Consider the following 144,179-nt stretch of genomic DNA (forward strand, 5'->3'; position numbering starts at 1 on the left):
GTGTGAGGACCTACTCAATGGTGGTCACACTGCGGCCTCCATTATGTAGGTCCTTGGGGAGGGTGGAGAGCTCTGAGGTGGGGTCATTGAGGGTGCTGAAAAAACAACAGAAAGAAGCGAGGGGCTAATCTTTTACAGGAATGGAAGGGCTGAGTGGCGCAAACATTCAACAAGACATTACATATGCAGATAAAAAGACGGACTAGCAAATACAGGAAATAAAAACTGACCTGAGTGACACACAACACAAAATGCTACTTTACAATGCCAAACAATAAAGATTAACGGGGCGGGCAGATCCGCAAAAGGCATCCCTGAGGTGGTCAGAAGCTGAATCCTGGTGGCGAGGATAGCTGGAGAGTGGCCTGCAACGGGAGTGGAGCAGAGCAGGGGGCGGGGTCTGCAGGCTTAGGCAGTGGAGTCGGAAAGGCCTGACCAAGACTGTGGAGAGCTGGTGCGAGGACCCACTCAATGGGGTCCCACTGTGGCCTCCATTAAGTAGGTCCTTGGGGAGGTAGGGGAGCTCTGAGGTGGGGTCATCGAGGGTGCTGAACAAACAGCAGAAATAAGCAAGGGGCTAACTATTACAAGAATGGAAGGGCTGAGTGGCTCAAACATGCAACAACACATTTCACAAGCATTGAAAATAATGGACTGACTAATACAGGAAATAAAAGTTGACTGGAGTGACACACAGCACAAAACGCTACTCTACAATGCCAAACAATAAAGGTTAAAGGGGAAGGCAGAGCTGCAAAAGGCAGACCTTAGATGGTCAGAGGCTGAATCATGGCAGCAAGAATGAGCTGGGGAGCAGCCCACAGTGGGAGTGGAGTGGAGCAGGGGAGAGCAGAGGGCAGGCTCAGAAAGTGGAGTCGCAAGGCCTGACCAAGTCTGTGGAGAGCTGGTGCGAGGACCTACTGATCACAAGTCTCTTGTGGAAATGCTTTCTTCGAAAATCTTAGACAATGTTTTTGCAAGGATCTGAAAGTGGGTCATCTCATTTCAGAAATTTCTTTGGATATATATTACTAACTGGATCTGACAATAAGACGGCTACCTGCCTCTCATGGTTGGTGTCAGTAGGAAATTGGGTTACTGGTTCTGGGGGTGTGACACCCTTCTCAAGCAGCCACCACAGTTCTTCTCAAGGTGAAGTCACAAGCAAATTAACCTGTGCTCAACCCTCGGGTAGCATGGCACAGAGAAGTCATGCTTCACTCAGAGGCAATGAGTAAAGTATTTGTGCAACACTTCAAACAGTAACACAGTGAAAACACACCACAAAAGAAGCAGACAACAGGTTTAGAAAAATATAGTAATTTTTTAAAATAAAGAAAACAAGACCAACTCAACAAAAATCCAATCAACAGAACCAGAGATATTCCATTTAAAAGAATTTAGTAAAAATAGTGGCAAAAGGCATAAAGTTCCAAATGTGGATATCTGGTTGTGCCGTAATTGACGTGGGCTGGCTACAAGGACCCTGTTAGGCCAGCTGAAAAGAGAACCTTAATTTCTGGTTTGAGGACCACTGCCGAGATCTCTGTCAAAGATGCGTCATGCAGCCAAAGCCATGTGCCGGTTCCGAGATGCAGCGAGGCTGTGGTGTGAGGTCCTGTGGCATCGTCGAACATCCTGTCGACCGGGGCTTGTGATGCAAAGTCCGGAGCCAAGGATACACCGCACTGTTGGGCAATGATTCAGTTATGAGGAGCTGCCAGGGTGCGATGCGGAGTCCAGCTTCTTTGGTGAGGCTGCTGTCAATGAGGGATGTGAGGGCCAGCATAGAGGATGCATCAGGTAGTGGCATTTCCGATCTAGCAATGGGCTGCGATGCAGGTCTTTCCAGTGGTTCTGGTCCACGCAGCAGTGGCGATGCTTTTGTTCTGCTCTTGGTTGCGCCGCTGAGCAGAGGAGACGATATTATGTAGTAAACGGAAATGCACTGCACTGATTAAGGAGCACACTGCGAAATTCTTAGAATATACAGGGCCACTCTATGCTCTGCATTGTGCTTTGCCTCCCCTAATATGTATGCAAAGAGCTATACTAATAATTTACACTACTCTAGTAAATGCAAGTACAGCATTAGGAACACCATCGCCGTCCATGCACCAGTCCTTTCTTTGTTTTTATTCCTACGTCACTCGGAGCAACAGAATGCTCACAGCTTCGGCGCTCCATTAATTATCCTGCAGAGCGTGAGGCTGTACGGTCTGCGTATTTACGCAACAGCGCAGTTGTTCGTTGTCACCGTACCAGTAACGAACCCAGATCCAGGGGGTCAGTAGCGTTATCCGTGGAAATTCGTCCGCCCGCATTATATTGAAGTAAGTGGTAACGCGATCCAGGCAGTGTACTTAATTTTCCCGCCCTTAAGCTTTAACTGTTTGCTTGACACAAGCATTCTCTCACGCTTCATCATTCCTCCGTTTCTATAGCTATTCCACTATGATTCCACCTACTGTGAACATGTGGCTACACTGAAGGGAGTTGTTAACGAAAGACTGTGCATCACAGCGATAGCAAGAACCCTATACATCAACGTAAAGCCAACGCTCCATCTCGTGAGGTATCATTATTATTCATACGGAGTAATATGACTTCTGTGCTCTATATTGTAATAAGTGCCAGTATTTATTCACGCAATAATATTATCCTTTTCCTTCCTTGAATATACTAATCAAGAACCCGGCTGGGTCCTCTCGTGAGTTCATTTCCTCTTTTTCACTTTTCACTAGGCACCACTACGTCACTAAGATCAATTTCATAATTCAGGTAATTAGTGCATATCCAAGTCCTTTTAATAGTTTCTCGCATCAGTGCCGGTATATGGGCCTATTGCTAATTTCTATTAATTCATTTTAGATGTCCCTGTATTGACAGTCCTGAAGAGACCCTACATTTGCAGAAGGGTCGAAACACCGTCGACCAGTGCATAGGACGGACCATTACCCAGTCTGCATCATTGTATATGTGGACTGTTGTTAAATTGTACCCAATTGGCCGTTCTACATAATTTTATGGAAACCTTGTATCAAGAAATTTGTTTCACAATGTACAGTCACTTTTTGGTTCCATGTTTCACTTGGGGACACTACGCACAAGTTTTGCGCTTTTGATTTAAAGAAGTGTATATACTGATTGCTGTCTTTCATAAAAAATTATTTGAATGTACTGTGTAGAGAATTCATTTTGCCCCCTGACATTATAGTCCTTACAGTGTGATTGCGATTGTGAAGTTTTATCATTTATACTATTTCCTTATTATCCACTGAACCTTTGTCTTTTTATATTACGTAATACCCTGGTTCCTTGTGAGTAGGGTTTCCCTGTTATTAGTAGTGGCTGAGCAGAGGAGATGCATTGGTTCTGCTGGATCCACAGAGACTTGCAGAGCACCATAGGCCCTCTTCCAAGGCTCTAGGTCTGGGGTGGCACCACTTGGCAGAGTAGACGTAGAGATGGCAGAGTCCAGATGTAGGAGCAAAGTTGTTAAAAGCCTGTTGCGTCCCTGAGGCATCAGATCAGGAGGCCAGCTAACTAGCCCTTGGAGTCACTCTGGGGTTCTAGCTACAACAGATGCAGGTCCAGTCCTTCTCACCCAGGCAAGAGAGCAGCAGGCAGCAGGTCAGCACAGCAACACAGTAGTCCAGCAATACAGTAGTCCATGAGGACAGCAGTCCAGCAGAGTAGCAGTCCTTCAGCAGCACAGCAGTCCTACTTGCCTGGCCTACAGGTCTACAGGTCTAGAAGTGAACTGAAGAATTGGTATCTGAGGTTCAGAATTTATACCCAGTTGTGCCTTTAAAGTGAGGGAGAAGATTCTAGAAGTTTCCTTTTGAAGTCTACAGGTACCCTGTCTTCTCTGTCCTGGCTCCAGACTAACTACAGGGGGTATGCAGCCCTTTGTGTGGAGGCAGGACACAGCCTATTCAAGTGTAAGTAAGGCTATGCTCTGCTCCGCCCTCCTATCCTGCCAGTGATGGCCCATCCAGGCACACCTAAGCTCTCTATTGTGTGTGGCTGTCTAGGAGTGATACACAAAGCACAACTGCCAGCTACACCCAGTCATGTGACCCAGAGACAGACTACATGCACTAAATGACTAAGGCAGGATAATGCCAATTTTCTAAAAGTGGAACTTTCAAAATTGTAATTTAAAACTCGAATTACAATTCCAAAGACCGCATTCATGAACCGCTTATCTGTTCCCATTTGGAAATTACAGCTTATTAAATGTAATAAGGTGACTCCAATGTTATCCTAAGGGAAAGGTAGGCCTTGAAGTAGTGAAGGTGTTTTCATACCAGGACATGTAAAACATAAAAATGCATGTACTACTGTTTAAACATTAGGCCTACACTTTGGGTGACATATATGTATTAATGAAGGAAATAACTTTTGTATAGCGCAACGTTCACTCCAAGGAGTATCTTGGCGCTGTATGCGGGAGGAGAAGGCACCTTCCAGAAAGAGCAAAAAAACTGGCATAGTCTCAGCGATAGAAGTTAGAGAAAAGACCAGGCCGTATTATCTGGGATACCAAAAATCCAAGTTTTTAAGGACTTCCTGAATTTGAGTTTGGTTTGTGTGTGTCTGAGTTGAGTTTGCAAGGAGTTCCATGCTTTGGTCCCTATGGCCGCCAGGGTCTTTCCGCCCCTGGTTTTTAGTTTAAATTTGGGTGTTGTTAATGGGTTCTCTGAAGATGAGCGTAAAGTGTGTTGATTGACGTTTGGCTTTGTTCTGACATTGAGGTATTCTGGTCTATTATTGTTAGTTGTTTTATAAATGATGGTAAGAACCTTAAAAAGAATCCTCTTATGGACGGGCAGACAATGGAGGGTTTTTAGTGCTGTTGCAGAGGAGGAATCTCTAGGCAAATTGAGTACCAGCCTCGCTGCAGTGTTCTGGACCACCTGTAGTCTCTGTAGGACTTTTTTGTTTGTTCCTGAATAGAGACTATTACAGTAGTCCAGACGAGATAGAACTAAGGCTGCTACTACCGTCTTTTTTGCTGACATTGGGAGTAGATCAAAACATTTTCTGAGAATTTTTATTACTTGAAAACAGGTACCTGCCACAGCAAGAGCTTGCTTGTGGAAGGATAATGTATGATCACATTTTATTCCCAGATTCTTTACAGTCTCCACTGTAGTCGGGGGTGGGGCTGAATTTGACAGCCACCATTGGTCCTGTCTGAAAACGTTTGTCTTGCCGAACAGCATAATCTCTGTTTTGGAACTAGTACATTTCAAATGGTTTAACTTCATCCAATCCATCACTGCAGTTAGACAGTGATGAAATTTTTCTTCAGCCACTGTTGAATTTTTATCCAGGGTAAGGATCAGTTAAGTGTCATCAGCATAGGTTATGCACTCAACATCGTACGTATCCATCAAAAAAAGCAGTGGTGCCTTATAAAGATTAAAAAGTGTTGGGCTCAGGGCCGAGCACTGAGGGACCCCAGATGCCAGCCCTCTTTCTTGTGATCTATAGCCTTCCAGTGTTACAATCTGTTTTCTAAAAAGGAAGTAAACCAGGCCAATGCATTGTTCGTGATTCCACTGCATGCACATCTGTCTCTCAGGATGTCATGAGAGACCGTGTCAAACACCGCTGAGAATTCTAACAGAACCAGTACTGCATCCTTTCCCTGATCCATAGTAAGTTTTAGGGATTCAGTGGTGTGCAATAGTACTGATTCTGTTGAATGACCCGGTCGAAAGCCAGATTGCTTAGGATGTAATATGTTGGTTTCCTGCATGAAGTCATTAAGTTGGTTGTTGACAAGTTTCTCTGCCATTTTACTCAGACATGGCATCAGTGATATAGGCCTGAGATTAGAAAAGATTGTGGGATCTGAAAGTTTCTTTTTTTGAAGCGGTTTTACGGCGGCGGTTTTCCAGCTGTCGGGAATTTTAGCTAGTCTAAAGGTAGCATTTATAATCTGGTTAATGATAGGGTTGATAGTATCCACCATTGCATGTAAACTTTTTGGAGGGCAGGTATCAAAAGGCGAACCCGATTTACATGAGAGAATAGCTTGACTAGAATGCTCTAAATTAATCTCCTTAAAGCCTATCAATTCCTTATTTCTTTCCCCTGTGGTCTGGGCATTTTGCATCTGGGGGAGTGTTATAGTAAAATCTTTCTTTAAGTCAAGAATTTTATTTTCAAAGAAGTCGGCGATCCGATCACATAGATCTTTTGAGGGTGGAATTTCCTGTTCTAGATTTTTAGGATTAGTAAAGGTTTTTACTATATTAAAAATTGTTTTTTGATTATCTGATTTATTTATAAGATTAGAGTAATATGTCTTTTTTTCACGCTTAATATGCTGGTGGTAAGATCTGAGAGCAGATTTAAAAGACACCAAATCTTCTGTTTTGTAATTTTTTCAACATGTTTTCTCTGGTATTCTACCTTGTCCCTGTGAAACCTTTAAGCTAGGGGTAAACCAGGGAGCTGACCTTTTTTCCCTACTATTTTTCTTTAGTGGAGCCAATGTGTCAGCCACGGATATCATCCATTCATTAAAAAGATTATTGTCTATTTCAGGGTCCCCCGTGAGAGTGTTTCTTTTTGCTTCAGCTATGTCCTGCAAATTAGGATTAGAGAGCAAATTTTCCCACTTTCGTGTAAGACCTGGTTTTCCCAGATTTTTTTCAGGTTGTACGTTTTTAAGGTCAAGCATAAAATTGACTAATTTGTAATCTGACCAAGTGTTCGCCATTGGAGGGAGATGATTAAGTTAACTGCGTTGGTACATATTCCATCCAGGGTGTGCCCTGCTTGATGAGTGGCCTCTTCTGTCATCTGTTTTAGCCCTAGTGTATTCATGGTTTCTAAGAAGGAATCGGTATTAGGTACATCTGTGGCTTCAAGATGTATATTAAAATCACCTAACAAGGTGAAGTTTGAATACCTTACCACTAAAGAGCTTATGCTTTCGCCCAACGTGTCTAGAAACTTGCAGGCAGGACCTGGAGGCCTGTAAATCAGGGTCCCTGCGAACGTAGTACAACTATCTAATTGGAAACTAGAGCAGAAACTTTCTGCTTCCTTTAGTCCACAGATCTCATAAATAGAGCACTTTAGACTGTCTTTATATATTATGGCTATGCCACCTCCTTTCTGCCCATTTCTATCTAATCTGGAGATGGTATAACCAATGGGAAGCGCTTGTGCTATATCAGGATTGGAACATGTCGTTAGCCATGTTTCTGTTACAAACAGGCAATCTAGCTTCCAAGCATTCAGCATGTCGTAGACATGCAAGGCGTTTTTTGCTAGAGATCTAGTGTTTATCAAACCACAGCATAGCTGCTTGGGTTGTATTTCCCTCTTGTTTTGTACAGTCTCTTCAGTTAATTTATTGCACGTGTATTACATGCAAGGCAGGAGAAAGGACCTTTAATGTTTTCTGTCGGTGTAGGGGGTTGACAGCTAATAGCTATAGTGTTTAGTGTACAAAGCTCTTTTTTGTGTATATACGTTGGTCTGGATCTAAACCTTATATATGAAATAATTGCAGATATTCGGTATTAATGTTCAACATGGTTTATGTCACTAGTTACATATATCAGTTCTTCAGCTCCACAGTGGACTGAACACAGATGTACTCGATGTACTCACATGAATGCTGCGATTAACTTTCATCTCCATTTAAATCCATAGCTGACCCAGCAACTGCTGCCGAGCAGATGGAGGAAAGTCAGCAGAGACCCTCCAAAGACCAAGACAAATAAGACGACGAAGCCCACAGTGACCAAGAAGCTCCTGAAGCATTGGACATCGACGACTGGCCTAACACATCTGGGCAGACATCCACAGTTGGCCACTTTGGTACCACACCTCCTACCACGGCGGGAACAACTCTGACAACATCTGTCCCCATGATCACTGTGCCTACCGCAGGGAGTACCATCTCCTGCCCCCCAGTTCTTGATTCTCAGACAGCCACCACCACCCCAGTCAGTCAGGAGCCAGGACTCAGTGGGAGTGTGCAGTCTGTGTCTAGGACTGAGGGCAGTGGGGCTAGACATCGGAGGAGGGTCTATGTGGGTCCCCAGTGTGGACACCAAGGCTGCCATTACACAGGTCCTAGCTCTCTACCAGGATTCTCAAGGTATGTTTGGCCAGGTTGTCACCGAAGACACGGACATGAATGAGTTGCACCTGTCCACAAACCAGGAGGTTGTGACCATCCGAGGTGATATGGCAGGCCTCAACAACAAGGTAGCAGGCCTATGTACTGAGGTGTCAGGGGTCTGCACCGAGGTGGCCAGCCTACGTTCCGAGGTGGCCTCCATGGTAGGGATGCTGAGGGATATCAACAGCACCCTCTGCAAGGCTTTCCCCCAACAGCTACCCCTCCCTATGTGCCAAGCTCATCACCACCGTCAACCTCTGTAGCTGCCACAGGACGGAAGGCCCTGACAGAAGAGTTTACACTCTCAGGCACCCCAGCCTCAGCAGCTCCTGATCCCTCCTCACCCAAAAAGAGAGGACATCCTTGTAAGACTTCAGGAGGGAAGAATAGCAAGACCAGAGCCACAGGCAGAGAACCACCTCTCCACTTATGTCTATGCAGTGTGTGCCACACATTCATGATGTTGACTAGACCTCCCCATATTTCCCACTTTGATATGAGGAGTCATTTGGACTTTGGTACCCGGAAACTAGGGACTCTACTTCAACATTTTCATCCACCATGATTGTATCCTCCACTTCAAATGTTTGTTTTCATCCACACTCCTATCACTGTTATTCTCACAATTTCTTATTATTGTTGGTACTTGTCTCATAATTTAAATAAATTCAGATATACCCCACTAATCATATTGCCCATTGTATTCTTTCTAACATTGTTTCATGTGATGAATCGTCCACGGTCCATGGTTAAATAACATTGTATGTTTATAAAGAACAAAAATGTCTTACTCTAGTGGAAATGTAGTTGTGTCTGAATAACAACAGTGCTATCCCCTCTGTACAGTAGTCACACGAGGAAACACATACATTGGTTCATCATCTAATTATTGAATGTGTATATTCAGAGACTGTTCAAATGTGTGTCAGGTCAGCTATACATCTTCAGCAGGACTTGCTGTAAAATCTAAAATCTGTACTAGCACTAGTTTTACAACTTGGTATCAGAATACAAAGTAGTCACAAACTCATTTCATGCCACAAATAATTAATAATCAAAACATGTATGATATGCACATGTGTTTTGCTTTACAGATAGAAATAAAGGACACAGACACATGTCTGCACCACACTCCTTGACCCCAGGAACTAAACAATCATGTATTGCCTAAATCTGGTGGTATAACACATGTACATGTCAGTCATGTGTAACAAGCACACTTAAAACATTATGAGAAGACAACGAAACAGTCACCTGCAGGCCATAAGCAATAAAGAATAAGCCCATGTGAAGTTAGATTTACATTAGCTGGCCTTAACCCAAACATTTGTTGTGACATGATGGTGCACATATTGCTTTGGGAATAATGCACCATGAGACAAAAGTCAAAGAAAAACACTGTACTTGCCAAACCATTGCAGTACAAGCTGGCCTTACGAAGATGTGTCACTCCCATCATTTATGACACACAGTCCCAGGAACAATCCATGTTTACTCCATTACTCCGAAACAGCAACACATATCAGATGAAGTCACAACTCGATTATGAACACATGAAGACGACATGGTGCTCACTGAAGGATTGATCCTGGGCTGAAGTGGAGGTCTCTTCACGGGCAGATTCGTGGTCATATACTCTGGCAGTTGGACCTATTGAGAAATTGGGAACATTTGTATTAGGAAAAGTGTGTATTATACACCCAGTATATTTGAGACAAACAATATAGATATCTAGAAGAAAAAAAGTTAGAGATTATTATGGATATCATTTTCAGTGGTATTGAACATATTAACCTAACTTTTTTTAAATTTCAAACAGTGCAACTTCAAATAAGCAGGTAATGAGATGTCCTGAATGTTGGTCTCCAGGTGATGCTTGGAGGTCAAGGAACGCCCTCTCCCTGCAGGTTATTCCACCTCTTCCTAATTTCCTTCCGTGTGCGCTGGTTGTTTGCTACAGCTTTTACTTTGTCCACTGTTCGGGCCCACATTTTGTCTTCTTGAGATAGGGGTATATTTTGGACTTCGGCTCCAAACAATTATGGCTCTACATTTAAGATTTCATCCACCATTCTCTCTCAGTAAAACAGGGATTTTTGGGGCCTGTCATTGTGCAAAGAAATATGAAGTACTTACAACATTAACCACAAGGACTGAAATGAAAGAACATTAAGGGACAAGAAACAGGGAAAGGTAACTAAATTACCTCACTTAACTGGCAAAAGTTCTGCTAGAAAATGTCTTCGTGCAGTGGAATGGCATAAGATCATATTCTGAAATGTGGTGTGTTTTATAGTGTGGTATGCAGCTATTTCCATTTGGCCAGTGGACATTAGGTGTGTTCTAAGAGCATCCATCCAATGGCCACAGTGATGGTGCATTGCTGAGCACGGTCCGTGATGGACTCCCTCCGTCAGGTAACCACCGCTAGGAGACCACCAGCACTACTGTGAAATCTAAATCTGCTTTGTGGGAACCAGCCGCTCTGACGGTGACAAAGTACTATTTGGCAGCATTGGAGCCAGCCGCAGCAGCTCACTGCGATTGTGGCAGGAAACACTCTGTCTACGTGGAGGGCGAGTCAGTCTGCATGCTTCTAAATACTGCTTGGAACCACTGCCATGGGGGGACAGCGGTAAGACCATCAAGATCTAAACCAGGCCCTTAGTCTGTCCACTCCCCATGCAAAAACCAGCAGTGGCAATGGCAATACATCGCAGCCATGAAAACCTTTTCAAATGCTTTTTCATAACCTAGGTAGCTGTTGCTAAGGTGCAAGCATCCCCCGCAGTCGTCTTGAGATGTGATTCTTATTATATGACAAAAGGCATTTGAAAATTGCCGTCGCAGTTGCGCATGCATCCACAGTGACCATATTTCAATGCATTTTTCTTTGTTTTAACAAATTCTGTTAAGAGATGTCCCCCATGGATGCTGGCATCCACAACAACCATTTTTAGTGGGGTGGTTAAAATATAAAATGCGATATAAGGTTGCCACTTCAGTTGCATGTGCATTAACAGTGGCCATCTTTGAATGTATTGTTTATCATTTTAACAAATCCCATTCAAGGATTACTGCCATGGATGCACATTGAATGGAGGATGTTCAAACAAACTAAGCAAAACACATTCAAACATATAAAGGGGTGAAAAACATTTTAAGATGACTGCCCACTGACAGCATGGTGGGGCCTGAAAATAAAAGCATGGGAGTCTGGGATCAAGACAGAACTGGTGAGTTGTAGGAAGGTGCACTACAAAATAGGAAGATGTGAGAGAAGGGAAACAGGCAGACAGAGAAAAAAAATAGTACTTCTGATTCACTCCAACGAAAGGTCTGATATTGGCGATTAAGGATACATCGACTAATCAAAACACAGTGAAACTGATTTACTCCCGGGTGGGACAAACACTAGTACACAGAATTAAGTAATCAAATGTGGAGCTGGAGAGTGAGAGAGACAACAAAGCAATCCAATCATAAGAACTGGGTTGACCCAAAGTCCACTCTAAGTTCATGCAATGTATTGGAAACTATAGGCCTCCACCAGACACCTAAAGGTGTGTGTAGGTGAGAGCTAAAAGTATTTATGTGCAAATGACAGTGCTACTGGTTTCTGATACAAAAGATGTACCAACTCCTTGCAAATGTAAGCTTTTTCTCCATAGTGATGGAAGAATAAAAGCCTCCATCAGCCATGATGGTCCAAACCAGGGAATGTCCCACAGCTTAAATTACAGAGCTGCTGCGGGTAAGAAAGACTCACACAAGCAATAATGACAACTGAAACTAGGGCTAAAAAGTACACACAACAACACTGATCAGGCAATAGAAGGCATGCTGACACTCTCCTTACAAATGCCTGCGTAAGCCACAGTGTAAGTAGCAGTGTGTGAAAAATGCACAGCACAGCCTGAGCCAGCAATATTAAAGATTCAAATTCAGCACAATGTAAATGCACTCTTTGACCAGTACCTCAAGCTCCTAAGTATCTATACAATATAAGCATTGGCAAAGCCAATAGGTCTGGCATATGAATGAAAGCGGCTTTTTTGTCACTGATGTATATAGACACACAATAAGTCATCATCCACACGTTCTGTCCCTCATCTTTACACTCGTGCATTCATTCAGCAATCCACTGACTCCTTTCCATTCATCCTCCAACACAACCACAATTAAACACACACAAAACTTAAAGGAAATGCATATAGTCTATGCTTGTTTTAAAGTTCAAGCATGGCCTCCTGGAATGGTAAAACAACAACACACTTTGTACAGGAGCATTACATAATGATTTCCTGGGTTAGAGGAAGTGGCCACGAGGAATGCAGCACACTGCTGATAAAATGAGCAGCAAGCAAACAACCCATTAGCTCTGTCTGGAGAGCTGCAGTAGGAGAAAATTAAAAACTAAAGGACTGGCCAACCAGCCTTGATACTGAAGCACACCCATTTTCTGGTGGATGGACACACCTGATCAGAAATTGCCATCATTCAGAGGGCAAAAGAGTCAATGACTGATATAGACTGAACCATTACCCCATAAAGTTCACTGTCATGGATGGTAGCAGAGTCAAATGGCACTCAGACAGACCAATGACAGAACAGAGTGGACCCAAAGGCCCTCTATGTATACATATGGACATATAGTTTTATACAGCGCTTACTTTGAGCAGGTGGTTTCTGGTGCTCGGCACCGGCACTTCGTTGACAACAAAGGGACCTATGACAGCTGCCAGATGGTGGCGCTGTTTGTGTAATATAGAGAGGACCACAACAACAATTGTTTATTAAGCAAATAACCTTTAAAACAACTAATATCTGCCTCCCAAGCCATTCTTACAGCTTTTGGAGGGCCTCAAAAACTGAATTGTCGCACCTGTAGCAGTATGATGGCTAGAAGTTTTGTAAGTACTATCATTGGCAGCGACGGCATTGGCAATGGGTGGTGCAAGCTTGGGTGGCCTCCTGACGAGGGCCCTGGTACTTATGTTTGTTACAAATTAAGCACTGGTTTTACATAAATATATATGGATATATGCATTATTTAATTTAATTGTATTACAAAATCTGGCAGAAATCTAAGAATAGATTCTATCAAGCATAATTACAATTATTACAGTGCAAATCTCCTCACCCTATGGTTTGTTAAAGGCAGTAACCAACACCAAAATAATTAGCTACAGAGGTAATCTGACACTTGGTGCAACAAAATATCTATCTATAGGCTTTGATACATAGAAATAACGAGCCATGGGAAGCGTAATGTGTTAGTCAAAGCTTTTCATAATTGACAGAAGGTAAAAGAAATATTATTCCTAGTGAACCTGTCAGGCCTGTAGCTGTTATCAATTGCTTAACATCTTAACCAACTGAGGCCTCCTGTACAGAGCATAAGCTATCCTACAAAGCAACCATCTGGCATACAGTCGTAAAATTAAAGAGTATACAATAGTACTGTTGGTAGAGCAAAATACCATCTCTACTAAGGGCTTGATTACAAGTGGGTCTGTTAATGCCAACCCATGTGTAAACCCATGTTTTTGCCAATTGGTCGGAATTGCAAGTTTGAAGGTATTTAAGCATCCAGTAATTATCAGATGCGTTAAATAACTCAACCTTCGTTACATTTTAGCAGGTCAGACCTGCCGAAAATTAGCAGAGGAAAAGCATACAGTATTGACCGTATCATGCAGATTTTGGTGCATTAAACTCCAAAATCTGCATGTTATCTCCCACAAAGTCGTAATAGGTTTTATGTATTGCACCCGATAAATAACATACTCTGTGGTACTGTTATTTATCAGGTACGGTAAATAATACCTACATTGATATTCTGGCCCTTGTAGGGTGTAACAAGGATTCTGACAGCACAAATCTTCTACATCTAAGGTTTTCCAGAGGGGGTCCAGCACCAAAATGCTTGCCGGCTATGGTAACCTGTCAGTTTCCACAGTACAAACTTTCATACAGAGTAATAGCAATCTACCCTTAAGTGCCTATTGACATATGTGTTTCACAAACTATATGTCAGGCCTACTGCCCTTATGGTAACTTTTCATTATAAAGAATCAAGCCTATAACCTTTATCATTGGCTTATCACCATAAATAATTCAGACCTAACTTGTTCTCACATTGTGTTCATTCACACAAGGCAACCATCAGGGATACCGTAGTAAAATTACGTATGCATAAAACACAGTTGTCAAAACCATACAATACAATAATCCCTACTAATAGTGCCTAATAAGGATTACCTTAGTGCAGTGCTTAATTTGTAAAATACTAAGTGCCAGGGCTCTGACCAGGAGGCCACTGCAGCTTGCACCACCCATCGCCCTTGTCATCGCTGTCAAAACAACTACTAACCATCTCTCACGCATGTAAATGCAACAGTTCAGATTATTCCAGGTCCCCAAAGCTAAAGGAATGGCTGGGGAGGCAGGTATAAGCAATTTTAATGTATATTGTATTCCTAAACTACAGTTGTTCTGCTCATTTCTAAATTAGATGAGTAGCATCACCATGTGGTAGACTGTTCCAAGTATGGTGTTGACAATTAGGTGACGGTGCCGAACACCGGAAACCAATTAAGTGCTGGTGCTTAGCAACGGAAAGCCTACGCTCAAATTAAGCAAATCCTGTGTACCCATGGTATATTCTGGTGGGTCACCAGCACCAAAACCCTTGCCTACTACAGTAATCTGCGAGATTCCATGTACCAAAATGCCTGCCTACAGGCTTCAGGACAGTGAAATAACATTCTACCCTTGAAAGTTGTTTCCCTTTAACATATACTTTACATAATAAGTAAGGCCTACCTATTTTGTCATAACTTTTCATTATAAACAGATCACACCTAAGGAATCTGACATAACGTTTTGCAGTGAACTGATAAGTCCTCTATCCTTTACCTGTGGCTTGACACTATATACAACTTAGGCCTACAGATGTGCAGAGAAGCTGGTATCCATCATGGGATGTATGATGGAACAATGCATGCCTTTACCATGCATGCCTTTGCCATGCAGTCATTACAACGCATATTCAATAACCACGCATACCTTTACCATGAACATACATAGGGTTACATTGTAGTAACCATTGCATGCATACCTTTACAACCAGCTGCGAATGGCACAGGTAAGCGCGGTGGGGCGATTAGGTAGGGCGCGGCATGGGGGAAGTCGACAGACGATGGAATAGGTATTATTTATTTATTTAATTATACCTATACTGTTGACTATCGACTTTCCCTTCCTCCCACCCCGCTCTGCCCCCACACAGCTCCACCACGCTTGCCTGTGCTGGCTGCGGCTGTTTGCAACGCCTTTATTCATGACGCAAAGCTTTACCAGGCTTTCTTTAAATGGAAAAAATTGCAATTAAGTATAGTAAAAAAAGAATATATATTTAGCCACATACAGTTAAATATAAAAAATAATATTTTTACAAACATAACAAGTACTGCTGTGTAGCACATATCTGTGCAACAGAAAACAGAACAACACAAAACAAAGCAGCACATCTCAACAGTAAGCAAATAGCAAAATGAATATTAACAATTCTATAATTATTTCAAAATCAATCTGTATTCAAAGAAGATACCATAAGTAAGCGTGTTAACAATTTTATTATTACAACTCCTCCAAGTGTTCCCTCAGGGCCTATGAAACAGGCACCGCAATTGGAACAGCAAAGGCAGTAACTGCACGGCATAGACTGGTGCAGTCCATGCCGTGCAGGTATTGGGGTGCTGGCACACAGGGTGGCATAACATGTGTCCCAGAGACAAGAGGTGGGCATTTTGTTTATTCCCCACCACCAAACTGTGGTGGAGAGGAAATTTGTAATATGCTTGGCAGGACCGCAGCAGAGCATCACGGACGCTGTAGGCATTGTTAGTGCCTTTTTGATTTATTTGTAGGAAGCAGTGCTTTAGGCTCATGCTTCCAGTTCAGAGTTGCCTGGCTTTTGACATTGGGCACCATATTGGAGAAGGTTAGTTCCTCCTGTGATTTTATATTCCTTTTATGCTTTTAAATATTCTCACCTTTAATCTTTGTTATTCTATTCTCCCAATATCTACCTCTCGCAGGGGAGCCTGTGCAGGGTTAGCAGGGTAGCTGGGCCGCAGGTTTGACACATTTCTTTTGCCCACCTGGTTTTTAGGTTCATCACGCACCGGCGCTGGTGGGGGTAGTCACCCCCCCTCAGCTGACGGCTATTTCTAATGCAGCATGACGCATCGGCGCATCTCAGCAGAGCATTACGGACACTGTAGGCATTGTTAGTACCTTTTTGATTTCCTTGTCGAAAGTGGTTGCGTTAGGCTCCCACTTCCAGTTCAGAATTGCCTTGCTCTCGACATTGGGTGCCATATTGGAGAGCGTTAGTTCCTCCTGTGATTCTATATTCCTTTTATGCATTTTAATAGTCTCACCTTGAATTTTCGTTATTCTACTTTCCCAGTACCTACCCCTCGCAGGGGAGACTGCGCAGGCTTAGTGGGGTAGCTGGGCCCCAGGTTTGCTACATTTCGTTTGCCCACCTGGCTTTTAGGCTCATTGAGCTCCACCACTGGTGGCGGTAGCCATGCCCCCCTCAGTTGAGGTCTATTTTTAACACAGCATGGTGCATCTTCGCAGTGGACGCATGCAGCGGGTGCGCCACACTGAGGGCACGCCTAAGACAAGCCTGTGTGCGCCTGCCCGCTCCCAGATCGCGACAAGTGCCGGAAACTCTGCTCATTTCAGCCCAGGGAAGGTAAGCAAAATCACTATCTCAGCAAAATCACTATCTCAGGTAACAAATTACGCTAAATTAGGCATTTAGAGTAGTAAAGTTTGGAATCCGAGCTTTACCACTCCTAAATGCCTTATGTGAATACCGAAAGTCGTAAAGTTAGGATTTTGTCTCAGTTTAGGAGTAGTAAAGTTAGGAATCCTAACTGTACTACTCCTCAGCCGCGGTCAGTGCAGGTAACAGCGGTGAGGCCGGGTAAGGGAGTATTTCAAGGGACGATACAGAGGGAAAATTAAATGAATAATTAATTTTCTCTCTGCGTCGTCCCTTGAAATACCCCTTACCCAGCCCCACCGCCCCACCGTTGTTACCTGCATGGACCGCAGCTGCTACTCCTAAATGCCTTTTGTGAATACCTAAAGTCGTAAAGTTAGGATTTCGTCTCAGATTACATTTGTGAATCGGGCCCCAAGTTCTTCAACAACTATTATCCTTCCTTTTTCCACACATGTTATGCTGAGTCAGCACCAAGACACCCTGGGTATACGAGCACTTTACAAATGTATTAACATAACATAACATTGCCGCCTCAAGACTGCTGCGCCACTGTGGGGGATCTTTGATCCTGATGGTTGCAGCGCGGATGGCAGTCTGACAGCCTCAGTTGTAATAGGGAGATCAGAAGACCACAATCGTGGTGCCCTAGCGAGTCTGGCGGTCAGTGGACCACCAGACTCATAATCAGGCCTTAAGTGTTCCCAATAGGAAGGTGCTGGGCACTGTATGGGGTGCAAATGTACTATTCCCACTCCACCAAGTGTTCCCTCAGGGAAGGTGCTGGAGAGTGGCTGTTGGACAAATTTACTATTCCTACTTCTCCAAGTGCTACCTCAGGGAAGTTGCTGGTTTACTAATCCTGCTCTGCCAAGGGTTACCTTATGGAAGGTACTGGAGAGCGGCTGGGGGCAAATTTACTAACACTATGCTGCCAAGTGTTATCTCAGGGAAGGTGCTGAACAGTGACTGAGGGGCAGATTTACATTATGTACAACAAGCATTTACCATAAAAAAATACTTTGAAAAACAAAACTGAAATATATGTTTTTTTATCTCACTTTAGCATACCGTACATATATTGTTTCCCCACATTTAGTTCAAAATGTCCTTCATGCTAAAGAAAAACCAGGGAAAAAACAGTTTATAATAACTTTAAGGAAAGACTCTCACAGGTAAAAACAAATCCATAATAAACCAGCTGTTACTTTACCTTACATTTTCAATCCATCAGGAATAGATTAATTTCTTGCAGCACAATAAGAGAAGAATATTTTTACCTAATACAACTTAATCTCAGGGAACCATCTGGTCAAGAAGAACAAAAACCACAAACCAAAGTGAAAAAAATATCTCCAACAGAGCAGATAAAACCGCCATAATAGTAAAGTTAGTTACTATTCTTAAAAAACACACTTAAAAACAACTCTCTTTAAATTTCAGAAAAATATTTTTTTTCCAGAAAATAACCAATTACATTTTTATCCAAACATGTTACTGTAACTAATAAATATTTTTTTTGAAAACCACAGGTTGAAGCAAAAGTTCCAGAAAACCATTGAAAAACTTTAACAAAACATTTTACTAAAACAATTTTCTTTCTTCATAAAATGGAAAATCAACACGCTGCATATGTACCATCATGAAAAAGAAACTGACTACTGAAATACAGTGGATACTTTGAACATAAGAAGAGACTACCTGAACACAGTAGTCATTGAAGGTGTGTTGAATACTTTTCATCCCGTTACAAAGGCAGAGCGGCTACCCTTAGTGATATGGTTGAAAGAACATCTGAACATAACCACTCTCCAACGGTGATTGAGGTTAAAGAAAATGTCCATCACCAATAAAAAAGAAGCTGTCTCTTCCAATGAAGCATGTGGCTCAGCTTTGAGGGCGGTATGCCAGAACATCCTATTGCATGGTGCTAGTAGTATGCTTATAATCCCTAATTTGAGATAAATTATACAAAAAAAAAAACAGGAGAATAGTGAAACTTGGATGATGAATGGAACACTTCATCCTCTCGGACAAATTTATACTATTCATGTAAATATAAATATTATCACCATCCCTTTTGTATTATAGCTTGCTGCCTGACAAACATTCTTCAACATATACTGATTTGTTAACAGAAATATAAACCAAAACAATTAACAAAAGTCCTCGGAAAATAATAATTGACTTTGAATTACAAATTATATAATTTCCAAAAGGACAGCAGTAGTGCTTCTTAGAAGGCACATGCCAGAAATCCCAATCATTACATTTTCATGTGACCACTCCTGGAGTTCTGACTGCTAGCAGCACTCAATCCTTAATAAACATTTTCTCAATTGTAGGTGGGCAACCAATTTTCCTCGTTCACATTGACATTTTCAATGTAGGTTACTTGTAACTGTAGACAACATTTAGAATTCACTTTGTTAATACCACTTCATTCCACGTTTTTTCTTTCTCCAATTTATCCCCAGATTTTGCTATCTCTTTTCAAACAAAATTCTTTTTATTAGAAATCCAATTTCCAATGATACTTAGATAGGGTTGGGTCCGTCTAAGTATCATTGATAGTCTGGGTCTGTCTAAGCATCATTGAAAGGCTGGGTCTGTTAATAAAAATGTACCCAGATACTCAAATTCCAATACGTTTTTTTTTTACTTTTCCCAGGCGTATTGGAGAAAAACAAAAAAAACATTCCTGGTTAAGCAATACACAACAAGCAGTAAACTACACTATGTACTTAAGAAACAAACAGCATTGTCTTTGTACCTCCTGAATGTGTGGAAGAATTTTACATCTCAATTATAAAATCAGAATGCTTTACCCAAAATAAACACAAATTGGCACCACTTCTAAATTACTTTGAAGATACATGGATAGGCCATCTAAGCAGGCTGTTCACAGAAGGAAACAACATTTTCTAATTGAGTAGTGTAACTGTTACTAAACGTGTTACGAGGGAGGTTCAAAACCAACAATTCAATATAAGGTTGACATAATTCTTTTAACAGCTATATTGGTAAGACCCACCTTAACCTACACCATACGTGGTAAGTTTGAAAAAAGAACAACGTTTCCTAGAAATCAGAATGGCACAATCATTGGCAGGTACTCTGAGTTTCTAAAAAAAAGTCAATAAATATCAGAGAGACTAGTAGCCAAAAATGTAACAATTTTTGTTGATTGGTGCTTCAGGTCACCTAGACAATCTTGTGTACATTCCGCACTATTAAAATTAAAAACAACCTATAGTGATTACTCTTCTGTTTTAATATTCTAAGGGCCAGACTTTCAAACAATACATGCAACACAGCACATCACCCAAAGAGGCTGCGCTGTGTGACAGGGAGGGAGCAGGAGATCAACATATCTTCAGAGATATGGCTCACTTCTCCCCTTTCCCTAGTGCTGGCACTGATTTCAGCTGCCGAGTGCCACACGCACACCTTAGCACCATAACACTAGGGTGTATGCGTGAGTCTAGCATAAGTTTTGTACAGGAAGGGTACGCAAAACCTTTCGGCAGCCTGTAACTTAATGTGACAACAATCCAACCATCATACATCAGTTATACAATGACAAATATGTAGAAAATACTACTTGCAAAAGAATCCACAATCCCTCTCAACAGGGCTGACCAAAGAATCATCACAGTGAAACTCCCCAGGGTTTGTCATAGCGGGTGGCCACATTCAAAACCCTTTCCTACTACTGCAATCTGTGAGATTCGAGGCAGCCAAATATTTATCTCTTGGCTTTTATATAGATGCTACACGACAGAAAAAGTTCTACCTATAGAACCATTCTATCCTATATAACTTCTAAGTATCAATCTCACACATAGTATATAGGGTAGCTGGAAAAAATATTTTAACAAAAGAAAAGTGGTTGAAAATTCCGGCTTTTTACATCTTGCCGAAGATACACTGGTTTCTTCCACCCTTGGTGGCTAAGATTCCATCCTATTTGCAAGACACTAAACATATTCTGTCCTATTTGACCTCAATTCACTTTGACCCAGAGATACATCTTATGGCCTCATTTGATGTGGAAGCACTGTACACTGATATTCCCCAAAACGAAACACTCCGGACTATACAACTATTGTTGGAAGAAAACCCTCGGGGTGACCAGACACCAACGTCTTTTGTGATGAAGTGCGCCAACCTAGTTATGAAAGAGAATTTCTTTTGTTTTGAAGATCAACTTTACTGGCAAGTGATGGGCACTTCCATGGGCAGTACTAGTGCTCCCAGTATGGCCAATCTCTTCATGCATTGGTTTGAAGATACTCACATCTACCCAGTTGACAATCCCTTCCATAGCAAATTGGTGCTATGGAAGCGTTACATCGATGACATCTTAGTCATCTGGGAAGGTGATCTCAATTCATTAACGGATTTCTCGAGATGGCTCAATACTCTCAACGTACATCTTAACTTCACTTATGAGGCTAGCAATGAGACCTTATCCTTTTTGGATTTTAGATTATATCCGAAGGACGGGCTGATATTTACTGAATTATATCAGAAACCCATGACATGCAATGCATTACTTAACTACACTAGCTTCCATCCTCGAGCCCTTCGGGACAATCTCCCCGTAGGACAATTCCTACGGTTGAGGAGAAATTGCACGGAACTCAGCATGTATCACAAACATGCTAAGACTTTCAGTACCTATCTCCACGTCCGTCAATATCCATCACGATTAATACAGAATGCGAAGAAGAGAGCTAAGAACAATAATCAGGAGTCACTTTTGGAGACATATGTGAAACCATCTACTAATCGGTTGGTGTGTGTTAGCACTTTCAGCCATCTCAGCACTATAGTTAAGAAGGCCATTAATCTTAATTGGCACATCTTGAATAAAGGCAATAAAATTAATGAGAGGCTCCTATTTGCCTTTAAACGCAGTAGGAACCTTGGAAACATATTGGTCCACTCTCGGCCAAGAGGTACACAAATTATCAATCCAATACGGACCATCAACACTAATTCACCGGTGCAGGGTCATTACCCTTGTGGCCAGGGTGTGGTCTGCCCTCTGACTTCACGCACTGTACAGCTTGACAAGGGTTTAAAAACTCCATGGATATTAACTATTCATACCAATTGTAACTCAGAAGCAGTGATTGATCTAATACAATGTCCCTGCGAGCTTTATTACATTGGTATGACAACGCGTAAAGTCAAAATCAGGATTATTGAACACAAGAGTTCAATTAAACGGAAAAAATGTAACACTAAATTCACGAGGCATTTTCTTGATGATGGCCACACAGAGAGAGATCTTAGTTGGATAGTATTAGACAAACCCCATTACCATAGAGATATGGGACCCATAGAAACTGTGTTGTTCCGTAGAGAACAGAGATGTTTTTTTAGATTGGGGAGTCATTTACATGGCCTGAATGATGATATACCATGGTGTACTGTGGGCTCTCATTAATACACATGATCATTGTTTCACCGTGCGGCTGCATGGTGATCTCATACACTATTTCGTAGCTACATCTATTATCCTTATGAGTTACGAGAGAGAATGGCCCCATTACAATACTGTGATACCCTGGTTGTATTTTGAAACTTGAGTACACACCTGCTAAGAACAGAGGTATGAGAATACATAACCTTGTCATATGAATACTCTTAGTATAGAACTCCTTATTGTTGTTTTGTTTGTTCATCATACAAGAAATACGGCTGATACGTTTGTACCCATTTGTTGGGTTTGCCCCGCTTGCTTAGTGATCCGTCTATATACTACGTAATGTTTTTATTTTTATTTTATTTTTTGTGTAGACGGATTTGATGATAATAATTATTTGGGATCTCGCCTCGCACATGAGGTCGAGAAATACAGAATGATTGCCTTTCCTGGTGCAACCATTGTACAATGGTTTTACTAAGTGGACGGCCACTCCGGCTAGATAAGGTGCCGCTTTTGGTGTAACCATCCGATACATTGTTAATGACAGCTAGTTGTTTTTGGAGATGGGTTACGTGGTTGCTTTGGTTACGTGACGTATACGGACGTGACTTCATCACGAGACGTCCCATACGAAAGGCTTCTTTTCCGTGTATTTATTAGTCCTTAAAAATGCCGGCGTGCTCCCCCCCGAGGATTCCATAGACGACCGTGCGTTTAGTTAAGGTGAGCTCATAGCACCTGTTCGGTTACTTTGCTTCACGGACTGCTCCAGTTGAGATTAGGTCGAACGTAATGCTTGATGGGGGCGGTAACCATTTACGAACGATTGGAGATGTACGTTCAGTTTGGGTTTTATTGTAACTAACCCCGCTAGTCAAGTGTCGGGGCAGCCTGATTACTAGACAATAAGCGCACTTTCATCATAGATTGCAAGGCAACTGGTGGTGCTAACAGTCAGGGGAGATTTTATTTTGCATATCCCCCACCATAATTCACTCGATACATTATGAAACATTTTCCACCTGTTGCATGACACACTGGGGTCCAATATAGTTTTATTACTCTGTTATCATGATGTGGTGGTGTCTGCATTAGGCCGTCTAAATTGTCATAAGTTCATAATGCTTACCTTTTTATGCTTCCACTAGGGAAACAGACATGGTCAGATACCTGGTAGAAGGTTGAGCTGGTACATACAAAACTACACTTAGGTAAGCATATTTTGATGGCATGAATTTATAATAGATGAGTGGTATACCTTAAGTAGCATTCAAGGTTTTTAAGTTGGGTTATATTTTTATTGTTTTACAGAGCCCCCAGACTGATCATAGTGATCTAAGAAATGGCATGATGGTCATGGAATAGAGGCTTGAGTATCACTTTCATTTATTTTCCACTTGACACTGCAGAGTGACTGTTGTTTTTGCTCCTGATGAATGCCGCGAACATCTAAGTCACCATGGCAGAAACATGGTGATCATATATTAGGGTATATACATTAACCCTTCATTCACTAGCATTTTAATCACTACCACTTAGGAAGGAGGAATAAAGTTATTACCCCTAAGTAGATAGCTTTTAAACACACTAGTTTCACTATTTTCTTTTGCACTCTGCCCCTTCTCACCTATATGAGTTGGTAGAACAACTACGTGCTCAGCACTCCCGCTCCTTCCCCCTTGGGTTAAGTTGTAGCCCACACGGGGTACCTTGCGGTCCCTGTGTGTTGGAGGAACACAATGATGAAGCATGTCACCCTCGGGTGAGTGAGGGTTTTCGTCCACAACCTTGTTGTGCACCTCTACCACTTTTCTTTTGTTAAAATATTTTTTCCAGCTACCCTATATACTATGTGTGAGGTTGGCTTTTATATAGAGCAATAACAATTCACATGTAAATGTGTATCAACTTTAACATATGCTTCTCACAATAGATATGTCAGCTCTAGTGCCTTTATCATAACACTTTGTAGTGAACAGATCAGGCATATATCCACAATCATTGGCCTGCCATCACAACCAACTCTGTCCTGCTGCATTGGGTATAAACTTTGTCACAAGCCAAAAAGTGCAATACATGTTGTCTTTTTAGTGGAAGCACACAAATTCAGCCCAATCAAATCCTGTGCTGAGGGAACCAGCATGTGAGTGGAGCCTAAGCCCCTTTCTAAGTATGACGAAGAAAGCTATTTTTGTTATAAGTTAAGGTCGGTGGCAGTCGCACTGTCAAGCCAGACTTAAAAATCCATTTAGGTTACTGATTGCCCTCCTTCCACCTGTTTCTGTCAGAGAAAAACACTTTAAATTATCCAGTTATCTCAGACAATTTAAAAGCATTGCAATGTCATGTGTGTGCCCCTGAAATTTCAAGCTCGGGTAGCTGGTCAAATAAACAAAACGATCCCAGGTGCATGGAGGGCAAGACATTTTTTGTGGAAGGACACAACTTCTGCCCAATTAAAACTTGTAATCCTGGTTCCCACCATGTGGGCGGAGCTAAAGCCCCTCTCCTGTTGATTCTCACATAATTGTTAGGCGACAACTGTGCTGTCAAGCATGACCATAAAATTGAGTTTTGTGCTCATAGTCATCTCCAATTAAGTACTGAATTTACGAAGTCAATAAAACATTGGGGCCAATTATGATGGCGGTCAGACAAGTGTCCGACCACCATTGTTGCGGGAACGGGATCGACTGACAGGTAGTCGGTGGTCCCACCCGTCAAATTAGGATCCGATGGCCATGGGGGCAGTCGGAAACATGCCTCTTTGGATTGAGGCTTGTGGTGCGGCCTGGAAAAAGACCGTAGCACATGCCCCAATGCAGAGAAGCATATTTACAAACATCCCTGTACCCCGTGGCAGGCATCATGTGGTGCCTGCCACACGTTGCAGGGATGTTTAGGGGGGCACCATATGTGCCCCCAGGGCCCATAGCAGAGGACCAAGGGGGGCAGGGGGCCAGCAAGGGGGCCCCAAAAAACCCTTTCTGCCAGCCTTTTCACATCGGAAGAACCAACGTGAAATGGCTGGCAGAAAGGTGGATCGTAATCCCCATGGAAGTGCCTGAATAGGGACCGCCGCCATTGTGGGGAATGCGGTCTGACCGACTGCCCATAGGGCTCCTTGAGCCAGTCGGAAGCTGTCGGTTGGTCCCTGGGGCAATGCGGTCAGATCAACCGCATCGTAATGCGGCAGTCTGACTGCAGTTAAAGATGCCAGTGGGACCGACACCGACGTGCCATCAGACTTTACATCAGTATTTAAAATTTTAAATAAAACAAGGTACTGTATGCTGACTTTCCAAATCTAGTAACTAAATATTAGCTTGTTCCAGGATTACTGAAATATAACAAAACATTTCTTCAGCCAGTTGTGTGTACTTGTTCTCTTTGGTGCATCTAAGAAACAGCCTCCTGTTTCTGGATGAGGATTACAGTGACAGTGTGTTAAAGGGTACACAAACAGTTACCCCCACTCACAGTGCCTCAATTTGTAAAATATGAAGTGCCAGGGCTCTGGTCAGGAGGCCACTGCAGCTTGCACCCCCCATCGCCCCAGTCATCGCTGCCAAAAAACTACTAACCATCTCTCCCGCATGTAAATGCGACAGTTCAGATTATTCCAGGTTCCCAAAGCTAAAGAAATGGCTAGGGAGGCAGGTCCGAGCAATTTTTAAATGTACATTGTTTTGACGGTCCTACAGCAGATGGCCCATTGCACCGTCTGCTGTAAGACCGCCAAACTCGCAATCAGACCCTAAGTTTGAACCTAAAGTCTAAGGGGCCGATTAAGAGTTTGGTGGTCCATAGGACAGCCAAATTTGCTGTGGAGGTTTGGTGGTGGTCGTTGACCGCCGCACCAGTGGTCTGAATGCCATATTGTGAGTACGGCAGTCGAACCGCAATAGGATTGACGCAACTACAAGGGATCCACGATCTCTGGCAGCGGTGAGGCGGTCTGAGAGTCACAATATGCTGGTGGTGCCGCTGCGGCACTGCAAAGCATATTACAGTTTCCTAACATCCACTCTTTTCGTTGTGGTTAGCCCACCATGAAAAGGGTGGCGACGATGAGGAAACCTAGGGTGCCCTACAGGGCCCCCTGTTCCCTCAGGGATTTTAAACCTAAACTCAAAGTTTAGACCTAAAATACCTGAAGTCTAAGTTTATACCTGTAGTCTAAGTTTAGACTTCAAGTCTAACATTAGACTTTAGGTTTAAACCTATGGCCCAATTCACAAAGGTAAAGTTAAAACAAAAGTCTAACTTAGACCAAAAGTCTAACTTTACTTCTTTTCGTTATTACCAAAGGTAAGTTACTATTAGTAAAAATACTAGTAGTATTTTGGTCTAACTTTACCTTTGTGAATCGGGCCCTAAGTTTAGACCTAAACTCTAACTTTAGACCTGATGTCTAAACTTAGGGCCCGATTCAGAAAGGTAAAATTAGACTTTTTGTTTAAGTTTAGACTAAAAGTCTAACTTTTCTACTTTTTGGTATTCACAAAGGTAAGTTTATGACTGTGGAGTTTCCGCACTCGGGAAGAGTTTCCACACTTGGGGTAGAATCTGCGCACTCGGGCAGATCTCCACCCTGAGTGCTGAGATTCTGCTTCAAGTGTGGAGTTTCAGCTCTGAGTACGGAGATTCTGCCCCGAGTGTGTAAAGATACTATTCAGAACTTTCCTTTGTGAATGCCAAAAACTAGTAAAGTTAGACTTTTGGTCTAAACTTAGACCAAAAGTCTAACTTTACCTTTGTGAATCAGGGCCTTAGACTTCAGCTCTAAAGTTAGACTTTAGGTCTAAACTTAACCTTCAGGTCTAAACTTAGACTTCAGGCCTAGGTTTACCCTTGTGAATCAGGCCCTTAAACCAATAGTCTAAATTTACTACTTTTTGGTATTCACAAAGGTTAAGCAACTTTACTACTAGTAATTTTAAAAGTTGTAACTTACTTTTGTGGATACCAAATAGTAGTAAAATTAGCCTTTTGGTCTAAGTTAGATTTTTGGTCTAACTTAACCTTTGTGAATCAACCCCTTAGACTTCAGGTCTAAATTTAAACTTTAGGTCTAAACTTATACTTCTCGGGCCCAATTTACAAAAGAAAGCTTAGACCTGAAGTCTAAGTTTAGACCTGATATCTAACTTTACATCTGAAGTCTAAGTTTAGACTTCAGGTCTAAAGATAAACTTCAGGGCTAAGTTTAACTTTGTGAATCTAGTACTTCAAATTCAGGTCTAAAGTTAGACTTCAGGTCTAAACCTAGGTTTCAGATCTTACCTTTGTGAATCAGGTCCCAGGTCTAAACTTTGACTTCAGGTCTAAACTTAGACTTCAGGTCTAAATATGCGGCCTGATTCACAAACGGCCTCCGCACTTGTGGAAGAGGCCTTGCAGTCATGGGGGAGTCTTCTCACATGGGGCGGAAGCTCCCTCATGACTGTGGAGCCTCCGCCACGAGTGCGGAGGCCCTTTGTGAATCTGGCCCTTACACTTTAGGTATGAACTTTAACTTCAGGTCTAAGTTTTACATTTGTGAATCGGGCACTCGGTTTCCTGACTGTAAGTCACACAGAAAGGGAATGGAAAACTGCTTGCGGTTTACACGTTGCAGAATCATCAAGAAAGGAAAACAGTGGGCAGACCATTAGTATTTTCAATGCTAAAGTGCTAGTGTGTACCCTACATTTTTTCAGGGCCTTTTAAGAGACTCACTTCACCCTGCCTGCCTCTTTATTTTGTAAGAGGGTACTGTGCTTTATTTGAGCCAGTCGTTGCTGGTGGGGCCCATCAGCACTCATTTTTCCTCAGCAGACTATAATTCACCAGCACTTGATACAACTCAGCAGACTTTAATACAGAGCATGAGAGAGAAAAACATAAAAGGGGGAAAAAGAGGAAAAGAAAGATGGGAAAACAGTGTCAAAGGGAGAAAGCAAGGATGAATAAAATATTTCAAGAGTGAGATAAAGAGGCAGAGGGTGTCTGGTGGTGGATTAAGGACATATGAGGAGGTATCAAGGCAACCTACCATTGATGTTTAGCATTCTGATATCCTATAGCACTGGCTGCATACTTCTGAGCAAAAAGGTGGGCCCCAGCATTTATTCTTTTACAAATTAGGCACTGAATGGGTATGTCTTCACTGCGAGGTTAGGGACCACAGGGCTCACACATTACTTCAATGCACAGTATGGTGTAAGAGATCTCGTAATTACTGTTTGTTTATTTATTTACTTATTTACTTACTTATCTATTTATTTATTTATAGTATTTGACCCATCTTTGTAGCTTTTATAAGTCCTCCTTGTGCTTAAAGACATTGGGCGCTGATTTATAGAAGATGACCCTGACAGTGAAAGTGACCATACTGACATGGAAGCAGTCCATAAACTAAAAAGAGTACCAGTGTTGGCATCAAAGCCATCCTCCAGGTCTGTGTGTGGAGCCTCTTTTGTTTTAGATAAATGAAAGCATTGACTACCATAACTCTGCCATACGTTGGACCTTGTGAGACGGATTAAATTAAACCGCTGACTTTTAGCCTTGTGCTTTTGATGTCAAATTGACAGCCGGCTAAGTGCTGGTTTAAATTCAAAGGTGGGAAAAAGCAGGTGGTTTCCTAACCCTGTACTACCAATTAGGATGAAGTCTCCTAACAGAACAATGCTGTGAACCAATAGGGAGGGACTCACGCTAAGTAGCTCCATGCACCCACTAGGATCCGTTTTCGAACCTCCATTCCTCCTCTTCTCGCCCAAGCAGCATACCATTCAATGTCAGTAATCAAGACCAGAGAAGGCTGAGTGAAGTTGGGGTGTATAGAAAGAAGGGGGCAGGTCACATGGGTGAACAGAGAGCGATAATGGTTCATACCATGAACTGCAAAGCAAGGTCTGAGATCAACAGTGAAGGATGCATCCTCCACTCAAAACACCATGATACAGAAATGTCTTGGGAGGTACAAACCCAAGAGTAGTGAGGACAACTTTAAAATTAGGAACAGGGAAGTTATATAGATAACAAACACATTCAGTCATGAGCAAAGCACCAACCTACAGACCACTCTTGTATGTGTATTGGAAACGCCAGGTCTTCAACATACAGCTAAAGTTGCCTGTTTCCTGTCTGTTTCCAACACTTAAAAACAAGTAAAACACTCACATCTATTCAAAATAGCAGCTAAAAGAACTGGGTACTTTGATGCTTACATCATTGGAATATTACATTAAAGCATTTCCCTAGTCAAACTGACCATTTCTTTATCATTTGGGGAAATGGGTATATGTTTTTCTGAACTTTAAGATGCTTACCAGACAGAAGAAAGCCTCTGCACCATATTCTCTAGTTCAGATGGCTCAAACAAATGGGAGGTGTGAAAGTACTAATTTAACAAATACAAACAATTTGCTCCAAGAGAAAATAGATTGACATTTGACAGCAGGGTTGACTAATTCAAGGTACTTAAATAAACATCAAATAGCTCACAGCACATTGGCAGCTCTCTCAAGAAATGATTCTGCTGTAATGAGCTTCCAAGAAATCACTGTTTTTGTTAAATCTCTAGTGAACGGAAGGCCCATCTGTGTTTAAGACTGGCAAGTGCCCCAGTTCTCATCTTATACACATTTTTATGATGACATTAGTCAAGCTAACACTCTTGATTTCTAGGTTAGTGCAATCAACTAATTCTAATTTTGACTATAGAATAATGATCAGTTTCTAAAAAATACAGGATTCAATTCTTCATTAAGCATATTATATGTTTTAAGCAATGTAATAGTGTGCCAAAGTACGTTATGTGTCAGTGAGAGACTGGCAACTAAAAATACATTTATGGTTGTTAATTCAATAGATAAGTTCCTGAGCTTCTCATTGGCTTAGCAAATCTTTATGTTTACACAATAATATATGATTGTGTGATCATTCTATAACACTAGAATGTACATGGAAAGATTACCCAGAAAAATAATGTGATACGTGATTCATAAATATCACTTTTTCTGTGGTTATTAACCATTTAAGGATATAATACAAGGTGTTGCAAAGAGAAGTGTTAACTATTATTTGGAGCCTAATTTAGATTTTGGAAGAAAGGATATTGTTCACTAATGTGGTGGATTTCATGTCGGAAATAATATAAGTGTTATAGGATATAATACCCTTGCAATAAGGAGGACGGAATATCTGTCACATATTTGACAGGGTATTCAATGCTGCAAACTCTAAATAAGGCCCTGTATTCCCCAGCACCCTATTTTCCTACTCATGGTGTTGCATTCTCATGGTGTTGCATTCTCTAGGCTAGCTGTCAGGATCTTGCTATACTGCCATCGGTTGGAGCTACTTGAAGATCTTCCATGACCCTGCCTCTCTCATGAACACTACTTTATTGTAATGCAAAGGGTTCAGATTGTGACTCTCCACAAGGAGCGCCCTGAGGTGCTAATGCATGCTTTTTTTTCTTTCCTTTTTTTGTTGTCCTCCTTCGCTTTTTTTTAACTTCCAGCCTAAAATCTTCGGCCCCCCTCAATGCAGCCCTATTTTCCGTCTGCTGCCCTAGGCTTATAAGCCTAGGAAGGCATTATTCACCTTATCCAAACTATGATCTGACACACCTTTTGGGGAGACTATAGTAGTGCACCACCGCTCTTGTCCAGACACCGAAATCTAGCCTTCAGAAGTCCAAAAGCACGCTCCACTACATGACGTGTCCTCCCATGGGCATCATTGAAGCGGACTTCCCCTAGGGTCCTTGGATTTCTCAGTGTGCTCAGCAACCAAGGCCGGTTGAGATACGCAGCGTCACCTAGTTTTGAGAAACACAGACCAAGTTTGTAAGTTTGTAATACAAATAGTTGAGGAGAACAGCATGTCACACATACAGCACACTACTTGACACAGCTTACTTACCAACAAGCCACGCATGTTCCGGATGCAGATTTTCCATCAAATGTGGGATGATGCTGTTATGGAGTTTGTAGAAGTCATGTGCAGAGCCTGAATATTTGACACATACATGGGAGACAATCATATCCGCTTGGCATACCACTTGCACATTAATTGAATGGTAATGCTACCTGTTATGGTAGATGTGCTCATCTGCTTGTGGTGTAACTAGGCCAACGTGTGTACAGTCAATGGCTCCAACATCATTAGGCATGTGACCAAGGTCATACAATTCCCCCTTCACACCAGCCAATTCATGTCTCCTTGGAAAGTGGATGTAGCGGTCCTTGTAGGTCAACAATGCGGATAGGACATCACGCAGCACCATGCTGAACATAGGTTGAGACATCCCACCTGTGATGGCCACCATGTACTGAAACGAATCAGTAGCAAAGAAATGCAGGGCGGCCATCACCTTTACTGTTGGTGTCAAAGCTGTTGGATATGTTCTGTGAGGCCTCAAATGGGGCTCGAACTGAGCACATAGCTCTTGAAGGGTAAGGCGATTCAGACGGAATTTCTTTATGATGTCCTCATCCTCCATGTTCCCCAGCACTGGGAAAGGCCGATACACAGTTGGTCGTCTCCTACGAATTCTGGCAGAGGACACATGCAAATATGAGTCAGAGATGAGATGTGGCAAACATCTTACATAATGACTAACACAACCCCAACATTGACAGGACTGTGAAAACAGCTTAATGCACAGACACCTTGATCTCCTGTAGTCATTCTTGTAGCCAGGAGGTACATACTAACTCCTGTCAAATCAGAACCAGACTATGTGAATGGTATATGGTACACTCCTACATCTTGTGTCACCAGCCCTGTGTGTAGCTGACACAGCACACGTGGCAAACAGCAACAATGCTGAGTTGTACATAGCTGCTGTCACTGCACAACCATCTTGCTTTAGTTTCACTAAGCACAACATCATTTCAAAATGAGCACAGTGAGTGTAAGCTGGACAACTATCAATATAAATACAGCACTGTATAAAGTGATATATGCAAATTATGTGGTCAGTCCATCATTTCACACATTGGCATGTTTACAAAAATGACAAGCAATTCTAACTGAAATCTCTATACATGCCCACATGGATGACATTTGACATGTGAGTAAGTATATACACATGCATTTAATCATGTGTACTGACATGACATATGTGGGCATACTTGAGTTAAATGTCACTTTCACTTTACAACCAGTTTGTGTAAATGTATAGTGATCAGTGATGCAATTTGCAAAGCGATAATGCTATAGCACAATGTGTTCATAGGTGCGGTAGGCCTGCTCTGCCACTGCGGTCACAGGCATTGGCAACAATTGAAAGATGCCGGATTGCGGTAGATACCACCTGGCCTCCACGGTGTGACACCGCCTATGCGAATGTCATTGCAGCCAATTGGAACTGCCATCGTGGTAGTGCCTTTCCGAATTGAACATCGCGGTAGGCATGCTCTGCCACTGCAGTCACATGCATTGGCCCCAATTGAAAGATGCCGGATTGCGGTAGACACCACCTGGCCACAGCGGTGTGACACCGCCTATGCAAATGTCATTGCAGCCAATGGGAACCGCCATCGCAGTAGTGCCTTCCCGATTTGAACATCGCAGTAGGTATGCTCCGCCACTGCGGTCAGAGGCATTGCCCACAATTGTAAGATGCCTAATTGTGGTAGACATCACCTTGCCCCCCTTGGTGTGACACCGCCTATGCGAATGTCATTGCAGCCACTGGGAACTGCCATCGCGATGGTGCCTTCCCGATTTGAACATCGCAGTAGGCGTGCTCTGCCAATGCGGTCACAGGCATTGGCCACAATTGAAAGATGCAAACGAGGCAGACCAATTGCATCAGCAGAGTACCACTGAAACAATCCTAGCGGCCTATACATGTCTGTGAGATAGCCTCACCTGTCACTTGCATTCAGACACTGTTGCCTGCAATTCATCAACACCAACTGCTGCTGTACCTCTACTCTGGACCCAGTCATGGCACATACAGAGAACATCAGGGCCCGTCCCTTCACCACAGAGGAGATGGAGGTCCTGGTGGACGAGGTCCTTGGCCAGCACGGATGGCTATATGGTGCTCCAAAGGTGCTGGTAAGTGTATAAGTAAAAGTTTTAGAGTGATCAGAATGCTCACATGATGTTGCTGTACACTAGTATGTGCCTGTGAGTGTAAGCCAATGTTCATGTGCTATAATTTTGCCAACAGCATGGTCCATGCTTGACCTAGAACGTTTTGTACTTGAGTTTGTGGGGAGGATGGCAACATAGACACTGGTGCAGCTCTATTGAAGCCAAAGATCACATATGTTGTTCTGTGACTGGGTAATGTAAATGTGTGAGACACTGCCTAGCATGATGACTTCATGTCAATGGGGTGTATAGCCTTATTTCCACAGATCCCTGACTGCATGCAATGATGTAAAGGACATACTGTTGTTTACCAGTTATACAGTTACACTGCTGATTTGAGACACTCGAACACTGAACACACATTCCCTGTGCCATGTAATATCATAGTTCATTAAGTGTTCATATGCTCATTTGTGACATGTCAAATGTATATTGGCCAGAGGGTAGTGAATAATGTGTGTACTGCTTTCAAATTGACCCTACGGAGATGTGGACATCCTGCACAGTAGTACAAGGCCTGGATCTATCACTATTTGTGGTAGATCACCTCGGACACATCTGCTAAATGTATGGTGGACATGTCGTCATTATTTTGATTCCATAATGTGTAGAGTCTCGCATGTGTATGCACTGTTCCACCATTCTCATTGTACATACATGCAAGTGAAAAGCCCTCAGGCCTGCCCAGTAAATGCACGATTTTTCAAAGCCCCATCACTAAAATGACTTAGAAAAACATATGTGTTGTCCAACATCCTATTTTTTATATCATAGGCTTGAGGAGTACACAAGACAGGCCTAAACCTTGTGACAAGAGTGTGTGAATGTAAGATAAGTTACTTAATTGTGACCTCCATGACACGTGTAGCTATGCAATGGTCAAGGACATTAAGGGATGTGTAGTGTAAGACACAGTGAGTCTGACCACTACACATAATTTACTGTGTATCATATGTCATGCTCACTCACATAGTGCATCACAGATGAGGCCCATTTTCAGATTGCTTTCTGTGCTGGCACTCTGCATGTGTATGAGATGGGCATGTAGTGTGTCCATCATCATATATGTATACATTGCAATGATATGGCTTACTCCAAGTGTACTATGTGACATGGTGTATGGGCTCTGCTCTCCATTGATGTATCTGTGTGTTATGTGTTTACATGCTCCTGTAATGTCACACAGTGGTACACAACACAGTGCTTCAGAAAATTCCTCTTCTTGCCTCCCATGCCAACAGCTCAAGGTCCATCAGCTTAAAGCCATATGGAAGGCCATTGCTCGCACGGTGCGGTCCGTGGGGTCTCAAACCGACGCCATACACACTGCCACAAGAGGTGGGATGACATCTGCTGGCTCAGCAAAGGCGTCACAGAAATGACTCTGGGGCTAGTCCTTCGAAGCGGCAGGTTGGCGCGCAGAAGCATCACACCACTAATGGCCCGCATCCTGGCAGTGACACAGCCAGAGCTGGATGGACGTTTGAGGGTCCAACAGAAGTAAGTTGGGGGTGAGTATTGTGCTAAGTGTGACTTTGCGCATGAGTGACTGCCTGAATCCCAGCCCAGAAGAAGTTCTGTGATGTCTCTGGTGTGATGCAGAGGTTCTGCATGTGTACAACATTTTGTTGCTCAAGTGAGAAATCCATGAATGTTGTCATTGCAAGTCAGCTTGACATGTTTTCATCTCACATTTTGTGAATGTTTTCTGAAATGAGACCTTCCTGCACAGGGAAATTTGTTGTGTGAAGTGTGTAGCTCAGTACACTTGCCCGGCTTGTGTGTGCTGTGTGGCTATGACAATAGTGTGCTCATGTGATGATGTGTTAGTGGCTAGATAAATGCACAAATTTGGACTCAGGGAGCAGTGAGTTGGTAGAGGTCACACCTGTCCCATGGGTTGTGTTTTTCACAATGATAGAGGTGAAAGCATCATTGCAAAACATATTAGCCAAATATCAGCAGCATGGCATCACATGATGTAATTTCCTGCCACAGTGACAGCAAGTGCACACAGGTGCTGATGGGGTAGATGGTGATGATTGCAGTAATGCATTGGCTGATTTGCATTTGCCACTTGTGCACATGACAACATGACTGGGTTGGTTAGACTCTGGAATTTAAATGCAATGTTGCTGAACCAGGCTATTGTGAGATTGTTTTGGCACTAGGGCTTAACATGGTTGTATGTGATCAGTGGGTAGGGCAAATTGTGATGTGACTGAGGTGTTGTACTGTAATTTGATAGATGAACAGAAACAAATGTTACTCAGAGTGTTAGTCCTCGGTATGTGTGCATTGTGGAGGGGTTTCCATGTGCATCAGTGCATGGTGGCTACTGCTTTTAATCAGTGAGTGATGGCACACTGATGTGTCATCGATGTCAACGGTCATCACAACGTAGGGATGTCATATGCCAGACCCTAGGTATTGGCACACATTAGCTGTCCTAATGGAGGCCACTCACAACTTCATCTACAGAAGGCACTATCATGCCTTGAATCAATGAATCCCTGTCACGCAGTTGCTAAGATGTTGGTATGTGACATGTCACAACACATGATGGCCTTGCATTACATTGCCCATATCTTGCCATTGTGCATTGTCTTTGTGACTACATTGTTACATGGGGCTTATTTACACTTCATTACCAAAACATATGTGTCCATGTGACATATGCAGCAGTGTGAGTCTCAGAGACATCAACTGGCAGTGAACAGCAGTGAGCATTATGCTAGTGTGCATTTAGAGATGTGTCCTGTGCACCTCAAATACATTGATACATTTACAGAGTTTACACCAATGTACAACTGCAGTTGTGCTTCAGTGCCAAACATAGTGGATTTCATGAGGTTATATTACTTGCAAATGGATACGTTTTACTTTGTATAGGTGGTGTTCAGTGAAATATACTTCTAATGTGACTGAGACAACATATTTGGATGTGGAGCTATCTTACCTACAGGCACGTAGGTGTGCCTACAGACAATGTTATGTGATGTTGAAATGTAGGTACATGCACAGCTATTTGGCTGTGTCGACGCAACTTGGAGCATGAATATTGACTAAGCATGTTTCCATGCATCAGCTGATGATTGGACAAATTTGCAATATGCTGACAGTACACGGAGTAGTTAAATGTGGGAGTTTCAGTCAACGTATTTGTGGTTGTATTGCATATAATGTTTGTGAGTATGCCACTATACTGAACCTATGTCTCTGTCTTTTGCAGCATCTACCGAGGGCAGGGAAGGAGAGGGGCCTGGCACTGTTGGGGAAGCTACTGGCACATCTCGCACACAGGAGTTCTGTAACACTGAGGGGACAGGGCCTCGCAGGGGGACAGGAGTGCCCTGGAGGTTTCCTGCCCAGAAACACCAACCTCCACATCTTCCCACTCCAGCGGTGACTCCTCGGTTTTGGCCAGCACAGGAAGTTCAAGATCTTCATCTTCTTCCGCGACACCTCGTCCTGCGTCCACCCTCCCGGATGCTCCCAAAAGTGCTATCCATGCCCGCAGTCCTAAGAAGAGTAGAGACTCCTCCCCCCCAGTCACGCTGCCCTGGGCCTCTGTTTCCCCTGCTGCCCTCAGTGTGGAGGCCATAGACATTTTGCAGCAGCTGTGTGTGGGTCAGACTGCTCTCCTGAATGCCCTCCAGGATCATGGCAACAAGTTGTCACAGGTTGTTGCGTTCATGGAGGGCATTCATTTGGACGTGGGTGGCCTACACAGAACGGTGCAGTCTTTGTCCTCCACAGTGATGGCTGCCATTCAGCATTCCCAAGCTCCCAGTCCAGCTCCTGTCTCTTCCGCAACCACCCTCCCAGTGCCCCCACCTGACCGGAGAATACACACACCAACAGCACTCAGCCACCCAGTCATCCACAAGCAGCACACAACAACAGCACTCTAAGCGAACCAGACACCATATGCCGTCACCACAGCACACAAATTGCACACATGACCGCACCACAAAACTCCCATCACAGGACACTCAGAGACATAAGACCAAAAAACATGCATCCACATTGCATTCCTCAGATTCATCCCCCCCCAAGGGCACTCACATCCCCTCACCTGATCCCAAAGACACACAAACACTTGCCCAGTCTGCAGTGCATCTGGTGCCTGCCACAACTACCCCCAAACACATTCAGAAGTCTGTATCACCCAAAACTTTGACTCCCACCCACACCCCTGTGAAGCGTGGACAACAGAGCAAAGTTGGGAGTGTACCTACACAACAGGGGAGTCAGGGGAAAAGCAACCCCCACCCCAGCGTACAACAAGGTCCAGCAAATCCCCACGGGAAGATACTCCACCACCTGCTACACTTTCAAGGAAGAAGGGGGATGTTGGGGCCACCTTACTCCTCACTTGTGGCAAGACACTTGGGGGATATCGGTTCCCAAAACAATTGAGACCCAGCCCACACATTCACCATCAGCTACTGAGCCTCCACACAGCATGTCTCCACCTTCCCGTGCCACCACTCCGCGTAGTCCAATCAGCCCTCAGGCTCCCACATCCATGGATCTCTCTACCTCAGCCAGTTCTCTCCCTCCCAGGTCCACTCCTCCACTATTCCAGACAATCAGCCCCCTCCCAGTTTAACTTCCACCCAATTTTGAAGCCAAGTCCCACTTCCCACCCCATTCCTTCCTGAGTGGTGCCTAGACTGCCCATTTGAGGCCCCTATCCTGTGGTTATTCCATTGGCAGTGGACTGTGTTGCATGTTTGTTGCGCAGGTTTTCATGCACACATGTGCGGACTTGAAATTTGGACAGGCCGATGGCCTTAATGTTTTGCACTTTTTAAGCCGATACAGAGTTTTTGTAATAAAAACTGTTATTTATGTTCTGAGCTTTGTCGCTGTCCTTGCTAATGATGCAGTGCAATGTATGTGTATATGTTCATCTGTTACATGCTCCATATGCCACATTCACATTGGCATCTACTTGATTTTCTTTTGCAGAGGTTGCCAGAGGTTACAGCCACTTTTGTGCTTCTTGACTCAGAGGCTTGAGGGTGCAAGGATGCTTGTCTGTGAGGGTCTACACTTGTCCTAATCATTCTAATGTTGGGTCTCAATTTTTGTACACATGTCATATTTGGATGCTGTACCACAACAGTAGAGAATTCTATTCACATGGTAACTTGAGGGGTGGACAGTGTCCGTCATATCTGTGGAATCTATCTTGATGTGTACACAGCAATGTAGATGTGTAGTCATCTTGTGTAAGTCTGGCTTCATAGTCACATGGGTACATTTGAATGTGTGCACTTGAGTACTCATACAGTGTGATTGTCCTGTCATTAGCTGAAGTGTTGATGCGTATGTGCCCTTGAGCATGACCCTTACACACATGTATGATCAAGTTGATGAGACACCTGCTGTAGAGTGTGGGCACATGTAGGAGTTGTTTCTTGAGCAATGTGCAGTGTCGGTATGACCTTGCAGTCCTATGGTACACCTACTTGTTGTCCACATCATTTGTGAGTATGCAGAGGGTGTCACTGCAATGTCTTTGTTGTGGTTTTGTGATCAGCCATGGCTCTTGCTTACCTTTGTGCTCACTGTGCTGACTGGCTCAGGCAAACAAACATTATAAGTGACTTTACAAATACATTGATGTCAATGTATACTTTATTTTGTCCACTGTGTGGTATTCAGAGTCATACCAGCCCATAGAAGAGCGTTTATGCCTACACATTGTGAGTTACTCCTGTGTTTTTTATCTGTACACTCCTCACCTGTACAATATTAATGAACACACCACTTCTGTGTAATATCTTCCACTCCATGCCATGCCAGTGGTTGACCCTCCACACCACTCCATAGTGTGACACTATACTGTGGGAGGATGTCCAATGTGCCCCTCAGCACTGTTTCACAATTTGTTATGTGCTATTTTCTTCTACTTGATTACAGTCATGGTTGCTCATGTACAGTGCAGATGAGTTTCCAGCACAGTCCTCTAGTCTTATTCTTATTCCCAGTTAGTACCGGTTCATGATCCCGGGGGATCCTGAACTGGGGCTAAGTAGGTGCAGTTGACGGGTGCTTCACCTTGACGAATGTTTGACAATAGGCAACCCCCCCCGGCAGGGTCCATGGGGTATCACAACCTTGCGATTCACAACAAATCGTTGATAGGTTTTGCGGTAAATTAACACTCTATAGGTGCATCTTAGCGTGTGCACTCATTTTTATGTTTCACCGGTCCTGAAGAAAGCCTTGCTACCACGCATCAAGAGGCTGAAACATGTAGACCTTCCCAACATTTTTAAACGGATGTCTGTGACCAAGAAAGCCACGGAGGACATGAACCAACTTTGCTTTGAATCTTGTCCTATAATCCCACCATTAAATACTTTTGAGGAGTTATAGAGGCAATCTTAAAATCACTTTCACTTTTCACTCACCCTACAAGAAAAACCCGCTCTGCTGTAATTCACGTGTCGCAGCACACCGGAGAGGCACTCGGCCCCTCGGGTGGAAACCCTACGATGAAGTATGCCACCAACTAGGTTGGTGGGTGAGAGTTCTTCTTAAAAAAGGAATTGCTTTCCTTTTTTTTTTACCACAGTTTACAGTAATGCTTTCCAGGAATTTCTCCTTCTTTGTTGTTAAGTATGTAGAACAACATGGTTTACTCCACCTTGCCCAATCATCCATGAAACCTTAAATGCAGGGGACAGGGCTCCACTCTTCCTATTAAACCCAGTGGCCACATTCGACACCATGCCGCACACCTTGCTCCTGGCTTGTCTTCAGGCAATTGTAGTATTTGGGTCTGCGTGGCGCTGGCTGCAATCTTACCCGGATGGCAGGACGCAGCAAATCCGGATTCCCCCATGCTCTGTCTCCCCCCAAATCCTGACCACAGGGGTTCTCCAAGGGCCTATATTGAGCCCTCTGCTCTTCAACATTTATATGGCACCCCTTATTCAGATGGCTTAAGACCTCGGTGCCAAAGTCATCGCGTACGCTGATGACACGCAGCTCCTTTTTACTTGGAACAAAAATGACTCTTCCACCTCTCCGGTCAAGTCCTGTCTGTCAGCTGTCTTTTGCTCACTCTTCTTGGCCCAGTTAAAATGTAACGAGAAAAAAACTGAGATCCTTTTCTTTCAGAACTTTCCGCTGCAATTTCTGAACTCATTTTGGCCAGGTGAGTCCCCTCTCCCTACCCTCGAAGGTAAACCCATGAAGAATTTAGGGATCAGGTTCGATGAGAAGATGAGTTTCAGCCCTCAGAATAAGAAGCTTATGGGGCTGTGCTTCTGCACCTTGAAATCATTAAAAACAATTCCTTCCTCTCCCTATCTCGGCAAGGGAATCTGTCACCCGTGCACTTATCACTTTGCGCCTTGATTACGTCAATGCCTTATACGCTGGCCTACCCGGCTACTTATTGAACAAGCTCCAGGTCGTGCAGAATGCCGCAGCCAAAACTCTTCTCAACATTCCTAAAAGGACTAGCGTTAGGCAATATCTGCATAATTTGCATTGGTTGCCAGTAAAAGAGAGGGTGCTATTCAAGTCTTTAGTCTTGGCACATGCAGCTCTCTATGAGCTTGGCCCTGCTTACTTGAGAAAGCATTTCAGGTTCTATTTCCCCTCTAGGTAGCTTTGCTCCACCACAATGCTTTTGGCCCAGGTCCCTAGGTTCCGCCTAAAAAGTGTGGGCGGCAGCTCCCTTGCCTATAGAGAAGCTGTGGCATGGAACCAACTTCCGCTGGAATTACGCAGCATTCAGGATCCTAGGCTATTTAAGAAGAAGCTTAAGACCTTCCTTTTTATCTAATTCCCTTTTCATCTCTCTGCTCCGCTTCGTTCTCCAAGGGCTCGTGCCTGGACACTCTTTCTGAGTAACTGTGCGCGTTACAAATCTCATAAACATAAACTTCTCGAATATCCAATCAGATTCATGTCAGACCACTGTGGTTGAAGGTGTCTTGTTTTATGATGTTCATGTGCAGCAGGTAAGCCCATGGCAAAAGTGAAGCAAGTGAAAGAAAAGTAACAATTATGAGAAAAACACAATTGTTAAAGGGGAAAGCTCTATAACATAACAACCATACACTCAATTTGTAGAAAATAAAATACCAAGTGGAATTAAAGTCCATTAGAATCATTTTCAATACTTTAATGGAGAGATATACAAGTGTACACAAGGTAGTTAGGAAAGTGTATGGCGTCTTGAATGAAAGGAGGATGATAGCAAGGGGAAATGAAGAAAGCAACAAAGAATGAACGTAATAAGAAGGAAGAGGGATCAAAATAAAAAATACAAATCTATTGCAAAATTAAAAAGTGATGCTGACTTAAATAGCTTTAAAAAGTGCGAAAGAAGGTACATAAAAGTCCAAAACTAAACTTAAACTGAATAATTTGAGGAATGAAAGAAGGGCAGAAGATTTGCAGTGAATATTTTGTTTATACGTTTAATATCATGGGTATCAGCATGTGATCATTATACACATTAAAGTTCAGATAATGATACGGTCTTTTGGTAAATGTATATGAGTTTTTAAAGAACTGTTTGGAATACAGCACAAACGTGGTGCACCATAACCATCAGTGGGGCGTGATTTGGTGTCCTTAACAAGGATGGACACTTTATCCTTAGCATTCTTGTAAACAGAAAGCAATCACAAACTTGAAGTATGTGTGTATGTATATATGTATCTAGAAAAAATGGTGTGCAACTATGTAAGCCTTTCTCAATATATAGTTTAAGAAAGCCTTGTTACAAAGTTCACATTTAAAGCAGTAAACCTTAAATAAGATTACCAGAAATCAATTCACGAAGAATGTTACAATGTTTTAGTCAAGCACTAACTCCAAAGCTTTCTTACATTTAATAAATACTAACAATTACATTTTTTCTTCATAATGAAATATCCAGAGGAATGGTAATGCAATCTAGGCTGTACCATTGTAAATTCAATTGATAAATCAATTTAATTAAACACACAATAAGACATGGTTAAACAAATGTAGAAGATAATTCGTACATTTAATTGAAACGTATGGGTCCTCTTCACAAAATAATTTGTAAATCTACTTCTGTTATACTTGAGGCATTTTACAAACGTGAGGGAGTGAGTACCCTGCCAGCCAAACCTTCAGTCCACCTGCCTCATTTAGAGATGTGCCGACCTTAAGCATTCTGTTGACATAGCCCCGGATGGCTCCGTTGTTGGAATACTTCCTCCAACAGCTGTGGGCTGTGGAGGGCGAACATTACACCGCCCAACCTATTTAGAGTGGAAGGTATAATGCCTTTGTTTTTCTGTCTGTCACCACCAGGAAACATATGGCTGTGAGGGGCAGAAAAAAACAATGTCCCCTGCACCGTGGGAGAACGTTTGAGTTTGTTTGTCAGAAACAACTATCTGGAATAGTCTCATCAGAAAATTCTAATTTATTTTTTATGTTTTAGGAAACATCACACCTTTCCTTTCATTAAATCTTTGAAGACAAACATTAAATGGATCATCCTGTTATGAATACTAATCAAGTCAAATGTTTTATATTTACTGGTTGGATATTCTTACGGGTTGGATGGTAAGTGTCAAGCGGTATTATGCCCTATTACAAAACCACTAAACACTGTAAATTATTATACATCAATATTCTGAGTAACACAAAACCATTTCCCACATCTTACCTCTAACTAGACTTATTTGCTTCAATTATATTTAATTTTATATCTGATAGTAATCAGGATCTGATTAGTGCAAGGCTACTTTTTGCACTTTGCAAATATTTCTTCTTAGAAGAATGGTTTAATAGAAGTCTTTCTTTCTTGCAAATGCCTAATGCAGATTTGGGGCCTAATTTACAAAGAACTGCCGTAGTACAGCGCCGCAAGTCATTTTGCTGTGCTACCCTATGTCAATTCGAAAGGGCAGGAATGCACCGTATTTACAAGATACGGTGCATTCCTGTCCTTTCAGCTGGTGCCGGTGCACAATTTGCAGCTGAATGCCAATGCAGGCACCCTTGCACCATAGTGAAAGGGTGTCTTGTTGATGGTATGATTGTTGGGGCACCTTACTGCACAAAAACAATCGCAAGGGCCTTTTCCTTATTCTATGTGTGTTGCACAATGCAACACACGTGGAAAGAGGAAACAACGAGGAGAAATGTACACATTTCTCCTCGTTGTGCATGCTCAGGGGAGGCGTACATTTTGGGCGCTGTCCCAGGTTTACGTGATGTTGTAAATCAGGGGCAGTGTCCAAATCCAGGGGTTTTGAGTGGGAACACCCACAGCAACGCCCATGAAATGTCTCCTTTACCCAGAATAAGGCAAGGCAGTGCAAAGTCTTACTCCATATCAATGAGGCCATGCAAAGCCATGAAGGGTGGCTTTGCATCGCCTCATAGATATGATTGAGATGCCTGTGACACCAGATCGTCATGAAAAGTGACGCTCCGACTGTGCAGGCTTCTTGTAAATGAGGGCCCCAATGTTTAATGGTATATTTCACCGTTTTGCTGAACCACACCAATGTTCTTAGACTTTCATTTACAATGTCCTTCCTGTCCTATTTGTGACTGAGCAACTATTCCAGTTATGTACCTAGTTTAAAACAGATTTCTGATGTCATTAAGAGATCTGGGGCTGTATTACAGAAGGTGCCCAGGGGGGCAGCGGGAATTTGTGCCCACTTTGTGTGCCCCCGGGATACTTTGGTATTACAGAAGGGGCCGCAGAAACGTGTAGGGCCCCTTCTGTAATACCAATAGCACTGGTGCACTTAAAGCACCAGCGTTACCTTCAGAGTGCGTTCCCTCATTTGCATGGGGGCATGGCCCATGCCAAATGAGGGAATGCCTGTGCCTCTGAGCCCGTGCCGTATTACAGACACGGGTGCAAAGGAAAGACACTCTCAGCTAAAAGGTGGCACACTGTCAATGCGCCCCTGAGAGCAGTCCTCTGAAAGGGGAGAATGAGGTCCCATTGATCCCCCAGAGATTCCCTTGCAGGCGGGTGCAGTCACTGACTGCACCTGCCTGCAAGGGGATCTTTAACCCCCCTTAAAAACTGAAGGTGGGTTGCCGCCTGCACGGCTTCAAAGCTGCTCCGTATTTCACTTGAATGTGCCTCCCCCAGTGCAGCACGAGTTAGTGGCTACCCTGGGTGTAGCTCATTCTATGTAATACGGTGCACCTTCTCTGTTTGTGCCCGGCGCACCTGTTTTAAGGTGAGCCAGGCGCAAACAGGGAAAGTGCGCCTTAATGCATATAATGGCCCCAAGTACATTCTTAAAATGTTGCTTTCAGAGGTTGTCAGAAGCTTTTTGCCATGAATAGGATTCCTCAACATGGGGCCATACTTCAATTTAGTATGTCATATACTTTCATGTAGTTAGTATTAGGCCTACTTTTATACAGATCAATTGTTTGGTTAAATTAATGATATGACTTACAGTGTTCATGTCTTCCCAACGATTCTTCAAGGACTGTGTGTGCTAAATACATGCAAGAATGACTTTTGCTCTTAATTCCTCAGGCCAGGTCCTCTTAAATTGAGTGCAACAGAGTGTCCACCAACTGACAGTGTTTTTGAGGAGCTTATGACGTAGTAATTGGCCTGCCACTCTTCATTCAGGGTTATCATAACTCATCTCGAATCCACAGCTTTGCATTAATTTTACAGATCTGCAATAAAATCCGCAAGTAAATAGACCCACAATGTCCAGTTGCTTGTTCATCTGACTGATATTAACCCCTTCAGCGCAGCGCGGATTTCCACGCCGCGCTGAAGGTTCTGTGCGCGGGCGGGGCCATGACGGAGCGGTTCCGTCATGCGCACAGCGTAACCGACGTGCATGACGGAACCGCTCCGTCATGCGCGTCGAAGGGGTTAAGGCAGGACAAGCCATTTTGGCATTCTTGCAAGCACTGATGGGCTTCAAGCAATGGTCTGTCTATTGGGCTAGACAGACTTCCATGTTTGCATAGAAAGCATTAAAAATATACATTTGAAAAATCGTATTGTAATTTGCTTCATTTGGGTATTTTTTTCTAACAATTTCCTTTGGGGTAGAAGAAATCTTCTCAACCCAAAGGACAGACCCTGTGTTTAGCATTTTTGCCTGTATCGGTTTTGCTTCCTTATCAGCACTGTCTCGCATAAGAGGCAGCTTTTGACAGAGCAATACTCATCTTTTTCCTTCTATTTCACTTACATTTTGATGCTGCTTCCAGTTCGTGGTTTGTTAAATATTAGAAAAAGGTGGGTTATATATAGAATTATACACAAGTTTTGTTATCAACTGTCGCTATGTCATAGCAGCGAGTTATCAGCTTCAGAAGGTGATGTCAATGATAAAGGCTTTCTATGAGAGCCATACATAAAGCATTTCAAGGCAGCAGGCTGATGTGTGCTTCTGCTGAAGGGCTGATGCAGTCTGCAGGGAGGAGTCCTGTTTTATTCCTGCTGCTCGAGGATCACTGCTGTGATCTCTCAGGCCCCCCTTTGGCAATTGGTCAGACCAAACCGATAACACGAATGCAACGCACTTAGATTCCATGCGGCTCTAGATTAACACCAATCAATTACTGCTTCATGAAGAAGGTCTAGTCAGTTCCCACAGCAAGAGATGCATTATCGCGCTCTGCCACTGTGATGGCAGGCCAGCTGTGAAAGTGCTCTCTGCTGAAGGAAAAGCCATTAACTTGATGCATCTGCCACTCCCCAATGCATTCCTCCAGTTTCAAACATGGTCTGTGGCATTCTGTGTTCTAGGAAAGGGCACTCCAGTCATTATGGGTGAAAATCCCTCTGCAGAGGCAAAGGGCAAAAATAATGATTTATGAACTGGTGGTGAATGTACAAGGCGAAAGTGACCCTTTGTTCTATCGCGTCTTTAACTACAGCAGTTTAAGACTGTATTAGCGCGTATACTACTAAAATATTCATCTTGTCGACGATCTGTGGACTGGATCATTTAACAAATGACGGGGCATAATAACAAGGCGGCGCTAAAAAATGATCGCCGCATTTGCGGCCGCTTTCGGGTGAAAAGCGGCGATCATTTTATCGCCTTATCAGCAAAGACACTCTATCGCGTGTCTTGCAGACTTAGCGCCCGTTTCCAGCACACCTAACTTTGCATCGCTAATGAGATGCAAAGTAGGCGTGGCTGTGAAACCAACCAGGAAAAATATCGTGAAGGCAGCTTCGCAATATTAAAAAGGAAGGGTAGCGATTTTTTAAATCGTGCTAAGTATGCCTTAACGCAGGAATTTAACGTCTGTTAAATTCCTGACTAAGGCATACTTAACATGGGGGGTGGATTCTGTGGCTAAGACCACAAGCCCTATCATCTAGGATATCGCCGTTTTCCAACATGGAAAACGGTGATATCCACACTATCTCTGGAATTTTTATCACCTCGGCAATGTGCGTTGTTGATAACGCACTAACCGGGCGATAAATTCCAGAGATAGCCGGCGATAAATATGCAAGCACTAAGCGCGCTTTGCGATATTTGTCACCAGCCCTTGTTAATATGCCCCGACGTGCTTTGTTTGAAACGGGGCAGTACTGAGCCCCTCAGGAGTGGCCCTTTCTTTTCCATGCCCTGTGCAAACTACTGTTTGCACAGGACTCGGAATCACAAGTATTCGGATATTTACCATATGCCTCATAATTTCCCCCAAGTAAATTGCAACATGTGAAAGCATCAAAGTCTGCATGCCATGCCAAATTGTAATAAGTGATAATCGCACTTTTTAAAGTCCGATCCCTGTGGTATCAGATTTTATAAAACTACAATTATATTTCTAATAAGGGCCTAAGTAAATAACCCTCTGTGCAAATAGTTTGTAACTCTTAAACCATGAAAAACTGATGGGCCTGTTTATGAGAATGTCACGCAGCGCAGCAAAGCAAGTCACCTTACTGCGCCACAGTGCAAGGCAGGGACAGGGCAAAAATGTGCTGTATTTAAGTCAATATAGAGCATTCCTGCCTTTTCCTCTGAGCTGGCACTGTTTGGGCAGCCTAGCACCAATGCAGGACCCCTTGCACCATGGTGCTAGGGTGCCTGTGTTGTAGGCCAGATTGTTTTTGTGCAGGAAGGGGCACCTTCCTGCATATAAAAAATTCTAAGAAGCATATTACTCTTTCTATGTGTGCTGGTCTTAGGGGAGCTGTTCTTGTTTCATTTGTGTGGGAACACAAATGCAATTCCCATGAAAAGCCTTCCCAGGGAAGAGTAAGGCAATGGAGTGATTTGTGCTGCGTTTTCCTACCTCAAAGTGGCTTTGGGTGGTTTCTTAAATCTGACTTAAGGTTGCGTCGCTCTTGCACCACGTTGCCTAGTGCAAGCGCAACACAAAACAGCTCATAAAAAGTCCCCAGAATGTGCACAATTAACTGTCGGTCACATCCTCCTCTATGAGAAATATGTTAGCAAAAACAGTGGATGAGGTAACTGCAGTTAAAATAATATATATAGGCCGCAGAAGGAACCAACGATTCTCCTCTTGTTGGATATAGTATTTGACCAACTGTGGTAATGCTAATTTCTGGGGACTTAAAGTCTTTGAACAGCAGGCTTAACCTCTGCTCTAACATTGTGCATCTGGACAATTTCCAGTCTTAGAAGGGCAGGGGATCATCGGTGTGAATACAAAGATCAGACCCCTCTGATATTACCTTATTTGCACTGTCGGCATTCTGAGGTCCCATCAGCAATTTTACTAAAATAGCAAAATCATCAGCAAGCATGTGAAAGCTATGACTTGTCTAGGATTGGGGCGTGGCTTGCGCGCCGCTGCGAGATGGCGGATCGCGCTTGAGCTCCGTAAAGAGAGAGGGCCGACTGAGACATTGCTGACGCTGAATATTGCCCCGCTCTGCGCAGAAGATGTTATCTTGCATGGGAAACTGCCGTGCATGCTACGAGGGAGGTTTTTGGTGGTGAAGAGCGGCCAGAGTTCATTTATCGGCATTTTTAAGTGACGCTTCAGGCTTTCACGAGCGGCCGCCATTTTGTTTCTTCTGTGAGGGAGTTTTTCTCTCGCTTCTACAAGACGACGCTACTGGTCTATCCTGTCAGGAATGGAGGCATTCAGGAGCTGGTGACGTTTTTTCACTTTTCTTGAGCTTATTTTGTTCGCCTATTGCTGAGAGTCCCACTGTGTGGGCTTTTTGAGGTTTCTGGTTTTTCCTCATCGTCAAACACACTGCCACTTCCTTATGTGAGGCTTTTTTGTTCTTGGCTTGATCCTGGTGGTTTTCGTAGTCGGTGCTTGATTACTGGCGCCTGTAGCACATGCTTCTTTTCGTGAAGTGTTTTTTCTGACTGGGATCGCCTGTGATTTTTTCTGCCCGGCTCTTTCTGATGCAAGTGCATGATTCCTTCCTGCCCATTTTTCCTCTCACACATTGAGGGTTTTACAACCCCTGGCATTCCTTGTTCTCACTCTATCTGAGGTGGTGTATTTTGTTTCTGCTGAGGTGGTCTGCCCTATGGCTGAAAATATGGCCCCTTCACCGAATGCCAAAGACGTTAAGGAATCTAAAGCATCTCTTAAGAGGTCCAAACAGGTATCCCCAACACCTGAGTCTGCTCCTAAAGACACTAATTCGACTCTTGAGTCCATTCTGACGCGCCTTAATGAGGTTTATGAGATTGCGCAGTCTACTAAGACTAATACAGATTTACTGCAGGTGGAGGTGTTAGCCATCAGGAATGATTTCAAGGCCCTTTCCCTTCGTGTCTCAGGTACAGAAGCACGGATTAGTGGCGCAGAGGATACCATGCAAAAGCACTCTAGATCTCTCACGCAGATAGAGCGTTCTATGGCAGCATTGAGGAAAGACCTCACTGAACAAGAGGATCGTAATCGTAGATCCAATCTGCGTATTTTTGGTCTTCCTGAAGATGTTGAGAAAGATGCATCTTCCATGATTGAGTTCCTTTATCAATGGATTCCGTCAACACTACAAATTTCTTTCCACAAAGATTTTGAACTGGAACGGGCACACCGTGTCCCCTCCTTTCGCCCCAAGTCTGCTACGCAACCAAGAGCGATAATTTTTAAGCCGCTGCGTCACCAACATACAGAGCAGATTTTGGCGCATATGCGGAAGGTTAGAGCTGTCTCTTGGAATGGCCATCGTATTTCAATCTCTCAAGACTTTGCCAGAGACACGGTGATGAGGAGGAAAGGCTTTCTTAATCTCCGGAAGCGTTTGTCTGAAATGAATATCCCCTTCTCCTTTGCTGGTCCCTCAAAATTCCGCATCACTTTCAAGGGTCGTGTCAGAATTTTTGACGAACCTGCGGATTTGGCCTCGTTTCTGGATAATCAAATGGAGCTACAGATGGATCTTCAAACGGGGGCTTCACATGCTCCTGGTTCTTCTGGCACCTGAGGCGGCTATACATAATGCATGGTCTTTAGTCTCTGTCAGACCTATTAGGTCTAGCTGCTTTTAGATCTGCGTAGTGGTCTTTATGTCCATTGGTCTTGACGTATTTTTGTCGTCTCTTGGTGTTCCCTTAGTATCGTTATGGCGTTTTGGTCTTTAGTGTTGTTAGTTTTAGTGTATAAACTTTTCAATTTTTTGTGGTAACTTCTCTTGTTGGCGTGACTTCACTTTTGTCCGCGTAGCGTCCTGTTATTCATTGCCTCCCCAGTTTGTCTTTCGACGTATTAGGTCACGGTCCTTTTCCTTCCAGGGGTCTGTCCTCGGTATGTGCGTCGATTTTTGTGGTGAAATTTGGTTTATCGTATTTTGTTGTGGTCGTTCCTTTTGCTTCATGTTTGTTTTTTGTTATTTCGTACTTTATGGAGTAGGTCATTGCTTGTTCCTTTGCTTTCTCATCGTGTTGTTGCTTGGTCTGTCCAGATATTATATTCATATGTGTTTATTAAATGTTTATTTATGGCTATACTTCGAGTCAATATAGGTCGTTCATATAGTTGTTAGTAATACCTACTTTATTGTTTTTTTCATTGAGTGATTTGTTTACATTGTGTTACCATTTGTTTTTCTTTCGAGTAGGTTAGTTTTTTATAGATGCTTTGTACTTGGCAGTCATATGCCCCTCTTACCTACATGTTCATTTTCTTAGGCATGCATATTTATCTTGCCAGTTTGTATGTATATGGCTTTATTTATTCATGGCCAGTTATCTTTAAGTTTGTATATAGATTTTACATATTCATATATAGTATTGGGTCTCTTATCTAGCTGCCATTAGGGTTTCTCTGATTGTTATATGTTAAGATGCTCCCTACCGTTTCTTGTTATGCTTCACTTGTTTTTCCCATATGGTTTCATATAGATACCTCCTTTATTGACTTTCTCATTGCGTGATTTGATTACATTGTGACATTAATTGTTTTTTTTCGAGTAGGTTAGTTTGTTTTAGAGAAGCTTTGTTCTTGATAGATTTATGCCTCTCTTATCTACATGTCTACTTACTTAGCCAAGCATATTTATTATACCAGTCTGCGTGTATATGGCCTTATTTATTCATGCCAAGTCATCTATGAGTGTGTATATAGACTTTACATATTTATATATAGTATTAGGCCTCTTATTTAATTGCCAGAGGGATTCACTGATTGCTATATTGATAAGATGCTATTTACCGTTTTTTTTATTATATTTCACGTATTTTTCCCATATTATATCATACAGTATGCTTTAGAGTATATTTCTTCTTTTCTCTTCATTATGGTTCTTTTTCTTTTGTTGGAGTCCGCTTTGGTCTGGTTCTACCTAATATTATTGTTCTCTCTTAGCTCTCTTTCCACCAGCTCTTAATGCCTGATCGTGCTTTCTTTTTCTCTCTTGTCTGCTCCTACCGCTCTCTATGATTTATTTTAGTTGTTATATATACAGAATTTTGGCCAATTGTGTTGCCTTTACAGTTTCTCATTTCGCTTTGTCTTCTAATATGTGATAATTATTTCCGGTTCTTAGCTTTAGATAGTGCTCTCCTTTTAAATGTATAACCGGTTATGCACTGCTCTGGGGCTTTTTATGCTGTTGTTGTTATTTCTCCTGATGGCCCCTCTCTCTTCCTTCCATGTCCCCCCTTGTATGAATTTGGTCTTTTTCAGACCTGCCGGTTTGGCTCTTCTCGCTCTCTTTCTCTGTACTCTCCTGCTTTCTTTTTCCTCTTCTTTTCTTTCTTCTCTTCGGATTTCCTCTTTGGTCTCACCCTGTGTTGTGCTGGATGTTGATGTCTGCTGGTTAGCCCTCCTGGTTGTTGCGCTTCATTTGCCACATATGGAATATCTTTTTTTCCGGATAATGGTTCTATGTCTGGACTAAATATACTTTCCCTTAATGTTAAAGGGTTAAATCATCCAGTCAAAAGGTCAAAGATTTTGGATTACTGTAAATCTCTTTCTTCGGATCTCGTCCTTTTTCAGGAGACAAAGCTCTCTGCCAAGGAGGCGTTGTTTCTGAAGAAAGAGTGGGTCTTTGATGTTGCTTGCTCAGATGCTTCTGGCAAAAGGAATGGAGTAATTACCTTAGTCTCTAGACATTCTGGCTTATCTATCGTTTCCTCTGAACAGGATACGGAGGGGCGTTGGTTACTATCTAAGTTATCCGATGGTAATGCTGACTTATTTGTCATGAATATTTATGCCCCCAATAAGGATGACCCGGCCTTTTGGAATGCGATTACCAAAAAGCTTGTGGATACTCCTCATTCTGGTAATCTTATTGTAGGTGGTGACTTTAACTTGCCAATGGATCCTATCTTGGATAGGAATTCTGCCTTTAACTTTCGTCCCCCTAAAGCACACAAACAAATGATTAATATGTGCTCTCTTACCCATCTTCAGGATGTATGGCGTCTTCATAATCCCACTGGTAGTGACTTTTCCTTCTTTTCTTCCCCTCATTCGTCCTTTTCACGCATTGACTATCTTTTGGTTCATTCTTCTCTGGTTCAATTTTCTTCTTCTCCGCTTATTCACCCTATTTTAGTTTCTGACCACGCCGCAGTCACATTTTCTCTTACCTCCTTTGTCCCTAGGGCACGAGCTCGCTCGTGGAGACTCAACACAGAAATTTTACACGATGAGTCCTTGGTGCGAGAGTTTTCCAATGACATTGAGACTTTTTTTACTGAAAATGCTGGGTCAGTCAGTTCCCCTGTTGTTCTCTGGGACTCTTTTAAGTGTACTTTCCGGGGTCAGGTCATTAAGTGTATGTCAGGGAGGAATGCAGCCATTAAGAAGGAACTCACGGTCTTAGCAGATGAGATCAAACGGCAGGAATCCCTTTTTCGTCACTCTCAGGACAAGACCTGCCTTCAGTCTATTAAGAACTTAAAGTATTCATACAATACTATAGTCACTAAGAGAGCTCATATTGGCCTGCAGGCTCAGAAATCTAAGAGATTGCTGTTAAAAAATCGTGCGGGCAAGATTCTTGCAGCCACTTTAAAGTTCCAGGAATCTTCTTGTAATACCTTCCAAATTTCTTCTATTACGGACCAGTCTGGTATGAAAAAATTTCAAACTGCAGAAATCCTTGAGGTTTTCCGTGATTTCTATAATAATTTATATACCCCCTCGGCCCAAGCTTCTTTTGAACAATGTCAGGAGTTCTTGAAGTCGGTTCCTTTGAAAGTTGTTTCGGAGGAAGATAATCAATCATTAAATTGCCCGATTACTGCTGATGAAATCATTTCCGCGATTAAAGCTACTCGGTCTGGTAAAGCTCCTGGTCCTGATGGATATCCAATTGCGTTTTATAAAACCTTTATTCCCGTGATTGTCCCGAAACTCCAATCCGTTTTTGACGCGTTTATTAAGGATGGCTCTGTGTCTGGTTCTGCGGCGGATGCTACTATTGTAGTTATCCCCAAAGAAGGGAAGGATCACGCAGATCCCAAAAATTTTCGTCCCATATCCCTCCTTAACATGGAAGCCAAGATCTTTGCTAAAATTTTAGCTAAACGATTAGAGTCCTTTATTCCTCATTTGGTTCATCCCTCCCAAACAGGCTTCGTAAAGGGGCGTCTTGCACGTGATAATATTCGTACTTTTTGTCATATTCTTGGCGCCGCTAAACGATCTAATCTCCCGGCGGCAGCCTTGGCCCTTGACGCTGAAAAGGCCTTTGATAAGGTTTCTTGGCCTTTTCTACGAGCGGTCCTATGTGCACACAATCTTGGTGATTCCTTTATTCGTATGGTTATGTCTCTTTACTCCCGACCTAGAGCTAATATACGGGTGAATGGTGCTACGTCTTCCTTTTTTAACCTCTGTCAGGGCACTAGACAAGGATGTCCTTTGTCCCCTCTCCTATTTTTGTTGTCCATTGATCCTCTCCTCAGAATGATTGACTCGCATCCAGATATTAAAGGGTTCTCTTTTGGGTCTCATCAGATAAAAACTGCGGCATATGCAGATGATGTTCTCATTTTTTCTGATGATATTGCTCTGGCCATCCCTGCTATTTCGGATACGATTGCTCTTTTTTCAAAAGTTTCAGGATACACTCTGAACAAAGATAAGACAGAGATGTTTCCTTTAAATGCTTACTGCTTCTCCTCTCATATGGGCTCGGCTGGCTTTAAATGGCAATCCCAACACTTAAAGTATCTGGGTATCTATTTTTGTTCCACCCTATATGCTACGGCCTCTTATAATGAATCCCAAACTATTCTTAAGGTGAGACGTCTTTTAGAAAATTGGTCTCCGAAGCATATTTCTTGGTGGGGCCGTATGCAGACTCTAAAAATGATGATCACTCCTATTATTAATTTTGTTTCCTCTATGCTTCCAGTAAGGCTTTCTGATTCCTTCTTCCATGAACTTGATCTGCTTACTTCTAAATTTTTATGGAATGATAGACGGGCTAGGATTGCTTATAAATTTTTACGGAAATCTTATGATATGGGGGGCTGTAATTTTCCTGATTGGGGGAAGTATCAAACTGCTTTTCTGGCGTCCCAGGGTGCCCTTTGGTTTTCTTCCCCATCTATTCACGCTCCAGCATGGTTGACCATAGAACAGGATCTGGCCTCCCCTCTTCCGACTGCATCTTTTTTGACCACAAACACCCTTTCTATTCCATTTTCTCGCTCTATTATTTTAGACACTATTGCTGCGGTTCGTAAGGTTGATAAGAGGGTAGCAGTTCCAATACATAAAACTAGATGGTCGTCTATTTGGCGCAATTCTAAAATCAAAATTAATATTGACCCTGAGTTGATGTCTTACTGGGCTGGGAAAGGTGTCTCACTTGTTAAACATCTCTATGATTCCAACAATGATCCTTCCCCTTTCTCATCCCTTGCTCAACATTTTTCCTTATCTAATTTAGATTTTTATACTTTTCTTAAGATTAAGGTTGCACTTGCTAAAATACATCTTCATCCTTCTTCCCCGTTGATTACGCTCTTTCAGCTTTGGATCAGGACCGGTCATGTTGCGTCTCGGATTTATAAATTTTTATCGTCCTCTATACTCCCTTCCCATACTGTCACACAGCAAAAATGGTTACATAATTTTGATCATACTGTTACTGCCCATATCTCTTCTGATACCTGGCATGATATCGGTAAATTTTCTCTTCGTAACAAAATTGCCCCCTCTCTAATGCAGTCTAAGTATTTCTCTATTAATCTTCTTCATTGGACTCCCAGTCGTCTGTATTCACTTAATCTCAAAGATGACAATTTATGTTGGAGTTGTGGGCTTCTACCAGGCGATTTTCAACATATGTTCCTTGATTGTTCCCTTCTCCAACCCTTTTGGGATTTAGTTCACAAACACCTTATGCTCATCTTTAACATCAAATTCCAACTGTCTCTTCCATTAATTCTCTTAGGTCCGTTGGCGGCCCCAGTCCCTCCGCCTTTAGATCTCATGGAGCTCCAGTTGTTGGACCTCTTGTTAACTATTGCAGTCAAAGTAATTCTCATGGAGTGGAAATCCTTTTCGTCTGTCTCTTACCATACTTGGTGGGCCTGGGTTTCCTTTTTACGAAGTGCTCATACGTCAGTGGATCATGCTCATCTTTCTCCTTCTATTTCCTCTGGTGTATGGGAAGCCCTAGACTCATACATGAGGTTGGCCTCTGAAGGGGTGGTGGAACAATATCCCTTTGTTTTGTCTGGTTAGTGTTGTCTTGTGTGTTGGGTGATTCCTCTGGAAATCCTCTCCTATCCCTTTCCTTCTCTCTGTCTCTCTTTTTCTTTCCTCTTCTCTTTCCTATTCTTTCCGTCTTTTCTTTCTTCCTTTCTTTTCTTTCCTCTTCTCCCTAACTTGCCATTTGTAGGTGATACTTTTGATATATATCTTTGCCAGACATCATTTTGGGTCTTCCCTCCTTAAGTATTTATTTATCTGATGTCTGCAGATTAATGAATGACAATGAATTGCTTTCCTACCAATTAATTTTATATTAATGTATTTATTATCTTATGGTCTGATATCAATTGTATCACTTTGGTTTATATCTTATGTGTCATATTTGCGCTTTTAAAATAATAAAATTCTTTTGAAATGAAAAAAAAAAATGACTTGTCTAGGATTGTGTGCTGCATTATGAGCAATTTTAAGCTGCGGGTGCAATGCAAAGTAGAGGGGTAACCAATCAGCCTTTGAAGTGATGTGACCAACAGTGGGCACGCTCATAAAAAACGTAATCACCTTAAGGGTAGCACGTGGAAAGTGACATTTACTCATCAAAGTGACGGAGCGGAGCGAGAAGTTGCAAACCTTCCAAGTTAGAGGCTGAACAAAGGGTTACACACAGCTGTGTGACCATCAGTAAGAGGCAGACCCTAAATTCAGGGATTTTGAAGCAATAAAGGAGCATGGGGGATAGGACAATATAAGTGAAATGTTTGCAATTAATAAAGGGGATTAATTAGTCGGAGGACTCCTAATCTTGATGAAGGTGCAGTGATCCAAGAGTGAACTAAGCCAAGAGAGGGCCCAGTCACAACGAAACACATTTCTTAGTGCAGAAAAGGTACAATAGAATGAACACTGGCCTATGAGAAATTTCAGAAAACCATTGTGAGAGAGAATGAGATGAGATTCACAACACATCCCTAGGGCAAATGGGAGAAGCATTAGAACATGAAGCAGTCATGATGGAAAAAGTTATGTTGAATAATTTGTATCCATCTACTTGAAGAGCAAGAGAAACATCCCTTCCACAGGGCAAAACTTGTACTGAAAAATTAAGAGACATGGAGGACAGTTGAACTATAGAAAGAGCTGAGGGCCGGATGAACATAGCTATTGAGATGTCTGCGAATCGGGCTGTTTGCGACTGCAAAAATTATGTTTTTGAATGTACAGAACTCTATTTTGCGATTCGGTAACCTAATATTGAATCGCAACATGAGTTTGCAACTTGGTATTAGCAAGGGGAGTGTTAAGGGCATCCCTTCCTAATAGCGACCTGCAGTGGTATATGGGAAGATTTGCGACTGAAATGCAGTTGCAAAACATTCACATTTTACCACCAGCTTCGACTTGGTGGTAACCCTTTTGCGAATGGGAAGGGGTCCCCAAGGGACCCATTTCCCTTTGTGAATGGTTGTAAAAACGTTTTTTAAAAGCAGTCAGTGGTCCCACCAAAAGAAAACATTTCATTTTTGTTTTTGAACAAATGCTGCATTAACAAAAAAAAACTTTGCTTTATTTAAAAGCAATGACAGACATGGTAGTCTGCTGACCCCAGCAGGCCACCAGCCCTGTGATTTTAGCGATTCCCAATGGGTAGCAATTTCCAACCTACCTGATGAATATTAACGAGGTAGGTCTATTTGCGACCCATTGGGAATTGCAAACAGTGTCAAACACACTATAGTACATCGCTGTTTGCGATTACCTAATAGAAAATTGCAAAAATTTGCTATTATGGAATTGCAAAAACAAACGTATGTACATCTGGCCCTGAATGAGCAAACTGAATCCTTCTTGATGATGAAATAAACCAAGAAAGAGAGAAAAACATATGTGAGAATATGGAAATGAGTAAGAAAGCTAAGGATAGAATAAAATTAAATGAGATTGATACATTTTTAGAAGTTTTTTATGAAGCCATAGTACCAACTCAATATGTGGTTGCAATTTCTGCAACAATAATAAAGTATTTGTCTGAAGGATTAAGTAACTCTTGGGTATGCTCTGACCACTTCACATATCCTGCAAAATATCTCAAAGACTTTCAGGATCAGTTAGATACACATATCTTTCAAAGCTCAACAGGAGTTAAAATGAAATATTGCAAACTTACAGGTGCTACAATGATTCCAGCAAAGTACAGATTGTGCCATTTGGTGAAAGGGTTCACGTATTTGGGGAATGTACTATGCATATGCGCAGGAGCCCAATTTGGGAAACTACATTTCACATGAATCCACAGAACTCTCACAATGTTTGGAAATTACTGTGGCCATCTTGAAGATGATGAGTATAAGTTTATTTGGATGCAAATACAACAATTGATGGACAGAATGCAGACCAATGTCATACATTCACCCCAGTACAGAGATCTGGGCCAAAATCCATTGTTTTTTGCTCACCATGCCATTCCAGTTTGAACCCAGCCATATGGAAATCAGTCTTGACCCTGTGCCCAATGGGAACATCCAGCCCGAACTGCCAGGCCAGGTCTTCCCTGGACTGGAAACACGCATCCTAGGATCGGTTTCAGGGTTTCACCCCTCTTCAGCCAGGATAGCTTGACTCCAGAGGCATGGAGAGCACGGGACCAACGTCTGGGCATACCCGTCCCACTCGGGGGTGACAAATGCAAAAACAACAATTGTTGGACAGAATGCAGAACAATATCATACATTCACCCCAGTAAAGATATCTGGGCCTAAATCTATAGTTTTTTGCTCACCATGCCATTCCAGTTTGAACCCAGCCATCTGCAAATCAGTTGTGTGTCTTTTGCTAAGTTTATTTGGAAGCATGTTTGAAGTTGAAGCTGGTACTCAGAAGAATTCTAAGGATTTCAATTACATTTTGGAAATGATCTTCAAAAATTATAAGTACTGTCTCAGAGACAATCTTGATTAGTATAAACTCATATTTTCTTTTGCACGTTTGGATACTGGGGTGTACATTATAATTTAAGAAACAGTCATACTCAAAGAAAAGACATGAAAGATATATCTAGGGCCGGGCTGTGAATCCAAAGCTGCCCTGGCAAGTTTCTTGAACCAGCCTCTTGGGAAGCACTGCCTGGTCAAGGGAGGCTGGAAAATCTTGCATGCTGATTTTGTTACTGGGAGCCAATACTGCAGAACTGTTGCAAAACCAGCCCCACTACAAAACTTGCCACCACCCTTCCAGCCTCCCTGGGAAACGCCCGAAGCCCTCTACGGCCAGTCCCACCCTGGATATATCATTCTCAAAAATGAACCACCTCCTAAATTCACCAATCTGAAATACGCCCTTGTGCAATCACGAAAAGAAAAGGCTCAAGGAAGAAAGACTATTAAGGTGAACATTGAAGTTTGGCTATACAACGTGGTAGAGATTCAAATAATATGCTTATGATCAAAGGAACTGACTAATACAGCAGCAGTCAAACCTTGATATGGAACTGCACTTCCTCTCCTGTATGGAAGTTCAAGTCAATGAAAGTCACCAAATAAAAACAAACCTGCATTAGACATAGATGAGGTTACAAAGCAGTGCTAATAAGAGTCCATGAAAAATTCAGAAAAAACAAATCCACTAACACAAGAGGATGTTTGCATGAATAAGCTTTTGTGCAGAATAAAAGATTGATAATTGTAAATCGATAATTATTTTCATTAAAGTGACAATTACTTGAGAGACTGCTCTGAGAGTATTGAAAAATAAAGTATGCAGCAACAGTTTATGTATAGTGAACATACCAGAAGGAAAGGAAGGGCACTTTCACATGTGCATTTTGGGTGACAATTGTTTTCAAACTAACAGTGGACCTCAATATATAAATACTATGTATATTAGGATCCAGCTCAATTGAACCAGGAGACTCCACGTATATAACAACACTAATAAACGTCTTAAAAGCTCTGCCAATGTCCTTTCTCGAAATAACACCCTACGCTTATGGGGTAACACTTCTATAGGTATCTTCCCTAATACTGAGAAGAATCGGACCATTGTGAATCCATAGGGTCTAACCACTAAAATAATACTGAATAAAATAAGTCTCTCCTTTATACAGGCACATCTCACAGCCTCTTCCTCAACGTATGGGACTATCAAGGCTTTAAGCAGCAACACAATGTGCATTAACATGAAGAAGACCTGCTGATCGGCATGGATACTGCCAGCAGAAAGATTCTGAAATGGTGTGTATGATATGTGGAAGAAGCAGAAAAGACTCCTTGGACCATATTCTCTGGCATTTACTTTCACAGCAAAAGAGAAGGTGGGAATATCACCAAAGCTAAATACATTTTTAAAGCTGTTTACTTAGATGTGTAGGCGACCCTGATCATTGATATTCATATATCATAAATATACTTTATAATACCGCAGATGCTGTCGGGGCTGTTGAATGAGCTCTCACACATTTGCAATGTAGATTGAGCAACAGGAGAAGGCCATCCTTTCTAATATGCCAACAGAGGAATCTCTTCAGCAGGCCTGGGTGTTAAAATTAACACTCCCTTCGGCCTATGTACATAGAATGTTGAAGTGTGTAAAGAGGTATGCCTGTAGTACTATTTTATGTACTTACCTGCATCTGTGAATTGGCCCCCAAAACATCTAAAATTGGATTGTACCATGGAATCAAGGGTAGGAACAGGAGCGGCCCAAGCAGGTAAGAGCGGTGGGGCCTGGGTGGAGGTGAGGGGACTCGACAGACGACGGCGAGGGAAAATTATTTATTTATTTACTTTTCCCTTCATAGTCATCTGTCGAGTCCCCCACCACCACCCCGCCCCTCCGCTCTTACCTACATGGGCCTCTCCTGCATAGGAATATTGTGGTATCATAGTATTGTAGGCAAAATATTGAGGGACAAAATATCGAAATGTAAGTGCATATAGAGGAATTAGGTAAAGAAAATCTATACTTTTCAATATTTTTACCTTGATATTAGGTTCCATGAAACGCTCTTCTTGATATTTAGGAGACGCGCCCTAAAACTGAAATGAAATGTAAATATTCATGTAGTACATATAGAAAGGACAGTGTCCTCTTTGCACTTCTGCTATTAGGCAGTTGGATGTTTTGGGAACTACTCACAAAGGCATGTAAAAGTAAATGCCCCTTTGCAATGACCCTATGCAGTGATCTGTTGGCCTATAAATTCCAAATGAGGCCTACACAGTATTGCTGCAGATTGTTCAACAACATGGACAGTTGGAGAGATATTCTGTAGAGTCTGAAAAAATGAAATAATCAGTGGTAATGGTACCACAATCACTACACCATACCTAGCAAATAGAATATTAAAAAAAACTAGCATTGGTCACCTGAATTAAAAAGACATGTATTATTTGAATAATATCTGGGATACAAAAACACCTGAACTGTTTAAAAAGGTGCACATCTGGATGAAAAATGCAGACTTGTCCTCCAAAGACAGCAGTCCTTAGAAAACAAAATGGATCCTGGTGACATAGCCCCATTGTTTCCAAGTTAATGATGACACGCCCAGGACTCGTGCCTCCCAGTTCCATTTATTGCCATCTCCCAGGGCATTCCAAACCATAGTGTCCTAAAGCTCCCTTTCTCTGTCTTCATGAGTTTTTACACATACAGACAGACATCAACCTAGTTTCATTTATTATGTATTTATAAACATGGAAAAATGGGGAAAAATTGTAAAAATAAATATGCTTTTTTCCAGGAACTGCTGTAATTTCCAGGCCTTTCCCTTTACATTTGGTTTGGCTGAAACCCACAAAGTGTAAGTAAGCAAGTGCTTGCGTATGGTCACACTGCGTTTATGTGAAGGTGGTTGAGAAGGAGGTTACTTTACTATGAAGATTACAAATGGAATTGTGAATTGATTTATCAAGAAATTAGGGATGGATACTATTCCATTGGTATTCTCTTGACTGCTGCCTGTAAAAACTGAGTTTGGAGGAGTTTATTTCAGGCGCCCTGTGGCCCCCTGGGGTAGACTACACATTATTTCATCCATTGATGTATGTAGGGTGTTGAGACTAAACAAACTGAAAGTAAAATCTCTATTTATATATTTTTGTGTTTGAGGATGTGTAGGTGAGTGCAATTAATTTGACAACAAGCTTTATGATTTACATTTAATTGAACAATGGTTTAAAATACATCAAAATAATAGTTAAAAGCAGGATTCTTGTTACCTTTTAATTTTGCTTGTCAGTTGCTACGGGAAAAGTAAAAGTATTGTAACCTTGACAAGCGTTCTCATAGGCAAATGAAGGACCAGGCAGGGTGGAAGTCTATTGGGTGAATGGAAGAAGTAGTTGGTGGGTGAGGGCAGATGATAGGGCAGGTTCTGGAGTAAAAGGCATTGGCCCAACGTATGAGTGAGTGGGGCTGCACACACTGGGAGTTTTTAGGGTGAAAGTGAGAAGTGTGGTGGACATAGGAAAGGGGCAAACCTCTTAAGGAGGTTCCTAGGAACAAGTGTGATGTTGGAAAAACAGGCAGCACCTAACAGGGCCAGTGGCCAGGGAAGCATATTTTCAAACACAGCTTGGGGGAAAGAGACACAGGTTGGGTGGGAGCCAAGGTGAGTGTGTGATGAGCCACACCACACTAGCAGATGACATGATGAAGAAAGCACAGGTGACGATTGCCCGTAGGAAGTGCAGAGATCGATTCCTATTGAATGGTTTTCTTTTTGGGATTGGAACATATTTTATGTATATCACACAGTTCTCTGCATCGGGTGCTCAATTTAAAAATGTATTAATAAAGTTCTTTCAACTACTTTTATAAAACAGAGAGTGAAATGCATCAGTGTGTTTTTGATGTTTGTTTGCTTTTATTGAATATTTTCAAACTAAGCAAATAATAACAAAAAGAGAAAGAGGATAGCCATGGCAAGTAGATACAACAAATAGACAAAAAAAATAACCTGATCCCATCATGGCAGTTCTGTTGAAAGTATATGGGATAAAGTGCCCTCTACTGTACATTATAAGGAAATTGCAAGCCACTAAGTAGTTCCGTGACCATCTAGAGGAAAGAGTATGAAGGGCAAGTTCCTTGATAAGCTCGTAGATCTCCAGGCTTACTTGCTATATGCTTATAATGTACAATGGGGTACTTTATTCCTTTATAATACATGGACACATCATCAACTTTCCCACAAACCACTTAAATCCTTGGTGTGTTGCTCTTTCATATCAAAGAAACAGCATGTTTGGAAACATGTAGAGTAAAAGTAAAATATCCAGTGCAAAATTAAGCACACCAAAAAAGGAGTTAGATATTTTATACAAAAAAATATTAGAATCAATGTAATGCAAGTCAGATTCAAGAAACAAATGCTGTAGATCAGAATGTGTAGAAACAGACACAGCGATTCTATGTTTTCTACAATTTCCTAAAGTGTGCAAAAAATAAGGTTGTTGTTACAAATATCTTCTATCTACTTAATACTGTTCATCTAGAAAAACAGAACAGAAGGAAAAGCCTACTTTCCATATGTTACTATTTTAAACCGCAGCTGAAATTATGCTCTGTGACCTTCCTTTCACTCTGACTGCTGGAGGTAGACTTTGTGACCTCAGAACTAAACTAGGTGGGTTTTTATACAGGGAATGCATGATTCGATGTATTATTAACACATTATGGGACTGACTATGATTAAGGATGGGCGGAGCAGACGTAGTGCCTCTACACGAAAATCAATGGAGTTGGAAAACAACAACGTGGAACTTTGCTCTGCTACGCACCCTCCCAAATTAATTTTAATGTTTAAAAAAAGGCACTTACCTGCTGTGGCTGCCTCCTCCTCGCCATGGCCGCTCTCCTTCCTCGTTCTCACCGTCCTTCTTCTTAGACATACAACGTAGGGGTTATCCAAGAAGAAGGACAGCGAGGACGAGGAAGGAGAGTGGCAATGGCAAGGAGGAGGCAGCCACGGCAGGTAAGTGCTTTTTTTAGGCATTATAATTCCTTTGGGAGGGTGGAGAGGCCGACTAACTCCGCTCTGCCACAGAGTCAGAGTTTTGCCAAAGCTCCATGTTCGCAACGGAACACTGAGTAGGCAAAACTCCAGGAACTCCTCTGGCGGAGCGAAGTTACCCGCCCAGGGTTAATTAAGATGGTGGACGGACTTCAGTTCATCTGCCATCGTATCGGGGATTGGGACCGCCTGCCTTCAAGATGGCAGCGCCACAGGGGTAATTACAAAGCTTAAGGAATATTATCTACTAATTCATGTTCTAAAAGTAAGAAGTTGATACTGTAAGAAAAGAATGGAGAGAAGAAGGAGTTGATAGAAGGAGAGAGTATTGGTCAGAAGGAGAACTTGAGTAGAGTAGACAATGTAACTATTGTTATCCAAGGAGAAAGAGAAAGACAATGGTTGATTAACAGAGGTAGCCTGTTCAAATGTAACTTTTATTTAGCTTTACAATATTGGCAGTTTGTTGTACAATCTGCAAATATTTATCAAGGATGCCCCAAAGGTGCTTAGCGCTAAAGATGAGACCTGTGTTACCCTTTGCTATAGCATGACATTTGTGCATATGTCTGACCCAGGCCCACCATCTGTGATGTTTGTGCTTGTTTTTATTTAAAGAGGATGTTTTTTGTTGCTATGGTAAAAAGAAGGTGTAGGGGTGGTTTAGAGAGAGGACTGAAAACGAAATACGTTAGTGTTGCTTTATAGCAATTTTTAGCTCCATTGGGTGGTGTATGAAAGTCAAATATATATACTAATTTGTGTCATATGCCTTTGCAGTATATTTGTAGTCAACTAAAGTCATAAAGTATGTTTCCTTGAGTTGGTTCTAACATGACGGTCTCAAGAAGGAGGCTTCATTTGTACTTTTTTCTAGAAGTCCATAGTGCTCTATATCAAATCATAATCATAAAATATGTCTGGGCTAAATCTGCTGCTATCATTGAATAAAACGTTTATTCCTAGAAATATGTCCATGTTTTATAAAGTACTGGGCACAGGTTGTGTCCCTTCAGTGAAACATTCATGTGTGGATTAAAATGTTTGCTGCATTTGATAGGTTTTTCAAAGGAAGTGGTACATTTTGAAAGCAGTGTTCCCAGAGGTAAAACAGTGATGCAATAAGCTTTTGAGATGTGGAGAGTTGGGGACATTTTCCTCTCTCCTGATAGTAACCATCAGTTTAAGGAATTTATAAAATTCTGAGTTCCGTAATTTGAATTCCAACCTGGGTTGTGAAAAAGTTTTGGTGTCACCTTTATAGCATAGTTGGGAAATTAGCATAATTCCCATAATTAAGCAATTCAATACTTTGCCTTCTAATTTATTTTTCCCATTATGCTAAATAGATATAATTGCTTTTTTTTCAATCCTATTCTGCAGTTTATACTCAAACTACAGAATCGTCTTAATTGTGTCTAGAGTTATAGAGGGTTTGATTTGAACGAAGACTGGGCTAACTTGACTTTTGGTATCTAAGGCAGAGAAATGTCTTCCTCTGCTAGTACCCGTTGAGGTTTCTGTTTTCTAAAGTGTACTCCACAAGTCAATGTGTCACTTATTGCACCTTGTTGTATTAGAAAGGGTGTTCACACCGCCATAGAGCTTGGCTTGTTGAAGCTCAATCCTGAAAATCCTAGGTTTCTTTTTGTCCAATATAAAACATGACATTATTTTATCTAATGTAAGGAAAAAATGTTTCGATAGTTTAAGTGCTAACATTTGCACAACATGATTTATTATAGTGGTAATGATAATTTTGATCACGTCAGTTCTCCATCACACCAAGACAAACATTTGTGGGACAAACTATTGGTAACGTTTTAGTTTTATTGTTTAGTTTTTCTTTCGTGGGTTATGTTAATCTCATCTAAGTTATCTGTGTACAGTAGACAGAGGTATTTAAGATCTGCTTTTGGCCACTTCAAACTGGAATCATGAACCAAGGAACCAGTACAGTGTGCATTTGGGGAGTTGATTTGTGAATATTTCTCAGCGCCCACTGCAGTGTACTCCTAAGCAGATCGCATAACAGGTGAGAGTGAGTGATCCACCTTTGATAAGAATAATATTATATCATCTGCCTAGACAACTGCATTGAAGTCTTTAGAATCCATTGTTATAACTTTAATATCGTTATTAGAACTTACATTACCTAAAACTAATTTCAAGGGTGGTAGAATTGATAGTGGGCAAGCCATGCTTACCTTTCAGCACATCATGGCAGGTGGCATGCTGAAAGACTTCCGGACCCTCAATGAGAAAATTCAACTTGATCCGAAACCCCCTTGGGAGTACACCCAACTACAAAACTTTCTCAACTTTAAGCTGAAAGTCTTTCCAGACAGTTTGTACATTTCACTTATGCTTGAGTACTTTGGGGCTCATTCAGAGCTGTGTAGCTTGATCATTGAAGAGTTATATTTTAAGCTCACATGCAGCAACCTGAGGCATAGGCAGTCATCTTACATTCAGAAGAGGACTATGTGCATTTTCTCTTACCCACGATCAAGGCCTGCATGAAGCACAACTCAAGTTAGGATAGGTCAAACTTCTCCTCCTATGGTACTGGACCCATACAGAGCTCCACAGAATGGGTCTGGTCCCATCTATGAACTGCTGGAGGTGTGGCCTATTGAGAAGCGATATCAGGCATATTTTTTAGTTCTGCTCATTCCTCTCTACATTCTGGGAAGACATCTGGAGGATGCTCAACCTTTTGGGTAATTACTTCATTTGTCCCACCATTGAACAAGCACTCCTGCATGAATTGGACGAGGTGGTGGGCCTCAATCCCCATGCTAAATGCTATCTTAACTCCTCACTTGCCACAGCCAACTTATGCATACTTTGTAAATGAAAATCAACTTCCATGCTGACTCTACTAGACTGGGCAACAATGGCCTCCTTTCAGAGTTTTATCTATGAACTGAATGACCAGCTCTCAAAAAAGACATCTTGGTTTCTATTCATTTTTAGAGGATTTATCATGACCTTCTTTCTTGTAACTCCTGTAAGGACCCAGATCTTTCTGTCCTTATACCTAAGCTCATGTCTTGCTTGCACTATTAGACCCGGGTCAATTTTTATTAACGGGGGTCTCGCCCTTCACAACCTATCTCTGTGAGTCTCACTGTTCATCAGACACTCTGTTTTCTATACTTACTAGTACACCAAGACCATCCAATCAGGGCCCGCAGCAAGTCTAATAGCCTGGTGTCATGAAGTTTTTTACTCCACTGGGGTTTTCCTTTTCTTTCTCCTTTCTTTTCAATGATTTTCTTTTATCACATGTTGTATGTTCATGGTATGTTTTTGTTGAGCTTCAGACAGTTATGGACCTTTTAATGTTTTGCCATTTTAACAAGTTAATGCTGTTAGCCCCGCCTTTAGTAATTCTTTGCATTTTGCGCCTTTAGATGTGAATAATGTAGGCGTTTTTGGTTCATGTTTCTTTATAACAAGCATGTGGGCAACCCCAGACACTGGTTGTTTGATTTGATTTGTATAAGACCAGTAATCTTTCTATGTGTTATTACCGCTTAATAAAAAAGTACTTGAACAAAATAATAATGGGCAACAGGGACACCCCTGCTTTGTTCTTTTGTTCAGATCAAAGTATTTGGAAGTGATGCCATTAACTCTTATTAAAGCCTAGGCTCTATTGGCAAGGGCTGTGATTGTTACATTGAATCTTTGACCATCCTGTAACTTTGAAAGAACCTCCCCAAGAACTCCCCAGTGGACCCTGTTAAACTATTTTTCTGCATCAAAGTTGAAGATCTCTTGTGATGGCTCCAGCTTATTCATCTATTCAAGGAAATGGTAGTGTATTTCAATATTTTTGCGGCATAGTCTTTCCTAAAACTTGATTGCATCAGTTAGATTAGGTGGGATATAACTGTTTTTACACTATTTGCTAAACGTTTGCAAATAATTTCCTATCTAAAAGTAAAAAAATATAGTGTGGATATTTACTGGGTCCACGAGGGCTATTTCTGACATAGTGCTGTCTCACCACCAGTATCATAACATTGATGTGAAACTGGGAGGAACTTTGGGACCAGAATGGAACAGAACATGTTAAAGAATGTGGCTTTGATGCTAATGACAGGGACAGTTATTTTTCTTTGTGCTTTACTTAGCTTGGGCAATTTCGGGAATAGAAATATCAAGACCTAGTTCTGATATTATGTGGTCAGGGATTTATAAACAATATTATGATCTCATTGGAGGGAGGGTTGTCTTCTGTGTCCAGTTTCTTGCAAAAAGAGCTAATTGTTCCAGCAGTCTTGTTTTCATTTGTTACTAAGGGCCATATGTAAAAACGCATTTTTGCAGTCGCAAATGGCCTGATTTGCAGATTTGGGCTATTTCCGGCTACAAAAGGCTTTTACATGTGTACAGAGCCCAAATTGCAATTGGGTATCATGGTAACGAATCACAAATTGTGTTAAGCAGTTCGGTATTTAGAAGGGACGTGTTTACGGTGTCCCTTTGAAATACCGAATTGCAGTGCTATGTATGAATGATATGTGACAGAATTACAGTTGCAAAACATATTTTTTTCCCAATATCTCATGGGTGGTAGTAGGCATTCTCAAATGAGAAGCGGTCCCCACAGGACCCCTTTTCCTTTATGAATGTTGAAACAAATCACTTTTAAGACCAGGCCGTGGTCCAAGGGACCACTGCTTACTCTTGAAACACATCATCTGCTCCTTTAAGGAAAATGGGCTGCCTTTAAAAAAAACAAAAAGATTGCTTTATTAAAAAGCAATCACAGACATGGTGGTCTGTTGACCCCAGCAAGCACCAATCCCTGTGATGGCTGCTGTTTCTAATGGGTTGCATATTGCAACCTACCTCATTAATATTCATGAGGTAGGTCTATATGATACCTATCACTATCGCTATTTAGAACTCGTACATTTTTTTACATTAGGAATTCCGATTTCCTGATTGCGATTCGCAACGAATAGCAACTAGGAATCGCAGTCCCTAAATTCTGTACATATGGCCTTACGTTACATTATTCCGCCCTTGACGTAGTGATAGTTTCTTTAGCTAGCCTATCTTTCAAGCAGTTAGCAACAGAGGGACAGATGTACAAACATTACGAATATATTGATTTCTTAATGTATGAAACTTATTAAGTTTCATTTAGGGAAACCTTATGGGCCACAAGTCGACTGGCTTCATGTATATTAATGAGGTAGGTCGCAGTTTGCGACACATTAGGAATCACAGCCATTACATGGATGGTGGCATGCTGAGGTCATCAGACCACCATATCTGTGATTGCTTGTTAATAAAGCAATCTTTTTTTTCAAATGCAGCCCGTTTTCCTTCCACTTTGCTAATGGGTTACCACCAGTTTTAAACTGGTGGTAAAATATAACTGGTTTGCAACCACAACAGTAATGCATACCATACTGATTCGGTATTTGTAAGGGCTGCCCTAAATGTGCCCCTTTTCAAATACAGAATCGCAAATGTAAAATGTGATTTGGTAACAAGTTACCGAATCACATTTTGCAGTTTATAAATTTGAGAAAGCATTTTTCTGGTCGCAGCTGGAAAAATGCTTTGTACATCTGTCCTGAACTTCTCTACCTTGTTGAGTCCACTATCCACACAGTAAGGTTTGGAATCTCCTACTAGTGCCTGGGTATTACGAATAAGCAGGACAGAGGGAATTTGCATTGGGATGGGAATAGAGCAAACAAATGCTGGGCAATGGAATCTCTATGCTGGAAATAGGTAATTGGTAGAGATTATTAAATTAGCTCTTTTACACATGCAGTTTTCAGAAATGTGCACCCACACCTGCAAAAACTGTAACAAACCATGAAATGTCACTTGCCATACCCCTGCCCTTTAACAGCCCCATAACCTCGCCCTATCCTTACCTTTAGCCTCAATAATGATTAGTGTCATTAAAAACGAATAATTCGACTTTATAAGTGTAAACAATTGACATTAACACGATGAAAGTCCTAATTTCCAGTAGGAACACATGTGCAAGAATGTTCCCACATTTTATTTGGTAAATCAAGTTGTAAGCATTTAACAAACAGTTGATTTTGTAAGAGAACAATTTGGTTCACTAAGACGCTTTGAGGTCATTGAATGTTACAGTGAATACCGTGAGATTGTTCCTATAATCAAACTGATCACCATTCACCTTTGTATGCAATATGGCCTTGGAGCTTGGACAGGGTATTTAATAACCTTTTGGTGTTTCCCTTTCATACAAGCATCAAATAGCCATTATCAACATGCTCCTGCTTATTTTGGTGAGTGCCTCCACTTTATGTATAGGACCTTTTCAGAAAGTACAATTCTATTCCCTGACCAATATTTCAAGGATATTATAAAGTGAATCTGCTGGTTCTATATGGAGGTATAACCTAAATGTTTTCTCTTTTAAGGGAATGTTCTGTAATCAGAAATTATTGTAAATATGTTATATGGAAATTGCATAGGAAGCATTAGTCATATGTATTAACTATTGCATGTAGGAATTTGGAAGGTAAGCAATAATGCTTTCTCGCCAGACAACGTTCATAACAGAGCGTTTTATAACATGCCAAATCACACCATTTGCTGTGCTGAAAGAGTTAAAGACTTTGGCCATGTCTCCCATAGTGGCAACCAAAGGCAACATTTCTGGTTTTCCTTCTTTATAAAATCCGAAATCCCAAAAGAAACATGCATGCATGCATGAATATTCCATCTTCACATAGAATTCATCCCCTCCCAAGAGAGTCTAAAACTAGCAGTGGAAGCCATGACTTGACTTTGGCTCTCTTCACTAGCCAACCCCAAAAAGTTGTTCTTCATAATGCTGCCAGATTCCTCACCAACTCCAAAAGCTCGACTATGTCACCCCTGCTCTTGCCTACTTCAAACGGCTCCTGGATGAGCCATGCTGTGAGCTGCATGCCTCCCATTTAAAGCTGTGAACCTACAAACTCCTAGGTAGCTCTCACAAATGTTATCTGTATCTGGAGATTCTCGCACCCTACATTGCAAAGGCAGACAAATCACCACTCCTCTTTTTTATGAATAAGACCCTGCTTCTCAGATCCTTCTTCGGCAATCCTCCTAGAACCGGAAATGACCTTTCTCTACGTAGCCAGCATGCCTGTTCTTTTCAAATGTTTAGGCCACTCTTAAAGAATCAGCACTTTGGGAAACATGTACATGTGGATGCCTATTCATTTAGCCTGTGTGTGCCCTGTTAGGACAGCGCCTTGCTCTCTCGTCCCCTACTCAATTGGTGGGTCTGATCTCCGGGGGCCCTATAACACAAAGTGCCCAGGGCGCAACTGGCATTTGCGCCCGCTTTGCACACCTCTGGGGCACTTTGGTATTACAGACCTTGTGCAGTCCCTTCTGTAATACCGTTAGCGCTGGTGGAAGTAAAGTGCCAGTGCTATCTTCAGGGGGCATACCCTTATCTGCATGGAGGCGTGCCTCACGCAAATGAGAAAATCTCTTTGCCTCTGCACCTGCGCCTTCTTACAGACGCGGGCGCCGAAGCAAAGAAGCTCTCAGGAGGTGCATTGTCAGTGCCCCTCCTGATGGCAGCCCTCTGGAGGGGTTGAAGGGGGCCTCATCGACCCCCAAAAAGGCCTCTTGCAGGCTTGTGCAGTCACTGTTCACAAGTTCACGGCCACCCTGAGGGCAGTGCATTCACCATAATATGAGCCACACCCATTTGTGGTACGGAAGCTGGTGGTGCATTATTGAGCACTCACAAATATATTATAAAGCATGGTGTGGTAGCACACTGTCATTCAGACAGCTCATTCCCCATTGAAGTGGGAACTACATTTGCAAAGACACAGTTTTACTCATAAAATTATATAGCGCATAAACGATAATATGTGGAAATCAGGTTTCAGCGCATCACCAAGTAAAGTGTCTTGATATGTTTTGATCCTATTAAAATCTTTTCCATCACACTTCAGAATTTCAAAGAAAGGGCTTAAATTGTGATTTTCCAACTGCTAAGATATTTTGCAATACATCTGGAGTTCTTTGATAGGTATTTACATGTTGTTGTGTGTTATACGATATTACATTCCGCAGCCTTTCTTTTCTTACCAGCAAGACTATCTCTCATTTTGAGAGAAAGAAAAGTAAACACCAATGTCCATGTTAAAAGAAAAAGTGGCAATCCGTCAGAATACACTGACTGACGTTTGACCTTTGTCTTTGAACACACCGCAAATATGACTTTCAAAACTCAATCACGCTTATTTTCGGGGGTGCTGCAGGACCCCCACACCTCTGCTTCTTGCTTGGATACCTTTTCCTGACTCTTAAGTTCTGTTACCCTGTCTGTAAAGTTGCACGGCCTATCTCCTATAAATTTAGGTTCATATTTGTCAAGGTTTTGTGGCGCCCAGGCAAGAGGACGCAGGGGCAATACAAAAGCTAAAAAAGATTTACCAAGCCATGCAAGGCCACACACTGCGTGGCACTGTGTGGCTTGATAAATCTAGAGTAACGCAAGGCAGCATAACTCGTTGCCTTGCGCTACTCTTCAGCAGGGAGGCACACCATGGGTGGAGTGGGGAGTTCCCGCGGACCCACCTTGCATTCTGACACATTTCCAGATTATCCAACACTTGGGAACTTGGGAATGTGTCAGAATTGTACACCTCCCCACCAGAGGCACAACAAATTGAAATATCTTTATTTCTCCTTGTTGTTCCCTCTTTTTAAGTGTGTTATATTCTGCAGCATAGTTAGAAAGAGAAAAATGGCTCTGAGGTTTGTTTTTGTGCAGGAAGGTGCTCCTTCCTGCACAAAAACAATCCTGACTGCAATACAGCAGCCCTTGCAAGGGTGTCTACATTGACAGCTCGCTTGTAACTAATCTATAAGTTTGGCAATAAATATGTTTGCAACCTGCCCTCACTCTTCAGTGCCATATCGCCATCAGCTGTGGCCGAATATGATTTCATGGTATTTCAGTCTATACATATGCATGCTGTTTCAGTTTTTACTGTATAGTACTCTGAAAACTTACACGTTTGACCTATTGTGACTAGTGTACACCTATGGTTGACTTATAGCTTGTAAGACGTCTAGCCCTGCATAATGCATACCTGCTATTATTCCATTATTACCAGTCGCCTCTGCTACAAATCGTTGTACAACCATTCCTATTGTAAATCTACCCGTTGATTGCACAGCACCTGTACTATGCGGCGTTTGCGCGTTAAAAGCTAAAATATATATTTTAAAAAATCATAGTACTCGTCTTATTCGCACGCTCTGCTCTTAAAAACAATATTCGCATCAAAACAAGGGGCATTCTGCCATCTGCTGGCAAACCTCTAAAACTGTATCTATTTCATTTGAAGTTAAGTAGAATGTAAAATCTGCACCTTTCAAGTGAGAGTCATCGTAGCCAGTAAAGTTCATTAAATACAGTTGGCAGAAGGCAGCGCACTCAGTTAAGTTGTTGCGTTGTTGCGTGAAGGGGATAGAGCTGAACTGTGCCTTGTTTACAAATAAATGTCGCTGTTCAGCTCTCTCCCTGTGCTGACGCACTTGTGCCTGTCCAGCTCCAGTGCAGGCACCGTTGGGCTATGGTGCAAAGGTGCCTGCTTTGTGACCAGGATTGTTTTTGTGTGGGAAGGTATACCTTCCTGTACACAAACCCAAGTATACAGACTTAATTAAATCTGAATTTGTGTCAAAATACAATTGTGGATGCACAGGAATGCCTGTGCTACACCCATGGAACACCTCCCTGTCACAAAGTAACGTAAGACAAAGCCATGGAAACTTGCATTTGCGTAGCTTAGTAAATCCCAAAACATATTTTGCATCAGGGCTGCATAAAAAAAAGCAATGCAACCTCAACGCAAAATGTTAGTAGATCTGGGCCTCAGCATGTATGTTAAAATGGCCAGCGAATAAAATTCAGCAAAATATGTCAAACTGCACTGATCTAGAATACAACGTGAATTTTAAAATAAATCTTTATATAGGTGGCGGCAATTTAGCCACTAACTAGATAAATAGTGAATTTTCTCTGCTATGTACCCGGCCACTGGCTAAGCAGAGATTACTTATTATTTGGCCGGCAGCTTTGCAATGCAAACAAAACTTCCTATTTACTCAGCCATTAGCAGCGTTTGTGTACCCTCTGACCTGCAGTCAAGCAAATAGCAAATAAACGTAAATATTTATTTGGCTGCTGTTTAAATAGCATAAATAATGTATACTATTTGACCAGTGACTATGAAAATAGAAAATAAATTTCACTATTTACATGGCTGTTGGCTAAATAGCAGAAATAATGCACTGTTTGGCTGATGGCAATGAAAATTTGGATATAGGAAAGAACCATAATTATTTACCTGACTGCTGACTCTTTGGCCAGTAGCATGCAAACAAAAGAGAAATTTAATTTTTCACTTGGTAGCTGGTTAAATATTAGACACTATGCACAACTAGGCCAGTAGCCTTACAAATAGCAGAGAAATGTCACTATTTAACCAGCTGTTGTCTAAGTAGCTTGCATTTGGTATTATTCTGCAATATTTAGATTTCAACAGACCTACAAACAAGGCGTTAACACAAAAGTCCCTTTTCCATCATTCCAAGAATTTTCCAACTTGTAGAAAAGGTTTTAAACACATTGATAAACACTTTTGTGGTCCCAAACCCTGTGGTTTTGGACATGAGGGCCTTAATGCTAGAACTGGCGTACACTCAATTTTAATATAGGATGTTACATCGCATGCTATAACATTACAACGCGCTCGTTACAATGACCGCGTTGTAAAATTAGATCAACTTGCTGTAGGTGGCGTGCTGGACTTAGGAATAGTATTATTTACTATTCCAACTCCAAGCTGTTCAACAGTAGGGAAGGTGTTGGAAAAGTAAATTATACTATACCTTAGGTTAGAGCACCCCCTGCAGCAAGTCGATGTAATGACTTGCAATTTAAAGGCATCGTGTTCTAACAACGTGGTCGTTGTAAAGACCGCGTTGTAATAGGAACGCAATGTAACGGCATCTTTGTAAAAGCTTTTTCACACTCAATTTGTATCCTAAGCACTAACTTATAGGTCTAAAGGGCCCAAATGTTTGAATGCTTAAAAGTTATTTTGACATTCATGGCATAGAATGCCACTCCATTTCACCATGGACCAGAACTCACCAATATATCCTGCATAATCCAATTTTGCATATATGTGATTCTTAAGAGGCATCCTCTATGCATTACTTTACAAACCTTTTGACCTAGCTGATGTTCCATACTCGTGGGTATTGCTTGTCCTCTCATTAAATACTGCATAGTTTTTTAACAAATAATGTTGCACTGATTTTATACATTCAGTACTCAGACCACAGAATCAACAAGTATAACCAGGCAAGGTGTACTGAGATTGACTCTAAGCACACCTTTAATTTCTGCATGTAAAAAAGATGCATTCAGTTTTTTAAGAGGCAACATTTTGTGTCCCACAGACTGACAAGGAAATGATTTTTCTATTTCTACACTGTTACGTCTAGCTCAACTCATGTTCCCTCTGTGTCCTTTACAGGACTTGGGCATATGACATTGGATCACAGATGGTGATGGTGCCTCCTTGGCCCTTCCTTCTACTCCCACCTGCTTGGCTAAACCAATATCATAGACTGATTCCTAGGACTGATGTAATCTATAGCGTTGCATCCAAGACTCCCCAAATGATCCCTGGTCCTTCCCCTACTCTTTCCTACATAAAGTCCTTACTCTTGTTCCCCACGTGAAGCTGCACCAGCTCTGGAAAAGTGGGAGCCGAAATCTCATGAGATTTTGGACTCCCACTTGGGCTGGGTGGAACTCGTGGATTTTCGCCCAGTGGAATTCTACCAAAAAAACCTGCGAGAGTTTGCAGAATTCAGTGAACGGGTGGAAATAGACATGTTGTGCTGCTTGCACTGTGATTTAGTACTAAGAGCTCGTTCCATGACTGCCTATGTTGGAGAAGTCTCACCGGGTGCCCTGTTAGGGGATGCCAAATCTCACTCACACTCGGCACCTTACTGTTTTAGAGCCGCACATGAGAAAAAAGCGGTTTGCAGAATTTGTCCAGAACTTCGTGTTACAAGCACAGAGTGGCAAAAATTCTGCCAATTCCACAGTTGGAGCAGAATATATTGCCCACCCATAGCTCCCACAAGATTTGGCACCAATTTTTGGTGCAGTACTTTAAATATCCATTGCACAAAGCCTTGCTTGGCTTCGAGACATCCTTCTAAGAAGACCTTCCCTGCCTGAGTTCCTGCTTACCTATGCTCCTGATCCTTTGTCATGTAGTTCCTGGAAACTCCAGTCACCTTGTTGCCTTTGGATTTTGGTGCAACTACAACCTGCAAAGGCAAGAACGAAAAGAAGCCATCAGCATAACTACTTCAAGAAAGATTCTTTACAGCTGTTAAAATTTCAGTGTACTGAACCTAGAATCCCAAAGTCGTTGTTTCATTCAGTCACTTTAGACTGAGGAAAAGACCAAGACATAAATAAATAATTATTGTACTAGAACTTAAGAATAAGAAGTATAATTTTTTAACAAAGGGCGCAGTGTTGTAATCAAAGGACAATCGGCGTTGACCCCTCTTAATTTTGGACATGAAACACACTTAGGGGCATATTATCAAGGGCCCTATCTCCGCTTTTTTGGCTTTAAAAGCCAGAAATGTGGAGATAATATTTTCGCCCTATCTACAAGGCGGTACTAACATGCATTAGCGCATGTTAGCAGCCGTTCTCAAAACGCCTCACCTCGCATCGCTAATGAGATGCAAAGTAGGCGTTTCTCTTCAAAACAGCACGGAAAATATCGCTAACTGCACTACTCTGTATTAACAAGCCCGCCCAGGACACCCATAGCGATATAAAAAGCCACGCTAACCGCGGTTATCGCCGTAAGCTAACGTCTTCAAAATTTATGACTTAGCTATATTTATAAAGGGAGGTGGTTTCTAAGGCTAAGTCCACATCTCCCTATTATCAAGGATTCCCTTATCGCTGGAGTTGTATCGCTGGATTTCCAGCGATGTTCCCTCATTTCGCCACTATCGACGGATTTTATATCGCTGTGGAGATGAGCGTTGATAATAACATGTTATCTCGACGATTAAATCCAGCGATAGTCGGCGTTAAACAAAATCGCGCTAAGCGCACTCTGTGAAATTTATCACAGTTTGTTGATAATATGCCCCTGCGAGCTTTCATAAAGTGAGAGAAATCCCCTTTGCTTTAAAAGGTAAAGAGTGGTGTACCGAAAGGGGTGAGTGATAATAGTCAGACAGTTTATTTAACCCCTTGCATGCCCGCCCCTTTCCCCGCCCAGTGCCGCGCTTTGCATTTGCGGGCGGAGTTCATGACGAGCTGGACTCGTCATGGGCACAGCGCCACCGCAGCCCATGACGAGTCCAGCTCGTCATGGGCACTGAAGGGGTTAATGTACAAATGTATTAGGTTGTAGAGCTGTTGAATGTAATCTATATTTTTGTGTGTTTCAATAGAGAAAATGGCCATGGCTCCCCCATGTTGGTGGAGCCGCACACATGGTGGCTCTCGATGAGCTGGAAACCTGGGGTGGAGGGGGGCAGCAGCACCTTGCACTCCCACCCTGTAAATTTCAGAGCCACTGTTAGAACTGGGGGTCTGTAGCTGGCAATGGTTTTCAGCTCTGTCCAAGTAGGGACCCTTGCTTCCAGTCAGGGTAAGGAAGTTACATCCTTAGATAACTTCTGCTCACCCCCTTGGTAGCTTGGCATGAGCAGACAGGCTTATCTCAGAGGCACTGTGTAAAGCATTTGTGCACACATGCAGTAATACAGTGAAACAGTACAAATGGACACCACTCCAGTTTGTAAATATAAGTCATCTTTATCTAAACAAAACAAGACCAAAACAACAAAAATCCACAATACGCATACCAAGATATCACCATAAATAGGTTATTCACAAAAATAACGCTTGTAGCAACAAATAGCTTCAACTAGGGCTATTACGACATTGTGACATATGAAAATCCCAGAGTACTGCGCCGACTGTGAGATGCGTGGCGTGGGGCCCAGAGTCTCAAGGACGACAAAGAAAAGTACCTTGGCAAATGATGAAAACAGAGACGGTGCACGGGGTTGGGGGGGGTGATGCTTCGTTGGCGCCAGGTGGAGTCAGTTCCTTCTGACCACAGGAGAGGTAAGAAATGGTCGGGTCGTGCACAGACCGGGCAAGTGGAAAAAGTGAAGAAATTGTCGGGTGCCACTGAGGTATCACTCTCATAACCCTGGGAGTGTGAAAAGACAAAGTGATTCTCATGCGTTGGCTGGACACAGGCAACGTCCCTCTGGGCACACCTCTTCAAGCGAAAGCTTCAAACGTGTTTAAACCATCTAAATGTAACATTGAGTGAGGATGCAGTGAATACTTGAAGTCAAAATATTTATTGATCTCTGATTTTTTCAAAATGCTTCATATGCTTTAAATGCAATAATGATGATATTGTATACACTCCATATCATCTGGTTGTCATGGTCCCAATGCATTTCGGGCCCATTTGGCCCTTCATCAGGGGAGTCTAAACAAAAAGATACACAAATATAACTAAACATTTTCAATGAGAGGTTACGCCATAAAACAAAAGCCAATAGAGGACCCTGCCAATGAGTTTACAGATAGTGCCAAGATGCTATAGTGGCCACATTGTCACGTGCTACAATACATAAATAAACACAATGAAGAACGGAAGAAAACGTACCAAGTGGAGCGAGGGTGTGTTGCTCGAATCGCAGTGGTTAGAAAACAAACGGCATGTGTTGCCAACAGTAGAAAAAGTAGAAAAAGAAGTGAACCCAAACAAAGCCGTGTTCAGTGCTCGGTAAAAATGCGGGGGGGACGAACGGAAAAAGGTATTAACAACTACTATGCGCTATGTAAAAATAAATCATGTACAAATTACAGGCGGAAAAGTGAAACGAGTAACATTGATAAGTTCGTGAAGTGTGAACTGGCGTGCAAACAACTAAACACGCAAGTGCTCCGGTGAAAGCAAGCATTTACCTTGTGCTGGTGGTTCAGCGATTCGGGCTGTAATAATACAGCGGTGCCGGTCTACGGTCACAGGATGTGGATAGAGCTGCTCGAAAAACGGCGCGCATATAAAGCGAAGGGAAGCCGGTGCAAGCCGGAAGTGATGTGCGGTTGTTAGACCGCATAGCCGTTTTGAACTAGCGGAAATAGTCGGCGCCATGTTGTAAGTGTTGGCGAAGGGACAGTAATAATGGGGAAAACATGAATGGATTACATAAACAATGAAACGAAGAAGGAAGGATGACAAAAAAGGGGAATATAGTGAAGACAAAAAACAAACAGTGTGTTAAAAAATAAAGAGTGTGTGAAAAAATAACTATTTTAGTTAGTTAGCTAGTTCAAAACGGCTATGCGGTCTAACAACCGCACATCACTTCCGGCTTGCACCGGCTTCCCTTCGCTTTATATGCGCGCCGTTTTTCGAGCAGCTCTATCCACATCCTGTGACCGTAGACCGGCACCTCTCATCTAGAGTCAGCAGACCGTCCCTCCAACCACTAGGAATATAATACCCTGTACCTGGTCCCCAATCCACCTCAGGGACACTGTGCACCATTGGAGCTACCTCATAAACCTGTACCTCCTGGTATATGTCAACCCTTTCCTTCAAGTCAGGCGCCACATCTCTGGGTGTGTGTACTTCTCCCTCAGCACTAAATAACACATTTTTGCTGCCACCATTTGAGTTGGACCCCACCTCCAGCCCAGCCAAGCCCAGTTCTTGAGCTACACACTCTTCCTTTTCTTGGGCTAAGGCCCTCTCGGTCTCAGCCCTCTCGAGTTCCCGGGTCGAACTCTCTCAGCCTCTGCTCAACAGCTAGGAACTACTCATTTTTCTCTGTTTCTCCCTCACTGTCAGAGAAGTCCTCCTCCTCAGAATCATCTGGTAGTGTCACTTCCAAGAGTATGACCTCATAAGACTACAGGAGTGCTTCAAGATCCCTCCAAATGGATCCTCTCTCCACAGGCAGCCCCCTCTCCTTGCAAAAGGCATTTATCTCCTTCATTGTGTAGATATACAGGTGGCAAAAGTTGATTTCAATTTTGTCAAGACTTCACAAGTGCAACAGATTATCAGAGTTTCATTATCAAAGATACCTTCAGGAGGATAATAGAGGCAGAAAAAAACAGTATGTGGTTGCATAGTGGTCTGCACTATACTAGTAGTGTACATCAATCACTGTATGTCAGGCCCAAATGCAAGTCCTAATTCCACCGCTGGCCACCAATGTTAGAAATGGGGGTCTCTAGTTGTCAATGGTTTGCACCTCTGTCCAAGTAGGGCCCCTAGCTTCTAGTCAGGTAAGGGAGTTATACCCTTAGACAACCCCTTGGCAGCTTGGCATGAACAGGCAGGCTTATCTCAGAAGGAGTGTGTAAAGCATTTGTGCACACATACAGTAATACAGTGAAACACTACAAATGAACACCACACCATTTTAGAAAAATAAGCAATCTTTATCTAAACAAAACAAGACAAAATTATAAAAATTCACAATACATATACCTAGATATCACCAAAAATAGATTAATCCCAAAAGTAAAGCTTGTAGCAACAAATATCTCCACCTGAGGATATTATGACATCGAGACAGATGAAAATCCCAAAGTACAGCGCTGATCACGAGGTGCGCGGCATCGGGCCCAGAGTCACACGGATCCCAAACGACCTTGGTAAACAATGAATACAAAGACGGTGCACGGCGTTGGGAGATGATACTTCGTTGGCATCTGGCGGCGTCGGTTCCTTATGACCACAGGGGATGTGAGGCTTCGGTTTCCTACTGTTGTCAGTGAAGTGGCATCACGGTGGCACCGTGGCATTGGTTACTTACGACGATGCAGAGTGGATTGATGCAGGAGGTCACTCACGTCAGGTTTGGGCTCCGCGATGATGAATCACAGGCATATGTGAGGTCGGGGCTGTGGTGTGAGTCAGAGTGATGCATCATGCACTTCATGAGCGGTACCCGCGGCTTCATTGCAGGTCTTGGCACCCCTTGTTGGTGTCTGTGTTGCTATTTCCCTCTGTGGCATCTGAAACAGTAGTTCCAGGTGCAGGAGGACAGAGGAAATTAAGTCTTTGTGGTCCTGAGACTGCAGAACAGGGCACAAGCTCTAAACCAAGCCCTTGGAGATCTTCTTCAAGCAGGATACATAGCACATCTCAGTCTTGGTCCTCTCCTCACACAGCACAGGAGCAGTACTTCTCCTTCAACTTTCCCAGCCTTTCTCCTTGGCAGAGGTTCCTCTTGAGTTCAGAAGTAATCTAAAGTTCTAAGGAGTGGGCCCCAATATTTATACCACATTTTATTTTCCTCTCTTTTGGCAGAGAGTATTTTAGCTCAGTCCAAACCAGTCTGAACTCTTTGGTTCAGCTTCCTGGTAGGCAGTGGAGACAGCATTGTGTAAGGCAGACCAGGCCTATTCAGGTGCAAGGAAATCTCCTCTCACTACTCTAAATGTATCCCAGGTCTATTCAGCCCAGCCCTGAGTCATCCAAGGAAGGCAGGACACACCCCAACCCCCAGTGGCTGTTTACAGTGAATGCACATCCCTAGCCCCTGTCACTCAAAAACCAGACAGTCAATACTCAACCCAGCAGAGGCACATAGGGTGGCTAAGCAAGAACATGCCCACTTTCTAAAAGTGGCATTTTCAAACACACAATTTTAAAACCATCTTTGCTAAAAGATGTGTTAATAAATTCTGAATTTAGAGAGCCTGAACTCCATCGCTCTATCTTGTCCCAGTGAAAAGTTATACTTTTAAGATGTTACAAATAAGCTTTCATGTGGGACAGATAGCTATTGTACTAGACCAGTTGGGACTTGTAGATTTAAGCACTGTTATTCCTTTTGTGGTATGGCATCCCACCCTGAAAACAAATGTTTAAAAAAATCCAGGGATAGGGGTGGCAAGAAACAGGTCTGGTTTTAGAGAAGGCGTACTCACCGGTTGTCTTATCAGCAATTATCCCATGGCTCAATATGTACAATGTGATTAAACAAAGAGGACTAGCTTAAGTTGACCAAAGTGTTACAGTACTCAAATTAGTTCTGTCACGGGCACCTTGTTGGTGTATTCATGAAGCCCTCACCCACCAACCTAGTTGGTGGCATGCTTCATCATCGGGCCCACCCAGTGACAACTAGTATGTCCCGGGTGTGCTACGACGCCTGATTACAGCGGAGCTGGTATATTGCTGAGAGTGCAGTGAGGTTGGGTGAGTTGTGATTTAAAACGGCTTGGTGGTGGTCCCAGTACCCGAGGGTAAATTAAATTTTAATAACTGGGCCGTCACCAGCGGTTAAAAGTAAGGCTACAGGACGCGTGAGGGTGGCGAGTTACTGCCCCTTGCGTCCTTCAGATGGTCGACATGTTTCAGCCAGTGCCTTAGAGTGTTCTGGCTTTCCTCAGGACCGTTTTTTAAAAAAAGGTGTGGTGAAATAAAACAGACTTAGTGTTGTGGTACAGACTATGTGATACACTCACTAAGGCGTTTTTCTATATGTGAGAGGGGGATTCCCTTCTCATGCATATCTGTACAAACAAACATTAAGAACACGGACAAAGCATTTACAAAGAGAGTCAGTAGTCAATTTAGACATATGGTCAACAATGCTTAGGTGGCTGGATCTATAGTGCAAGGTGAGAGTACTATAGTCGGCTAGGTGTGATGGTACTGGTGGTGCCATCAGAGTGAAAATACGCGACTAATTAGGAGCGTGGTGTGGCTAAAACACGGAAATCACACTGAAAGGAGTTGACTTAGTGTGGCAGGGTGCAAGAAAATTGTTCTTACGCTTTGGGTTATTAGCCAAGGCTTCCTGGAGGGAAGTGGTAAGGGGATGACCCTATGGGAGAAAAAGAGATAGGCTGTAGGGGTTAGGGACCTGTGAGGAAAGAAGCGCTTACCCAGTCTGTTGTTTGGAGGCTTGTCAGGTTTGTCATACTCACAGTCTTTCTGGTCAGTGCCTGCCTTGTACCTGTTGTCCCGCCGTCGTCCTCCGGTAGAATGAGCCTGTCGGCGTGTGGGCTTTTTATACTATGGTTAACAAGGTAATGATGAGCACCTGTGGGAATAGTAAGGGTGGAAGGACTACCCCTTTGTATTGTTGCTGCTCATGCTCGTGGTTTGCACACTAGTCTCTCGTGCATGCTCAGTATATCAGCGCGATTGCTATGTTGTTGCTCATGCTCATGATTTGCACACTAGTTTCTCGCACATGCTCAGTATGAATGCGTGATTATAATGCAGGTGATTTGTACGCTAGTCTTTTGCATATGCTCAGTATGATAGCGCGATTGCGTTAAGGTACATGTAGCAACTAAAATATGCCGCCGTTGGTACGGGGAAAGGGGCAACGCCCGTGTTAGGTGTGGCGTGGTCATATCTGCGCAGGCGCGAAGGGATCAGCGTTGGCTATGTATGCGCTAATATTGGGGAAACATGCCTGTGGGACGCGCCGCCTCCCAGAGTGGTTCGGCCCGTTAATCACTGCTTAATGCGCATGCGCTGCTAGGCGCTGCGCGCTAAAGTTGACATGGCAGTATTAGGGGGGTTGAAGCAGGTGCCCATGATAATGGCAGCCTAGTGGTACACACAAGGGGGAGCATGATCTATGTCTATGTACAGAGGGACTATGGCACGGGGGACTGACCACTGTACACAGGTGAGGTAATTGTGACTAGTGTAGGTCTAGGGTGTGACTGAATTCCACGGTATGGCGTCGTTGAGGCCATTGGTTTGGGTGGATAGGCGATATATCCAACGTTGTTCCTGTGACCGTGCCCGTGACAGAACAAATTTGAGTACTGTAACACTTTGGTCAACTTAAGCTAGTCCTCTTTGTTTAATCACATATAAACCCTCGGGGACTCGGACTAGCTAACTAGTCCTCTCTCTCCCTCTTGTTACACGCATCAATATGTACAATAACAGAGAGGCAGTGCAGATATTGCTTGAGGGCTTCAACGAAGGTTTTAGGATTCCCTACTTTAAGAATCAACAGTCACTCAGAGCTAACCCAGGGGTGGCCAGGGCAAAAGTCCTAAAGGAGTTGGGTCTTAGCAGGGTGGCGGGGCCATTCAAGGTGATCCTCTTGGATGGTTTTGTTTGCTCTACACTGGGGGTTGTTCTGGAGAAAGAGGCAGGAGAATATAGGCTTAACCATAACTTGACACCACCCAAACAGCAGTGTGTGTATGAGGCTATCAATGGGACCCTGTGCTCGGTCAAATACTCCTCGCTTGATCAGGCAATCCATATGCCAAAAAAGTTGGGACCTGGGACATTGCTAGCTAAATCTTACATTGAATCAGCTCTATGCCTGCTGCCGGTACATCCGCAAGCTTTTCACCTGCTAGTTTTCCAGTTTGAGTGTACCTTCTATTTTGACAAATGTATGCCCATGAGCTTCTCGCTTTCCTTCTCTTACTTTGAGAAATTCAGCACTTTCCTTGAGTGGGTCTTCTGGCACAGACGGGTGCTGCATGACCTCAATGATTATCTATTCCTGGGGCCACATGGGTCAGGGCACAGTGGGGGTGCATTTGGATCCAGGCAAGACGATTGGTCCTGCCACTACCATTGACTTCCTGGGAAGAGAGTTAGATTCAATTGCCGGGTTTCCAGGCTTCCTATGGAATGCCTTCTCCCAAATCTTGCGGGCATGTCTGTTGACTAAGAAGGTCACCTTGCATCTGTTGGAGGTCTTGGTGAGGCAGCTGAACTTTGCCATCTGGATCATACCCATAGCCCTCCCCTTTTCACGGTCCATTGCACAGGCCATGTCTGGTTTAACGGTTAAACAGAATCATACGAGGCTGTCTAGGGAAGTCAGGCAGGACATGAGAATCTGGAACTAATTTTTGCAAGACTTCAATGGGTCCGTGGTGTCGCCGAGTTGACTCAAAAGAGGTGAGGAGATAGGGCTGTTCACCAATGTGGCAGGGAGCGAGGGTATTGGAGCCATCTTGGGTCCAGCTTGGTGCCTGCTGTGGCGGCCCCGGGAGTGGGTGCAATCCGGTCTAGTTAACATCATAGGCTTCCTTGAATTGTTCCCCATTATAGTAGCACTCAATTCAATTCAATAGTTCTTTATTCAGTTGTTAAAAACACCATAAAAGGACATATATACACAATACATGATTTTTTTTTTTTTTTTTTAAACAATTAAATCAACATCGTAAGAACTCTTGATAAGAAAAAGGAGTACGTATTCACATCGGAAGTACATAGACTCTTGGCAATCGCAGTTTAAGCCTGTCCTCTAGTTGATCTTAGTCTCAGTGCGACTTTAATAAAATTCAGTATACAACACAAAGTCAATGGGTCAGCTGCCCTTTGTAAAAAAAGTAGTGCTGGTTTGACCTGAGTCAAATTGGCCCTTTTCATAATATCAATTAAAAATCTTCGCCTTGGGGTGGAATAAAAGGTGCAAAAAAATACAAAATGAAAGGTCGCAGCTGCAGGCCCCCTTCTGCTCAATCGAAACAGTATAGCCTAATGGATCAGCTAATGAATATGGTAAAAGATTGAGCCTAAAACGGGATATTAAAAATTTGTCCTGTGCGTTGTACATGAGGTAGAGATAAGGTTCCATTCCCTCAGTGGTCTTGATGAGGCTATGTGCATTCACTGTCCCCTCAGCCCCTTCTTCCATCATTCTGCTTGTATTTCTTTGGGCCAGGAACAGTCTTTTTAACTTGGGTTTATCCTGAGCTCTAATTACTGACGGATTAATGAAGAATTCTATAAGGCCCAGGCTCTCCAGAATAGTCTTGACATACTTGAGCCAAGGTATATTCATACATCTTTCTCTCCCTAAGCAGTCACTCAATATTTGCCTACTTATCTCGGCTTCCGGATTTGTCCAAATATTGAGCCACGCTAAAATGGGTCTATACTTGGCCAAGTCTTCTATATATGGCCTCCCTAGCTCTCTATGGGCAATAACAGCTGGGGTACTCTGGGGAATTTTTAATACGCACCATACAGAGCTTTAGAACAACAAATGGAGCTGTACAAATTCATTACTTGTTCAGGAGACCATCGCCCTAACCTTCGCCCATAACTAGTTACTGCACCATTTGATGATATTAGTTTTCCGCATCTCTCTTCTACCAGGGGGGTGAATTTTAACCTCTCGTCAAACAGTATCCCTAGATAGGAGAAGGTCTGCACTTTGTCCAGTGTATGAGTCCCAATTCTGTGTATAAACTTAGACTGGGATTTATTACCTGCCATCATTACAAATGATTTGCCAAGATTTACAGAGAGGTCTAAAGTTCCCATAAACTTCACAAAACCGTTAATTAAGATCTGTAAACTTTTCGGGGTGCGGGCTAACAAAACTACATCATCTGCATAAAGCAGAACTGGAATATGATGCATACCGACTCTCGGGCAATCGGTATTTAAAGCAATCAGGGTCTTCTCTAAATTGTTGATGTAAAGAGAAAATAAAAAGGGCGCAAGAATGCACCCCTGTCTCACCCCACTAGAGCACACAAAGGCTTCAGTGAGGCCCCTCTCAGTGTTGTACTGTACCCTAGCTGTGGTGTCCCTGTGTAAATCCCTAAGAATTATGATCAGGCCCTGGTCGATACCAAGTTGACTCCTTATTAGCCACAATTTGTCCCTATTTACTTGATCAAAGGCAGCCGCCAAGTCCATGAACCCTAAATAAATGGATTCGTTACTTATCCTGGTATACTTGGCGACTAACATGTATAAATTCAGACATTGGTCACTGGTTGACCTCCCTGATCTAAATCCATATTGAATGTCCGATATGATATTTTTTTCCTCGGTCCATTCAATTAATCTATTGAGAATTGCCCTTCCCAGAATCTTAACAGAAACATCAATCAGTGAGATGGGCCGATAACACTGGGGGTTATCCCTATTACTCTTCTTGAAAATAGTGACAATGATGGCAGTTGACCATGATCGTGGCAGGCCAAACCTAATTGCTGCATTTATCACCCTGGTCATTATTGGAGCCCATAGCTCCACATTACTGATGAACAAATCGGGTGGTGCCTCGTCAGGGCCTGGTGCGTTGTTTTTAGATAAACCCTCGATGCCCATAGATATTTCAGCTAGAGTGAACTCGGCCAACTGTTCCTGCAGGATAGCACCTTCCTCCGGGGCAACAATCGCCTTTCCATGATTGTACAAGCTCTTAAAGTGTGAAACCCACTGCTCCGGGAGGATATTTGTGCCAACCTCCGGGGTGCGGCTATCATGAAAACAGGGTTTATTAATTATACGCCAGAATTTTGAGAGATCCCTTCTTTCTGCTGCCTCCCTTAGATCAGCCCACACTTCCCCCTGAAGTGCTAATTTTCTTCTTTTAACCTCAGCACTCTCTATTTGGCCAGATCAATTCCGCAACCAGTCAGTCATTTTCTAGTCAGATAATATGTCTGTGGTCGAGTGAATTAATCAGCAAGCGGCAAAGTGCAAGATCATTCTAAGACTGCTGAAGGAGATTGTATTGGCATGCCTGAAACTGAATGTGCTATTCAGAGCCAAGCATGTTCCAAGTGTCTTAAACAATGCTACTGACAAATTGTCTTGTTTTAAGTTGCAGGCTTTCAGGTGGCATTGCCCAGGAGCTGCTGTGTTGCCTACGCCCTGACCGGCAGCCAGCCTAGCTCCCAGGACCAGGTGGGCTTACGAAGGGGCATTTCGCGCTTAGTGCGACTTCTTGGGGCAGTTGGGGGCTGGGTCCTGGTTTACCTCCTCATCAGTCGTGGGTTTCTTGTGGGCTCGGCAGGGGAAAGGGTGCTCAGTTGCAGCCATCACGCATCATTTCCTTTTTTGCAAAGATGCATGGGAACCCCGATGGGACCAGGTCCTTCTTGGTCCAAAGGGCTTTGAAGGAATGGCGGCGTCTGGAATGCTTTAAGCCTTATGCAAGGTGCCCCATTGACAGAGGCAAATTAGCAGCACTACTGGAATCACTGGGTGTAGTCTGTAAATCCATGGGAGAAGTCAGAATATTGAGGGATGCAGTCACTCTCGCTCTATATGGTGCATTACAAGGGGTGAGTTGATAGCCAAGGACAAGAGGAACATTTCCGGTGGATTCCAGCTGGCAGACATCAACTGGTTGGAGTGGTACAGGTCCTTGGCAATTAATATCCCCAGGTCCAAGTTGGACCAGGAGGGCAAGGGTGAGAACATTTTGCTGCATAGGGCACTAGGTAATGCATGCTGCTCAGTTGAAAAGCAGAGAGTTGTCTTTGGCTGAGCACGTTCTGAGGGTTGCGGGCCCCTTACTGGTTCATGGTGATGGGACTCCTCTAACCAGGTACCAATTTTGCAGAATCTTTAACAGGGCCTTGAGGGTGGTGGGCCATGATCCCTTAGAGTTTAGGTCTCATTTCTTAAACATTGGGAGAGCCACAGTAGTGAGGGCATGGGGCTCTCTGGTTCAGCAGTGCGGAGGATGGGCAGATGGTGATCAGATTATTACAAGCTATTGTGAGGCTACATATGTTGTAACTGCAGTGATAGTACTTGATCCTCTCTTTTTCTTTTATACATGTGCAGGTTGGGGGAGTGGTGAGCTAAATAAGTGGTTCAAAGCCTCAACTTTCCCTGTCCACATAGAGGCGAATGGGTTTACAGACGTTTGGATCTTGGGACATTCCAATGTTCGGCGTGCTAAAGAGACATACTTTGCATATGACTTTCCAAGCAGAGCGCAGACTGCAGGTTATCACCTGCAACTTTATGGATGAGGGGGACTGCATCTGGCCCAACTGAGGGCTGTTTTGGACACAATGTTGCCTAAAGGGGTCACCCTCCCAGTCATCATACTGCATCTAGGTGGCAATGTTGGTCAGCGACTGCTTTTGGAGATGTTGATAACTGAACTTGGTTGGCTAGCCCGGAGGTTCCCGCAGGCAGTGCTGGCATGGTCATCCATAATCCCAAGGGTGGAGTGGAGGGGTGGTAACTCTATTTCTCTCAATCATTCAGTAAAGTGTGTGAACAATAAAGGTAGCACGCTATTCAGATCACCTAACTTGGCGTCCATCCCCCATGGGCTCATTAAGTGAGAGCAATTTTCCTGCAGGATGGAGTACAGCTATCAGAGATCTGTAATTATATTTTCCTTGAGAACATTATAGCCTGACTCGTGCATCACCCTCAATAGAGGAGCGAACCAGGTGGGCGGGACAGATAGTAGGTAAAGTATGCTGGCCTGTGGTGGGTGAGGTCATGATTGGGGGTCCATAAGGCACTACCTTTCCTTACATTTCCACGACAGCAGGGTCACGGGCCCACCGAACAGGTGCGGGCAGGAGGTCGCTAGTAGGATCCAGGGGAGCGGTGAGTTGTATGCGAATGCTTGCATCTGGCCCTTATGGCCAATCACCTACGCATGTGCAATGGGCATGCCTCACACTGGCACTTAGGGGGAGAGGAGAAATGAAGGGTGTAGAGGAGCCTGAAGTAGGTATACTAGTGGGCAGACGGGCCCCTTGCACAGGCACCTCGCACATGGACACCCCGAGGGGGGGTGAGTTGTGAGTTTGTGGGGTCCTCCCTCAAGGAGCGACCCTCCACAGGTGATTGGGCAGAAAGGCTGTGCCCGGACTGGGGAGATGACACAGGAGCCAATCATTATCTCACTCGGGGCATATAATTTGGGATACGCTGGAATATATCTAGATAGTGGTAGGAAGATGATGTCTAGCGGCTCTGTTATTGTGTAAATAATGCTGTAAATATGAGGGTTACTGCGTATACAATGTTGAAATGCTGTGTGTTTTGTTTTCCATAATGTATGTAATAAAATATGCCGGGGTTTAACATCTCCAAATCCAAATATTTGTGTAGTTTGAGTTCCTAGGAGGTGCGTGGGGAAAGATGGCATGGCTGGCTGTGGTTCTGGAGCAGAAGGGCCTCGGTTATGCCAGGCCATGTGAGGAGAAAAACCTTGACTGAGAGTGACCAGAGTTGCACTGCAGATTTAGGGCAGCAGATCATCCAGTGAGCCAATCAACAGAGGAAGAATAGCCTTTCTTAACCCTTCTCTCACATCCCCAAACTCCTTTGCCCCTGGAACTTACCACGAGACCCGTTTCTATCCATGCATTGAGGGTCAGTTTCTTGAGGGCTAGAAGTAACTCTCTTCACTCCCGCAAACTCCTTGAACTTCAGGTGAGTGGGGACTTATCATATGCCAGTAGTGTAGTACTTGTAGTATTAACAAAGAAAATATTGGGAACACTTATAGAAACATTTGAAATGTTCTCAGACTATTCATCATGACAGTTTGAGGGAGTAAAGGAGTGTGATTATTTCATTGCACTCCCAAGATCAGAAACATTTAACTTAATTAATGGGAGGAAAGTCCTCTACATGGGTTTCAAATTCTATACCATCCTATCCTGTCAGTTGTTCTGGCTTTCCCTGTGTTCTTACCTGGTGAACTGAACAACCAAGCAAGTTCTCTTCAAGTACTCTATCCTTTTACTCTCCTGTGCCCAAATTGTATCCATTCTGGGTGAGATTTGCTGTAAGCCCAACAACCCAGTTTACATGATGTCAGGTCCTAGTTGCAACAGATTAATATTACATAGGCACAAGATGTTTAACCTATGCTGTGTCACTTTGGGTATATGGGCTAGTGACTGTTCAGATCCCTAAACTGTGGTCTCTTTCTTTCGCCATGTATAGTAGCTCAGTATGCGTGGTTTGCTGTACTGGATGAATGATGGGGTACATCTTAGTCTGAGTGCATGCAGCACAAAATGGTGGTTCTCCAGCAGTAGGCTATCTTAGAAATACTGCTTCCTAAGCCGAACTCCCTGAAACCGGTTATAATGGGAAAATGAGGATGAAGCTACTAATGTAGTTTCTTTGTCATTTTAGGTTTCTTTCTTGCTCTAGTGCAGCCCAATTGCCCCCACTTCCTATATGGCTATTGATCTCTGATGTAATGAGAACAAAAGGAGAGGACTTTCTGGCCTGAAAATCAACAAAAATATATCAGTCTATACTTAGAGCCAAAAAAAGCACAAAATGCCAACGGTGGGTAACTGGTCGAACTAGACAGGGTCAAAGTCAAAAGTTAAGGCTGACTGCAATGGAGCTCAGTTGGATACAGAAACTTGGTTCAACTCTGTCTGATGTTTTATCATCTGACTTGGTCTCAGAAATGGCATTCAAAAATCCTCATCAGGTTAAGAAAGCAAGCTGTAGCTGAGATGGGTTCTACAAGGCAGGATAGCCATAGGACGAAGCCCCAGTGAAGCCATTGACTTCTAGTGGGTACGTTCAAACTGGGAGAAATTCAAAATTTGCACCCTAAGTAGGTCCCTTGCTGGCCTGATACTTTTGATGCCTTTTCCCAGTGAAGATTTCTACCTTCAAACTTAGGGCCTGATTTAGATATTGGAGGTATGACAGTCGTCCCCCTGCGGCGGCAGCCCCAAGTACTCCGTCGAGCTGAAGGTATTTAGATCTGGCAACAACAGACTGGGTAACTGCCACATGATTGGACTTTTCTGCTGGCTCCTGTACTCCTTCATGCTGGCAGAGTTTGAGCCGAGCATATTTAGATGTACTCATTGTGCTGGTGGTGTACTGGCAACAGAGTCCTAACGGAGTGAGGTCCTGGTGGTGTGGAGGCAGGTAAGTACTACTTATCATTATCTCACTACACATATGTGTTCTTAAACTGCCAATATGTATATCTAGGTAATGTGTACTGCCCTTTTTTACATATTGCATTGCACAACAACAGCATGCACACACTGTTGAATGTGCACCCACAACCACCACTGCCAAATAAAAAAAATGTAAGTGTTGATACAGGTGTATACATTTATTGTGATAAGTAATAAGATGTACACATATGCATGTCACCTAAAAAAATTACATGTAAGAGCAATGTATAAATAGTTACAAGAGGCTAGTGCAAATGTGAACACACGATTCATACTGGGACAAGTGTAAAAAAACATACCTTTGCTCCCAGTGAAAATGGAGTGGATTGTTGCAGCAGTGAAGGGAGAACCTGGACAATGGTGTCCAAGATGGATGCGGACGTCATAAACAGCAAAAACTGTAAGTATTTACCTAATTTCCTTTGATTCCGCCAACTCGAAGTAGAAGGTATTCTCACCGGATTTTCCCTGAATGAACAGCACATTGTGATTAGGTCAGCGGGAATCCTAGCTGGACTCCCTGCAACAGCCTCTTCTGCCTCTGAGGTGAACGGATATGCTTGGTGGCCTTTTGTCCATAGACCCATCAACATGTAAATCGAGTGGGCGGACCACCAAGTAGGCTGGCGGTGATACTGTCAAAAAAGCAACAGCGGGACCAGGTCTGCCAACATCTAAATCAGGCCAATAGTCACTTTTTTGGAGCCAGAGCTCCTCCAGTGGGGCAAGGCTCCAAGCTGTGGTCTAACAGGGCTCCACGAGGCCAGATCCCTTATCCGCGACGTCCCACTGAAATGGATTAGCTGTTGTGGAAAAGTTCTGCACTGGAACAACCTGAATTGTTTTGGGTACCCACAAGGGACAGTTTGCCCATTAACAGGCAGCTCTGCACAGGCGAAAAAGATTCTGTCATGTTCATTTTAGAAAGAGAGGGGCACAGTGAGACAGTTTACAGCAACACACTGGATGTGCTGCAAAAGTGGGTAGGGTCCCTTCTGAGAATCTTTACCCCATTGGTTAGGTAGTGGCTAAGAATTTCCTCTACCCACAGGGTTGCAATGGGCATAAATGTGGCACCCCAATATCCTCTTCAGACCACTCCTGGACCTGTGGAAGACATAATAAGGACTGCACCTACTGTTAAACCTGTGTAGAGAGACCCCAGGGCTACACCTGCTCTCACTTGCGCCCAGGACTGAGAAGTGGACTCCAAGGGCTATTTGGCTGACCTCCTGTGCTGCTAAATAGAAACAAAAGCTGCAAGGAGCACACCTTTGTGAAGAGTCCAGCTAACCAGTACCAACTGGACCTGCCCTGGACCCTGCTGATGGCTTTCCCTGGAGTGAGTCCTGACCCCAAGTGGTGTCCCTTAGCTCCTGGGACCCTGGATACATGTCTGAGTGTACTCCTCCTCCCTAACTGTAAAAGTTGGCACTTACAAACTTTTGCTAGACTTTTTGCCTGGAGATTCAACAGAAGGCCAGGACAAACCTGCCAAGTCAATCCAATGAATGTGCTTTGCCCCTGAGCAAAAGATTCAGGTTGTCCCTGTTCAGAGCTTTCCCACAGCAGCAATTCCATTTCAGTGTGAAGTCATGATGAAAATATCCAGCCTCATGCAGCCCTCTTCAGCTACAGCTTGCTGCCTTGCCCCACTAGAGGAACCCGAGCTGCAAACATGTGTCTGAAGGTAGAATGTTTCACTGGGCTAAGGCCCCAAAAATATCTGGCCAGAAAGGGAAGTTCCTTGTGTGAACATTTTGAATTTATCATGCTCAGAGCTTTACGGCCAAAATGTAATTGCTTCATGGGGACTTTGTTCGATGGCTATCCGGTTCCATAGAACCCATCTCATCCACAAGAGCTGATGCAAGAGTGTAGTACAAGAGCGACGCAAATTAAAAAAGAGATTTAGGAAGCCACACAAGGCCATCTTTGGCCCTGAGTGGCTTCATAAATCTAGAGTAATGCAACACAGCACAAATGATTCCTTTGCATTACTCTGTGCCGTAGAGGCATTTCCATGTGTGTTGCGTGGGTGCACCCATGCAACATCCATGGATTTGGTTGAATTCCCAGATTTACCAGAAATGGTAGACCTGGGAATGTGCCAAAAACCTACACCTCCCCAGGCGAAGTCCAACTCCTTGTTACTTCCTCTTTCTATGTGTGCTGCATTCTGCCACACACATTGATAGAGGTAAAAGCCTCAGGAGTTTGTTTTGTGCAGGGAGGTGCCCCATCCTGCACAAAATCAATCCTTTTTATGACACAGGCATGCTTGCACCATAGTGCAAGGGTGCCTGAGTTGGCACTAGACACCCAACGTGCACCAGTGTATGGGAAAAGGCAGGAATTTGTGCTGTATTGACTTAAATAAGGCACAGTCCTGCCCTTTCCCTGTCATGTCCTGCTGTGCAGCAAGGTGACTTGGCCATAAATATGGCCCTAGGTCAGAAGGTAAAAATTCCACCAGGGTTGAACCTGGCCTCTGTACCCACCCTGCACTCCATCATAGTCGGCCTTAAAACTTACCCTTGTCCCAGTCTAGCATGACAAGTTGCCCGCTGTTGTCTGTTTCCGCTTTTCTTTGGTTTTGATCTAATTGTGGGCAAAAATATATACGGGGAGCTACTGCTTATAATTATGTTACTATGAGCTCAGTGCTATCTACAGATGCATCAACATGAACATTTCATAAACACAAATACCACTGCATATGATGGTAGCTAAAACTTTACAAATTCATATCGCTGGTCCCCTTATTAGATTTTTGTCATTTTGAGTTCATTGAGTTCATTACAATATTCTCTATTTTTATAAATTGGAGTGGAGTTTTTATTGTGTTGTGTTTTTGACTTTTTAACTGTTTTGTGACATCTTGATGCTGTACACATTTCCTTAAGTTAAGCTTGTATGCTCCCTGCCATAGCTACCAGGGATTGAGCTCAGGTTTAAATTAGTTAAATCTTTTATGGAACTAACAAGGAATGTGCCATTATTACTTGTGGTTGATTGCCATTCACCCCAACTAATAAACCACTTTCTCACAGTTGTTTTTGTTGGTATCACTTCAGTGTGTGGATCTCAATCCTTCAGCTACAGGGATGCAGTCAATTCTCTTCCACTCTGTGGTGAAGCTACATCTACTTTCTATGATAATCTCCATGACAGGTGCCATGATAAACCAGGGGCCATTTAAAATGCATCCCCACTGGTCCCAGCACTCAGACTTTCACCACACGGTGTTTTAGTACTACACACCTGCTACACATCCACTGAACATCCTTGCACATGGAATTTCAGTGGAGTGGTCTGGGAGTCAGTCAGATTATGCCGCTGTTCATGACACTCAATCCCTTCTAATCTATCCCTGATTACTGTTTCAGGAGAGGTGATGACAGTTCACTTCATTGTGCCCCTGTTTTGGATACTCCTGCTCAGTGTCAGTACCACTGCAGTAAGTGTCATCACCTTGTGTAAATGGTATGCCTGAGCAACAGACAGAAAATTACATTTAACTGAAAACCACCATAAGCCTATTTAAAACCTACCACAGTGCATCCTCATCGCTTGTCTAAAAAAGTAGGGGGCCGATTCACAGAACTAATCTGAGACAAAATCCTAAACGTTCTACTTTTGGTATTCAGAGAGGGCACTTATGATTTATGGTATTCACAGAAATCACTTACGACTCCTTACTTTACGTCAGCACTCAGGCCGGAATTTCCACACTTGGGCCGGAGTTTCTGCACCTGGAGCAGAAATCCCACAACAAGGCCAGAATCTCCTTATCCGGGCTGGAATACAAGTACTCTGGCCGTCTAAGTGCCTACCATCCCACACCATACATCAGCTGACACACTCCAGCCCAACAGCCAATCCCAGCCCTGTAGCATGTATGAAAGCAGAGCAGACACACAAACTCTTTCAATATGTTGCTGAATATGTTTGTTGCTCTGCCCCTTGCCATGAAGACTTTAGGAGGAGGAGAGTAGAGAGGATCATCAAAAAATCAAAGGAGGAAGTGAAGAGGAAAAAGGTAGGATCTTCAGACAAATGGTCAATCTATTTGGGATGTCCAGTCAAGATGTCAGGGCCAGATACCGTTTCCCTCCAGAAGTCATCTTGGAGATGGTGTGTGAGTGGGAACAAGAACTTGACTGTGTGACCTGCAGCTCCCATGCCATTCCAGTCTATCTCAAGATCCTTTCTGCACTACATTTCTTTGCGACGGGGTTGTTCCAAAGGGTCTCCAGTGACCTTGTGGGCATCTCTAAGACAAGCCAGTCGCAGTGCTTGCATCAGATTCTGAGCTGCATCACTGCAAGTGCCCACCACCACAAACGAATGCCCAATAAACTGGCCATGAGACAAAGGGCAGCTAGAGATTTCTATCTCATTGCTCGTTTCCCACATGTGCTGGGTGTAATTGATTGTACCCATGTGGCCCTTCAGCCACACCGCCACATTGCACACATCTTCCGCAACAGACACCAATGGCATGCCATCAATGTGCAGGCTGTCTGTGATGCCAGTGGAAGATTCATTGATGTGCATGCACTGTTTCCAGGCAGTACCCCTGACAGCTTTGTTTTCCGGTATTCCGCATGTCACCTCTTGCCCGGTGGATGGCTGCGGGAGAATTTGGAAACATGTGGCTACTGGGTAAGTACCAAGCACTAAAAATGAGGGATATATGTAAATGAAATGTATGAATGTCACCTTATTTTAACAAACATTTTACAATAAGAATCATCAAGCAACATACACGGTCTCAACGGACACTGCATGTACCAAAGAATAGATCATGTTCTGTGTAAATTAAAGAGGGAAATGATAAGGACAGGGGTCCTAAGTGAAATCTTTTGAGTAGCGGTCCTGTCGATGGAAGTGTGAAAATGACGATGATCGTCCACGCCTAGGGTAATGGCACAGCTTCCTTCTGGGTCCGACTAGGAGCTAATGGTAGCTCGCAGTCCACCGAGTTTGGGGGATGGCGGACATCCTTTGATCCGTTCACCTCCCTCATTAAAACCTGGTTACTCATTTGTGTGTTGTTTTGAACACTGGTCCCAATTTTCCTTTCGACAGGACCACTATGCAAAAGATTTCACTTAGGTCCCCTGTCGGTTGGGCAGCCTGTTTGTTCATTTTGGGTACTCCCTTAGGATGTACATCGCATTGATGTAGAGCCGTGGCTAGATTTTGACGTCTGTCTGACACCAAGACACTCTGATTCCCCTACACTTTTAGCGTCCTGAAGAAGGTGTAACCTATTTGTGAGGTCAAATACTGAAACGCGCTACGGCGCACTCTGAGGAGACCACCTGAAACAGAAATATTACATAAGCTGCTCCACACAGCTATGATTCATATTGTCACTCAGAACTTCCCTTTTGGGCATTCAATTACTTACACTGTGATCTAACAGTTGTTTATTGTTGATATAAATGCAAAAGACTGAGACTATTTCAGCTTTAAATATAATTGTATACAAGAAGATTTTTTATTCTTACTCTAGCATGGTCACTCCAAATGTATTCATTTTTTTGGTTTGTTTTTGGTATGTGTTGACTGATTGTGGTATGAATGTGGTATGCCTGATAGATCAGATGTGATGATTCTCTTAGTGTTCCTACAAGGTTCTCTTCATCCATTCATTTATTGTATGGTATCTATCACCCTAATTTGATCTTAATAGGTCCAGTTTGATTGCTTTGGTATGAATACAAATTAGACATAAGAAACACAAGTTTTGTTTTTGTCCTGGGATCTAATGTAATGTATACCACCTGACCTAAAACAATTGTATTTTTATTAACTATTATCCCTATAAGCCGAACTCTCGCTAGGCGCATATCTGTGACTCGTTAGAGCACCAAAGAGAAATTTGGTTTTCCCTGTTATTTAAAGCATTTTGCTGACAGGATAACTCCTTTTTGCTAGTGTCCTCCCTGGACTGAAAACAAGCATCCTAGGACCGGTTTTGGGGTATCACCCTTCATCAGCCAGGCTAGCTTGACTCCAGTGGCATGGAAAGCATAGGACCAACATCTGGGCATAACCGTCCCACTCGGGGTGACAACTGCAAAAATAGCAATTGATGGACAGAATGCAGAACAATGTCATACCTTCACCCCAGTACAGAGATCTGTGTCTAAATCCATCATTTTTTGGCTCCCCATGCCATTCCAGTTTAGACCCAGCCATATGTATACCATGGGAACAGTCCATCCCGAACTGCCAGGCTAGGGCCTCCCTGGACTGGAAACAAGCAAGGTTTGACTGTTCCCATGAGGAATAGGGTCAAGGCTGATTCAATGTGGCTGTGTCTGATCTGCAGTGGCGAATTGAGCTGAAGAAGGATTATAAATTCTACCTAGATCGGTGACTGGGGGTAAGTGTCTGAAAAGTTTCAGCACTCCGTCCATCATCTCCTTGTGTTTACATTGAGCTACTAGGCCTTAAACATAACACACAAAATGGCAGCCAGCCACATGGTCAAACAGCAAGCAGTGAGGCATGGCCACAATTAAAGAACACATGCAGGCCTATGGTGAAAGCCCACTGGCAGAGCTACACAAACTGGCAACCGACCACATAGTCAAACAGCAAGCAAGGAGTCATGACCACAAACAAAGAACACAGTGATGTTATCACTGATGTCACTGACCATGTCATGAGTGATGTAATATGTAAGGCCATAAGCAGTGCATTGTGGGGGGTGCGAGTTATAGTTAGCTCAGCTGACTATAACTGCTGAATCTCTCTGGTTTTGTACAATTGAAATATCAGCCTAACAATAACGTCCCTGTAACCTTTGTTTTTTTCAGTGAATTTCTATGGTTTTTAAAGTAGTAGTCACGCTTGCAGAGTGTTGAAGAAAGGGGAAGGGCCTCTGACCAGCTCTCAGGGATTCAACTATGTAGGACCTCAGGACGTACCAGGAGGGCTTATTGGCCCCAAGGTCTCTCAGGAGTAAAGTGGACTTCATCCCCCAACCAGTAGTGCTCCAGGAGCTGCTTTTGCAGAGGGGTGGAGAAAGGGAGTGTGGCCTCCAAACACCTCTTAGCGATCCCGCTGTGTGGGACTTACTGGAGGTAACAGGAGGGGTAGTTGGGGGCCAATTGCCCCTCCTGTTTCCTCCAGTAAGTCCCACACAGCAGGATTGCTGACAAGTTGTCAGAGGCCATGTCCCCTTTCTCTACCACTTTGCAAATGCTCCTCCCGGTGCACTACTAGTTGGGGATGAAGTCCCATTGGCTCCAGAGGGTCCTTTTCCCAAGGCTGATTTCAGCCCTGGGAACCCCATCCCCTGGAGTCTGACCCATTTTTAATTGTTTAATTAAAACAATGGGAGTGGGCTGTGCGGCCCTTCTCCCAAAGCAGATTTCGGCCTTATTGACCCCATCCTCCAGGGCCAGGCTTTTATATATATTTTTTTATAAAAAGGGGAGGGGAGCCACGCAGCCCCCCTCCCGGCCCATGTTTGGTCCTGAGTTCCCCTCCGCCCACACGGCCCTGGCCGGTTGCTGCCTCCTGCGGGAGCCATCATTGCTTTTTACACCCAGAGAACTGCTGACATGCAGCTCCCTGTGTGTAAAAAGCAAAGTGTTCCCTGCTTTGAGCAAGCGAGAGCACTATGGCATGGTGGGAAATGGAGCTCCAGCCATGTCATTGCAAACTGCAATGACCCAGGGTTGGGCACCCCAGGACACAGCCAAAACTGGGGGGTGGTGGTCCCCTGGGCCAAGTAGGGCTCCTGGAAGGGCGCCCCTCTCCTTTATTCAAATTTGCCCAGAGGAGTTGCCAGGTGTCCAGGCCCGCAATGGACCCCTTAATTATTGCATGTGTGTCCCGGGGAGGTGGTGGTCATAGGGGCTGAAGCCCTCCTACGCTTTGGTATTTATTTGAGCCCCGGGAGGTGGCAGTCCCTTGGATGGGGGGTCCACATGGCCCCCCAAATTATTGAAATTAGCCCTCGGTGGAGGTCCCCAGGCAGGGAGGTCCCCCACATATTGTTTTAATTAGCCCCGGGAGGTGGCAGTCCCCTGGGCAGGGGCAGTCCACGGGGCCCTCCACATGGATTTGAAGTAGCCCCCGGATGGTGCTGGTCCCCGGGGTTGCTGGTGGGCCCGCCTGCATTATTAATGAAAAGTGCCCCTGGGAGGTGTTGGTCCTCGGGGCTTTGATAAGCCCTAGGAGGGGGGTCAAATGCACCCGCTCCAATATTTATTATATACCCCAGAGACCTGGCCCACCAGGGGGTTATTTAAAAGCAAGCGCCAGAGCTTACGTTTGCTTTTAAAAAAAATATTTTGCTACAAATTCACGAAAAATGCTTTTATGCCATGGCAGGGTCCCAGGGGAACACCAAGACCATGGCTTGTTGGTCAGGGTATTCCTACCCTGTCCCCTTTATTTTATTTTCACTTTTTTGGGGGTAACTCGGTGAAGCCGAGTCCCAAGATGGCTTCCAACACTTCCTGGTTGAAGTGTTGGCTGCCAGTTAGAGAGGTGCATTTCTCTGCACAAGATCGTCATTTTTCGGGAAGGCTTTACGACCAGACAAGTCACTATAATTTTCAACTTAAATGTCTCAACAACTAATGAACAGATTTACACCAAATAAGCAAAAGGCACTTCCTTGAGCCAACATCTAACTCCCTGCCAAATTTGGCCTAAGTCTGTTCAGCGGTTCGGGCTGTAGCTGTGGCTAACGGTTCCTATGGGCATTAACATTACAAATGCATCCTTATTTTGCACCCCAATTTCTCAGTCCCCCTGCACAGATCACCCCCAAACTTTCCAAGACACACATTACCTACCTTGATTGGTCACCACTGTGTAAACACGCCCTGTGGCCGTTTTTATTTGGGAGATGAAGTTAATTTGAATCCTGAGGGTCCCTAGGGTCCAACTAGCCCACTAGGTACCTCCAGTATGTGCCACAGAGCTGCGTTGCAGAGAGGTGTAAAGAGTGGCCCGGCCTGGACCACCTCTCTGCAACGCAGCTCAGTGGCGCTTACTGGAAGCACCTGGTGGGCTAGTTAGCCCCCAGGGCCCTCAGGATTGAAGGGGAATTATTTCCCCAACTTAAAACGCGCCATAGGGCGTGTTTGCACACGTCACCTCAGGTCCCGTCCCCTTCCTTCCCCACTGTGTAAACATGCCCTGTAGCCGTTTTTTAAGTTGGGAGATTAAGTCCCCTTGAATCCTGAGGATCCCTAGGGGCAAAATAGCCCACTAGGTACGTCCAGTAAGCGCCATTGCAGAGAGGTGTAAAAAGGGGCACGGCCTGCACCACCTCTCTGCAACACAGAGCAGTGGCACTTACTGGAAGCACCTGGTGGGCTAGTTGGCCCCCAGGGTCCCTCAGGATTGAAAGGGAATTATTTCCCCAACTTAAAACGCGCCACAGGGCGTGTTTGCACACGTCACCTCAGGCCCCGTCCCCTCCCTTCACCACTGTGTAAACGCGCCCTGTGGCCGTTCTAAGTTGAGAGATTAAGTTCCCTTGAATCCAACGCAGCTCCCTGGCGCACACTGGAGATACCTGTTGAGCTAGTTGGCCCTCAGGGACCCTCAGTATTGAAGGGGAATTAATTCCCTAACTTACAACTGGCCAGGGGGCGCGTTTGCAGAGTGCTGCAAGGAGGGGGCGTGGCCTCCAGCGCGATGCCGGTCTTTTATTTATTTTATTTTTTTAAGAAGGAGGGCTGTGTGGCCCACCTTCTTTTTCTAATTTACTGGCCCTGGGGACCCCATCCCCCAGGGCCTGCACCCTAATTTTTTTTGTTGAAAAAAATAAATGTGGCCCTCCCAAGGCCTTAATCGGCCCCGGGGACCCCAACCCTCGGGTCATGGCCTTTTTTTAATTTAAATTCTTTAGGAGGGGGCTGCGTTGCCCCCCTCCTCAGGCCACTTATGGATCCGGGGACCCCATCCCCCGGGGCCGGCCTTTGTTTTTTATTATTTTAAAAATATATATATTTATAGAAACACCTAAAACATGCTAGACAAACCGTATCTACCTATCACCATGACGATTTGTGTGATATTCATTAAAAGGCGACTATGCATAGAATTAATCCACATGGAATGTATTTACACCACTAGTGAAGCTCTGACGTGTCTGACGCCCTACCGTGCCTAATCCCGGCGCCCCCGCCGGTGGGTACTCTCCAAGTAGACACCCTTGTCGTTTATTTATACAAACATGGGTAGCTATTGACGGGCACATTTAATATACACGCACACCAAGCCATTCAAAGGGGATTCGACAAAAATTCGACCAAACTATGCAAGAAACCCCCCTCACGGTTAATAAAAAACACATCCACCGCCGGAAGTGTAATACTTTTTATTTTACTCTCTGGAAAGGAGACAAACCTCACTTGAGAGTCACAGCGTGCTCCTGGCTGAGCCCAATGCTGTGTTACACCCACCAGTGCCTGCCGATTGCCTCACACCTCTGTGTTGTATTCCACCAGCTAGTGCGTATGCTATGACACTCTCTAGCCCATGTGCACTGTAACACCACCCCGTGAATATGTCATGCCATACTTGCCTTCGCACGGGTTATATTGCCCCATCTAACGTGCCTTCCTCGATGTGTATGTTATAACGCACAGCGCCATGCCATACATATTACAATCTGGGATCCATATCTTTGTCACAGTGCATATGCAACGTTACACTCCCCAGCACATATTTTATATTACAACTTTAGAGACTAGTTATGTTACACAACACTGCCCTGTGCATATTACACTCCAAGGCGCATATCGCATAGCACGCGCTAGTGCCTGTGCTATCTCGCGCTCTCCAATGAATCTGTCATTGCGCACAATGTATTGCATATTACATTTCACGTCCCGGTTCATCTTATATCACACTTTTTGGTGCATAGTTTATACCATATACTACATCTAGTTTTCATTTTCAATCGTGCTCTCAGGACTATGTTCTATATAACACTGTGTCCACCTACCCTTTTCACGGGCATTACATTTTGCGTTGGGGGTGGAGGGTCAGGGGGTGTTTCTGCCAAGTGAGCCCAAAACGTCCTCTTCTTCCTGAATAAAAGTGAGATTATGCTGCATACTTGTTCATATTTTAAGTAGTTCGCACAGACACACATTTTAAAAACAATAAAGTTCCTAATACCCACCTTCTCTGAACAGTTAGCTTGCTGCCCCATCCACCTCCTCCCTATCTTCTGTGTTCTGAATCCATGGACTATCCTCTTCCCTCCTGCCATGCATGGTCTGATGTGCTGCCACTGCCCCCCATTTAGCATGATATACCAGTCCACTTCTCCTGCCCTCCATTGCCCAATTCTATGGCCCAACATTGACCTCCTGCTTAGCCTCTGTGCTTAGCTTGCTGCCCCTATTCTCCTTCCCCCTGCCCTCCGATGTCTTTGTGCATGCCCCTGCTCCATCCTTTTTGCCCACTATGTTCCATGGACCTGCCACTCCTATCTACTCTGAGTGTTCTGTTGAGCTGCCACTCCCCTCCCACCTGCCTAGCATTGTCAGATGACTGTAACCTGTCCCTGCCACCTCCACCCTGCCTGTCCACATGCCATGCCCCTATCCCCTACCTCCTGTCCTCCATGGTCCATTTTACTGCCACACCCTTCTGCCCTCCCTGATCTGTTGTGCTGCAACTGCTCCTCCTGCCTGCCCCGTGTGGTATGTTGTGAGGCCCGTTCCCCTGAACTCTCTTGTCTGTGCCCAGGTCCTGACCCTCCCTTCTATCCCCCATGGTCCTTTGTGCATGCCCCTGCACCCTCCTTCTTGCCCATCATAGCCTTTGAGCTGCCGCTAACCCTCCCGCTTGCCATGCATGGTCTTCTGTGCTGCCATGGCCCCTCCCACCTTCCCTGTGTGGTCAGCTAGCTGCCCCTGACCCCCTCCCACCTTCCCTCCATGGTCTGTGTGTATGCCACCATAGTCTCATTGTTGCTCTCCATGGTGTGTCTTGTTTCTAGTGCCCATCCTGCCTGACCTCCATGGTCATCTTGCTGCTCCTGCCCTGCCACCTTGCCCCCAGCCCTCTGTTTCCACGTGCAGACCCCCTATTCCCTCCCTCCTGGCTTGTCTGTTCCATTGTAATGCCCCAGATCCGTCCCTCCTACCCTTTATGGTCTGTTATGCTGCAGCTTTCTCTCCTGTCTGTCCATTATGGTCAGCTAGCTACCATTGCCTCTTTCCCATCTATTCTCTGTTGTCCTTGTGCATGGTCCTGTCCCCTCCCTATTGCTTTCTATGGATTGTTGTGCTGCACTCCCGTCCCGCATGCGCTGTGTGGTGCATTGTGCTGCTGCAAACCCTGATGCCTGCCCTGTAGGTTCAGTTTGGTGCACCTCTCCATGTCCCTCCTGTCCTCTGTTATCCGAGTCCATGTCCCTACCCCAATTCCTCCTGCCTACCATGATTCAATGTACCATACTTGCGAACATTTTGAACTTGGTAAGAGGGAGATTTTGAAAAAAAACTGGGGTATTGATTTTCCCCTTTGAGTTACATTGAAAAAGAGGAGATTGTAGACAGGAGACAGATCAAATAAAGCCCATTTGAGCTTAAGAACATTGGGCGTTTCCTGGCTGAAACGGGTCTGTTGGCATGTATGGTTGTACTACCACTGCCGCTTCCTTCTGCCCACAATGGTCTATTATATTGCCACAGCCTCTCTTGCCAGTCCTGTATTGTTGGTTTGTTGCCCCTGCCCCCCTTTCCACTGCCCTCCATAGTCTGTTGTGCTGCCACTGCCCTTCCTGCCTGCCCAGTGTGGTCAAATTGTTGCCTCTGCACTCTCCTACCTGCCTTCAATTTTCAGAGTCCGTGCTCCTGGTCTCTGCCTCTCAACAGTATCCCAATGAACAACTAGATTGCTAACATTCTATATTTATTACAAAAGTGTGGAACGCCTGACGTCATCTTGATGTAGTCAAAACTGTAATACCTAGAGTATTTCCTTTAGAAATTACATATATGAGAGGGTCTTATTTGCATCAAAATTATGGTTAGTGCTCGAAAAAACTAAAATGAGGACATATTTTCTGAGTTTTCAAATAGCGACAAAGAACTTTTAAATTATTTGTAATCTTTATGTTTTTTTATCCAGTTGACCACTTGATTAAATGTTGCACCTTGGCGAGAGGATGTGGTGTTACTTCCAGAGCTGCAGACTTTGCAACTGGGGAACCAGGTTGGAGTTTCTGCTTCAGCTCAACATTCTGTGATTGTGGTCAAATCACTTAATCTCCCCATGTCTACAACCAAACTGAATTTGATCTTGTGTGATGTAACCAATGCTCATGTAAAGCATTCCAATACCTGACAAGTCTGCACTATATAAAACTGCAAATACACAAAAAATAAGTGTTTTGCACACTTCTGTCATTGGGCTACATGTGGGCTACATCTGGGTGATATTTGTGCTGCATTTAGGCTCTTTTGTGTCTGGTGGCCATCTTGGGAGATTTATTTGTTATGAAGTTTCCTAATTTCCACATTTACTGCAGTCTCCTCAGTAGGAAATGCTTTCAGTTTTTTACTTTGATTCCATTAAGAAGGTATTCAGATATGTCACACATTTGCCATAAATTCTGAATGTTATCACTCTAGTTGCTCATTAGATCACTGTAGTAAAGCAACTGCTCACCACGGAAGTCTGCTGCTGGTATTAAAAGTGCATGTTTCAGTCTGCATATCAGAATTTTTTAATGAAATAGAAGAGGATTTGAGAAGTCACTCAAAATGTGCCCTAATTTTTCTTTCTTCAGCACTAATCATAATTTCTATGGCAAAATGAACCCCCTCATTGTGTTCCTTTTTAAATTAAATGTTTTAAGTGTTACCAGTTTATTCCAATCAAGATGGCTTCAGGTGTGCCATACTTTTGTCATAAGTAAGACAGTAAGCTCTCTAGTTGTTCTTAAGAACACTCTGAGACATTCTGTCATTAGGCTATACTTGGGCTACATCTGGGTGATATTTGGGCTACATTTGGGCTCTTTTGTCTCTGGTGGCCATCTTGGGAGATTTATTTGTTATTAAGTTTCCTAATTTCCTCATTTACTGCAGTCTCCTCAGTGGAAATACTTTCAGTTTTTTATTTTGGTTCCATCAAGAAGGCATTCAGATGCGTCACACATTTGCCATAAATTCTGAATGTTAGCACTGTAGTTGCTCATTAGATCACTGTAGTAAAACTACTGCTCACCAGGGAAGTCTGCTGCTGGTATTCAAAGTGCATGTTTCAGTCTGCATGTCAGAATTTGTTTATGAAATAGAAGAGGATTTGAGAAGTCAAAATGTGCCCTAATTTTTCTTTCTGCAGAACTAATCATAATTTCTAAGGCAAAATGAACCCCCTCATTTTGTTCCTTTGTAAATTAAATGTTTTAAGTGTTACCACTTTATTCTAATCAAGATGGCTTCAGGTGTGTCATACTTTTGTCATAAGTAAGACTGTTAGTGCTCTAGTTGTTCGTTAGAACACTCTGGGACATTCTGTCATTGGGCTATACTTGGGCTACATCTGGGTGATATTTGGGCTACATTTGGGCTCTTTTGTCTCTGGTGGCCATCTTGGGAGATTTATTTGTTATGAAGTTTCCTAATTTCCTCATTTACTGCAGTCTCCTCAGTAGGAAATACTTTCAGTTTTTTACTTGGTTCCATCAAGAAGGCATTCAGATGTGTCACACATTTGCCATAAATTCTGAATGTTAGCACTCTAGTTGCTCATTAGATCACTGTAGTAAAGCTACTGCTCACCAGGGAAGTTTGCTGCTGGTATTCAAAGTGCATGTTTCAGTCTGCATGTCAGAATTTTTTTATGACATAGAAGAGGATTTGAGATGTCAAAATGTGCCCTAATTTTTCTTTCTGCAGCACTAATCATAATTTCTATGGCAAAACAAATCCCCTCATTGTGTTCCTTTGCAAATTAAATGTTTTAAGTGTTACCACTTAATTCCATTCAAGATGGCTTCAGGTGTGCCATACTTTTGTCATAAGTAAGACTGTTAGCTCTCTAGCTGTTCGTTAGAACAATCTGGGACATTCTGTCATTGGGCTATACTTGGGCTACATCTGGGTGATATTTGGGCTACATTTGGGCTCTTTTGTCTCTGGTGGCCATCTTGGGAGATTTATTTGTTATGAAGTTTCCTAATTTCCTCATTTACTGCAGTCTCCTCAGTAGGAAATACTTTCAGTTTTTTACTTGATTCCATCAAGAAGGCATTCAGATGTGTCACAAATTTGCCATAAATTCAGAATGTTAGCACTCTAGTTGCTTATTAGATCACTGTAGTAAAGCTACTGCTCACCAGGGAAGTCTGCTGCTGGTTTTGAAAGTGCATGTTTCAGTCTGCATGTCAGAGTTTTTTAATGAAATAGAAGAGGATTTGAGAAGTCACTCAAAATGTGCCCTAATTTTTCTTTCTGCAGCACTAATCATACTTTCTATGTCAAAATGAACCCCATCATTTTGTTCCTTTTTAAATTAAATGTTTTAAGAATTACCACTTTATTCCAACCAAGATGGCTTCAGGTGTGCCATACGTTTGTCATAAGTAGGACTGTTAGCGCTCTAGTTGTTCTTTAGAACACTCTGGGAAGCTGCAGTAGAACACAAAGGAATCAACTGACAGTCTCTGCCCTTGTTGGATGTACATGTTTTACTGAGAATGTCAGATTTCATTCTCACATGACTGAGAAAGATAATGTGAATTTACAGAAAATATGCTCTCAGTTAGCTTATAGATCACCTTCCAAACCTCTGTGGGAAAAGCATGAGAAAATAGTTTTCTCTCAAACATGATTCATGATATCACAGCAGAAGGCTTTTTCACATGGTAAAATCACCTTAGAACACACCACAATTCCTAAAATGAGTATGGTACCATCAACAAATGATTTATAATGTAACTAAAGTCTTAAAACCTTCTATTAACTGCAATGCTTTTTAATGAGGTGCTATCATGTATATTGGTCCCAAGATGGCTGCCAACACTTCTTGGATGAAGTGCTGACAGCCAATCAGATCTCACGATGAGATGTGTGGGTAGGCTCCGCCCAGATATTTATGTGATTTTACTTTTGATTTTCTCAGGAACTACTGAATGGATTTACACCATTTAAGCAAAAGGCACATGCCTGACCTGAGGACTACCTCTTTGCCAAATGTCAAGTAATTCTGTTCAGCCGTTCGGGCTGTACCTTCGACTAAAGGTCCTATGGGAAAATGCATGGGGAAAATGCGTTTTGGGACTCCCCTTTTTTCTCAGCCCCCGCTTGACGAATCACCCCGAGACTTTCAGGGAAGGAGCTGAGCGGAGCGCCCCATTAGTTTTGAAAATTTCACGAAGATAAGTCAACCGGCGCCAAAGTTATTCAAAATAGAATTTTCAGATTTCCTATGGGAACTCGGTCCTAACTATATATATATTCACTGAAAAAACCATAGGTTTCACACATGTTATAGTTAGCGGAAAATTTACTGATAAAAAACCAATGAAATTCCCCCGTTATAGTTAGTGCAGGCAACTATAACTCACGCGACCGCAATCCTCTGCTGATGCTAATACTGTATTTAGACACTTATTTGCCCATGTCTTCTTCCATACATTTTTAGCTATACATATATTACAAATATTTTTTTTTCATAAAGACACATATGTCATCAGCAGAAGATTGCGGTCGCGTGAGTTATAGTTGCCTGCACTAACTATAACGGGGGAATTTCATTGGTTTTTTATCAGTAAAATTTCCGCTAACTATAACATGTGTGAAACCTATGGTTTTTTCAGTGAATTTGCAAGGTTTTTTAAATGCTAATTCCTAACTATAACGTGTGTGAAACCTATGGTTTTTTCAGTGAATTTGTACGGTTTTTTAAATGCTAAGTTACTTTACGCCATTCGTGGCGTGCGCGCCCACTTAACGCAGTTCGTTCCGTGCGCGCACGGTGCGCTTCGCGCACCGTGCGCGCACAGTGAGCACACGGTGCGCTTCGCGCACCGTGCGCGCACAGTGAGCACGCGGTGCGCTTCGCGCACCGCGCGCCCACTTTACGCAGTTAGTGCCGTGCACGCACGGTGGGCACGCGGTGCGATGACAAAGCAAGAAAGCACGTCAACAAATCTGTTTCTGCTTTCCTCCGTGACTATGGTATGGGTGCCATTTACCACAACAACTTGCGTTATGACATGCAAGACATTTATAGAGGAGATGGTGTGCACTTCAATGATGAAGGGAACAGAGTCTTCCTCTTGAACCTTAGACTCTGCATCGGTACTTACTTGTAGGTACCACTAAAAAATCATTTCATAAACACAACGGCTCTTTTTAGAGCCCCCTAATATCTAAACACTTAAATCTGATTTTCCTTTTTTTTTTTTTTTTTTTCTACCGTACGCTTACCGTAAGCTTACCGTACGCGTACCCCGTGATTTTTTTTAAAATCAATAAATGTTTTTTTTGTACTTTTCTGTCCTTCTTTGACCCCCTTACAAATGTTAGGGGGTCTGTAACTCTCCTCATTGCCCCCTTTCCTTGTTTTCACTCTTTTTTTTCAGAGTGAAATACACAAAATGGCGGCCGCCGCTTCCTGGTTTCGGCCGATTCGAATGTTTACTAAGATCTAAGAGCCAATCAGAATCGCGCTCGCGCACGCCACCGTACGCTTACCGTAAGCGTACGGTAAGCGTACCGTAAGCGGGCTCAGATATATATATTGATTTAAAGGCTATTTTCTCAGAATCTACTGAACAGATTTACACCAAACCTACAAAAGGCACTTCCTTGACCTAGGGACTACCTCTCTGCCAAATTTTGAGTAATTCTGTTCAGCCGTTCGGGCTGTAGCTCGTTCTAAAGGTCCTATGGAAAAATGCATGGGAAAAACGCGTTTTGGGACCCCCCTTTTATCTCAGCCCCCGCTTGACGGATCCCCCCGAGACTTTCAGGGTAGGAGCGGAGCGTAGCGCCCCACCTATTTTGAGAAATTCGCGAGGATTCGTCGACCGGCGCCAAAGTTATTCAAAATAGAATGTTGAGGTTTTCCTATGGAAACGTGGTCCTAACTATAACTACCTACTGGCGACCGCCAGTAGGTAATATATAACCTACTGGCGTTCACCAGTAGGAAGGTATACTTAAGATTTAGTTTCCATAGGAAGAACAATTTTTCATTTGATAATATCTTTGACGTTGTTTGACAAATAGTCGCAATATTTTTAATACTAGTTTGCCAGTCACTTCAGCTGCTGTCTTGACCATATTGGTGTGATCCGTCAAGAGGGGGCTGAGAAAAGGGGTGACCCCAAATGCTTTTTCGACATGTTAATTTCCATAGTAAACTTTAGACATGACTACAGCCCGAACTGCTGAACGGAATTACACCAAATCTGCCAGACAGGTCTCCTGCTGAGATCGGATTGACTGCCAACACTTCAAACCAGGAACTGTTGGCAGCCATCTGGTGACTCTGTTGAACAGAGTCACAGAAAAGAAAAGAAAAAAAGAAAAGGTGCAGGGTAAAAACACCCTGAACCCCTAGGCTTCTGGGGGGGGGAACACAGGGCCCAAAAAGTATTTTTTAAACAAAAATGTCTGCGGGAGTCATGCAGGGTGCGCGAATCCCGCTGAAAATCAAACAGAAAACCAAAGCACGGGCTCCATTAAAAAAAGAAAAAAAAACTCTGGCAAGTCGCTACAGGCCACGCTTCCTTCACCACCACTCTGCAATCGCGCCTCCTGGCACACTGCCATTTGGAGGATGAAGTCACCTTGCTCCAGAAGGCCTCAAAACTCGCGCCCTCGCCATGCACTGCTAATTACTCCACATATTACATCACTCATCACACCTTCTATGACTTCATTGATAAAATCACTGCAATATTTGCTGTAAAATTATTATTAAGAAAACTGTGCATGGTGTGGGCATGAGTTATAGTTACCTTAGGGCATGAGTTATAGTTACTGGAGATAATAATAACTGCTGAATTACAATGGTTTTGTGCGAGTGAAGTCTCAAATGACATCACTGATGGCATCATCCAGTGATTGTGCGTGTTTCCTAAACTTTTCTGAGTGTTAAAGATATATACTAAGATATTACCAACTTTAAATGAGTATACCATGTGTACTACTAATGAGTGATACTATTTGTAACACAAATTATGTGAGCAGCTGTGTGACTGTGTGTATCCATGTGTGAGTAGGTATCTGAATGGCTCTATGGGTGTGTGAGAGGTTGTATGGCTGAGTGGCTGTGTGGCTGGCTGTATGGGTTAGTGTGGGACTGTGTCTTTGATTCTGTGGGTGTGAGAGTGAGTACATCTGTTAGTACATGTATGAGAAAGTGAATGGATGTGTGATTAACTGTATGAGTGAGTGAGTGGCTGTATGAGTGACTGGGTAAATCAGTTGGTATGTGAGTAGCTGTATAGGTGACTGACTCAGTATATGAGTGGCTGTATGGGTGTATGAGTGGGTGTGCTAGTGTCTGTATGTCTGGATGTGTGAATGGCTAAATTGGTGAGTGAGTGGGTACAGGAGTAGCTTTATGGGTGAGTTAGTGGTTGTGTGACTGAGTTAGTGGTTGTGTGAGTAGATGTATGAGTGAGTGGACGACGTGATTGGTTCTATGGATCAATGAGTGGGTGTGTGAGTACTTGTATGGGTCTATAAGTGGGTAAGTGACTGGTTGTGTGGGGGTGGGACTGAGTGTATGAAAGGCTGTTTGGGGGTGTTACTGAGTGTGTGAGTGGTTCTGTGGATGATATAATCAGTGATGTCATCAGTGATGTCATTTGAGATGTTATCAGTGATGTCACTGACAATGTCATGAGTGATGCAATATGTGAGGTCATAAGCAGTGCATTGTGGGGGCGCGAGTTATAGTTAGCTCAGGTAAGTATAACTGCTGAATTTCTATGGTTTTGTACTATTCAAATTTGAGCCTAACTATAATGTCCCTGTAATCTTTGTTTTTACAGTGAATTTCTAAGTTGTTTTTAAATTCTATTTCCCAAACTATAACGTCCCTGTAAACATTGTTTATTTTCAGTGAATGTCTATGTTTTTTTAATGTTGTTTCCTAATTATAACATCCTTTTAACCTTTGTTTTTTGGTGGATTTCTAGGGGTTTTTAAATTTCCTAATTGTAACATGTAACCTTCAAGAGTGAGTGTGTAAGTAAGTGCATGAGTGGCTCAGTGGGTATGTGAGGGAATGCGTAAGTTTCTCAAGGGGTGTATGAGCAGGTGTGGCAGTGTTTGTATGGGTCTGGGAATAGCTGCATAAGTGTCTCATTGGGACTGTGAGTGGGTGCATGAGTATCTGAGTGGGTCTGTGAGTGGGTTTATGAGTATCTGAGTGGGTGTCTGAGTCAGTGTCTCAGTGAGTCTGTAAGTAGGTGTTAGAGTGTCTGAGTTTGTTTGTGAATGCTTCCATGAGTGTGTGTCACTCTGTAAGTGTGTGCATGAGTGTCTGAGTGGGTCTGTGAGTGGGTGCATTAATCTCCGAGTAGATCTGTGAGTGTGTATGTGAGCCTCTGAGTGGGTCTGTGAGTGGCTGTTTGAGTGATAGATAATATCTTTATTCGATTGTATACAAGACAATCATAAACTACATTACATAGACATGTAATCATAAACACATTTCATAAATATGCAAATAAAGCTAACCATCCAATTCATTTATGAGACAAAACAAGTTACAAAATTATTAAAAGACCAGAGCAACAGGCAGGATAGAGCAGGTTAAAAATATAAATAGTTATCAAAGTTAAAAAGAAAAGAAAAATTTAAAAAGTACAATGATAGTAGAAGCATAGTTAGCCCTCCATACTTTTCCTGAAAATGATAGATAATTTCAAAAAACTGCTCACAAACAAAGTGCAATCAGGGTTCAGGAGTTGAAGATAATAGAGAGCTGGTTTAATCTGGGTAGGATTTAAATCTTTTAAACAAGGCTTTAAATATAACTTCCGAGGTACTATATAATAAGGACAGATAAATAAAAAGTGTGCTATATCTTGCGGAGACTTTCCGTCGCAGCCGCAAGCAGGTAACACTTGACCTCTATGGGCCCCTCTCGGGAATGCCAACAGAAGGTGAAATAAGTTGAAACGGAACCGTGTCAGTAAGTAACGTTCATAGCCGGGCATAGGCCATGATAGATACGGTTCCATTTGCAGACATGTTTTAAGTAAAGCATGTTTCCTAACGCTGTCTTTCAGTAATTCACCCTCCTCCCGGGCTAAATACCTAGTTGACATGAATGTTTTTTTCACAAAGGTAACATCAGCTTTAGTTATGGAATTTGGGTTTAAGAACAGTTCTGGCCGTCCCATTTCAGAGAGGCGATCCTTAATATACCTCAGCCACGGGACCTTGAACCTACCATCCCAAGTTAAAGCTTCTTTTAAAATGTCATGGGTAAGAGGTATATCAATGTTTAGCCAAGAATTCAGCCAGCATAATAGGGGATTTGCTGCTAATCTGTCACTAAGATAGGGTACGCCTAACTCCTTGTGAACCGAGAAGTTTCCGATTCCCCTTGGCAGCCTCAATACCTTCTTTAAAAAGTTATTTTCTGCGACCTCCAGGTCTCGCGTCTGACTATAGCCCCAGAGCTCGCTGCCGTAACAGGCGATGGCAACACTCTTTGCTTGATATAATTTGAGCAAGGCTTCTGTTGGGCTATTGCCCAATTTTCTTGCAAAACCAAGTATAGCTGCATTAACACGTGTTACCTCGCCCTTCTTTTTAACTACAGCCGGGCCCCAGGTTAATTGATCGTCAAGGAGAACCCCGAGATAAGAGAAGGTTTTGGAGTTTGGAATTTTTTCCCCGTTTATCATAAAGGAGTTTGGTTTTCGCGATCCTTGTCCTATTTTCATAACGTAGGACTTTGTGTTATTAATGCTTAAACCTCGTGACTTCATAAAATCGTGGAATGAGTTTAGAAGAATCTGAAGGCCGATTGCTGTCCTTGAAATAAGGACAGCATCGTCCGCATAGAGCAGAACTGGGACGCCTTTTCGGCCGACATAGGGGTAATCCGCACCTGTTCTTATCAGATGTTCCTCCAACTCGTTGATATACCGGTTAAACAAGAATGGTGCTAAAATACATCCTTGGCGGACACCCCGGTTGATTCTGAAGTCACCTGTTACTTTAAGATCTTGAGTGTAACGGACATTTGCTCTAGTATCTGAATGCAAATCGGCCAATAGGTAAATTAAGTTCTGATCGACACCCATCCTTTGCATAATGTCCCACAGTTTACCTCGATCCACGCAATCAAAAGCGGACGATAAGTCCATAAAAGCCATATGAATGGTTCCTTGACGGGCCAAGGTGTATTTACCTACAATCAAATATAGGTTCAGACACTGAGTCACCGTTGAGTGACCAGGTCCGAAACCATATTGTATTGGCGATATAACGTTGTTCTCATTTGCCCATATTGTTAGTCTGTTCAAAATTACACCACCTACCACTTTTGCTACAGAATTAATTAAAGATATTGGCCTGTAGCATGACGGGCTATTTCGATCGCCCTTTTTAAACACAGGTACGATGGTAGATTGCCCCCAAGACTTTGGGCTCCCGAAGATTGCGGATGCGTTTATCACCTTTGTGAGAACGGGGGCCCATAATGAGATACAAGATTTAAAAAGATCCGGAGGCAAGCCATCCGGACCTGGTGCCTTATTACAAGTTAACCCTTGAATAGCCTTTTCTACTTTGTTGACTGTAAAACATAAAAAAATTTCCTTTGACATCAAGACGTCATAGGTTGTCTGTTGTTCGTGGCTTTTAAAAATTTCACTAAAGTGACTGACCCAATCTGCCTCTGAGATGTTAGTTCCTATTGCAGTATCTCTTGGGTTGTCAAACAAAGGTTTGTTGATAATTTCCCAAAATTTACTGCTATTACCCAGGACAGAAGGGTCAAGCAAAGACTCCCAGGTACTGGCTTTAATTTCCCTTTTCCGTTTATCAAGTGCTTTTTTGTAGGTCAAACGAAGATTTTTGATTTGACCTAAATCTCTAGGTTTAGTTTTTAACGCCTTTCTTAAACTTCTATTTGCCAAGGAGCATGTTTGATCAAACCACTTAGGGTTATTTTTAACTTGCCCCTTCACTGGTACTAATAACAATGATCCTACTATTGACACTACACCTTCGTAAATAACTAAGGTTTGCTCAGGGGACGTAGATGTTGATATTCAATCCGCCAAGTCCCCGCCACATAACTTGTTAATTTCGATATAGAGGTTTTCTTGGTTTACCAACTGCCATTTCAAGCGACGTTTACCGTTTACACATTTTAGGATTCCCCTATCTTCACAGTGTTTTCGCTGTTTAAATACGCCCCCATTCAATTTGATAATAAGGGGGTTATGGTCGCTATAAATATTTGCTTGAATGGAAAAACTAGTGGCCTGGTTGGCGAGGTCACCGGATAATAATATGTGATCTATGTAAGAACCATGACCTAAACCTTTAAAAGTAGGAACATCATAGATTTTAGTCTCGGGGGCTAGTGACATAGCTACAAACAAATTATTTTCATTTAGCAAATCATTTAGGTTAGAGCCACGCCTGGTATGATCAAAGTGGAAACCGTCCATGCTATTACATCTCAGGGATCCCAGGGGGGTATCTCGAGGATTTCCACAAGGATGTGTATTAAAGTCTCCAGCAATCAATACATTACATGGCAATATGCCTGATCCTTCTTTCAACAGTTCTTTCAGTATCGATATGTTACACTCCCCTTGATTAGATACAGCATTGTAAAAATTAACTGGAGTCAGGGCGTGTTTGCCTCTCTTCAGTACGAGCATTTGGATATTACAGTTTGCACATTTTTGACTAATTTTATCACAAGAAAGTGCTAGGTTAAAAAAAATGGCGAGACCCCCCTTTGCCCTGCCGCTAGCTGAGGGGGCCGCTGGCCTGTAAAAGCTTTGATACCCTTCAATGACGGCATTATTTTCTTCCATCCAGGTCTCTTAGAGACATATGATTGCATATTTTTTAACAAATGCAAGCCAGGCAGGGTCGCCTATTTTATCAGCTAGGCCTGCTATGTTCCAAGAGACTAGACTCACTTTACAGGCGTCGTTATTCTCTGTGTCAATTACAGCCTCAGTAATAATAGGTTCTGTAACCCAATTTGGTTGTTCATCATTTGTGACTCCCACAGTGTCTACTGTAGGAGGATTTGAGTCTACGTGAATTGGTAGAAAATTAAGAACTGCAGGCTGGTAGTGCAGTGTACTAAGATGCCCGTGATCAGCTGGTTCGATGCTAACTATAGAAAGATCTGATACAGACTCTTTAAATTTTTTACTATCTGGATCAGTAAATAGGGGGGGAATGTTATCAACATTGGCAAGATTATTTAACATGGGATCGGTAAACATAGATGTGGCTGATATATCCCACAGTTAGTCAACCCCCTCCAGGCCATTTTGCTCGTAAAAGGCATCAAACCTATTTGAGGTGGGAACATTATAATAGGTTTTCAGATGTGTTGATTGGGGTTGATTATGATAACTATGTGATCCATTTAAACCCTCCCATCTCTCATGATATATTGCTTGGTGGTTTGTTTTTCTAAACTCGCCTAATGTGTCACTTCTGTGATATCTTTGATCTCTTGTGGTATAAGGATCAGGATTCCTTGGCATTATTCCATTATAATTCAAGTTACGGGTGGCTTGATTTACCTCACCCTCAATAATAGGATATGAGGAAGTTTTATTAGAGCTGTAGCTTCTTGAGGGGTAGAAATAACTTAAATCCTTGGTACGAATTAAACTGTTGATCATGTCGTCCTTCCAACTGATAATATGCCTTACTGCACGGTTGTCATTAAAGGTGACAACAATGCAGTCACCCTCGGTTGATTTAAATCTATGGCCCACCCAATCAAACCTCCTAACATTTGTAATTTTTCCATTTATATGACGGGGGATCGGTCTATTGGCAGTCAACCAATGGCTAACTTTATTTTTCAGGTCCCCATATCTCTCCACCTTACCCATTTCTAGTTGCGGTACCCCTATCATCACTATAGTATGTGATTGGGATTCGGGGGGGAGATTGATGTGAATGGGTATTTTATTTTGTTGGGGCTGCATGTAATTTTGCGCTGGTCGTGTTTTGATAGCTGATGGTACCATTATTATAGGCCCATCAGGCTCAACCTGAACGTCAGGTAGGGCAGGGGATGTATCTTCCGCGGCCCATTCACTCTCGTCGTTACCAGCTAAAGGGCCCGCCAAGGTAGTAGGCATAGTCGATAAAACTAATGATTTTTTATGTACAGTGGTATGTTGATTTGCGACATTTTGATCTTTAACTCCCCGGGGAATGGAGGATGTCGGGTTATGACCAGCAGTTTCTATTTTATCTATCTGGGTAAAGGCATCTGAGAATTTAGGCATACTAGTAAAATCCTTATTTTGAGATTTCTCTAATTTTATTAGAGTCTGCTCTATGCTAATAATTTTTTCACTTATAGGCTGAAACAGAGATCTGATCAACTGTTCCAGGTCTTTCAGGTGTAATTTATCTATAGAACACATCGTTTCAGTCTGTGTTGTCTCATTTATACAAACGTTTTTGTTAATCTTTAACTGATTTTCATTGGACGATACGACAGCTTGTTCTGTGGCTATTGTAATCATATTAGTTGAACTAGTTGTCGGTATAGCAAATCTAAAATTTTGCCAGACATCTTTTGCAGAAGGCTTATGGGTGCCTAGGGGTTTATATATCTTCCTCACTATGGATTTGGTTTTTTTCTTCCTACCATGATGACGCTTTTTCGTTTTAGGGAAGGGAGATTTTTCGACTTCTATTGTATTAATTACAGGGGAGCTTTCTGCGAGTACTTCCCCTGGGGAGTTCACTGACAAGTTACCTGAATGTAACAGGCATGAGTTAACCCCTCCATTCGAGATAAATAAAGGGCTTCCTTCAGTGCTGTTTGGAGGAATAGGTAAAGCTAAAGATATATTATTTCTACAACTTTTACCACTAGGCAACCCCGAAAAAGATTGCAATAAAAGTGAGTCTTCTGCATTAGAAATGGACTCCACAGTATTACTCTGCACAGTAGTGTGCATTGAGAGATTTGGAAAGCACATATTTGGGGTCAATGACAAACGTCTCTCCGTGTTTTGGATCGCATCAGCAACCACTCCAATAGTCTTTTGCAACATTAAGTCTATGGCTGTGAGGGATGGTAATGGCGTAGTTAGTTCAGTCTTATTTCTGGTAGTTGATCTAGTCGTCACGGTGGTCTTTCTAACTTTAGTCATCTTGTACTAGTTACCTAGCACAATAGCGAAGCAATAACGTAACAGTCCAAACTAACTATCATATAGACTTTAAATATGATGCACGATCACCTCAATGCATTGGCCGGATTTAGCGATAACAGTTTCGATGGTAGCCCGTCCCCGTCTACCTCGGTCCACTGAGGGCCACAGAGGGCCCGCCCTTTGCCGGGCTTAGCCCGGCGCCGCCCGCGCGCGTTCCCGCGACGCGGGGAGTGTCCTCTAAATTTAAACGCCTCCTGGTGCCAAATCGGTGATGTCGGTGACGGCTTCCTGCCGCAAGGGATCCTGGGGGTGGTAGTCCCTCCCGCTCTGCGACCGCGCCGATGCAGGGAGACGCGGCGGCGGGGAGAGACCCACAGGGCAGCAGGGAAGCACAGAGCAGCAGTGGACACAGCAGTCTGGTAGGGTTAAAGCATTTTCTGCAGCGCGCCCGCTCTGCCGGGCGTGTCCTCTAAATTTAAACGCCTCCCGGCGCCAAATCGGTGATGTCGGTGATGGCTTCCTGCCGCAAGGGATCCTGGGGGTGGTAGTCCCTCCCGCTCTGCGACCGCGCCGATGCAGGGAGACGCGGCAGCGGGGAGAGACCCACAGAGCAGCAGGGAAGCACGGAGCAGCAGTGGACACAGCAGTCTGGTAGGGTTAAAGCATTTTATGCAGCGCGCCCGCTCTGCCGGGAGTGTCCTCTAAATTTAAACGCCTCCTGGCGCCAAATCGGTGATGTCGGTGACGGCTTCCTGCCGCAAGGGATCCTGGGGGTGGTAGTCCCTCCCGCTCTGCGACCGGGCCGATGCAGGGAGACGCGGCGGCGGGGAGAGACCCACAGGGCAGCAGGGAAGCACGGAGCAGCAGTGGACACAGCAGTCTGGTAGGGTTAAAGCATTTTCTGCAGCGCGCTGTTTGAGTGAATGTATGTCTCTGTGAGTGGGCGCATGAGTGCCTGAATGGGTCTATGAGTTGGTGTCTGTGTCTGAGTCGGTCTGTGAGTAGGTGCATGAGTGTCTGAATGGATTTGTGAGTGGCTATGTAAGTGGCTGTATGGGTCTGTGAGTGGGTGCATGAGTATTTGAGTGAGTGCCTGAGTGTGTCTGTGAGTGGGTATGTGAGTGTCTGAGTTAGTCTATCAGTGAGTGTATGAGTGCCTGAGTGGGTACCTAAGTGTCTTTGTGGGCATGTCAGTATCTCTGTGAGTGACTCAGCCACAAAGAAACTGCACCTGCCCCTTTATCCAACAAGAGTCCACAGTTTTATATAAGATATCTAGCCTAGTGGAGTTGTTTCTACTGGTTAATTACTAAGTGAAACCTCCTTGGGTAAATGTCCAGTACCCATTCTACACTGCAGCTGCTTAATGGAGCACAACGAAATGTCACCAGTGACCTTCTGTGAGTTTTGGCAATGTGATTGTTCCTGGTGTGTCTTTATCCAGAAATCTGTGATAACATGAATCCTCCTATAAAGAAGATAGCAAGACTACAAAGAGGTAAATCCCCACAAAACCAGGGTCCTTCCTCTTAACTATATGAAGTAAATGCTTCTTTGCTTGGTGGAGATGTCCTCATATTCCTGGCATCAAGAACTCCTCACCAAAATTGGTAGGAAACACACTGGGGGTCCCCTTGTTAAGCTGTCCATCATCCTGGCAATAGAGAAGATGACAAGACTACAAAGAAGTGAATCACCACCAAACAAGGGTCATTCCTCTTAACTAAATGAAGTAAATGCTTCTTTGCTTGATGGAGATGTCCTCATATTCCTGGCATCAAGAACTCCTCTCCAAAGTCGGTGGGAAAAGCATTTGTTGGGCCTTGTTAAGCTCTCCATCATCATGGCAAAATGCAGGAAGTCCTTTGGAAACTACTTAAGTTGATGGGTCCAACGGCAAAGCATCCAAGTGATTTCCACATTTGCACACTCCTAGCAATTTAAAGGGAGAACTATGGATTCTGCTCCCACCAGGAGAGGGCAAGAAAGAACCCACTCCTCAAAGTCATATACAGATTGCACTTCAATAGATCAAATATGAAGTCACCTCTACCAAAGATTTCAGATCATTTTTCAATATGGAATTGCTAAGAAAACACACTTACTTTACGTTCACCAAGTGCATGAGTTAGGATCATATGTCATTTACGGAAGTGGAGCTTCAACGGGGGCACCTGCTATGTTAATATTTGTAAGTGCTTACTGTTGAGGTTTAATTTTTGTGAAATGAGCATCAGGGCCACAATGGCCCCAGAGTTGGCCATGACTTAATCGGAGAGGGGGCTGCAAGGTCCTCCTCCTTGGGATGATTTTGGTGCCAGAGACCCCATCTCCCAGGGCCTGGATGAAAGGTAATGGGCGAGGATTGCCGCGTGGTCCCAGGGGACCCCATTCCCCAGGCCCAGCCTTAATTGAATGGGGAGGGTGCCACATGGCCCCCTCTCCATGCTGATGTTGGCCCTGGGGACCCCATCCCCCAGGGCCCGGCCACATTTCCCTGGGTGCCCTGGAGTCTACTCAGGGCACCCAGTGTGCATCTTGGGGACCATAGGGGACTCTCAAAACCCCAAGGTCCCAGTTGACTCTCATGCATACAGGGGCAATAGTTTCATCTCTTTGTGGGCAGGGAAAAAGATGAAAACTTTGCTTCCAGCAAGTGAGAGCAGTTTGACAGCTCCCGCTTGCTGAAAGTGCAGTGTTTGATTTTGCTTAGCAGGAGCTGTCAAATCTCCCACCATCCAAAAACAAACAGCTATGTCCTGGGGTGAGCACCCTGGGACATTGGAGCCGGGCCTTGGGGATGGAAGTCCCTGTGGCCATATATGGTGCCAGGAGCGGGGTCACATGACCCCCTCCTTTGTTGAGCATGGGCAGGCCCCGGACAGGTGGTGGTTCCTGGGTCTGTATATAGCCCGGTGTGGGGGGCCATGCTGCCCCCTCTCACTTCAAAATCTTATTTAGGCCCAGGGATGTGGTGGTCTGCGGGGCGCAGTGGATCCGTGCTACATTAATTAAAATAAAGCCCCACGGAGATGGTGGGCTCAAAGCCTCAGGAGGGGGCCACATGCGCCCCCTCCTTTTTTTTTTATAAAATGGCTCCGGGGCCTGGCCCACCTGGATGCCTTTTTCAAAACAACCGCAAAATTGAGAATGTTTGTGATTTCACAGCAAAAATGTAATAATATATGCATTTATGTTTGGGACGCTGCTGAAGCTGAGTTCCAAGATGGCTGCCAACACTTCCTGGTTGAAGTGTTCGCAGCCAATCAGAGCTCTGCAGATCTCTGACCGTCGTATCTGGTTATAGTTAGGGCCAAAGTTTCCATAGGAAGAGCATGTTTTATTTTGCTAAAAACTTATTCGCCGCTCGATGAATCTTCACACAACTTTCAAAACTTATCCTTCAGTCAGTTCAGCTGCTGTGTTGAAAGTTTTACGATGATCCGTTAAGTGGGGACTGAGGAAAAGAGGGGGCCCAAAATGCATTTTCCCCATGTTAAGCCTTTTTGTTTATCACAACTACAGCCCAAACGGCTAAACAGAATTATACCAAATTTGGCAGACAGCTAGCTTTTGTCCAAGAAGCGTGCTTTTTGTAATGTGGTGTAAATCCATTCAGTTTTAGAGATATTAAAGATTTAAAAATATTGATATCTAGGGGGGTTTCTTTACCGCAAATTAATTTACCTGCTGCTGTTGGGAAAAGAAATACCCCTGATCCTGCCTGACATTGCTGAGGGATCTCTAGAATGCATTTTCCCAAAGGCCAGATGAATGCAGGGTGGTGAACTGCTGCCGGAGCAGTCGCTGGGTACTGTATGTCCCACAACCCCCTACTCTCCATCACCGGAGGCCAATTGAGTGCAGTCCCGCTGTTCGGAGGCTGTATTCTAGCCAATTCATTTACTTGCTGTTGTTGGGGAGAGTACCTTCCCGGGTCCTGCCTGACATTACTGAGGGATCTCTATCATGCATTTTCCAAAAGGCCAGTTGCATGCAGCTTTGTGATCTGCTGATGGAGCAGTCACTTGGGACTGCATGTCCCACAACACCCTGCTGTCTATCAATGGAGGCCAGTTGAGCGTTATTTAAGAGTGCTGAAGTCTTGCTGTGCAGGATGCACGTGGCGGTGCCTGGGCCAAGCGTGGCCCATCCCACACCAGTCAGAGCCAGGAAGAGGTGGGGCAGGGCCACCACATTTATTTTTGTTTATATTTTCTCCCCCCAGCAAGGGGTTCTCTGCTGTTTTATTGTGGACTACAGCTGAGGGATGACTAGGATTTGATTCCAGATCATCTCGGCGGTAGGGGAGATACACTGAAGATCTGATGAGACTGCCTCTGGACTCATGGGTTTTGTGGTAGGACTTGATGAACAGCCATATTACTGCCTGGTGAATGTTTACGGACAAACTGTTTCCAGGATTCTGTGGGACTGGGACTTAAGTTCTTGCTAGTCTTATTAGTTGTTTGAGGGGTGGTGTACCATGAGCAATTATGGGGAAAAGGAAAGCCTCTGCCACAAAGGTACCCTGTGCATACAGCCCAGGGAGTAACAACCATAGAAGGGATTTCTGACCCACACAGTTTCTATTATGTCCAAGGAAAATTAGCTAGCAGAAAGAAGGCTATTGCTTCCTAGGGGAAGTCATTCCCAGACCCCGGTTGATCATGTCTCTATCAGTGAGGACACCGCAAAGGGAGGAGGGCATGAGTAATGGTGGTGTTGAGAGGAAGATAAGGGCCTCATGAGGGATGGGGGACCCCGAAGACTCTCCGGTAGATAAATGCCTGCCTTTGGGGAAAGGTTCAGGGATTATATTTTAAGATTTGACACCCCCACACCCTATGACAGGTTCATCCTCAGAGATTATTTGCCATTGGATGGCCCACTCAGGATTCCCTGGATTGCCTACATTAAGCCTGTTTTCATGGGCCTAGGAAGAGCAGATGCCTTTTCATCCACCCAAGCTTAGAGATTTTGTGGCTTACTACGCATAAAAAAAGCTGTGTCTTGTGCAGACGATCTACACCAGATAAGGGGTGGAGTTGATGAAACCTCTAGTGAGGGGTCATATGCTGCTAAAGTCCGTTCGGGGTATAGAGCAGTATTTGGTCCAGGTTAAAAGCAGATAAGACCAGGTTCCCTTGGCTAGGTTTCGTTTCAACCAACCACATCATTTATTGGCTACTCCTTGTGAATGAGTCCGTTCTGGTAATAATTTGCCCTGTGGCTGTGACATTATATCTCCGCAGGACACATTACACTTTGTTATGTTTTGTAATGATTAAAATTTACCTAGAAAGGGATTCCTGTCACCATTACTGAGGTCTTTGAATTACAACCAAGCACGTACTTCCCTGATGTATTTACAACTGCTTCCTAATGATTATGTTTTAACTGTTGTTATACGTTTTTTGCGAGCTCCTATGGCATCTAGATGCTCGAAGTCGGATTGAACAGGACACATTTGTATCTGTTATGTTTTAATACCTTTTAACATTTTATGCAGTATTTATGCATAAGTGTTTATTTTTATTTTATTACAGTATTTTATCATGTTCTTTTACGGGTGCATTGTTGAACCGAATGAAGATTTTATAATGATCATAGATATCTAGGCATACGGATAATCCACAGATCCATCCACGGAGGATCTGAGGACCCAGAGGGGAAAGGAAGGCCCTGAAGGGCTGGCTGCAGCATGAAAGAAATGTGTTGGCTGACATTTTGTTTCCAATTTGAATATTGCTGGAGTCTGTTGACTAACGAGTCAGGGTTTTTTTGAATCACAGGGAGGTAAGGTCATTAGACTGACCCCTACAGAAATGTATTTGAATATATCCGTTAACACTCTGAGGTTTGGACAAAGAATGCATGTTTCTTTTAATGATTTCTGGTGTAAAGACATTTTGTCAAGCTGCAGTCGGCTTGTGGATTGAATATAATGCCCATCGCACAGCGAGTGACAGTGATAACTATCGGCTCTTTTTTTGCAAATTCATATAGCGCGAACTCAACCCGAAGGTATTGGAGCGCTTTACATGAGCACTGGTTACGTTACACAAGGCCACATTCATTTATTTATGTTTTGGTAGGCACAGGGAGATTAAGTGATTTGCCCAGAATCACAGACTGTGGACGCGACCCAGAGGCTCAAACCTTGGTTTCCAGCACCAAAGTCGTCAGTCTAGCCGACGGACCACATCCTCTCTCAAGGATGAAGGATGAAGGGAAGCCCAATACGGGCACAATTAATCGGAGGTTTGGAAACCATGAGCATGTTGTAATCATTTTTGGTACCTGGACTCCCTCATAAAATGTTTATTGAAAAACAAATATTTGATGTGATGTTTATGAAGAACTGATTGAAGGATGCCGGTACTGCCATTTGGGAAGAATCAAAATAAACATGCAGTCATATGGCAGCCAAAAAATAAATATTTGATAATAGGATGGCATAGTCCTTCTATGATGCCCATTTGTTATCCTCCAATGGAAGCATGTCCTGACATTTAAATGTAATTTGTGGCAAAGATATCGATTTCACCCAGCATTGAGAAAGGCAGGTTTTGCCAAAATGCATCTGCTGTAATGAAATAAAGGAGGGAGAATTGACCCCATGAGTGGCCGTCTGTCCTTTTGGAGTTAATACTGATCGTCAACCTACCGTCACTTATAGAGGCACCCGCCCATACAGAGTTCAGCAGTAAGCTGGTGGATTTGTTGTGGATATATATCTATATATTCACTGAAAAAAAAACAAAGTTTACAGGGGTGTTATAGTTAGGCTCAGATGACACTGATATATATATATATATATTCACTGAAAAAAACATGGGTTTCACACACGTTATAGTTAGGAATTATCATTTAAAAAACCTTGCAAATTCAGTGAAAAAACCATAGGTTTCACAGACGTTATAGTTAGCTGGACATTTTACTCGTAAAAAACCAATGAAATTCCCCCGTTATAGTTAGTTAAGCTAACTATAACTCGCGCACCCGCAATCCACTGCTGATGACGTCACATATAACATCACTCATGACATGGTCACTGACATCACTCATGACATCACTGATGACATCTCAAATGACATCACTGATGACATCACTGATGACATCATCCAGTGAATGTGTGTTTTTCTGAAAATTAAATATGTTTTATATATGTATATGTCAAGGTCGATGGAAGAATAAATGGGTATATAAGTGTCTAAATGGATGATTTTTTTTGAAAAATATATTTTGTAACTGACTGATAAAGTGTATCAAAGTGAATACATGGCTTAGTGAGTAATGTTTTAATATGTAAATATCTGTATCAGTCTCTCACTTTGTGTATAAGTGGCTGCATGGGTTGGTGAGTAGCTACATGGGTGTCTATATAGGTTATTAGTTGGTTTTTTGAGTATCAGTCTGAGTGTCTGCATGGTTTGGTGGGGGGTATTACGTAGTGCATAGGTGCATGAATGAGTGACTCACTGTATGTGTTGAAGACAGCATGTGTGCAGGACTGTATGGGTGGATGAGTGTGTGTATGGGTGTGTTAGTGAGTGAATGACTGTCTCAATAGTGTCTCCATGAGTAACTACTTATGTTTTAAAGTAGTATATGTGACTATTGGTGTATATAAGTGAGTATATGTGATAGTGAGAGATTGGAAGATTTCCTGTATCAATAAGTATGTGTTTCTATAAGTGATTGTTTAAAAGACCAAGTATGTGTAAGTTTCCGTAGAAGTAAGTGTGGTGGTGTGTGTATAACTGTATATGAAGGTAAATGGATGCTTGATTCTTTATTAGCATGAGTGACTATGTGTGTGAGTAACTCTATGGATGAGTGGCATTGTGTAACAGGATGTACAGGTGTATGAGTACATATGAGTGAGTACATGTATGAGTGACTGTATAGGACTGTTGGTAAATGAGTAGATGTGTATGTGGTTCTTAGAATTACAGAAGAGTTTGTTGAAACTGGTATTGGAATTTCCATTAATTTTTTATTTTTTAGTCTCTATTTTTTAATGTGTGTATCAAAGGATATATTAGGGTGAGAGGAGGTCTGCCACTTTATCACAAGGATGATGTCATCAGTGATGTCATCAGTGATGTCATTAGAGATGTCATCAGTGATGTCATGAGTGATGTCAGTGACCATGTCATGAGTGATGTTATATGTGACGTCATCAGCAGTGGATTGCGGGTGCGCGAGTTACAGTTAGCTTAACTAACTATAACGGGGGAATTTCATTGGTTTTTTACGAGTAAAATGTCCAGCTAACTATAACGTCTGTGAAACCTATGGTTTTTTCACTGAATTTGCAAGGTTTTTTAAATGATAATTCCTAACTATAACGTGTGTGAAACCCATGTTTTTTTCAGTAAATTTGTATGGTTTTTTAAATGCTAATTCTTATATTTAACGTGTGTGATTCTTTTTTTTTTTCAAGGTTTTTTACATCTTTTTATTTTTACTTTATATTCTCTTTAAACACTATTGTAAAATTTAAAAAATTCTGCAATATATATTTTTTTCACCTTTTTTTTAATCCAAACAGGTAAGATATATTAGTATAACATAGTGATTCTTTTTTCCAATTTTTTTTTTTTTTTACGTGCGCGTACGGTAAGCTTACCGTAAGCGCACGTTTTGCTTTATGTACGTAATATTTCTACTCTGTTTGCGTATGGTTACGCAATTTACGTAGACGTGCGTACCGCGTACGCGGCGCGTAAGCGCATACGTTACACGCGTACGTTACGCGGAAGTGTTGGGGCGTGCCTGTTATGCGCATGCGCGCGTGCGCCTGTCTTTTATACGCGCATGCGTACTTTTACCGTAAGCGCTCCGTAAGCGTTCCGTAAGCGTAACGTACGCGCACGGTGGGTCATGTGATCAAGAAACAACACTTTTGATTGGTTTAAACTACTTTCAGTTCTAGAACTCTCCTACACCACACCCATTCCGATCATTTCTGCTTGTGATCCCTTAGGAGAAGGAGCTGAGTTGTCTTTGGGATACAATGGCAGACCAGCAGTCCTCTTCTTCGAGTGAGGCTAGCAGCACCACCATCAGGCAGAGAAGGAGGAAACAAAAGAGCTCTTTTATATGGGAGTATTTTACGTTTCCAGAGGGCCAGAAAAAGGTAAATGCTCCTTTAGTGACTTGCAAGCTTTGCCAGCGTGTACTTTCTAGAGGTAATCCTAACAAGAAGTATTCCTTCGGGAATCACACTATGTTAAGACACCTTCAGGATGTACACCCTAGGACAAATGCTCGACATACTGGAGCAAACCCTTCAGTAAGTCGACCAAGCACATCCACAGCAGCTCTGCCGAGTACATCTTCGGCAGCTCAGCTGAGCCCTTCATCTGTGGGGGGAGAATCACCTTTTTCTGGTCCTCTGGAAACTAACCCTCGATTTGCGAGGGTTACAATGCGGTGCTCAAATTGTCATGGTCTAATTGTTCGTGGGGAGACCAGTGTTCCCCTAATTAACAACAGAATAGACCAGCACATTTGTCCTACCAGCTAATATTCCCATTCTTTCTTTCCTCTGTCCCTGTATGAACACAACAGCTCTTTTAAGAGCTAACCTTACCTTTCAACTTTTTTTATTTTTTTTAAAAAACTTTTTTATCTTTTTTTTTTACCGTACGCGTACTATTAGCGTATTTTCTTTTATTTTTTTTTTAAAAAAACACTAAAAAACAATTACCACATTACAAGGTCCTTGAGGGATTATAACGAAAAACTGAAAATCTGATTGAGGAGAAGTGGAAAAAAGGGACCATGAAATTTCTGACTTACCTGACCCACCCAAAAAATTAAATATCAATTAAAATTTTAATTAAATTGCTAGAAAAATGGTTTTATTTTTCGAAAATTTTCTTTCTCAATCTGAAAAAAAAAAGAAAAAAGTATTAATATTTAATAAAACATTTTATAATACAGTACACGTATTTACATATTTTCCAAAAACTATTTTTTGCCATTTTTTTGCTGTTTTCAGAATATATTGCATTTCACTATAAATCGTGAAAGCAATTGCATTCATCACTTAACAGCGGGCAAAAAAAAATAACAATCTCAAAGATTGTTTTAAAAAAGCCCAGAATCTCTTCTCACTTAAACATAACATTATAGAAATGCAAAATATTCAATAAAAATATCATCTAATAACAATAACTATTTCTAAAAAATACCGTCTGACAATTTTGTTACAGAAGCATAATCACAAAAATAATATATCTCAAATAACTCCACAATACATCTGGTTACCTTTCCTTTAGGCCAAATGGTAATTTTTAAATTCTTTTTTGATTAAATTTCCAATGGTAATCCAATAAAATTCCAAAATTTGATTTGTACAGATGTTACCAATTCTCTCTAAAATTTTGGTTTCCGAAAGATTAATTAGGAATTAAATAAGTCCACAATACAATTGGTTACCTTTCCTTTAGGCCAAATGGTAAATTTAAAAATCTTTTTATTTGAAAATTCCAATGGTAATCCAATAAAATGGTAAAATTGATTTGTACAGATGTTGCCAATTCTCTCTAAAATTTAGGTTTCAGGAAGATTAGATAGGAATTTGCTAAATCAAAAGGCAAACGTTGCTTAAAAACCAATTGACAATCATTACACATTGTCCAGCCTTTTTCACATTTTAGATAAACTGTGTAATGACCAGAAGTTACAGTAGGTCCATCATGGAAAATTATTGCAACTGTTATAAAAGTTTTTCCTGAAATTGATAATTGCTGTCCTGTAAACTTCTTTATTAAAGTATCCAATTTTGAACCATCAGCTCTACATCGTTGCATCATTAAAATTACATACTGTCCGTATTCCTTTAAAATTAATGTTGAAAACATGTCAGATTTACATTCACCACATTCCATGCTATGATTAGCATCTTTAACTAATTTAGTAAAAGTGACTGATTTACTCTCTGGCAATGTTAAATAAATAAACCTTTCAGAATCAACATTAGAGCCACATGTATTGAAACAGTTTTCACAACTATGTTCCCATTTATAAGAGAGACCAAACATATTTTCTATTTGTACCCCTTCTTCTTCCAGTACCTGAAGAAAATACATCAAGAATTCCTGTGCATCTTGCTGTACATTTTGAGAAAACTGTGTACATCCTGAACATACATCTAAAAGTTTTCTAATTTCAGTAGCACTTTCTATTTTAGTTTTATCAATACTCAGCTTTTCAAAAAGGAGACTCAGCACAGAACAGAATCTTTTTCCCTGATTTACTATTATCTGCTCTTGCAAACTTTCAAGATAAAATACAACATTCAGCACTACATTAGCGTAGCAGTTGACACCAGAGCTATTTTCAAAATGACAACCAACAACCTCTTCAACATTGTCCTTTTTCTTTTTGCTTGCAATTCATCACTCTTCTTTTCTTTTCTCTTCTCTACATCCTCATTACAGATATTCTCAATTCTCCTTTTACGAGAAACAACACGTTTTTCCAACACAGGATACTGACCTAAATGAGGAGCATAGGTTCTTCTTAATCTATTATACTCCTTTACACAATTTGCATCAGCACTAACTTTTGAGTCATCAAAGTCTATCATGAATAAACCAGATAATGTTTTCACTCGTGACAAAGCAACATAAGCCATACCTTCTTTGAACACAGTTGAACCAATGTTCACAAAAGCACAATCTACAGTTAATCCTTGAGACTTGTGAATAGTTACAGCATATGCTAGAGAAAACGAAAACTGCTTCCTACGTACATATAAGTCTTTCACAAGCAAAAAACGGACTGAACAACGACAAATGTCTTTAACCTCTTCAATCTGATCAAACTTTATTTTTAAAAATTCTATCCCATCTTTTTTCTGGTAGTTCACAAAACCCACAACTTTACCCATAGCTCCATTCACTAAACCTTTTTCAACATCCAAATTTCTCCTTAAAAATACTCTACAGTTCATGCAAACATATAGATTTTTTTCTAATCCAGCTGTTTTCGAAATTTTCTTCTCTAGAGAATCCAATTTTTTTCTCAGTTCGCCTGTTAATGTAATTGTAATTCTTTCATGCTGAATTTTGTCCACTGCTTCCAATTTCTTAATCTCTTCCTTTTCCAATTTCAAAAGTTCCTCATTGAATATTGAGCATTCACGTAGAGTTGGCATTAAGCAGATTACACTTTTTTTTTCTGCAATGTTCTTGTATATTTTCTCTGCAACTATTTCTTCCTTTGGGAATAAATTATGTAGCAACCGACTCTGTAATGCTTTCCTGCCAACTTCAGTGAGTAGTCCAATTCTGATATCTTTCAGAATACTTGCATAATCTTCATCGTTTGCTTGCCTCATATTAGTAGTAAGTTCCTTGTACTCAAAGAAGGACCAAATATTTGCATTACCAATGCTTCCCAATGACTTCTTTGTGTCTTCATGTGTCACAGTATTAAACACTGGTTGTCCTTTAACTGGAGTAAGCTGTAGAAGATCCCCAAAAACTATGACATGTTTTCCACCAAATAACACGTCATAGTCTCTCCTTAGAATTTGCTGCATTCTTAAATGCACAAAGGAAAGCATTAAGTTTGATACCATGCTCACCTCATCAATAATGAGAACTTGCATCTTCTTAACACTCTTGACACTTTGAAGCATGCTTCTCCTGTTAGCTTGTGGTATTCTATTTTGTTCTCATGCTCCACTGGTAACATTAGCAAACGATGTAAGGTAATTCCTTTTATGTTATATGCTGCTAACCCAGTTGGAGCAGTAACAACACAAGACAAAGTTGAATCCGTTTTTTGCTGTAGGTAGCTTCTGATGACTTTTATTAAGAAACTTTTTCCAGTTCCAGCTTGTCCGCTCACATACATCCTGATTGGTTCAAATGATATGCATGAGCACTCTTTTTTTTCATGTAGTAATCTGTGATCAATTTTGTTTCTGATCTCTTCATAAATTTGTTGCTGTTCTTCATTCAGTTGTTCTTCCAAATTTGGTAAGTCTATTAATTCTTCTTGAGCTTGATTCATAGCCGTTTCCACTTCAGTCATGGCTATTGCAGCTTCATTTTCTACGATTGGTTGTCCACGGGGATCTTGACTGAGCGTTCCTGAACTTTGGCTGTCTTGAGAACTGTCTCTAGCTACTTCAGCTGCAATTGTAGCTTCCTGTTCAATTTCTTCATTTAACATTTGGACATAATTTGTGAAAGTACTGCATTCAATCGTATCTTTACATGCATTAAATGAGTCCTCATAGCTCTGGAATTCTCCAAGTAGTTCATCCTCTGAACGCCATGGTTTGAACAGCTGTAAAAGTGCCAAGTAGTAAAATTCCTTTTTGTCAGTAGTGTCGCAACTCAGCTTCCGGTGATTTATCAAACTTCCTTTTGTTTGCTTCACCAAACATCCTTCCTCACCACTGACTTTATATTTTCCATTGTTGATGTCTTCTGTGGCATTCCGTTTAAAAATGAAGTTCTGCAGCACTTCATAGAGACACATGTTTTCAAGGTGATGACTTCTTTTTGGGTAATATGTGTCCAACATGTTTGTTTTTAAAATGTCTGTACTTTCAGGTTCGAACTGTGCTAAATATTCAATTTCTCCAACAGATTTCAGTACCCGATTTCTCATTGCTGCAAGGCCTAAACTTGCCCAAATTATTCTTCTTGATTTCGAGTAGAGACTTGCAGAAGATAACCTATCTGAACATTCGTAGGATCCAATTTCTCGATGCGATAACATCTTTAAACTGAAACTGTATAGCTTCTTACTGACAGTCTTCTCGTGAGAAATCTCTTCCCACATTTCTTTCAATTCAGTCTTTTCTGATTTAGTAATGTAAGACGTTACATATCGAGCAACAGCAATGGAATTGTCAGCTACATACTGCATATCCATGTTAGCATTCCACATGGATAAAATGACTGGGTTGTAGTCATTTATATATTTTGACTCTTCTTTTCTTTTTAGGTTGTAGGTATTCTTAGGTGATTTTCTTGTAATAGTATGTCTCACAGCTGACATAAAACTGTTTACTCTTCCTTTTGAAAGAACAGGTCTAGGAAATCCAAATCGACATTTAGTGTAGAATTTATCTTTGCTCTTGTACTTCCGTCGACAGTATTTTCCACACCGATGACTTTGGAAACGTAAAACTTGCTCCTTTAACTTTTTCTCTTCTGTGCTTTTTGGTATAGCATATGTTGCATATTCTTCGATGAAACTTAAAACAGCATCATCAGATTCTGTTCCAAATTTTGGGGCATCCTTGATCCACAATAGCATATGAATATGAGGAGCACCTCTTGCTTGGTACTCTTTTCTCCAAAAGAAATCCACAACTTCTCCAAGAGGTGGATTTTTTTTATTGCAGATGAAGCACATCATAGCCTCAAATCTATGATTGAAATATCTGCAAACATTAACCGGATCCAATGAGCACAGTTCTCCTGCTGTCTTGTATTGGATGTTTTTAATGTTTGAATTTGCCTCTCGTAGAAAATCCAGTAAATCATCCCAAGCGTACTCAGCACAGCTTAGGGTAAGGAACCATGTTGGAGTTCCTAAATTCCGTAACATGCATTTTAATTCACCATGGCGTCGGTACCAATATTCATTTGTCCCACGCTGACAAGCCATCAGATTGATCAGTTGTGTTTCCAAATGATCATCTCGGTGCTGCACTTTCTCCATAAAATCCTTAGCAGACACATTTTGTAAATGTACTCCACTTTTTAAAATGTGATTTACTGCATAAGATAATGCAGACAAGTCGCTTTCAAATAAAAGATGGAACAAATAAGGAATACTTTGACGAAATCTTGGATCTTCTGCATATAGTCTTGTAGTCCGATACTCAGAAGCTGGAATCTGTTCTGGACGTTCATCGTATCGTCCTCCTTTTCCTGTAGGAAACAGCTGGGGAAAACATCGAGCTTCCAAGCTCTCCTCCCATACACTCACGGGAGTTCCTTTTGCTTTCTTCAACTGAAACAGATCAATATGTCTCCCATAACTTCTTTTGAATGAAGAGGATGTATGCTAAAATGTTCATAAATTTCTTCTTCCTTTGACTTGTCCACTTTTTCAATTTGACCAGTTGGTGTTTCTGTGTCTTCTTGTAAATCTTCTTCTTCTTCTTCTATATAAATTGATTCATACCATTTATTATTTTTTTTCAAATACAAATTTGCTCTTTGTACTTACCGTACATCCACCAGCTCCTGCCAAATTTTCTTGTTCTTTGTAGGTACACCATTAACCATTATAACTAATGGTTCAGTTTCCAAAGTATCTGCATCAATAGTTTCCATATTTTTTTTCAAATCCAATGGCAAATAGACAACTCTACCTTTTAAACCTCTCTGTAAATCTGAAGGAGGTAATTTACCGGTTTTTGGCTCCATACGTACTATAGTCTGGAACGGATGGACACATTGAATGAGTATAGACTCATAAGTATTTAAATCAGAAAGTTCAGCAGGAATATCATGCAATTCTAAATTATTATGTACAGCTCTTGCTGGCATTTTATTTTCTTCTAACTTGTTATAACAGTATTTACAAATACGCTGATCTTCACCCAAATCAAAACAATTTTCCAGAAATATATATGTTGCAAAATCCTTCCACTTATAATTATCTTCTTCTTCACTTTTTCTGTAGAGATCAACATTCCTGGTTTGATTTTTATAATGAGTTCTGCGGCAACAAATACAAGTAATATTTGGTCTTTCATTAGAGATGATTGCAAATTTTGTCATTTGATTATCAAATTTCTTACTTACAGAGGGTTCTACATTCTCTTCCACATCTTCCTCGATAACTGTGTCATTACCTGCACTCTCTTGTTCTGGACCAAAGTAACTAAACTGAATTTCATCAGTAACCTTCTCTACATCTGATACCGATCCACGGAACAGAGCCCTATTCAATTCATCTAACTTTATTGCTGGACTTTTAGCAAAATACAATCGTCTCACAAACTTTCTCATTTCAGTATGATGAACTGCCAGCATCCTAAAATGGTGAAAAACACTTTGACACACTTTCCTAGATAGACAAGCCAGAGAGTGTCCTTGCAAACCTGTATTCTCTCTCACTCTGCATGGATCTAGACTTTGAAGCACCTTAATCTTCTGTTTAACACTTTTTTTTACTATATTCTCTTAGAAACTCACGAAATTTATCAATAGATTCCTGACGCACAGTGCAAATACTACTACAATTCCAAGTATACACTGGGGCTTTAGGACGTCTCCCCATAACCTCATCCGCAATCACTTGTTCCTCATCTCTTGGAACCATTTTCTCCTTCTCCATTATACAACCATTTTTCACTTCATAAGCACGACCTCTGGTGTCAACTGCATGCAGCAAACTATTACTTTGAGGATAACTCTCTTCATTAAAAAAAGATTCACTACTTGAACTATGCATCCATTCTCCTAAAAACACTTTACAAAAGTTTGTTCTTTTCACTAGTCTTTTCCTTTTGCTTTGTGATTTCAGTACATTGACCATTTTATCTAATGTACGCATCCTGTTCAAAATTAAAATGAATAGTTTCCTTTTTAATTCTAAAGCCTTTGCTACAATGGCTTCAATTTCTTTTTTTCTCTTATAAAATTTCGCTTTTTTCTTATATTTCTTCACATTCTTTATCAAATTGGACATAACTCTTCTCTGAAACATTTTTCTACGAATCTCTTTAAACGCTGTTTTTCTTTTTAAGTTAATCTTTATTGTTTCTGAAGGTATATTTGCATTAACTAAATGCTCAATTTTTTCCTGTAGTTTTCTATTTAAAACAGTATTTCCAGTACAGACATTTTTTACATTTTTCCTTTTTTTGAAGATATTTTAAAAAAAATCTTTTGTCTGCTTACCAGAAGACTTTCTCTTTTTCCCAACATGAGCATCTCCACCTAACTTGGGTCCTCCAGTTGTCTTCAAATATAGATTTTTTTTCTGGTTTTTCCTTACTCTGGATTTTGTAGGCATCTTAAATTTTGTTCACTGCTCTTCACCAATACCTGAAAGAAACTAAAAAAATATTCCTTTATTTTATTTAAATATATTACTATATTTTTTATGATCTTTTCAAATCTTAAAATACTATGTACCCCTTTCCTACAAGTGAAAATCACAATAAAACCATCACGAATTAAATATCTAAAAACAATTCCTGTGTGCACACAGACTCATGGTGTGATTTTATGCAGAAAAAGAAATTTCTTTGCCAATTTGAAAGCACACTTACTACTCTTTTTTTGGCAAGTGATAAGTACTTTTACAGCCTGACACATTTTCAATCCACTTTTCAGAATCAGAAGAGAGCACATGTCCAAACAGCTTTTTGAGACCAGGAACATGTGTAACCTGGGTGAATGACTACACTCCAGCAAAGGCAACCAGCCTTAGTGATGTTGAATGTATTTGCATTACTCACTGCAACCTCAAACACCACTCGGTTGTGAATACTATGCATGATTCTACAGGATAAACAACTGGGTGTGTGCTAAGAGTCTGCTTCTGCTGAAAAATAGCAGCCCCTTTCCTACTAATGCAAATCTAAAATTACCAGAGTAATACGCAATAAATCTCTGTCAACAATTCCTGTTTGCACACAGAGTCATGGTTTGATATTAGGCAGAAAACGAAATTTCTTTGCCAATTTGAAAGCACACTTACTACTCTTTTTTTGGCAAGTGATAAGTACTTTTACAGTCTGACACATTTTCAATCCACTTTTCAGAATCTGAAAACAGCACATGTCCAAACAGCTTTTTGAGACCAGGAACATGTGTAACCTGGGTGAATGACTACACTCCAGCAAAGGCAAACAGCCTTAGTGATGTTGAATGTATTTGCATTACTCACTGCAACCTCAAACACCACTCGGTTGTGAATACTATGCATGATTCTACAGGATAAGCAGCTGGGTGTGTGCTAAGAGTCTGCTTCTGCTGAAAAATAGCTGCCCCTTTCCTACTAATGCAAATCTAAAATTACCAGAGTAATACGCAATAAATCTCTGTCAACAATTCCTCTTTGCACACAGAGTCATGGTTTGATATTAGGCAGAAAACGAAATTTCTTTGCCAATTTGAAAGCACACTTACTACTCTTTTTTTGGCAAGTGATAAGTACTTTTACAGTCTGACACTTTTTCAATCCACTTTTCAGAATCTGAAAACAGCACATGTCCAAACAGCTTTTTGAGACCAGGAACATGTGTAACCTGGGTGAATGACTACACTCCAGCAAAGGCAACCAGCCTTAGTGATGTAGAATGTATTTGCATTACTCATTGCAACCTCAAACACCACTCGGTTGTGAATACTATGCATGATTCTACAGGATAAACAGCTGGGTGTGTGCTAAGAGTCTGCTTCTGCTGAAAAATAGCTGCCCCTTTCCTACTAATGCAAATCTAAAATTACCAGAGTAATACGCAATAAATCTCTGTCAACAATTCCTCTTTGCACACAGAGTCATGGTTTGATATTAGGCAGAAAACGAAATTTCGTTGCCAATTTGAAAGCACACTTACTACTCTTTTTTTGGCAAGTGATAAGTACTTTTACAGTCTGACACATTTTCAATCCACTTTTCAGAATCTGAAAACAGCACATGTCCAAACAGCTTTTTGAGACCAGGAACATGTGTAACCTGGGTGAATGACTACACTCCAGCAAAGGCAACCAGCCTTAGTGATGTTGAATGTATTTGCATTACTCACTGCAACCTCAAACACCACTCGGTTGTGAATACTATGCATGATTCTACAGGATAAGCAGCTGGGTGTGTGCTAAGAGTCTGCTTCTGCAGAAAAATAGCTGCCCCTTTCCTACTAATGCAAATCTAAAATTACCAGAGTAATACGCAATAAATCTCTGTCAACAATTCCTCTTTGCACACAGAGTCATGGTTTGATATTAGGCAGAAAACGAAATTTCTTTGCCAATTTGAAAGCACACTTACTACTCTTTTTTTGGCAAGTGATAAGTACTTTTACAGTCTGACACTTTTTCAATCCACTTTTCAGAATCTGAAAACAGCACATGTCCAAACAGCTTTTTGAGACCAGGAACATGTGTAACCTGGGTGAATGACTACACTCCAGCAAAGGCAACCAGCCTTAGTGATGTTGAATGTATTTGCATTACTCACTGCAACCTCAAACACCACTCGGTTGTGAATACTATGCATGATTCTACAGGATAAACAACTGGGTGTGTGCTAAGAGTCTGCTTCTGCTGAAAAATAGCAGCCCCTTTCCTACTAATGCAAATCTAAAATTACCAGAGTAATACGCAATAAATCTCTGTCGACAATTCCTCTTTGCACACAGAGTCATGGTTTGATATTAGGCAGAAAACGAAATTTCTTTGCCAATTTGAAAGCACACTTACTACTCTTTTTTTGGCAAGTGATAAGTACTTTTACAGTCTGACACTTTTTCAATCCACTTTTCAGAATCTGAAAACAGCACATGTCCAAACAGCTTTTTGAGACCAGGAACATGTGTAACCTGGGTAAATGACTACACTCCAGCAAAGGCAACCAGCCTTAGTGATGTTGAATGTATTTGCATTACTCACTGCAACCTCAAACACCACTCGGTTGTGAATACTATGCATGATTCTACAGGATAAACAGCTGGGTGTGTGCTAAGAGTCTGCTTCTGCTGAAAAATAGCTGCCCCTTTCCTACTAATGCAAATCTAAAATTACCAGAGTAATACGCAATAAATCTCTGTCAACAATTCCTCTTTGCACACAGAGTCATGGTTTGATATTAGGCAGAAAACGAAATTTCTTTGCTAATTTGAAAGTACACTTACTACTCTTTTTTTGGCAAGTGATAAGTACTTTTACAGTCTGACACTTTTTCAATCCACTTTTCAGAATCTGAAAACAGCACATGTCCAAACAGCTTTTTGAGACCAGGAACATGTGTAACCTGGGTGAATGACTACACTCCAGCAAAGGCAACCAGCCTTAGTGATGTTGAATGTATTTGCATTACTCACTGCAACCTCAAACACCACTCGGTTGTGAATACTATGCATGATTCTACAGGATAAACAGCTGGGTGTGTGCTAAGAGTCTGCTTCTGCTGAAAAATAGCTGCCCCTTTCCTACTAATGCAAATCTAAAATTACCAGAGTAATACGCAATAAATCTCTGTCAACAATTCCTGTTTGCACACAGAGTCATGGTTTGATATTAGGCAGAAAACGAAATTTCTTTGCCAATTTGAAAGCACACTTACTACTCTTTTTTTGGCAAGTGATAAGTACTTTTACAGTCTGACACATTTTCAATCCACTTTTCAGAATCTGAAAACAGCACATGTCCAAACAGCTTTTTGAGACCAGGAACATGTGTAACCTGGGTGAATGACTACACTCCAGCAAAGGCAAACAGCCTTAGTGATGTTGAATGTATTTGCATTACTCACTGCAACCTCAAACACCACTCGGTTGTGAATACTATGCATGATTCTACAGGATAAGCAGCTGGGTGTGTGCTAAGAGTCTGCTTCTGCTGAAAAATAGCTGCCCCTTTTCTACTAATGCAAATCTAAAATTACCAGAGTAATACGCAATAAATCTCTGTCAACAATTCCTCTTTGCACACAGAGTCATGGTTTGATATTAGGCAGAAAACGAAATTTCTTTGCCAATTTGAAAGCACACTTACTACTCTTTTTTTGGCAAGTGATAAGTACTTTTACAGTCTGACACTTTTTCAATCCACTTTTCAGAATCTGAAAACAGCACATGTCCAAACAGCTTTTTGAGACCAGGAACATGTGTAACCTGGGTGAATGACTACACTCCAGCAAAGGCAACCAGCCTTAGTGATGTAGAATGTATTTGCATTACTCATTGCAACCTCAAACACCACTCGGTTGTGAATACTATGCATGATTCTACAGGATAAACAGCTGGGTGTGTGCTAAGAGTCTGCTTCTGCTGAAAAATAGCTGCCCCTTTCCTACTAATGCAAATCTAAAATTACCAGAGTAATACGCAATAAATCTCTGTCAACAATTCCTCTTTGCACACAGAGTCATGGTTTGATATTAGGCAGAAAACGAAATTTCGTTGCCAATTTGAAAGCACACTTACTACTCTTTTTTTGGCAAGTGATAAGTACTTTTACAGTCTGACACATTTTCAATCCACTTTTCAGAATCTGAAAACAGCACATGTCCAAACAGCTTTTTGAGACCAGGAACATGTGTAACCTGGGTGAATGACTACACTCCAGCAAAGGCAACCAGCCTTAGTGATGTTGAATGTATTTGCATTACTCACTGCAACCTCAAACACCACTCGGTTGTGAATACTATGCATGATTCTACAGGATAAGCAGCTGGGTGTGTGCTAAGAGTCTGCTTCTGCAGAAAAATAGCTGCCCCTTTCCTACTAATGCAAATCTAAAATTACCAGAGTAATACGCAATAAATCTCTGTCAACAATTCCTCTTTGCACACAGAGTCATGGTTTGATATTAGGCAGAAAACGAAATTTCTTTGCCAATTTGAAAGCACACTTACTACTCTTTTTTTGGCAAGTGATAAGTACTTTTACAGTCTGACACTTTTTCAATCCACTTTTCAGAATCTGAAAACAGCACATGTCCAAACAGCTTTTTGAGACCAGGAACATGTGTAACCTGGGTGAATGACTACACTCCAGCAAAGGCAACCAGCCTTAGTGATGTTGAATGTATTTGCATTACTCACTGCAACCTCAAACACCACTCGGTTGTGAATACTATGCATGATTCTACAGGATAAACAACTGGGTGTGTGCTAAGAGTCTGCTTCTGCTGAAAAATAGCAGCCCCTTTCCTACTAATGCAAATCTAAAATTACCAGAGTAATACGCAATAAATCTCTGTCAACAATTCCTCTTTGCACACAGAGTCATGGTTTGATATTAGGCAGAAAACGAAATTTCTTTGCCAATTTGAAAGCACACTTACTACTCTTTTTTTGGCAAGTGATAAGTACTTTTACAGTCTGACACTTTTTCAATCCACTTTTCAGAATCTGAAAACAGCACATGTCCAAACAGCTTTTTGAGACCAGGAACATGTGTAACCTGGGTAAATGACTACACTCCAGCAAAGGCAACCAGCCTTAGTGATGTTGAATGTATTTGCATTACTCACTGCAACCTCAAACACCACTCGGTTGTGAATACTATGCATGATTCTACAGGATAAACAGCTGGGTGTGTGCTAAGAGTCTGCTTCTGCTGAAAAATAGCTGCCCCTTTCCTACTAATGCAAATCTAAAATTACCAGAGTAATACGCAATAAATCTCTGTCAACAATTCCTCTTTGCACACAGAGTCATGGTTTGATATTAGGCAGAAAACGAAATTTCTTTGCTAATTTGAAAGTACACTTACTACTCTTTTTTTGGCAAGTGATAAGTACTTTTACAGTCTGACACTTTTTCAATCCACTTTTCAGAATCTGAAAACAGCACATGTCCAAACAGCTTTTTGAGACCAGGAACATGTGTAACCTGGGTGAATGACTACACTCCAGCAAAGGCAACCAGCCTTAGTGATGTTGAATGTATTTGCATTACTCACTGCAACCTCAAACACCACTCGGTTGTGAATACTATGCATGATTCTACAGGATAAACAGCTGGGTGTGTGCTAAGAGTCTGCTTCTGCTGAAAAATAGCAGCCCCTTTCCTACTAATGCAAATCTAAAATTACCAGAGTAATACGCAATAAATCTCTGTCAACAATTCCTCTTTCCACACAGAGTCATGGTTTGATATTAGGCAGAAAACGAAATTTCTTTGCCAATTTGAAAGCACACTTACTACTCTTTTTTTGGCAAGTGATAAGTACTTTTACAGTCTGACACTTTTTCAATCCACTTTTCAGAATCTGAAAACAGCACACGTCCAAACAGCTTTTTGAGACCAGGAACATGTGTAACCTGGGTGAATGACTACACTCCAGCAAAGGCAACCAGCCTTAGTGATGTTGAATGTATTTGCATTACTCACTGCAACCTCAAACACCACTCGGTTGTGAATACTATGCATGATTCTACAGGATAAACAGCTGGGTGTGTGCTAAGAGTCTGCTTCTGCTGAAAAATAGCAGCCCCTTTCCTACTAATGCAAATCTAAAATTACCAGAGTAATACGCAATAAATCTCTGTCAACAATTCCTCTTTGCACACAGAGTCATGGTTTGATATTAGGTAGAAAACGAAATTTCTTTGCCAATTTGAAAGCACACTTACTACTCTTTTTTTGGCAAGTGATAAGTACTTTTACAGTCTGACACTTTTTCAATCCACTTTTAAGAATCTGAAAACAGCACATGTCCAAACAGCTTTTTGAGACCAGGAACATGTGTAACCTGGGTGAATGACTACACTCCAGCAAAGGCAACCAGCCTTAGTGATGTTGAATGTATTTGCATTACTCACTGCAACCTCAAACACCACTCGGTTGTGAATACTATGCATGATTCTACAGGATAAACAGCTGGGTGTGTGCTAAGAGTCTGCTTCTGCTGAAAAATAGCAGCCCCTTTCCTACTAATGCAAATCTAAAATTACCAGAGAAATACGCAATAAATCTCTGTCAACAATTCCTCTTTGCACACAGAGTCATGGTTTGATATTAGGCAGAAAACGAAATTTCTTTGCCAATTTGAAAGCACACTTACTACTCTTTTTTTGGCAAGTGATAAGTACTTTTACAGTCTGACACTTTTTCAATCCACTTTTCAGAATCTGAAAACAGCACATGTCCAAACAGCTTTTTGAGACCAGGAACATGTGTAACCTGGGTGAATGACTACACTCCAGCAAAGGCAACCAGCCTTAGTGATGTTGAATGTATTTGCATTACTCACTGCAACCTCAAACACCACTCGGTTGTGAATACTATGCATGATTCTACAGGATAAACAGCTGGGTGTGTGCTAAGAGTCTGCTTCTGCTGAAAAATAGCTGCCCCTTTCCTACTAATGCAAATCTAAAATTACCAGAGTAATACGCAATAAATCTCTGTCAACAATTCCTCTTTGCACACAGAGTCATGGTTTGATATTAGGCAGAAAACGAAATTTCTTTGCCAATTTGAAAGCACACTTACTACTCTTTTTTTGGCAAGTGATAAGTACTTTTACAGTCTGACACTTTTTCAATCCACTTTTCAGAATCTGAAAACAGCACATGTCCAAACAGCTTTTTGAGACCAGGAACATGTGTAACCTGGGTGAATGACTACACTCCAGCAAAGGCAACCAGCCTTAGTGATGTTGAATGTATTTGCATTACTCACTGCAACCTCAAACACCACTCGGTTGTGAATACTATGCATGATTCTACAGGATAAACAGCTGGGTGTGTGCTAAGAGTCTGCTTCTGCTGAAAAATAGCAGCCCCTTTCCTACTAATGCAAATCTAAAATTACCAGAGTAATACGCAATAAATCTCTGTCAACAATTCCTCTTTGCACACAGAGTCATGGTTTGATATTAGGCAGAAAACGAAATTTCTTTGCCAATTTGAAAGCACACTTACTACTCTTTTTTTGGCAAGTGATAAGTACTTTTACAGTCTGACACTTTTTCAATCCACTTTTCAGAATCTGAAAACAGCACATGTCCAAACAGCTTTTTGAGACCAGGAACATGTGTAACCTGGGTAAATGACTACACTCCAGCAAAGGCAACCAGCCTTAGTGATGTTGAATGTATTTGCATTACTCACTGCAACCTCAAACACCACTCGGTTGTGAATACTATGCATGATTCTACAGTATAAACAGCTGGGTGTGTGCTAAGAGTCTGCTTCTGCTGAAAAATAGCTGCCCCTTTCCTACTAATGCAAATCTAAAATTACCAGAGTAATACGCAATAAATCTCTGTCAACAATTCCTCTTTGCACACAGAGTCATGGTTTGATATTAGGCAGAAAACGAAATTTCTTTGCTAATTTGAAAGCACACTTACTACTCTTTTTTTGGCAAGTGATAAGTACTTTTACAGTCTGACACTTTTTCAATCCACTTTTCAGAATCTGAAAACAGCACATGTCCAAACAGCTTTTTGAGACCAGGAACATGTGTAACCTGGGTGAATGACTACACTCCAGCAAAGGCAACCAGCCTTAGTGATGTTGAATGTATTTGCATTACTCACTGCAACCTCAAACACCACTCGGTTGTGAATACTATGCATGATTCTACAGGATAAACAGCTGGGTGTGTGCTAAGAGTCTGCTTCTGCTGAAAAATAGCAGCCCCTTTCCTACTAATGCAAATCTAAAATTACCAGAGTAATACGCAATAAATCTCTGTCAACAATTCCTCTTTCCACACAGAGTCATGGTTTGATATTAGGCAGAAAACGAAATTTCTTTGCCAATTTGAAAGCACACTTACTACTCTTTTTTTGGCAAGTGATAAGTACTTTTACAGTCTGACACTTTTTCAATCCACTTTTCAGAATCTGAAAACAGCACATGTCCAAACAGCTTTTTGAGACCAGGAACATGTGTAACCTGGGTGAATGACTACACTCCAGCAAAGGCAACCAGCCTTAGTGATGTTGAATGTATTTGCATTACTCACTGCAACCTCAAACACCACTCGGTTGTGAATACTATGCATGATTCTACAGGATAAACAGCTGGGTGTGTGCTAAGAGTCTGCTTCTGCTGAAAAATAGCAGCCCCTTTCCTACTAATGCAAATCTAAAATTACCAGAGTAATACGCAATAAATCTCTGTCAACAATTCCTCTTTGCACACAGAGTCATGGTTTGATATTAGGCAGAAAACGAAATTTCTTTGCCAATTTGAAAGCACACTTACTACTCTTTTTTTGGCAAGTGATAAGTACTTTTACAGTCTGACACTTTTTCAATCCACTTTTCAGAATCTGAAAACAGCACATGTCCAAACAGCTTTTTGAGACCAGGAACATGTGTAACCTGGGTAAATGACTACACTCCAGCAAAGGCAACCAGCCTTAGTGATGTTGAATGTATTTGCATTACTCACTGCAACCTCAAACACCACTCGTTTGTGAATACTATGCATGATTCTACAGGATAAACAGCTGGGTGTGTGCTAAGAGTCTGCTTCTGCTGAAAAATAGCTGCCCCTTTCCTACTAATGCAAATCTAAAATTACCAGAGTAATACGCAATAAATCTCTGTCAACAATTCCTCTTTGCACACAGAGTCATGGTTTGATATTAGGTAGAAAACGAAATTTCTTTGCCAATTTGAAAGCACACTTACTACTCTTTTT

The sequence above is a fragment of the Triturus cristatus genome, chromosome 5_1, assembly GCF_964204655.1.
Source record: "Triturus cristatus chromosome 5_1, aTriCri1.1, whole genome shotgun sequence".
Lineage (NCBI taxonomy): Eukaryota > Metazoa > Chordata > Amphibia > Caudata > Salamandridae > Triturus > Triturus cristatus.